The following is a 142,845-nucleotide window of genomic DNA, read 5'->3' as shown; positions in this document are numbered from 1 at the left end:
ATACTGAGGTTCATTCGGGGGTGAGAGGATGAATGACAGTACAGACAAACTGTAGGCTTGGTTTCTGGTTTCTGCTGCGCTGGGCGGGAGCCTTGTGTTGGGGGGAGGGAGACACCAGCATGTGGGAGGCCTGGGGTGCGGGGCAGGAGGGTGGGGCACCACGGCCTTACCTGGCTCGGTCGCTGCTAGTGGGAGGAGGGGTGGGGGACGGGGACGCATAGAAATCCCCAGGCTGCTCGGGGATGGGAGCTTCAGCGGGCGGGGTAGAGGGGTGCACGTTTGGCGGTGTTGAGGATGTTTTACGTGTCGATGACGGACCCCTGCGCGACACCCAAGAAGTGTCCATCACCCTGACCCCCATGCTGCAGTGGGACAGAGATGCACAGCCAATCATATGATAGGACGGTTTGGGCTGGAGGAGGGAGCGAGTTTAAGGTTTCCAGAATGTAAATTCAGCTTTTGTCTTGACACTGAACAGCTGATTCGAACACTGAGTTAACGTTAGTGAAATTATTATTTTATTTAATTCTGCAGATTCTCCTGAAAGCCAATGAGGTGCCTTGTTCTGGGTGTTTTACCACCATCAAAATGACAGAAATGTTATTAGATGGTAAAATGTGTTTTTAAAAACTCCATCCAGTGACGGTTTGCTTTCTGTAATAAAAAAAAGTGTAATTTGACAATACAAACACTGCTGAAAGGCAGAGAATTGGGTAGAGCCATCACAACAATTATGTGACTTTTAAAGATTTTTAGTTAGGATTTCAGCCATGTTTGTTGACGATGAAAATGAACGACTTTAAATGGGATAGTTTAAGTTGCTGATTAAACCTGTAGTCCTTTTGGTTTCTGCTCATATCCACTGCACATAAAATGTGTAAATCCCAAAGTCTATTTAAAGATTCTCCCATCGTGGATTTTTGAGTAATGATCAAAACATCTGAATTTCAGTATCTGCTGAAACCCATATTTCAAAATCCAGAAGGCTTGTCCCAAAAACATTTAGCGCCATTTTATGTTTGGTTTTGCATAAGTTTAATTTATATCTACCAGATTAAAACATACTCCATATGTAAACTGCTGTGTGCCATATGTAGTGGTGTTTATATGAGTAGATATTAAATTTCCCATTGTAAGCGAATGCAGCACATACTGATTTTGCTCTCCCTTGTTTTGTGAAGGTAAGCTTCCTGGGGGTTTCAACACCAAAACAGAATTTGTTGCAGCACAAGTTTCATGTGCATGAAGTTGTGCTGCACTGAGTGAAACGTAAAACTGCTGCACAGAGCTGAATGTGTTTGTTTGGGCTAATTTGTAGGATCAGGCTCATTATAAGTGAGTCTGCTTGTGTAATGCTGCAGTTCTGCAGGAACCCTTGTCAGGACTTAAAAATCCTTGTACTGCTGATTTTTGTACTTGGCACAAAATGATTGCTAAAGATCTTTGATAATGAAATCTTGTCATTCCAGTCTGCAAAACCTTCCAGAAGGAGGAGGAGTTTGATTCAAATAATGTGACTAAAGAACAAAAAAACACAAAGCTGCCCATGAAAAATACTCAAAAGAACTCTGACTTGTGGCTTTATCCATTATTTGACGACACCAGAGGCAAGTAAGTGTAAAAAAACTGTTACCGACAGGGAAGATTTGATCTTAATTAAATAATTTATAGCAAATCTGCAAAACAAAGAAAAAAAATTTGACAAGTTGTTCTACAGATAAAGTGAATGTGAAGTAAGTTTAATTGAATTTACAGAACATTTTATGTCCAGCCAGCTTTAAGATAAGGAGAACAAAAGTCAGTGTTTCCAGCTGAGATAGTCTTCAAACCTGAACATCTCTGTTCAGGGTGACTGAAGAGATGCATTTATGGAACCACAGAAAACAAAGTCTGCTCCATAGCAGTCAAACGTGTTGCTTTAGACACACCTGAATAGCAGAACAAATGATCAGCGACTGTCAGCTCCTTTAAATGTGCAGCTAAGACAAACATGATGGACATGACGGGACTGAGAGACGTAAACGAAGTCTTACTTTACCTTTGGATCTTCCTTATGCTGCAGTGTTAAAACAGAAACAAGAACTGTGAGGACATTAACAAAGACCATCACAAAAAAAAAAGTTTGACTGTTGTCTTTTGCAGATGTAAGACCTTGAGGGGCAGAAATGAAGCAGCAGTAGAGAGGATTAGAGAAACAAGCCAAAAAAAAAGAGACTTAAAGAACAAACGATAGTCACGCTGCGTGTAAAATATGCGCTACTTTAAGTGTTTCAATGACATCCAATCCAGGGAGAAAATTACTGCTCTATTTCACTCTAATTAGGTCAGTGTTTCCCTGATGGATACAACACAATTTCCCCCCAAAATGAAAGGCTTTCTGCAGCTCCCAATACATTTTCTCAAGTTTGGTTTTTCTATGTAGGTCTGGTTGGTTACTCAAAGGTTTGTCTTTGCTTGTGCTTTTTCGACATTTAAGAACCAAATCTCTTCACAGGATGTTGTTGTGGCACTAGGGTTTTTATAACAATGCACCTTAAGGAGAATAGTAATAAAGTTTTTATATTCTATGCTGTTCTATTAAATAACTGCAAAATAACAGGCAAAATAACTTCCCTTAATCAACAATTTTGTGATTTTTTTCTTTGGCTGCTTCTTAAGCCCACCTGAAGTGCTTTTACAGCATGTTGTGTGGTGAGAATGTTTATCGAAACCATTCGAAAGTCTCAGGTATTTGCAGTTTTATGCTATTTGTGGATGGTTATGGTTTCTAACCCTCACGAACAAAAAAAGTCCACTCTATACAGTACCTTGCTACTGCAACTTTTCCAGTTTGTCGCCTTACGTCCACAAGCTTCAATGTATTTTATATGGATTTTATGTGATCAACAATTGCAAAATTGTAAAATAGAGGGAAAATTCTACATTTTCAAAAGAAAAGGACTCGGTAAAAAAGTTAAAGCAGGGTTAGATAATAAAACAATACAACAAATGCCAAACTACAAACACATCATATTTTTCTGAATCACTGAAAACCAGACTCCAGTTTCCTTTCTCTTCGGATTTATGCACTGCTTTATGTCGGTCTGTCCCATTAAGATCCCAACAGGTGTTGCTGCGATGTAACCAAATGTGAAAATGTTCAAGGTATGCGAATACTTTTGTATCTAAAGGCACTTTTGCAACTAAAATCTCTTCAAGATAAAAACCCAGCAGTCTCCTTTCCATTAGTCAGACACTGACTGAATGCGTCTGCCTCATATCGCGTTTCTTTAGAAGCCTCATTCTGGTTTTTGATGAGTGTTTTTTTTTTTCCACTGGAAGCAGAGCTCCCTCCATTGATCAGTCCAGGTTTAATTAGCTCAGCTGCTCGCGGTCCCTGGGCTGCAGAGCTCAGCCTCCTCGCTGGGCCCCGATAAGACAGCGGGTGTAAGGAAGCATTAGAGGGAAAAAGGCGGTGAAAGAGAAAGAAAGCAACTGGCTGGTTTTCCACTAATCCTCCTCCACGGCTCCCGGATTGTGGGAATGGTTATTTCACAGACTAAACTTCAGCCCCCGAACTGACTCTTAACGGGACGAAGGCTTGAGGGCAGGTGATGCAGGGCGAGTCATTTCTGTCCACCTCAGGGCAAAGCAGCTTATTTACTGAGGTCATGTTGAAATCAGAGGGGAACTTTCTTACTGGAGACAGGCATGAGAAATAAACCGTGTCTCCTTTTTGTCAGAATGGTGAGTAAGAATGTGAAACCTTGGATGATTCAGAGGCAGATAGACCTAACAACATCCAAAGTAGGGTGTCATTCATTAAGGCCAGAAATGTCAGCTTTGCAACATGTTCTCCAGGTTCATTTATGTTTAAAGTCTCCTTCTCTGTGATCAAACGCTGCAAGATTCATATTGAAACCTATAAGCTTGGTTAAAACTTTAAATCCTGTACTAATGCCGCTCGGTCTCATTCTTTTCAACTGCAACGATGATCTCCAACCCCCTTTTTTCCCCCGCCTTCACTACAAAGTAATAAACTGTTTCATAGGTTAGAAAATGATTCCAGTACATTTTTCTTTTTAATAAAACCCAAACAAACAATCAACCTGATCTAGAAAACATCCACTGAGGAATAAAACATCAAAATGCCTCAACACATGACTGATAATGTCATGCAACAGATCAAAGTGCACAAATGTACGGAACCAGACATGTATCTAAAATGTTGTGTTGTAATGGACAACCATTAATTTAAAGAGGCAGATAATAACTTAGCAAGAAAGCTCAATGAAAAACACAGAGCTGCATAGATAGAACTGCCTCCGACAAATAAAAGATCTTCATATGATTAATTTAAATAACAGGGTGTTATCAAATCAGTTATTAACAGGGCATGTTTGGGAGATACGGGCTCAGAAAAGCTCTGCAGGCAGATTTTAAACATGCAAATCTTTTACGTTGAATAGATGCAGGGGAAAAATCTAACTTTTTGGAAACAAGGAGGTGGTAGCATCATGCTATGGAAATGCTTTACTTCAGCAGAGACGTGAAAGGTGATGATGGGAAGCTGAGTGAAGCTAAAACTAGCAAACCTGGAAGAGAAACTGTCAGAATCCCCAAAAGTATGGTGGATCAAAAGTATGGTGGAATGTTTTAAATCAAGGCTTATTCATGTGGTAGAAAGGCCTAGTCAAAGTCCAGACTAGGCCATTAGTCTGGGAGGCTAACCATGCAAGCATTTGCTGGTTTTATTAGTAAAAAACATAATTTTCTACTGCTATAGATTTATTTTTTTCTTGGTTTATCCCATGAAAGTGTTTGATTGCAGTGTGATAAAGTGTTAAAAAGTCCAACAGGCATAAATACTAACAAGCTATGTTTACACGTTCAGCTGAAAGTGCAGCTGATTTGACTCGTACCCGTCTTTCTTGTAGAACTCCAGCATCATGTTGTCCGTGGCGACGCTCAGCGGCCGTCGGCTCTGATCGTTCTGCCTCCGGTCCACCTGATCCAGGTCCGGAGACGGCATCAGGCTGTAGTTGGCGTTGTGGTTGGTGTGGACTGGGCTGCCGTAGTTCCCGGTGACATTGAACTCAATTTCTAAGACAAATAAAATAAACAAAGAAAGAAAAATTCAGAGATTAAACTCAGCAAGATTTAAGTTTCTGTAAAAAAATAAAAAAATAAAAATTCAGATTGCGCTTCATTGTCTGTCGGTTCTTTTCTTCTGACCTCCGGGGAAGAACCAGTCGGCGTGCTGGATGATGGGCTCGATGATGCCGACAATCTGAAGGGAGACGGTCGTCATCATCTCTGTGATGTTACTGCAGCAAACAGACAGGAAACATGTATAGAGGCATTCTAGGTCAAAAAATATTTTATACAATATCACACTTACAAAATCCCAGAAAAAAATATTTACATAACTAAAAGATAAGAATGTTTAAGAAAGATTATGCTACATATTAGATACAAACAGTTGCTTAAAGTGGATCGGTAATCAACCCCAAAATTATTGATCTCTACTTCTGGTGGGGTTATGGGTTAGCTGGTGTCTCACCCTTCATCGTGAGTCCACAGCAGGTTGGGGCCGAGGACGATGGCGATATTTCCAGGAGTCATTTTGTTCACATCCTGGTATTCAGTCAGCTTGGAGAGAAACTTGATCAAATACCTGTCAGTAGACGGGTGAAAGCATGAGTTTTTCTCCAGCAGTCAGCAGAAATCTGACTACTCATCTGACAATGAGTTGCCCTCACTAGACTAAATATTTAGAGAAAACCCTGCAAGAAGGAAAATCTTGAATCAGTCAGAATCTCATTGCTCATTCCTGTTTCAAAATCTGCCTTGACTAACACAATGAAGATAAAACAAACTTACGTGTCGTTTTTTTTTTAAATAAAAAGTGAGTGGCTATTGTTTGGAGAAATATGCAGAATATTTCCACACTTCTCTGAATAATGTTTTGATGTTATTTCAGGATTTATTGTGCTGCAAAAAAGACGCACATTTCGAGTCAAAGGAACTGATGAGTTTTAAACTCAGTTGCTAATGCCAGAGAACAACTGCATTTTTGTGTTGTAAGAAACCAGTCGGTTGGTTGTGATTCATCTGAGCTACGCTTTACTCAAACGAACCATCCAGCGGCTCATCATCGTGAGCAACAATCTTCTGACAGATCTGCCATCAGGAGCGCTGCCTGGAAAATCATCCTATTTGTGAGATTTCAAAACGACCCTGACAAGAGCTGCGGCTCCTCGCTTCTCTCATCCTCTTTCTCCTCTCGTCGTTCTCATCACGACTTACATCTTTTGTCTTTTGATCGCGAGACAAACCCCAGCGAGTTGTTCGTGAGACAGCCGCTGGAGATGTTTCCCTCAGGATTAAAATCTACGATTAACACCAAAATATGACAGAAATCGAAATAGTATTTATTTTAAAAAGTCATGTTCCATTTTTCCAGATTTACCTCTAAAATTAACTAAACCTGATGAACTCATGATCAGATGTTTTTCCATCATCGCATTTCAATATTTTGCCTAAACCTACAGTTTTCTTACAATTAATCTTTGTATCAGTAAAGCGATTAAATATATTGAAACAGATTTAATTTCTTTTTTTTTTTTAAAAAAAAAGGTGTGTTCCTCATAAAATAATGTAAAACAAAATAAAATATCTCCTGGCAAAAATAATGCTTAGCTTGGACTAATCTATCAAATAAAAAGCAACATATCCAACCAGCAAAGTAAAATAATTAGAAAACTGTACAAGCGGTCAACAAGCCAGAAGCAGATGTTTTAAAAAATGTACTAAATCTTTTATAAAATAGTGTTTTAAAACGTCTAATTCTTTGAACACCTTTCTGACCACATGTGTAGCATACTTACAGAGTTGATGTCTGATCTATTAATAGTTGAAGTCACATGTGTCAAACTCGAGGCCCGTGGGCCAAATCCGGCACACAGTAGCTTTTTATGTGGCCCTCTAGATTCGAGGCCAAACACTGAATGTGCTTAAATAATATGTTTTCAATCAAATCAATCCAGTTTTTACCCATTTACTACCAAATTATATCAGTCTCTCCAGTTTTATGAGAATTCCTGTGGACATTCATGCAAAATCAACAAATCCCCTCACTTCTTTGCACTAATAATTGGGAGTTTATTGTAGATTTTTCTCAAAAATTGTCAAAATCTTTCTTACTTGTACTAAACAGCTGCCTCAGCCTTAATTGATGTCAGATTATAGCCCATGATCTATACACCGAGTAATAAAAAGTCGAATTTACCGTCATAAATAAATATTGCAAATATTTCCAAATTAGTACCACAAGCACTTTGATTTTTATTGTAAAAAAATCACAAAAAGTATCACGAAATCCTGAAGGAACTGAAAAGCTGCTCAATGATATTATTTAATTTTGAGAATTCATTAATATTTTAACAGTTTGTGAACATGTTTTATCAATACATTCCGGCACAACTGGCCCTTTAAGAGCATTTATGATCTTGATTTGGCCCAAAACGAAAATATGTTTGACACCGCAGGTTTAAGCGAATAAATCTGAGATGTTACACCAGCTGCATGCATCCCTCTGTTCTCCTGCTACGTCTTACACTGAAAATCCTTTTCTTTAATTTGTACTTGTATTGCAGTAGTTACCTACAGGTACAATCACAAAATGAAGGAAGAGAACTTGACTCACTTGAAGTTGTTGTTGTTGGCACACGGCAGCTTCTCGCAGGCGCCCAGCAGAGCCTGCAGCCTCTTCTCCTGGTCCTGAATGCTGCAGAACAAAAGAAAAACTCTGTCAGTTATTTGAACACAGATATAAGAAAGCATGTCTTGAACTTGTTATTCTGTGAAGATACACACTTGGAGGCCTGGATCCAGTCAATGTAGAGCTCAAAGGTCATTAATGGCTCGGGGAGTTCACGCAGGTACGACTTTAAAGCACCTGAAGAGAGAATAAAACCACAATAAGAATGCATCGCATGCATTTAGTGTGATTGTATATGCATGCATGCAGAATATGCGCATGGGGAAAAAGGTATTTATCATATAACATTACAGGGTCTCGTAAAGTATTATTCCATGTTGCAGTTTTTTATGCTTTCACACACTATGTATCAAAATGTTCAAATTATTATATACTCATAAGTGTAACACAATCCATGCTGCACAAAGCAAACATGTGGCTCAAGGTGCTCTGGTCTAAAGACAGTAAAATTTAAATTTCTGTTTAAGCAACTTTTCAAGAAAGAATGGATATAAATTTCAGTCTCCAAATATGCAAAGCTGGACACGCGATTGAATCAGAAAGCACAATAATACATGCTAAATTATGACATTTCTTGCATTTCACTACATAAGGTCACATAAAGCCAATGAAATACATTGAAGTTTGTTGTTGTGCTGTGACTAAATATGAAAGGTTCAAGTGGCATGAATATTTTTATGAGTGTTTGTACATTTAATTTCTACCTCTGCTTAAACTAAGCTCCAGCTTTGCAATGAAAAGAGAGTTTGTTTACATTAACATAATCAACTCTGAAGCAGCTTTTCCCTTTTTCATGTTCATCACATCTAAACAAAGCAGAGCAGACTGAGAGAGAGAAAGCATTATTATACTTTTATAATTTAAGTGTCTTGTTGATATGCGATCTGCAACCTCCAAGGCTTCTCCTTTCAGCTCCTTTTCCATTTGTTTCTTTGCTTTTTTCCCCCTTTTTTTCTGCCATTTTTCATTTGAATGTCTCTCTGAACAGACAAAATGAGCACCATTATCTGTATTTTGTAAATGTTCTTTCACCCACATGATTTTTACCTCAAACATAATTATGCTGAGGAGAAAATGAGCCTACATTTCCACGAATCTCTGATGCATTAATGACATTTTTCTACTGATGTGAGATAATGGTGGAAAATGATGGCCGACAGTGATCATGGTGTGACAAGAAGTAAACATTAATGAGAATGAAAACATTTTTTTTTCCATTAGAAATGTGTCATAGATACAAACACATCTCCTACTCCATGACACCAAACAACTTTATTACTGAAGAAGGTTTAGACGGCATATCTTCGTTACTTTTCATTTGAATGTTTTTCTGGTATTTCAGGCCCACTATTGGTCATAGGTCAGCGTGAATGTTAGTTATTAATTAATTTGGGGGTTTTAAGGGCGCATTTGAGTTGTTCTATTTCCTGAGTAGAAAGATGATGCAACCACAGTTAATTTTGAAAACAAGAACTGGGTTTTTAGTTTCAAATTTATTGAAAATAAGTCAATATAACATGACTATAATTTATATAATCTATAATTATATTATACTATATTATATATAATATAATGCAATATATTATATAATAAAATAGTTTATATTGTGTTATTATATTATGTATACAGTACATATAGAGTATATCCATATAACTATATATATATATATATATATATATATATATATATATATATATATATATATATATTATTGTATTATAATATAATATAAGATAATATAATATAATTGGTCACAAATTCTGCAACAGACTGGCGACCTGTCCAGGGTGACCCCACCTTCCAACCCCAGTAGGGACAAGGGGGTAAAGAAAATGGATGGATGGATAATAGACATGTTCATAGTTATATTGGTGTACCAAGTGTTAAGTTTTGTAATCTTGTCCTAATACCTGCAGACTCTGTGTTCACCAGCAGTAAACCTATTAAAGCAACAGAAAACACACCGGCCCACAGTGGCTGACAGCAGGTGTCGGCTGACTGGGCTCCTTTCCAGTTTGTCTTTTCCTTCTCTCTGCTCTGCGGTTTTCATTTCCCAAAGGTATGAGTATGATTGACGACAAACATCAGGGCATCCCTCACTGGAAAACGGCTGCATGTACCTTTAAGTCTGCTCAGCTGTGTCTAAATTCAACCGATGCTGTATGTTGTTGCTGCTACAGAGAAAATGCGTTTCTGATGAATGCACAGAAAATCTGTTTTCCTTTCCAACGAAGACAAAAAGAGCCTAATTCTCCTTATGAACTGACTAGAAATGGCTTTTGCACAGACCTCAGTTTTATTTCCAAATGGGTTATGTTATAAAAAAAGTGACTTATGTAAAAACTTGATTGTTTCAGTCAATAAGAAGCTCTAAACATTTAGCGTTTAGTCTTGTTGGGGAAAGTATATAAGTCTAATCAGGCTGAATTAACAGGAAGATTTTTAAAAAGTTTTCATTTCTGCTCTGTTTTGCTACATCTTTCAAACGCCACACCATAGTTTTATATCACACTGAAGAGAAGCACTAATTCCCCAACAGCACTCACCTTGTGCTATAAAATCAGGGTTTTTTTTCAACATAAACATACTATAACAAAAGCCAAAATTTATTCTTAAAAAGTTATGTAAAAAGATACATATATCAGCAAAACAATGTCAAGAAATTGTAGGGTTTCTGAATCCAGCACAGAAAGTTTGACAAAGTTTGAATGAAGCAGGCAAGCCTGCAGTATGATCAGATTATATCAAAGAAATGGATCAATAATAACTATTCGTGACCAAAACTCAGATCAGTAAAACCTGCAAGTAATAATATTACATTTAGATACACTGGTTGTATTTCTAAGCTGTTAGAGCAATCTGTGGCAATGCAAAACAAGTCACAACCCTTCATGTCATGAGAAGAAAAGTATCATAACATCTGTCACGTGATGATCTAAGCTGTTTTACATTTTATAATAACAGAGCACAAGAGTAGCTGTGTTACGTTATAAAATGATTTTAAAACAAATTTTCCTTCTGGTTTAGATCCAATGTAAAATGTATCTCATTTCAGTACTTATTTATTCATTTATTTTATATTTTCTGATCATAAAATAATGTCAACTTTCACTAGTATGAACCTAACCTTTGACCTCAGCAGTTTAAATGCAGATCTATCACCTTGTCAATAGCAGCGTTAGCCACATAAAAATGGTTGGCAGATAAAATAAATTCACAATGTAACAAAATATGAACCGAATAACAAACACTGGAAACAATAACTGCATATCCCAATTACGCAAAATGAATCATATGTTTAATTAATGATCTCTGCATTTAATTATTTCAGGATGCATTTAAAGATTCATTCAAATATTTAACTAACTAATTACTTCTTTAAAGTATTTACAGTTTTTCCATCACTTTGTAATCAAAACAACCTGCAGTAAACCTACCAGAGTGAATGTTTACTCTGGTAAGGGAGCGTCTTAAACAATAACAGTTTAATTAAAAATATCGATTTAAGGCTAAAACACCTCTCTTAGTTTTTTTTATTCTTGATAAATGTGTTTTTCTCTGACAGCAGCATTGTGCAGCAGTCAGCTGCAGCAAAACAAGCAGTACTGTCATAAAAAAAAAAAAAAATCAATAACAGCACCTTAATAGCCTGAAAGCTTTTCTTTCTTTTGTAGTCCATCATGGTTCTGATTTAAAAGCAGTGAAGTGACAGCGGCACACAGAAAACTGATCTTTTCTTTTCTCCCAGCTGCAGCTTCGTCCGACGATGAAAACTCTCTGATGTTACTTACATGTGGATGTTATCAGACATTTTCTTTTCACTTCTGCATAAGAGCACAGACTCTGAAATGGATGGCTCGATTTGAAGATACGACATTTCGACATTCAAAGGTTGAGTTTAGATGCAAATGTAAATGAAAAAGAAAGGATCTGTTCTCCCGTTTTTCCCATTTTGAACAGTAGCTAAGATAAATTGGCCAAAGAAAGCAGAATCTCACAGATTAACAATTAGAAGTTCCCAAAAAACAAAAAGAGTATAGTGGAAATTTTATAAATACTTCAATTATGTTTATTTATTACGGACTGCTAGTGTCATTTTTCCCTCCTTCAGTAGTAAGATTATACTACTGCAATAAAAGATGAATTTATCTTCATGCTTTTTAAATATTTTTACCAATAAGCTGTATTGGCGTCGCTCACTCACCTGCAATGGCGTGTGGGTCTGTAGAAAACTCCTGGACGTCCATCACACCGCAGTCCAGAGACGCCTTCAGCTTCTTCAGCTTGGAGGCCGAAGGAGCAATTCGGAACAAACCCTGAAAACACAAAACATCAAGCTGTCACAGCTGAAGGCAGGTTGGGCAAACGTTGTGTGTAACATGTTTTATTATTGTTATTAGTGATGAGAGACGTCAGGAGGGGAATTTTGTTGTCCTAAGCTGCAGGGTTAATCAATTTCTCTTTAAACCACCATGGTCCAGCAGTGTAAGTGTACAGCTTTGCATCCCCAAAACGCAAAAACTGGATAATTTCTTGCTGTAGATTTTTAATTAAACCAACGGGGATTTTGTATTTTTTTTCCAAGCCATGAAACGTTTAAGTGTGAATCTCATTAGGAGTCCCTGCAGTAATTAAGACTGACTGAACGTACAATAATGCTTCACTTTCTGTAAATGCATTTTGTAAGCGTGCGGTGTGTTTACCTCCTCTTGCATGCCACACTCCAGCAGCATAGTGACACAGGCTTCAATAGGAAAGGCGATATCTCTCCCGCTCAGCGCTAAGTGCTCCTCTAATGGTTTCCCGTAGCATGGTTTTTCCACCCAGGTCTCTGTCAAACACACACACACACACACACACACACACACGCACACACACGCACACACACACACACACACACACTGTTAGATAAACAGCACTAACTGTCTGCCTTAATGATCCTGCCATGTTCCAATGATTGCTACAGATCAGTATTTTGGAAAATTTGCTGTATGAATTAATTCATTATCTGAAGCATTTTTCTGTATTTTCTATAACTATAGTAGCCATTTAACATTAGCACCTCAGTTGAATTCAGCATAATTAAAACTTCCTTTAAAAGTTTCCATTTAACACTCCAGTTACATAATGTTTATGAATCTTTGCTTAAAACTCAGATTTCTCTCCACCTCTAAACCGGCTTCTTTAATTTTATTATTATCCTCTCAAATGTGGCCTTTCTCGTAAAGACATAAAGACTTAATGAATGAAAATAACCAAGAGTGGGCGACATATACTTGTTGCTACTGACAGTTTAAAGATTTTTTTCTAGCAGCTCCCATTTGTTGGGGCTCTTGGTTTAAAGTTGGAACTTTCAAAGAAAAGCTCAGGGATGCTCTTCAAAATAAGTGTATTGGTCTTTCATAGGTTAAAACGATAAAATAATCAAAATTTCTAATCCGCTCGAACCGGCAATGAAAAAGGGTTTTATTTACGCTGTCAAAATGAAGTTACTACGTACTCTTCAAAAAACAGTGTCATGTGAACTGGATTACTGCTGCTTTCAGCCTCCCAGTTGGTCTACACCAGCAATCAACAAGGGAACCATGTGATGAAAACTTAAAACATAATGCAGTCAGATACCTTACGTAATAAAATACTCATATTAATATTACTAAAGTGCAGGTGTTACACGCAGACTTCATAAATGTACAGATTCTCGTCAAAGTTACAGTGTTGGGCTCTTAAATGTGACTTTACAAGAAAACAAGGATCCAAAATCTCAATGTTTTTTTTTTTTATTTATGCCTTGAAAATTAATCACCACATTATTTTCAAAATAAGACATTAAATCTAGTGTAAGTAGGATCATTACTGGACTTTAAATTCCTTGTAGAGATAACCAGGTGAACAAAAAGAGACCGATTTGATCCTTCAAAATCAAGTTTACCGATTCTCCAAATAAATGAGTCTGACTTATGGATAAGTGAGTTAGTAATTTCATAACACAAATCTTGTTTTTTACGGTTTGTCTTACTGCAAAGTTACTCTCCAATTTTCTCTGCAAACAGAGCTTCCCTGGTTCTTTTTCTAGTTGTGTTTTATTTTCCCATTTTTAAATTACAACAAATGCTGCATTTTGGATAACGGTACTTTATAATGCACACGTCACTGTCACACAAACTGACACAGACACTAAGAGAGAGGCAGAGTCACAATCTGTAAACTCAGACTCACCCTGATGAGCTTTGATCTGCGGCAAAACACACTGAAGCAGCTCCAATGATTTCCTGTGGTACTCTGCCTGGACTTCTATCAACTGGACAGAGACACAGAGAGACCAAAGGGTCAGCGGAGGACATGGGCTGGTTGGATGCCTGCGTCACAGCTTGTGCAGGTGTTGGACTTACTGTCTGGAAGTAGCTTGCATAGTCTATTTCTTTGGCCACAAAACTGTACATGTCGGCTGATAACTGATCCTGGTTAGACAGAAAACACATTTCAAGACAACAGATCACACCATCCAACTGGAGGCAAATAGGGACAATAATAACCTGCTTTTACGATGGAAGTTGTCCTTGGAGGATAGTGAAAATACTGATGTAATAAATGAAAGGTGCCAAAACAATCCCTTTTATAATGTTATATTCATAAAAGGGCTTAGAAATCAAGAAGGCTTTTTATAAGTTATGTACTTTAGCTTGCTTGTCACTAAAAAATATCTCTTCAAGGTAAACATGGTGCAATAAAAAAGTAGCTACCCCTTACAGATTTCTTCTTTCAGATCAAATATAATTTAATATTAAAGAAAATAAATGCAAGGTGCGGTTTTCATTTTTTTCCCCCCCCATTAGTAATTAGTAAAATCCTCATTTGAAATTAGCTGTTTATTTTTACTCAGGTTATCCTTGCTCAATATTAAAAATAGTTTGATGATCTGAATCGAGTCCTTCACAGCACTGCATTTCTCTCTCATTGACATTTAAGATAATATTCACTGACTCGACAGATCTCCATGCGGTTGGCTGCCTCCTCCATCTCTTCCCTGAGGTGGTCGGCCTTGGCTCCTGTTGGCTGCAGATTGCTGGATAGTCCCGAGGATTTGTTAGACTGGTAGTACCTGGGCAAAAAGTATGTCAGGGTGTTTGCAAAGTATATACGCTGAAATATTTTATGCATCTCTAAGGCCTTCGAAACTGTTACGAGGAAGGTAAAAGATGCTTTTGAATTTTGTTCCTGAAAACGAATCTAAAAAAACATTCAGCCATTAAAATAAGGAGCACAATGAGTTATTATTTTGTCTCCTAAACTCAAGTTATTTCCATTTCTAATTCTGTCCTCCATCTGTGGGTCTGCATAGTTGGCTGGTTTTCTGTCCGAGTGCAGATGATATGGAGCGCTGCCAGAGGAGTTCAGCACACAGCAGGATGGTGGGAGAAATTGCTTCATATTTGGGTCACTTTAAAAAACCACCAGACTTGACCGCAGTGAGGAAAATAACATCCTGAATGTCACTGCTGATGATAACTCTGATACAACAATGAGTCAGCAGGAGCTAAAGAAATGAAAATATGGTCTGGAAATGTCATGGAGATATTTACATTTTTTTTAAGTTACTGTCTATGCTGTCTAATACATTGGAATAAACTCATAATTCAAACATCTTTTAACTAAAATTTATCGTAAAAGCAAAGGATTATTGTCATTCTTTGAAGTAATGATATCCTTTGAACTTTTCCACATTTTGTCACATTACAGCTGCATACCTTACGTATTTTATTGTGATTTTCTTTCTTTGAAATACTCCCTCCATTTTCTCTCCTTTGTTTATTTTCATTTCTAACTTGCTGCACATCCGCTCAGCTCTATCTCTTCGTCCAGCCAATCAATAAAAGTCTTTTTCTTCTTCTTTAGTGTCCCGCCTCACATCCAACTCACTGTAAACCTTTTTCTTTGCCACTTTCTTATTTTTTAGAACAATTTGAGAATCTGTAGAGATTATGTGACAAGGGCAGAGGTGCTGTTTGGTGTTTGTTTATAAAAAAAATTAAACTAAATTAAATATTTTGCGTTAAGTATGTTTAATACTTAACGCAAGTTAAGTTTAACAGGAACAACTTTAACAGCGTGCTGAGTAACAAAATTATTAAATAATGTCGTTATAAAGAGTAAATGTCTCATTCAAATAGCAACAGCCGGAGGTGATTGAGTAATTTTAACACAGAATGCAGTGTTAGGAGTTCACAGGTGTGCAATCAAATCCTGGTGACATTCAGTGGGAAACTTCAGCAGGATTTTGTTCACAGGGATAAAGTTTCCCAGTTCATAGACTGGGAAGCGTAATGTTTATTCCCTCTCACCTATACAATAAAGTCATGCATGTTTCCACCTCACCTTGTGCGAGCAGAGTCCATGTCCAGGACCAGTTTTGCTAAATGCTTCCTTTGTTTCTGGATGTTTGGGATTTCCACCTGAGAAGACGGAGCAAAGAGTTGCTGTTTGATTTAAAAAAGAAGAAGAAGATGATAATGCAGAACAGTTTTATTATTGTTAGCAGCACCACCATGCATGTGTTTCACAATTATCTAAATGTGGAGCGAGCACTGGAAGCTCCTCGTTCTGAGAATATTGTTTTTCTGCGCCCACCTGGTTTATAAGTTTCGACACACTCAAAATAATATTTACTTGAAGCGCCATTGGATTTAATTTAAATTCTAAGATTAACTCATTTGCATCCTTTAGCTTAAGAAATATAAGAAAAACAAGACACACCTCATTAAATCCAGTCTTTATTATGAAATTCTCACATATTGATGTTTAATCTCTTTTTTTCCAGCATAAAAAGTGAATTAATAAAAAATAATTCCATTGTTTTACTCATTCAATAATAATAAAATATTAACAAAAGTCTGGATTCCAACTGTGAAAAAAGTTCAGAGGCCCTCTTTGGGCTGAAATAACTTCAGTGAGGAACTTCTTGCAGCTTTCTGCTAATCTCTGACATCAGTCTGTAACTTTTGTCTCACTTTCAGCTGTGAGAAGTTAGCAGTTTGGTTTTTTTATGCATGAACGGCCTGTTTTAAGTCATCCCTAAACGCATTTATAAAACAATATCATAAGTCTGTCTAGGTAGACTGTAATCCTGAATAACCCAGGTCTTTTTTTTTTTGGAAAGTTTGACTGTATTTAAAAATAGACTCGGTCCAACCCTACAATACGGTGTCAAAAAATTTTAAAGTCTTTAACTAATAATTTACTGTACATTTTCTGAATTCAAACTAAGACATGAGATGAAAGAAAAATGTCTACCTCTGCCAGGTCACACAGCGGTTCAATCACATCCTTCTCGATGGTGAGTTCGAATGAGATGAGCTCCTGAGCCAGTTTCTCCTGCGTCTCGCCGCTGAGCTTCAGCATCTTCCTGCATCCGAAGGTGAAACACGTTTAATCAGAGAAGTTATCACAGTCTCTACTCACTGGGGTTTCTTATAAAAATGTTGTGACAGGTTTTGGAGCACTCACCCCAGGAGAGACTCATCCCCCAGCACGGCCGCCCCCTCCACCATACATTGTGCAAGTGTTGTAAGAGGAAGCTTTTTCTGAAAAGAGACGAGCAGAAACAGTCAGTGAGTCAGCCTGAGCAGCGAAATGTGTCGGCTATCACCGAAAACTGTGATTAGCACATGAAACACATCAGTGTAGGCAGCACAGAAAAACCGATGCACTCAAAGAATCTCCATCAGCATTTTACAGTGGCCCTATTGTCATAAAGATTTAATGACTCTCCGTTTTTAAAGCATATTTGTGGAGAATACTCCAGTTCACATCAGACTGGCCAAAGCATTTTAGATTTTGAGCCAGAGATGATCCAATGCCTTCCTGATTCCTTAAAAACAAAACTGATTTGACACTTTAATAAAGCCGGGGATGAAATACCCAACTTTAGCCAACATGGCCATATTTTTTGTAGTACATTGGTTGGACAGGCAAAATAATCAACAGAGAAACTGTGGATGCCTGGAAGTCAAGTGTTAGTACTGCCCCTCTGGTTGTGTCACCCGGAGTAATGAGCCACATTGGGAACTATAATAGATCATTAAAAATAAGAACATGTCAATTTGCCAAATAAAACTGTGGTATTATCTATAAGGCACATTCTGTTTCTTACACTTTTATTATTAGACAAACTCATCAGTTTCATCTTTCTATTGTTTCTTTGATTGCACAACCAGTTCTAATATATGAAGGATGAAACAGCTACTACAATGGTAAAATTCAATATTTACAGTTAGTAATAAAATCAACACTTAAACCACATTTAGTTACAGCCCAGTTGAAAGGTGTTTTTGTTCCGTTCTTCATTGATTTTTATTTCCTTCAAGTGTCCTGAAACGTTTTTAAGATTTGCTTTTTACCAAACATTTTGTAAACATGTTCTCAAATAATGAATCATAGCATTAATCTGACCATAAGAATTTGTTTCTGATTCTATCTAAATGATGCTTAGCGAGCAACTTGTTGATTGCAGAATCCTAATCCATAATCCAGCCTTTAGAATAGAAACAAAAACCTGTATCCTCTTTGAAGCAAAGATAAAGTCTGAACAAGCACCATCTTTAATCAAATCTGTCGAGAAACACCAATTTTTACACAGTTTAATGTTTTTAGCAACTTTCGGGCATTCGAGTCTCACCGAGGGCGACCTGACAGACTTCTTGTCCACGTCCACACCCTGCTGACCCTGCAGACAGGCAGTCAGCTTCTTGTGTGTGCTGTGGGAAACTTGCTTGACCAACTCCAGTCGTTTCTCCACCTGAAACAAACACACAGCAAAACAGAAAACGCACATCAGAACGACTCGAGTCCGACCCAGATCATGATGGTATAAAGAAAATGGTATGATTTAAATAAATTTAGACACTGTAGCTGTTTTTATGCTGGCATATAAACACCATTACTGCACCTGTGCTTAAACACCTTTCATTTCATTATTAAACCAACCCAGTGGAGCAGACTCTGATGCCACCGAAGGCATCATTAATCTGGTCAATTACAATGCTGCACCCTGAATCAATCACTCGGGACGTTCGGCCTTTTGTGTTGAAGAAAATTTAAATTTCTGCGCTCATTACAGTTGCCTGAAGGCGACTCACGGAGCCATTTGGAAAAAGTCATTTTATGATAACCGAATACTTTGCACCTCTAATGATTTTTTTCCCCAAGAAAGACGCTCACTCAAGCGCTCACATGTATTTGATGAAGACTTATTAGTACCTGCAGTAGGTCCTCACTCAATACTTCTGTTTTTTCAGCTCTGGAAAAGAAAACAAGACAGAGAGGAGGCTGTTAGGGCGATGAGAGAAACCCCTTACTGTGGAAAAATAACAGCTGAGAACGTCTGGGCTTGAAATAAGTGAGGTGAAAATACAAAATGTATTACATTTGTCTCGATGTAGCACTTTGTGAGGATACATTTGCAGACAGAATCAAGCATATTACACATTTTACATATGGGTTAGGTTTTTGTGTCCTTGTCACAAGATTGTCATTGTCATGACCTCAGTAGCTATAGATAGAAAACAAGAACATCTCACATGGGTTTTGGGCTGCAGGAAAACTATGGACACTTTTGCAAGTATATGCGAATATTTCCAAAGCATTTCAAACATGAGTTGCTGCTCTTGCCTCTTCCTCATCAGTGCCATCGACGTTACAGCCTCTGCACTTTATCTTTAATAGTAACAGGTATATTTTACATTCATACTGCAGCCTGAATTTACACCTTCCTTTGGTCTCCCAACAACCAGCAAAGCCAATCCTGGCTACAATTTGTAGGTGTGCATATATCTCATGGCTGAGAGCCACAGTGCACACCAAGGTTCCTCAGTATTTCTTAGGGTGGAGATAAGGGATTGTTTAATTGGGTTATTCGCTCAGGGCACCAAAAAGGCTTCGACCGTCTCTGCCTTTTGGAGATGGTGCTCAGGAGGAGAACAAAACTAAACCTTTTTGGTTGATTTGCAACAGCACTGATGGAAAACCAACATGGAAAATCCTCTGACTCACTCCATAGCTACGGGAAAACATGGTGGTGGCAATATCATGGTGTGGGAACGCTATTCTTTAGCTAGGTACATGAACGCTAGTTAGAACAGATGAGAAAATGGATGGCTAGAGATAAAAACAGGATAATCCAGGAAGAAAACATATTAAGAGGTTTTGAGAAACAGTCAGAATCCAAATGAAAGTTTAGATCCAGGCCATTCCTGAATTAAATGAAGCTCTCATTATCAGGCCTTTATAGAACTTGATTACATGGTCAGGGGGGAAATTGGGACATGTTTAGAGGAGGATATACAAAATAATTACTGCCTAAAGATGACTAAAAACAGCCAAGAAACTGTTTGATGTTTTTCAGAACCAATGCCTGAAGTGCATAAATTGTACCACAAATATAATTAAGGAAATTGAGCCGGTATTTTCTTCAAAGCAGGCTTAATTACTATAAAGAACAGCAACAAAAGCCAACTTTAACTGCCATGTCCTGACAGACCAAGAATAAGCAACAAATCAATTGGGTCCACCTCACCAAGCTTCCTGAGCGGCCCTGAGAACCCGCCCACTGAGGCACAAACAGAATCTGCTGCAACATAGTCTAATAGAAAGCCTCCGGCCGACACGCCGCTGGGGCTGAGTGGACTTACAGCGCCACGCTGCTCCCGCGCCAGACTCTGGTCTGCAGCTTTCTCCTCCACATCCCCCCTGCTGACAGGTGATAACACACCTGTTCTCAGGCAGCAGCCCAGTGACAGGAAGCAGACAGAAAGAGGGGGGAAGCAGAGTGAGAGGAGGAGGCTGAGGAGGCGATGAGGAAGGGGAATGTCAGTCTGAAGAATTAGACCTGACCAGCTGCTCCTTTGTTTCTCAAACTCCTGTTGTATTTTCTGCTACTTCTGTCAAAAGCATGGATCTCAGAAACAAACAAACAAAAAAGTAAAGGTTGTATTTTATGACTGAATATACCTCCCTGACACAAAGAAAACAATCTCATAGCTGAGTCAGAGGTCTTAGTGCAGCAAGCTGAATGATTATTGATCTGTCTGAGGAAAAAGAGGCCGGGCTCAGGAGGACAACGGGATGCTGCTTTTATTCCTCCTCGCCTCCCGCAGTGTGACTCTCTTCTCTGTTCACACAACCTTTCATCAAAAGCAGATATTTAAGCCTGTAAGCATTGGATTTAATGGCGGCAAGAATCCATTTTCTGAAATCTTAACAGCTCTCAGTTACCCAGATGTTAAAAGACACAGATGTTATCAGAGTTGAACTGTTCACAGCAGATTTTAGTCTGACAGAATATGAGGCAGTGTTGGTGAGAAAGACCTGAGGCTTTCTCAGGTCTTTCTCTATAACTGGTCTGCTCAGTTATTATAAGTTTCAGAGTTTTTCACAAAATAAAGAAAACGCATATTGAAGTTTGCAGTGTGAGCTCTTATAGTGTCTAGTATATTTATACCCTTTAAACTTCTTCGTGTTGTGTGACATAATAACCACAGTCACAAACTTTTGCCTACTGCTCTTTGCCAAAAATTGTAAGTTCAGTCAGACTGGGCGGGTCGTGCCTTTGAGTCTTCTTACGGGTTAAAAACCAGCATTAAATCTGGACTTTGACTTTTGAAGGGCCATCTTTCACCTTCAGCTTTTGAAAAAGAGAAAAACTGACACATAAATAAGACTGGACACGGAAAACTTAATGTTTACCACGAAAGTAATAAAAAACTAGAGGACGTCTATTTGAATGCATCTCATGTAACTCTCAAAGTGGTGAAATCTCCCCATTCAGTGAAATGCAGCAGCCAACAGTTTCTTGTTGTTGGGTTTTTACAAATCTGTAAGGACAGGAGAAGGTCTGCTGTTCTTGATGTGCTAACGTTTCCACTCGGGCGGGTAGGGGGGCTCTAGTAAAGCAGCGTGACAACGTTTGCAGCTGCGGAAGGGAGAGGCTGAAAAACACATGCTTCATATTACGGAAAAAATGTTTTAGGCTGGTGAAGTACAAGCAAATAGAAACGGCAGCTCACTGACATTGAAAACAGGCGGAAAAAGAACACACGGTACAGAATATTGCCTGGCTTGCACTGCAGCATTTTGTTAATTTTCTGACTTTGGAAGTGCACCGCAGGATCCAGGACCAGAACCTCTGCTGCGCGGTCGGGATTTTATTGCAGCAGCTTCTGTCGTCACAGCCGGGATTCCCACCAGCAGAGAGAAAACGAGGCGGAGGCAGAGAGATGTGATCAGGATAGAAATGGAGAGAGAAAATTCATGTTTGGAAAGATTTTTACTCCCTCAGAGATAAATCATCTTGATAGATTATGAATAGTTGAGGTGGAAGAAAAGCAGAAAAAGAACGATTTGATTTTCTGAACAGCTCTTTTGACAAAAGGCCTATAAAGTTTGGTCTGAAACAAAAATGGCCAATGGATTGAATTTATACTTGAATAAGTTTATGTTTGGGGTAAAGTCCTACATTTTTCCTTTCAGTGAACACACTGTATGTCAATACTACCAGATGGACATGCCAACAACATGCTTTAGTGCAGCAGTTAGCTATATTTAGTGTACTGATGTAAGAAGATGTTTGAAAGGAAACAGTTTTCAATTGTCAAGAAATGTCTTTAGTTCATTCAGGCTTCACAACAACTAGAGAGAGCATGACTTTCAGCAGGTAACAGGACGGCTGAAAGGACTACAGCTAAGTTGCTCTATTTTATCCTTTGAGATTTCAAGCTTTTATCCATCATGGAATGTTTTCAATTGGGAAACATTGGCAGGCCTTTGGAAAAACCCAAACGCAGGCAGGAGACGGTTCATAATCACCTCTGAACAGGAGGAAACACAGAAGATCAAACCAGCATGAAGGAAGTTCTGAGATGACAAAGAAAAAAGTAGCAGTGATAAGAATGTGATGAACACTGGGGCAGCAATCAGATAAGTCGGATTACTTAAGAAAGGCTTGTCTGAACAATATTTGAACAAAAGAAAAGCATAAACAGAACATAAAGCAGGTGTGTCAGTCAAAAACATAAGAATTGGAACAGGTCAGACGTTTCTTTTTAACCCAGACTCATTCAAATTTTGTATAATGCAACCCGACTGAATGATGTAATAATATGTGTAGGCTTAATTATTATTATTATGTTAAGTTTCACACGGTGAATAATTAATTCAGTTCGGGCCAGACAGGGGGGGATTGTTTATGACAATATAAAAATGGTTCAAGGACGGAAAAAAAAAAAAAAGCCCCACAGGAGAAAATGTTCCAGGTGAAGTCAAATTACCCAGCATGCCTTTACTGCTATCCAGGGCAGGGGTGGATTTGATGGTTGCTATGGCAGCAACAGAGCAGGTGGGTTTAGCATGAAGGTGTGTGAGAATGAACAAGGCTGTGGAGTGTAATACAGTCATGAAGGGAGCATGAGGCGCGGCGCTGGTGGTCGAGCTGATGTCTGTCGCAACAAAAACACCTCGGATGAGATCTGTATCTTTATGTGTCACACACAGGCACGCCCCAGCACACACACACACACACACGCCCACACACACACACACACACACCCACACACACTCCAGCTTCTTAATGCTTCAAGGTCACCTATTTTCTTCTCTCACCGAGTCTCAATACTTACACACAGGCACTGTCTTTTGTTAGTGTGAGGCTTCTTAACTTTATTGCAAAAATATGCAAATGAGGCAGAATCTGTGCTCAAAAATTTAGCAACATAAATCTCCCTAACAAAAAAAATTATCTATATGTGGGCATTTTGTAAAAAAAGAAATAAAAAGTATGTGTTTCACAAATCAAAATGAAAATGTATGCTACAAAGCTAATGCATAGACAGTTTATATTTGTCCAAGTTATTATTTGGTCAAAAATAAATGTATCTGCTTAGCAACACATTATTTGGCCTCGAGCTGTTCATAACAAACACACCTTGGTTCTGATGTGAGTCCGGCACTGAATTACAATCAAACACAACACAAGAGAACACAAAACTGAGGGATAAAGCTGCTCCCAGCAGCAAATCAAAATGCTGTTCACAGCCAGAGCTCAGAGAGTCCAAGTCCGGTTCCCCAGAGGCTTTTTCTTTAAAGGAGCTCTAAATCCCTCAAGCTTTTCCCCGAGTTGAATACAATGAAATGGGCCGACTCATTCCAGATTCACCCCGAGTATCTCAGCCCCTACGGGCCTCACAACTGACAAAGCAAAAACAAAAGTGCACAAAGCTCAGAAAATAAAATCAATCATAGCAGGTTGTGCGCTTCTTTAAAGCCTTAAGAGATTCAGTTTTCACCTTCAGAGACTGAACAATATTTTGTCATGACACGAAAGCATTTTGATGACGAGAAAGTACTGATTAGGGCGTTTATAACAAAGTACGGTGAGCTTAAAAGTAAAATCTCAGATTTTTTTCCACACCAGATCCAATTTCCGATGTTAACTGATTTTTTTTCTCACTTTCTTTTCTAAAATAAAAATTACAAAAGAAATTTCAAAAAGTAGTTTTTATTTCAATCATCCTGTGAGTTGTACGACAGAGTATGTTGACATAACATTAGCAGAAGAATGTCTTAAAATTATGAGACCAAAAAAATGTTTTTATGAGGAAATGCTTGACTAATAATTTTTTTGTATTTACTTTGTGTTGGCGTTCTCATAATTTTGTGACAGATCAACATATAATAAAAAATAAATATGACGTAGAAGGAAACACATATGGCTTCCAAGACTAGATTTACTATCAGAAATCTGAAAAGTGTGGCAGATTTAAGATTTAGGTTCCTGACCAGTTCTAAAAGTAAAAGCTGCCTGGCACTCTTGCATGCTTTATATTAAAGTTCAACAGTTTTTATTATTAAAGTTTTTATGTTTTATATAAAGATTTAAAGGAATTTCTGTAACAGCCTGGGGAAAAACAGACACACTGTAGGTCATTTTTCATCACATGAAAGACGATTTTCATATAAGCAATATTTTTTGTATCTAATTTTCTGCTCTGCTTTAAACCTAAGCTTATAAAAACTTGAATTTGATCATTTTTGTACATGTTTTAGCACATAAAATATAAAAACCTCTAGAGTAAAACAAACAACAGCACAAAATAGTTTAACAATAATAATGAAACAAGTCCAGATAGATTAGAAATGGTCTAAATATTTATGTATGCACATATATGTGTGTATTACCTCTCTGTTAAATCTGTTAAAAATGACTTCATATTCACTGAGCCGCCTGCAGGCAGGACCTGAAGTGCCACTGAAGACATAAATCTGATGCTCATATGATTCCAGTGGCTGAAACCTCCCATCCTCCGCCTGCCAATACGCGTCTCCTGACCCGACATACACACAGAAAACACTCTCAGAGGAGACGTCCTCGTGTTTACATGTGATCTGACGCGATGCCTTCATTTTCACGTCTTTACAAAGACGACCCAAACAAAACTAAGAATACCAGAGCGACTGCAGCACGTAGAACATTACAGACAGAAGACACTGACCTCAGAGTCGCAGACTGGACAGCCGTGTTGCGATACGTCTCCTTCTTTCTCTCAAACACAAAAATCCCATTTATTTGCACGAGCTTCACTGCAAATTTGCTGTTCCTTTGTGCTCCCAGTAGCTGAATTATGGACATGTCACTTTCTATCTTTGCTAGCTGATTCATTCATAATAAATGCCTATGAGGCAGTTCTCATTCTCCCCATCACCTTTACAAGCCTTTCCAAAAGATTTATGTACCGTTTTAAAACATTTACATTAATATTTCTGGGCAGGTTTGAGTGAAGAGGCAGGTTTGACTACAAACAATGTCTGGTTGAAGCCAGGCTTGGACCAATATAAGGTTTTCAAACTATAATGTCCTGGAGTAAATCTGCAATGTTTCAATGTGTTAAGATTTTTAAAATAAAAATGCACATTATCTAATTTGAAAGATTTTACCATTAATTATTGAGAAGAGAATAAATAATTTTTTATTAGGACATTGCATAACACTTCATCTGAAGCAGTGTGCATAAGACTGACAAGACACTGTTGTAAACATGAAGGAGTCTTCATAACTGTTTTTGTGACTGTTGTCATACGGTACCTCCTGTGGTAACTAATGACACTTTTAATGCAAAGTTGCACTAAAAGTTGCATTAAAAGTCCATTAAAAGTGTACATTTTGCATTAAAGATGTTATTATTTACTCAATGACACTTTATGACAACATAAATATTCCTAAAGATTCCTTTATGTTCATAACAGGTGTAATTGTCATGTTTATGACCCCTTCAAATAAAGTGTCACCAAATATTTTTTAAATAAAGTGTAAATAAAAACAGGCAGCTTCCCTCACATTGTTTTATTATATTTTACAGTGGCCTGTCTCACTATTAGAAACAAGCTTCTTGGTTAAAATATATATATATTTTTAATCTAAATCATCCAGGAGCAGAATTATGTGTTTTCCAGACACATGGTGACATGTCATAGAATAATCAAGCAACTATGTTAACTTAAGGTGGGGTTTTTTAATGCTATATATAAATCAATTATGACTTAAACTATTTTTTATTTTGTAATTTAATGCCTTGAAATTGGTAATCTGTCTCTTTAAAAGCTCCTGTTCTTTCTGAAACTCTGCCTTCAGGAAGTCATCACAACATGTTTCCTCTATTAACCCCTTATCAACGTTTTTACCAGCATTTCACTGAGAAGTAGCTCCTATAATGAGCTCAGCTGATGTGAAATTCTACCGGGTGTTTGCTAATTGCTGCTGCTAGTCTGAAGGAGCTGAATAGGGGAGACTTGGGGGAGGGCTGCTCTGTGAGGAGCATGGAAACTGCCGCTCTGAGGAGGAGCTCTGCCTTGAAGGCGGAGCTAGGTTCACCCAAGTGTTTTGCACAGCTGAAAGGTTGCCATGGAGATTAAAGGTTTTCTCAAACATGCATTAAAGAATCAAGGCAAGACACCAGGCATGTTTTTGATGGGGGAATAATATTGTAACATGACATAAAGGTTAAAAAAAAAGTCTATTTCACATGATGCTGCCCCTTTAAAAAAAAAACCATCCAGAACAGATGACATTCTGCAGATGACATTCCCTTTTTGTTGAACTGTTGTTAATTTTGACAAACTGTCTGAGTTGTTCAGCAAAAATTGGTCCATCTGGTGAAGTGGCTACCCTCCATCGAACAACTGACAGGTTTTGTTTATCCTCCAGCCTCCAGATGGCACTCAGCCAGCAATGTCTTGTACAAATCTTGGCAGGCAGGTTTGAGCTCTGGGGCAGTTCACTCATCCCCTCCTTTTTATCTCTTTCCAGCCTAATTTATTTCCCCCTCCTCTTCCTCCTTACACCTATGTAAGAAAAAAAATAAATAAATCTTCATGCTAGCCTCTCGTCAGCCTTCCCAGTTCAGTGAGTGTGAGGGAACCGGGTTCTGGCAGTGGACAGGCCGTTGGACTCGTCTCTGCAGGGGAACCGATCAGCAGAGAGACTCCTCTCCTGCCAAGTTCTCGTCATACTCAACACTTGCAGAGAATGACTAATAACTGTGAGAAAGGGGAGAGCGACCAGAGAGACGCCTTTCTGCTGTCGGAGCCGTGAAATGAGCAAAGCAGGTGACGGGCGGGATGAGACGGTTTGTGGTTGCAGGCGTCGGGAGTTTACAATCAGGTCCTGTTGCTTCGTCCGCGGAGGATTCCTGAGTCATTTCTCCGCTCCTGTGATCTTCCCTCCCTTCCCTCTCATATCTTCTGTGCCACAGCTTTTGGGGAAAAGCGAGGTTATGCTGTCGCCGTGGATACCAATGACCTCATTCCTCTTCGGTCATGCAGACGAGGCCTCGCAGCCTCAGCCTTTGTGCTGCCACATTTCTCAGAGCAGCAGTTCATGAAGAAATTTCCCCCTCTGGCTCATCAGACAGGCAGCTCGCTAACGCGTCATGTGTTACAGTTTCATGCATTGCAAGCTGGGATTTACAGCATGAAATCACTTCCTCTGTCACATATCTGCCATTGATCACGGGAAAGACATCCAAACAAGCGGATTATACGCGTATTATAACCACAAATTACAAAATAATCTAAAAATGTTGAAGTTATAGTCATCTGGGCTGGGTCAAAAATTATAATCTCCCAGCATCCTTAAATGGAAGTGTAAGAGATACAATTGAGGATATGTCAAATTTGATATTACAGGATGCCAGATTATAATTTCATTTCTTATTTCTTTGCCAGCTGCTTTCATATTTTATAATGTAAAAAATAAATAAACTGCTCTTTGCATATTTCCCTTCAGTTTCCAGTAAAAAAGTTACAAGAACTGCTAAATGTTTGACTCTGATCACTGAAAACCACCTGCAGATATGAAACAAGTTTATATTTATTATGAAATGTCAGCTTAAATAGTGTCGCACAGATAGTTTAGTTTTTAAACTATAAATACCCTTGCATGTCAAAGAATTAGAACATCCTCAAGAACTTAATGTAGAGTTATTAATAGATGACTTCTGTTAGATTTGATGATTACAACTTAAGAAAACCCAAACAAACTAGAGTAACATACACAACCACATATTTTGGACAAAAACTTTGTTCTCCTGTGGAAACACAAATGCACTGAAATGTATCCTGCTGAGGAGGATTGAACAGGTAAGCAAGTTTAACCAATACCATAACACCATTATTACAGCCAAGTAAAGCTTGTTATGGTTAAATTTCCCGTAACTTGAGCAGCTTTAGTGCTAAGCTAAATGGTAAGTAACCCAGCAATACTGCCCGTAACAGGCTTCCTATGTAGTTTTGACTCCATTACATAACAACATTAGAGTGCATTTTACTTCTAGTCATCTAGTCTGCTTCTATATTTGCAATATTAAACAATCATTTCTTCTACATTTCTTTCTTCTGATGAGTCCCTGTGTGTGTTGGGGGGGATAGCAGCCTTGAGAAATCACAGCACTGAGTTCCTGTCAGCAGCTCACAGATACACACGACATCCACAAGCAGAGAGTCAGACCCGGAGAATAACGTGGCGCTGCAGCTGGGATCTGACTTCAGGCGACTCTACCGATTTATGGAGCGGCGTGGCCGGTTCTTATGAATACAGATGAAGGTTTAGTGGGAACTGAAGAGGCAGTCTGCAGGCCTTTATGTATTGATATTAATTATTCAAATATGGTATTTAAAACTCTGTAAGGATGCCGAAGGATCCTGTCATTTCCGTGACGCTTTTCCTCAGTTCAGTGAAAGTCCGGCTCTAAATGAGAGTCAGTGGCAATACTAAACTGATGTTCACATGCACTTCCTATCCATTTATTTGGCATTATTTATTAATATTAAACTACAACCAAAATGTTCTAGTTTTTCATCTGCAAATTTGTAACTCTAAGTTAAATATGAAAAACAACAACCCCAAACATCCAGCCAGAGCAACAATGAAATGTTTTAAATAAAATAATATCTCTGTGTTAGAATGGTCCAGTCAAAGTCTAGACTTGAATCAGTTTGAGAATCTGTGGAAAAACTTAAAAATGGGAGGTTCCAAGGGTTATCTTTCCAATCTGAATGAGCTTCAGATGTTTTTCAAAGAAGAATTTACAAATATTTCAGGAAAGATGTGCTAAGCTAATAGAGGCATGCTCCGTTCTACGAAGTACTGACTCTGAAGTGTTAAATATACAAGCACATGACACTTTTCAGAGATTTATTTATAAAACTAAAGTGAAAAGGTTGTGTGGATCAGCAGGGTGACGACGGAGCGGCACGTTAAAGTGACACTGTGAACGAAAACGATCAGGTAGCATTCCAGCAGAAGGAATGTGGTTCAGCATCCTGCTGAAGCTAAAATAAACACATCAGCTTCTGCTGCAGGTGTCTTAGATTTCACCTGCACTTATCGCTCAGAGTAAACTGACCTTATTCTGCCAAGGAAAAGAATCCACACAGCATGATGCTGCCAATGCCGTGTTCTTTGGTAGGGATGGTGCGTTCGTGATGCTAATTTTGTCTAGTCAAAAAAAAAAGAGGCTCAGTTTGTTCTCATCCGAACAGAATTTGTGATTTCACATGCAGCTTGTGGAAACTGAGATGATGGCTGAAGATATATGCTCACCTTGGGATTTATTTAGGGGTACCAGAGAAAACAAATGTCACCCTTTCAGATTTTATTGATTTAAAAGCCATTTTCCTTTCCTTTTACAATTATGCTCCTCATTTTGTTCGTCTATGAAATCACAAAACGCAGAAGTTTGTGGTTTTTATGTGGAAAAGTTCCATCAGTGTGAAGATGCTGTGCACAAAATAACAGATAAGTGTTTTGTTTTATTTTTACAACAAAATCATGCTTTTCTTTTCTTTTTAAATGTTTCTACTACATAAAAGCATGGAGTAATTTCTCTACAGATGAGGCAACACGCCTCAGGCTCTTCAGGGTTTCCTTGGACCCAATAGCCACACACACACACACACACACACACACACACACCCACTCAGTTACAGAACACGGGCATCAGAACCAGGGAGAGATATTTATGGCACTCCCAGCAAGGCCTCGCTTCCTCTTAGCGACCCACATTTGGCAACTGTGAAATATTCATCGCTCTTATCGCCACCGATCAGCATGAAAGCAACAAACATCAGCTCCTGCCGTGTTCGGCAGAGCTGCACATTTTAGCAGTTTGTAAACAAAGCGAAGGATTATATTCCTTCTTTGCGTCAACGAAGCTCTAATGGATGAACCAGAAGAAGGTTTCTCAGCTAAGAGGAACAGGAGGGGAAAAAAACAACCAGGGAGGGGGAAAAGGTGAGGAAAATTTGCTGCATCTGACCCTGAAACAAATATAATCCTTTGCCAGTTCACTCCATCAGCTCCACTGTCTTCAAAATGTCATCTGGGATTAAATCCGTCATCCTCAGGCCTCTTGGGCCGGGCATGGGCAGAGCATCTAATCTCTCGTCTGTCTGCAAACACAAGCAACGGTTTGTTTCAAACGCACCGTGATGCGGCAAAAGTGAGAAATGAGAACCGCCACTGTTCTGCAATTCAGCACAAAGCCAGAGCTGATGGGAGGAGGCACGGGAAAACATATCAGGCACAGCGAGAGAGAGAGAGACATAACGAGCCTGCATCACCGCTTGCTGTGGAAGAGCACCTGCTTGGTTATTAGGGAACATATGCTGCTGCTCTCAGCTACAGGTCTGTCTCACAACAAGTGTTTCAAACAGGAGAGAGTAATTTGTCCACTACTACTGTATATAATGGAGAGATATTCATTAATGGAGAGAAGGATTGTGAGAAAATACATAGCCTCATTTTCTATGAAAATCAGATTTTTGATCATAAACACAGAAACACAAGAGGATTCTGCATTATTGTTATTTATTTAAAGGAATATGAAAAATTACGCCTCATTTAATGATTCTGAGAACAACCAGGAGTTCACAATCAAAGTAATCAAGGATCCTGTTTATTGTTTAATCACACTCAACATATTTTTCTGAAGATTTAAGCAAGTATAATAGAAAGACAGCAGAGGGAAGGTATTTTTGATCAGAAAATTGAAATGCAACATAATCTATTATACTTACTGTATGACATAAGTGAACATTTAAAGGGAAGTATTATAAATTTGGAAAATCAAGTAACTATGTTACCTTCAGTTGTCATAAAAATGCTACATGTATAAAACATGACTTAAAGTTTACTTTGCAATTTAACGCCTTGAAATTGGCCTGTCACTTTAAGAAGCTCCTATAGCTTTCCAACATTTTAGCACGTTATCACAACGATGCTCCTCCATCATGCCGCTTACAATGACAAACTCTCTAATGAGTTTGTCATCATAATTGCTGCCAGGCTGGGAGTCTGTTCTCAACTTCTGTCTCAATTTTTACTGGTAAAATAGACGGGTTCAGCTCCAAGTCTGGTTCTGGCTGGAGCTCTAAAAAGGCAGGTGGCATCGGTTCCTCCTGGTACCGGCTTTTATGAAGGGCAGACGCTCCTCACGTTGCACTGGAGATAAACACACTGAAAGAGATTTGCTGAGGGTCGTTGAACGCAACACGGATGTGAAGGGAAATCTGAAGAAAGATCTATTCTGTTAACTTCCCACCAAAATAAATAAAAAGCAAAGCCTCCAGTGTAAAAACTACATTTGGGTGATCAGACCTGGTTCTGACTGCTTGTTAAAAGCTTCTGTGAACACAGAAAAACTTTTTACAGCACTAATCATTTAGTTAAGTATAATACAAAACTGCATGTCAGTTGTGTACGACCCAAAGGTCCAAGCAAGGTGTTGCCTTCAAAAATAATATTTACATAGCAGAAATATATTATATATATATTATAACAGAAAAGTTAATAAAAATACTATAATGTCAAATGCTGAAAAATGTTTATTTGTTATCGATTGCACTGAAACTGAAAACTCACATTTCTTAAGTCTGTAAGCAAATCAACAAATAGCCAGTCCTTTGATGTTTTGAGTCCTTAAGAAGAAAATTTAACTTAGCAGGTCAGACCTGAGAGGAAGCCGACTATTACAGGTTTTCGTTTTGTTTCTGGTCACTGCAGCGACAGGCAGCAGGATGGGTCGATGAAGAAACTCCTCCTGAGAGGTTAAACTGAGAGGAAGGGCAGATGAGGGAAGCCTGGCTGTGTGAGTCATCGCCTGCATCATTTATCTTCAGGAGGCTGAGACACAACAGACCGCTCGAAACGTTCTGGAGGAATAGATCCACTTGCACCGGCATACAGGAATCACAAAGCTTATCGCACCTTTTTCTTTACCAAAGTAGATCTGAAAATTGTGAAAGGAAAACCGAACAGTAGCACAGCCGAATGCTGGAACGCCGATGCAGATGAGGTATACACATCCACACCAGTGATCAATGACAACAAGAAAAAGGTTTACCCAGGAAAACACAACTGCTGCCCACACACAGTAACACATTTCACCTCATATGGTCTTGGCTTGTATGTGAAATACCGTTAGCACATTAGTAAAAACATTACAATATTCCTCTGTAAATCCTGGGAGTACAATGCAGACACATGAAGTTTCCTCCTGCAGTAAATTGCACCATGGTTAGCTTGTTTTAAAGCATTTAGTGTGGGTCTCGTCATAAACCTGGCTTATTTTTTTTGTCAGAGTTTTTAAGATGCTAAGCACCAACTTGGAAAAGCTATTGAAAGAAAAGCCACAAAAAGAAGAAACCTTTAAGGAATTGTGTCTAAGTTATCTTAAACAAGATGATTAATGATTGATATCTGGTGAAGCATTAGAGATGGCAGTCTGTCTCTTCCATCAGTGCTTCAAACACTGAGCAGCCTTCTGACAAACGCTAGCATCCCTCTCATTCGTCCCCGTCCACAAGCTTCAGGGCCGGCCTGCATCAATAATGACTAAACGCTTAGCCACCCCAGCGCAGAAAGTCCTTGAAGTCAACTTGTGATGACACAAAGGGACGGTGCATCGTCCCCACACCGGCTGTCACCGTTACAGAAGGCTGACAAAGTGCAGCGCAGTGTGATTTGATGCCTCCATGCATGACAAACAGGCGGCGTCCATAAACCCGCAGCAGCGACAGCGGTTAAAACGCAGCAGAGATTCGTCATTCCTGAGACAAAGACGAGTCTTTTTTACTGTGAATGATGAGTCTCATTACTCAGCAGAGTCAATTAGCTCCCCTTCAGTTGTGTTTAAATGTGACCCACAGTGGAGGAAACTACTGGTGTTAGTGTGGAACATCCATCACCTTCTGAGGAGTTCCTCATCAATGGTTTTTTGAGTTTGAAACAAGTTTCTCCCACTTAGCACATTTACAGTACCTTCTAGAAGTATTGCTATAATCCCATACTCTAATGTACAAGATTGGGATTCTAAGTATAAGACCAACACAAGTTAGAGCATAATTATGAACAGAGTTATAGATGGATATGTCAAATCTGTGTGCACATTTGTAGTCAGGTTTCTGAATTATTACTCTGTAGAATCACTTTTCACTACAATTACAGCTGCATGCGTTTCCCCACTACCCTCCCTTCTTTGTAGACATTTCTTGCACAGTTGAATAGAATAAAAGTTTTAAATATTTCAAAAAGTCTAATGTCTAATGGCAGCTTAATTTCAGATGAAGTCTTGCCCATTATATTTTTCTCAATCGACCTTATAGCAACCATAGAAATGATAGAAATGTATGATAATTTCTCTCGTGTCTGCATTAGATGTTGCAGACGTATTGGAGTTTATTGAAAATATGCTTTTAAAATTTCAGTGTAGAGAGTGTGCACCATGGCTGGTTCTGATGTGTAGCGGCTGCGTTTGATTCTCGGTCTTGGTCCGTTTGCTGCATGTTCTCCCCTTCTCTCTCTCCGACCTTTTTTCTGACTACCTACTGTTCAATAAAAGCATCTAGTGCTGAAAAAAAAACACCTTTTTTAAACAATAGTGGTGTTGGAACATAACTGAACTTCCCCGAGAAGATTATTCTGGTGAGAAAAAGCAGAGCTATTCCGGTTAGGTTACATGGTCCGCTTTGCCTCCACGGGATTGGAGCATTAAAGCTTGTGGTCACTCTAACCCACTATGAGAGAAATGTAATGAGTCCGTAACACCTTAAATCACAAAAATAAATTAAATCAAGCAACAGCTTTAGGTCTTAATAAATCCGCTGAAAGTTTCACATTTATTCCCGATGAATGAGTTTAGATTTCACATATCCATGTAAAATAAATAGCCCAGAGAGAAAGTGGGCTGTCTGGTACTTTATGACTCAGCAGCTGAGTCATAACAGGGAAATCCTATAATGCTATTTATAGCCTGCTCTGGGAAACACTTGGGCTGAGAGAGGAGAGAAAAAACGTCAATCTTGTTTCTGGTCTCAGAACAGGCTTTAGACGATGCACAAGAGTTTGTTTTGCTTTGAACTAAAGTAACATGAATTGACTTAAGCTTTATCACATTGAAAATGAAACCAGATTTACTGCAAAGCTTCTGGCTGTTAACACAGTGTCAGGTCTTTGACAAATTTAACTTATTTAATCTGGTTTTTTATTTTGTTTTTAACGCTGTAATGGGTCCCAGAAGAGGCTGTAGGGAACAGGCTTTACTTGGTGATAAATTGAGAGAACAGAAGGTAAACTCATTTCTAACCTGAAATTAGTTTTTGTATCTGATCTACTTAGAGTATTTCCTCAAAACAAGTATCTATCGTGATCTCTTCTTGAATGTTGCTGTTTTTTAACAGCTAAAATGTAACTGAATCTGTCAAATTTGTATCAAACAGGCCCTCTAGTCCAGAGGGTTTTAGATTTTGTGCTTTAGCCTCACCCACTTGATGAGATGGCTGGGTTTTTGTTTAATTTAAGTTTTAGGCAGATCTGCAGCATGTACACGATGCTGAGAAGGGAAAAAAATATTATTCAGTTACAGTTATTAATTTTATAGAGACGATTAACGTGTAACATGAGATATTTTTTTAAACACATGAATAAATGTACTCAAATTAAGTTTGGAGCATTATGCCTTATTCTCTTAGCCCAGAAAGTTCTATTTAAGTGATTTCTTGATTCGGTGGGTTAGGCAATAAAAAGGTCATTCATAATTTAATAAAGAGCAATTACTACTCACACACAGCCAGGCTTATTTAGATATATTCTCCCATCTTAATGTTTTATCATCTAAAACATTAAGGAAAAAAATGTAAGGGTCCAAATCTTTTTTTTACTGCGGTGTAGCTCTCAGCCGGGTTCAGAAGTTGGCACCTCTGCAGCTTCCAAAAGAGCCGCACAAGCCATTTAGTCTGAGGGCAATTACCTCTGTTCACCTACTTGTGGCCGATAATGAGCGAACCCAGCTGCTGCGGTTCGTTATGAGCCACTCAGCTGGCACCGCTGCAGGTTCCCTGCTGTTCAGTGGCTGAGCAGAGAGAGCCCCTGCACAAAATGACAGCTGGTAAGAAATAATATAAAAGAAGAAAAAATTAACTGGAAATAGAAAATAAACGCTTCAACAGTTTTGTTTTTTTTTCTCTTTTACACAAAGGAGCGTTTAAATTATTAAGTAAGCCTAAAAGTTAATCACCTCACACCCATCATCACTGTCGCTTCATGTTTAAGTCATCGACGCTGTCGGGGTGTTTGCATCATCGCGTCAGCGGCTCCCTGTGGAAATGACTCAACTGTTGCCATGGAGTTTCCTGCATGGAAACCAGCACAGCGATTAAAGCGCTCTATAGCCAAGGACGGCGATGTCAGTCAAAAGAGTCGGAAAAGAGAAACTTCTACCTCCCTTTGCTCTGGTTTTCCCCTCTAACACATTTATTCTGTATTGGGAGAAAAACTGAAGAACCTTCCTCCTGATTATCTGCTTTTTAGGTCTTTAAATGTAATTTAAATAGAATATGACGTGACAGAAAAAGAAAAAAACTATTAATTACTAATTCTGTAATGTGATGTTATTTATATCAGTGAATCATATCAGATGGTCTGAGACTGAACAGAAAGCATGCAGCCATAAAGACGCATCATGAGGTCAAAGACGGGATGCACCAGATGGTCTGAAGCCCACACAGCTCTTTTCTCCACATCATCCCTCAGACTGGGTTGCCATAACTGGAAAAGACGACTAATTCCAGTACAAAAGCAGTAAATCCTAAACACAGATATGAGACCAATCCTGAGTCTGGAGAGGCAAACGGTAATTTTCAGAGTTCTAGAAAAATCGTCTTGTGATCGGAATCTCTCAGTATTACGCTGATTGATGGTCAGCCACTTAGAAACTACAAATCTGATATTTTTATTGGTCATTAAACATGGCATGCCAGCTCACACCAACCCTAACACTCTTCTGAGTGGAAGCTGTTACTGAGGGAAAAAAACGACTGCTTGTTGTTTTGAGTGTTTGGAAATGAAGGTCAGAAGCTGTAAGAAGCTTCTAAAAACTTCAATATTTTCTAAAGATGTTTCTCAGGGGTCTAATCGTTCAGCTACAACTGTGAAGTAGATGTCAGCAGATGACAGAAGGCTGTTTTTTCCCCCTTTTTACCCATCAGTGGACATGCAGGATATGGAAATGTTTGTGATTGTTTGAAAAGTTTAGGTTAAGGGTCAACATGTTATAAGGAACGCAGAAAAAGACCGCTGTTTTTAGGAGTTCTACGCTAGCTCACTATGCTAATGCTAATATAAGTTGCTGAAAACAAATCCTGTAGACTCTTTTTTTCATAAAAGTCTGTTTGCCTGCAGGGCTGTGTAACAGCGACTGCTCTCTAGACAACACATCTGCTCCTGGTATCAATAATTAAAGATCAATTACAGCTGAAAGTCTTCCCAATGCACCAGTATAGTTCAAATAAATGTCAATCTAACACTTAAGAGAAACGCAAGGCTTTTTCCTTTATTAAATTTGTTATTTATAAAGCAAATATCTAGGAAAAGTGGTACCTTAGATTTGAGAAAAGAAAATGAGAATGAAATATATATTTTTTTAGAACTGTTCAATGTACAGTTCATTCAAAAAGAAGAAAAGCAGGTTTTATTGTCATTTATAGCTGTTGAAGAGAAACTGAAAACCAATCAGGTGGTATCAGCAGGTGGGAGTTTTAAAAAACAGACTGATTAGAAATCAAAGGCTTTTTGATTGGTACATTCCTGGGGATTACAGATCACATGACAGAAATACAAATGTTAAGAGTCACTTTCTCCCTCTGCACTGAACAGCTTGAGCTGTAAATGTTTTCCTATTAACAACTAAAAACAGATTTGAACAATATTTACCCTACAGCATCGAGGTCAGGGGTGTTCAGTGTCAGTCCTCAGGGCTTTCTGCAGGAGTGTGCATGTTTTTTACATCACTATGGCAACACAACAGGATTATCTACAACCACAAAAGCCTTTTTAAATCAGAAATATATAGAATATATGTACATATATATATTTTTAAATTAAAATATATTTTAAAATATATTCGCAATATTTTTTAAATTAAATAATAATTGTAGTATTTATTGCCAAATAAGACATAATGTCTCCATTTATTTTCATTTTAATTATTAACATTTTGTTTAGTCATTGTTGTAACTGTTTTTAACAGCAACCAGAAAAACAGAAACATTTCCCCGTAACCCAACAACAACAACAAAAAACAAAAACACACGCGCATCGTTAGACTTTTATTAACTGGAAACACAAACTGATGTGAACGTGATCGTTTGTCCTCTTGACCCCTGACCCCGGCCTCGTCTCGCACCACAGCTGGCGAGGTGGAGACATCTGAGCCGCGTGGGTTTGACTCCTCATTAAAGTTTAACAACGCGGCCGGCAGCAGGTACGGTGGAAGCAGGTGAGACGCTCACCTGTGTGGCGCCGTGTCAGACTGCCGTTTTTTTCCCACAATGCAACCTGTCGGACTAAAAGAGCACCCACAAGCTCACTGCACAGTCAGCAGGTGGTAAACGGGACTTGTTCTAATGAAGCAACCAGTTTTAATGGCAAAGGCACATCCCAGTAAATTATATGATCGTTAAAAAGATAACTGATTTGAGGAATTAAATTTAAAAGGTGTAACTCGTTTAGGTTTGTTACACATAGAGAGATAAATCGGAATTATTTACTTCTGTTAATTCAGATGACTATGGCTTACAGATAATTTTTAAAAAAACTAATTAGTTTCTGAGAAAATTACACACAGCCAAAAAACAAAGTATTTTTCTGAAAAGTATATCCATGTATACACAGCATATGCACTCATACTGCTGCGTTAAGGCAATCAGCCTGCAGCTCTGCTGTCACTCTCTCTCTGAAATCCCTGTTGCTCTTAAACCTCTTGTTTTATTACCTAACTTTTTCCTTCCACTTAACTTTCCAATAATGTGATCAGATACAGGACTGCGTGAGCAGCCATTTTCTTCAACAATTACCTATCGTAAGCCATCAGAGTCAGAATAAATGACTGAAATTTAATATGTTACAAATCTAGCGAACATATGAGCTTTAATTATTGGAATAATTTAACATTTTGATCGTGAAAAAATAGCACAGAGATGGACATGCATTCATTCTTGGACAAAATAAAGCAATTAGTTGCTCTTTCAACCCTACAAACATTGTCCTTTTAGCCACAATCTCATATTAACGAAATAGAAATTTGTTTGCTCGTCAGATGAACAGATGAGGCTGAAGCCCTTCGTCGCCGGGCGTGAAGACGTTCCCATCGGAGTGGGAGCTGAATGAGTCTAGAAGCAGAGCTGGCTACACCAGATAATGTGTAAATAATGAGCTTGGCGAGTCTCCTCAATCAGCTCAGCTCGTCGTCTCAGACGGTTTGTTGTTTAATGTGAGAGGGAACGGGTGGGAAGCATAAGGTTGCGACAGACGAGTTTCGATTTCATTCCAGCCGAAAAACAAACTAGTATTCAAGGTGGAAAATGTCAAACATGAAAAAGGTGAAATGACCTGGTAAGTCTGCATATGATTTTTTTAAACCAATAGTTAAATCCCAGTTTGATCTCATTACGTACACAAGACGTCTTACAATATTCTTAAGTGATGTAAATTTATTTGCATTTGTAAAAGAAACCAATCCAGCCAGATCCAGGACACAAAGCAGCAAAGCTTGGATTCATCCTGAAGCTCTGTGTTTGTTTCTTCTCAACAAACACACACGTAAAGTTTAACAGACATCTATAGGCGATTGCACACCGTCCGTAAACTTCCACATTTACACCAATTATCTGCTGACAATGCTACACTGAATTTTGAATCAAAAATGCTCAGTGGGAGGAAGCAAAAACAGACAGATGGACAGAACGGTCGACGTACAGATGGGTTCGGTTTTTGGACAACTGGACAGGAAATTAAATCAGGACACACATCCCCCCCCATGCTCTTATTTTCTTTCAGTGTATTAAGAGCATGAAAACTGGGACCCTAATTATTGTATTTCCCAGCATTCATGGAAGAGCAGAGCTGCTGCATCAGTTGTTAAGCAAAGATTAACCCTGGTTTTCGACTCCAAAGCAGACAGAGAGGAAAGAAGCGAAGCAGCAGCTGCAGTGAAGCTGCGGCTTACAGAAGCAGACAATCTAAATCTGCTTCGTGTGCAAATTAAAACAGCTCAGAAAACCTCCCGATGAAAATAAATACATTTTAATTCATTACAATGTTAACGAAAACAACCACTAAGCAATGTATTTTGGATTAAAATAGGTTTGAACTTTTCTTTGCCATGTCACAATAACATCTGATGACAGCATCGTGCTGTGGGAAAGTTTTCCTCAGCGGGGCGGTGAGGAGCGGTGAACTAAACACACGGCAACACTGTAAGCTGCAAAAGACGCAAGACTATCCAGCAGGTTGACCTGACAATGAGCACAAAGAAACTTACACCCAAAAGATAAACATTTCTACAAAGTACTGAGTCAGTGGAGCTGAAAATAAACAACATACCTGCCAGATTTATATTTGTAAAAATGTTTAAATGCATCCTTTCTCTTCTGTGCACTGCTTTGATTTGGCCTGACTCATGAAATCTAATGAATGCATTGCAGCAACTAACAGTTCACATTTTGTAAGGTGTTGGAAAAAAACTAACTTTGTCCTCTTTGTACTTTAAACTACATAAACTAAGATTCAGCTGTTTTATTCCTCGTGGAGGGATTAAAAATGTGTCCCTGAGCTGAACTCCTGCCGAAACATGAACCTGTGGCGCCTTCAGAGAGTCTTTCATCCAGACCGGTAATCGTTTCAGCATCGTGTTCTGACAGGATGCTGAAGTGCCGGTTTCTACGCCGTTGCTCGGCAACACTCCTCCTGACAACAGCGCGTCTGCGACTCGTTCCTGAGCGAGGTTCCTCTGCCTGATCGCATTCACAATCATATTCTGTTATTTTACGCAGTAAGCCTCAGCGGCTCTCAGGAGGTCCCTCTCATTCTTCCCAGTGATGTCATTTCCTGTGCTCTGTTTAACAACCCTCTGAGGAGCCATGCTGTTTTTAGGTGGAGCCCACTATGACCTCATGGTTTTTAGGGCTGCGTCAGAGGCGGTTTTAGTCTTTGTTTGATTTGATGTATCTTGATCTATTTCAGAGTTTTACAAGTACAATTTGTGAAGTTGTATTCATTAAAAGAGAGTAATAACCCCCCCCCCCCCAAAAAAAATTAAGTGAGTGCAGCTTCTTTAAGAAACAATATCAAACTATCATTTTTTTATTAACTATTTGGAAATATTTGGTATTAGAGAACTGGTGCTTAAAAAGGTTTTAAAAGAGCTGTTGAGGAAACAGTTTGAACATTACCTGTGAGGTCCCCCAGGGGTCACTGTTGAATAAATTACTTCCGTTTTATTCAAATGAGATGTGCAAACTATCAAATATAGTAGGATGTGATGTCACTGGAAATGGATAAAACTGTCCAAAACCAATCATGTTGGTTTAATTTGAGAGTCTAAACTGACTTTAATGTCTGCATGACAAGGACTGGCAACCAAAATCCAAAGAAAACCATTAAAATCCTGTTACTTGTTTCCTTCCACCTAACTTTCAATTATTACACCAGGATATAGGTTTTGACAGCCAGCCTGATGGGAGGTGTCTGCTGCACAGATGTCAGGTCAGCTGTCTTTCATGGTTGTATTTTTATTGATCTGTGTAAATTTCAACACTGAATTTGGGTTTTCATTAAGTTAACAGGTGCAGAATAATACATGACCTGAATTCCTGAAGTAAATGCACTCTTTGACAATAATCTAATTCATTGAGATACACCTGCAAAGTGACGTTTATAGTGATAATTAGACTTTTCTTTTTAGATAAAGGAAATAAAGATCATATTTCACTCTTGATGGAGCAGCCTGATATCTAATTTACTAATATTTGTTTGAAAAGCCGCCCTGTCATCCGTTTGTCGGCTCCTTCGCGGCTCAGAAACAAACCGAGAAGCGACTCCATCAACACACTCCAGTGAATTTCTTAACGCTCCACTGGCAGAAACATCTCCTTTAGAAAATCCCCAGGCGTCCACCCCCCAAAAAATAAACTCACGTCTCAGAGGTGGTTTGACTGACGGCACCGTAAACATATTTCACCGCTGACTTAACTACAAATCTCTATAAAATTCAAGAAACAAAGCAAGAGAATCTCTTCTGACAACATTTCATCAAAGATGTTTTTGTTTTTTTTATGTCAGCCTCTAACAAGTTACGTTTTAATTTCTGAGGTTTTGTTCCAGTATCTATTGATGTTTTTTCTACTGCTTGTGTCTTTTGCATGAATGGTTCCACTCTTAACTGGTGAACTTGTTTCCGGTCCTGTGAAAGAATTGGTTGCTCTTTCCTGCTGGTGAATTGACCAGTCAAATTGCACCTAGCCTATTGTCCACATTAAACCAGAGGACAGACACACAGTGAACACCAGGTCTTAGTTTTATACATAAAACTGATCTTCCAGATTTGCTGACGCAAACAACACTTCTCATGACCTTCATTCAACTCTTGCATAAAACCCAGATTTTGGTAATACGCGAATAATACTTATCCAGTCAACAAACACCAGAGCTGTGAATCTCTGCAGCTCCTCCAGAGTTACCATGAGCCTTTCGGCTGTTTTTCTGAATATATTACAGCCATGTCTTAGTCTGCAGTTGTGACATACTTTTTCTTTTTTTAAGATAATGGATTGAACAGAGCTCTGCGAAATCTTCAATGTTCAGAACATTAATTTATAACTTAACCCTGCTTTAAACTTCTCCACATTATTTCTGACCTTTCCGCTGTTTATTCACTTGTACTCTTTCACAAACCCTTAAGGTCGTCTTAGAACAGCTGGATTTATGCTGAGATTAATGTGTGCACAATTAGACTCTGACGGCTGAAGGATTTCTGAAGGAAACTGATTACACAGGATTTTATTTAGAGGTATGAGAGTATGGGAGTCTCATTTGAAATGCACTCCACACTTTTCAAATTTCAATTTGGAAAGGAAAAAATTAAAACCAAGGAAAAGATTTCCTTCAACAAAGCTGACGCTGCAGTCTTACTAATTCCTTAATATTTATGATAAAATACTACTTGCAGTAGCAGATTATTTCACTTATAAAATGGGGCAAGTGTCTTGTTATAAGTGAAATAATCTACCAGTGAAGCTAGTACATTTCTTTTATCAATATTAAGGAATTACTGACTTAAAACAAGATCCTATTTCTTGCTGAAAAGTTACTTGTAAGTTAGTTTTGTCTTATTTCAAGTGTACCAAGATGCACTACAAACTAGACCACAAACACTTGATAAGACTACTTGGTCCTATCCACTGACCATGGCCTTAAATGACATTCAACAAATCTGATGCACTTCTAATAAAATCTTTCCCACCTACAGTAAATTAACACCTCAGCTGAGCCTGCAGAGATACAACACCTCCTGCCGTAAACATAATGCCATCCACGTCAGGTTCATTCAGCTCGTTCTAAGCACATTTTCACATATCTTACTGTGTAGCAAGCAGCCCGAATACCTTATTATGTTACAAATGAAAGGCAATAAATTATAAAAAATCAAGACAGCGTTTCAGAAATTAGCAGGTGCACAAACAGCTCTGTCTTTGACAAATGGGTTCATTATGTTTCAGCTGAGTTGTCTGGCAGCCAAGGAGGAAAAACATGTTGGGGTAATTACTGTACACCTCTATGGAGCCATTTATATTAATACAACCTATAGAAGAAATCCATAATTGTCCAAAAACAACTATAAGCACCAAATCTGAGTGTGAAGAGAACCTCAAAGTGTCTGACTGCAGAAGAGATCACAAGACTTTGTTGATGTGAAAGATCTGCAGGATGTGCATAGGCTGAAGTTTTATACAGTTCATGTGTGATTTATATCAACAATAAAGAAAACAAGCAAGCCCTTAAATCCTCACGTTATGCATAAACTGGTGTTTTCATTTGATGTGTTGGTTTAACAGGCCATACTGGTGGTTACTGGTTATATCCTGTAAATCTGCAATAACAGAGAAGAAGCTTTTTATGTCTCGTGACCCTAAGGAGGGGGAATTATTTAGAGTTATTTCAAGAGGAAGGAAGATAAGTTAAGTAAATACATATTTTATGAAACAATAAGCACTCATAACTCAGGTTGGATTTCCAGTTGGGTCAGGGTTGAGTCAACATCTTGAAAAACCTGTTTTACAGTTTAGATGTAATTATATTTTAGCATAGCAGTTTGGAAAGACACAAACCTGCATGTTCAGATATTATACAAAGTCAAAAGTAATATTCAGTTCTAGTTTTATATAATTCCCCAATTTCATCCCCAAGGGGGAGTGGTAACATCCTACAGACAAGAAAAGCCAACTCTAATTATGATATATCTAACAATGTCTGGATTTGACCGTAGGGCTTTAGAAAAAAGCAAAACGATGAATGAAATCTTAAAATAAACAGAATAAAATACTTAAAAAGTAGAATACGAAACGAATCGAAGAACATTTCAGCTGCATGAATCTCATTCTTTTAGTCATGAGTCACTTGTCACGTGATATAAGGAACACATACATAGGAGAAAAAGTATGAGACATTACACAGCTTTTTCCAAAAAGCTTCAAACACAGCTTGTCATAAAAGAGCTAAACGGTGAGTCTAAACCATCTCAAGCTCACATTTTCCCCTAAAAAAACTTGTCTAAATGGCCCATCATTGCAAACCCAGATTCTGCTTCTCTGAACTGTTTTCATGCAGGTTACAGTACATATGATACGGTTTTATCAAACTGCCTCGCAAAACACCAGCTTGCACAGGTTTGGGTATGAACTGACAATATTCTTTATATTGAAGCGGGACCAAAACTGTCCCTTTGTGAGGAGGTAAAAATGGGCCCTGTCTTGATTAATCGTAACGCCGAACTGTTCAGCTTTTGGCTCCGGCTGTGTCACAGACAAGAGCGCAAGACTGTGATCCTGTGGAGAACTGCAGGGAAACCACATCCCTCCTCCTGCAATCGAATAAAACCTGACATGCAAGGCTGGTTTTACGAGGTCGCTCCTCAGGTTTCATCAAATGGAGGCAGAGAGAAATAACCCAGAAATAAACAGTGTACAGAAAGAAAAAAAATAATCTCTGGCCCCTCGCTCATCAATTAATCATTCAGTCACTATTTCTTCCTACAGCCTGGAATGTGACAAAGAAAACAGCGGTGCAGGAAATGAAGCCATTAATGATTTGCTGCTTTAACAAAACGAAAACAATTTCTTGTGTTCTCCTCAATCACCAAAGCTGACAGACGATGTTGCCACAGTCCCTTATGTCCTGTCACCTGCAGCTTGAATATTATACAGAAACAAAAAAAATAAAATAAAAACAATTTTCTTTTATCTGATGTAGTTAGATAAAAGATCAGAAATCTGTCTCATGATATCTCAGATTTCAATCCATTGCCATCTTTAAATAAATATTCTGCCTCCTTTGAAGTGCCGGCCTGGGCAAACAGTATCACTCAATACGAGCAAAGACACTAGTGAGAAACCCAGACATATTCTTTTATCGGCAGCACAAACATGGAAACGAGAAGATGAGTTGAAACACCCAGCAGGAAAAGTGACAGAGCCAAAAGAGGATTAGAGCCCGTTCCCTTCCTGCCATAACGCCGCTGTGCTCACACACAGAGTTACACGTTTTCATTCAGTCGCACAGTTTATGCAGCATTACACAGGATTAATGGTCCAGGCAGACTGTTTCAGATATGAATTTAACTTTGTCTGAACCTCTCTTGACCTATATCCTCAACTGGAGCGGTGTAGCAATGCCGCCCTAAAGGGGGCACACTTCATCGGAGCGAGGATGCCCTTGTTGTCTGTACAACAAAACAGATGCAAGGATGTGGAGACGAGTGCAAATGCAAAGCAGAGAAACTTGAGGAATAGGATATTCAGACTTCCACTCATAACCAAATCTAAGACTAATCAGTCCAATATTGTCAGAGGGTTAATGGGCCTCTCAGATTATTGCTTATCAATAAAAGGCTACAATCTCTGAAAATATTGTGGGAAGACACATTTTCCAAAGGGCGCTGTGGGAAATATACCAATAATTTTATCATAATAAATGCTGACATAGAGAAACGACACCACTGATAACGACTAAAATTCAATTCTATATTATTTACTTAAAAGGTTGCAAAGAAAAAGTACAGGTCATAAATCAGATATAATGACCAAATGTCTCATCTGTGTTTTAAGCTGCTACTTTTCTAACTCTTCTAAGCCTCTTATCTCTCAATCCTTGATTATATCATACAAGTATCACTTTAAAACCTGTAATCAATGATAAATCAGTTGTTACTTTGCGAGCTAAACAAAACAAACAGGTTGTACTAGCCTCAACTCATCAGAAAAAGAAAAAAAAAAAGCTTCAATCAGCCTCGCTGATCCAGCAAGTGTCATTTCCAAACACGACAATTAATGTGTTTCGAACTTGCCTAACATCATCAAAGAGTTGACTAACACGTGACCCAAATTGCCCGGGGAGCAGTGTTGACATATGACTCTGACTTTCTGCAAAAACCTTAGGGTGGGGTTGACAAACACAGACAGGCTAAGGCTTTACAACACCTACTAAAAGCATAACTAAGAAATCAGAGGCGAAAGAGGCCATGGTATTGATGACACGCTTAGGGAAAAGTGAATTTACATCCACTAAATAGGAATATAATGCCAAAAATAACACTTTACTAACACTTGGTGATAAAATAGACATGTTTTCTAACTAAAGGAGTTAAATAAGCATTTGGATTCAGATTTATCTCTAGTATCAACTTTTGCCTCAAACATGTCCACAAGTATTAAATAAATCAATCATTATTGTGCATTCTGATATTATGTGAGGCACTATGCTTAGCTGATTGATTTTTCTTTAGTTAAAAATCTGAACTACGAGGCCACTGTCTATGGAAATGAAGACATGGGATTTCTCAAGTAAATCTATTCTCAATCATAAAATAAAAATAAAAATTTATAGGTTCTGTGCATATTTTAAACAGGATATTTTTCTCCATAAAATTAAAAAACAAAAACACGCAAACACTGCAGAAAAAGTTACCAAACTAGCAAAAATATTCCTGCAAATGTGGACATGAGAAAAGAAAACTATTCTGGGCTGAGTCCCAAGACGTTTCAGGATCTTAACAACACCTCTGTTTTGGTTTACATAGTAAGCAATAGGTTTCCTAGCACAACAATTAGCTAATCGACAGGTTTGCCAACTTACAGCTGGAACACTGTTAAAAAGGGTGTGGTGGCATTCCCAGATTTCCAGTTTTTGAGACAAGTCTAACGCAGATCTATGCTACGTTTGATTTGTCTCAAAAGTCAAAGCTCAGATCTGGGAATGGCGTCAAGATCGGGTCGAGCTTGTTCTACTAGCGAGTTGGAAAACCTGTGGGTTAATTTTGGTGGTGCTAGCTACTAATGGAAATAAAATTCAATAACTATTTGCAATAATCAGGCATGACATTATGACCACAGACACGCAGAGAGGACAAGACGTTACATTTTCATTGTGGCAGCTGTTATTAAATGGGATAGCCTACACTAGGCGTGGGAGCTGTGGGATATGTTAGACAAATCCATGATCCATGGAGACCCCATCTCACAACTTACAGGATTTAGAGAATCTGCTGCTTGTGTGGACCAGAAGCACACCATCAACATCAAAACAAGGGCCAGCAGAACACTACTGCAAGTGGTCATAATGTTATGCCTGATCTGTGCATTTCTGTTTATGGGTTCAAACACTCCGCAACAACGGTGGTATGGTACTTCACTTCATGTCACATTGGTGTAACTCAATGCAAGCTACCATAAGTGCTAGTAAATAGTTTATATCTGAAACCCTGACGGAGGAGCAGCCATTTTGAATATTCAATTTTGGGTTGCTTGGAGACCGACTTCCCAAGTTGGATTTCTGAATTCAGGCGGTGTTCCCTTTTGTGTTTCCAATCTTCAGCATACAAATAGAGCTTCATGGGTCAGGCTCAGACTGTTATTTTGTTTATTAACATACCGTATTTTCCGCACTATAAGGCGCACCTAAAAACCTTCAATTTTCTCAAAAGCCGACAGTGCGCCTTATAATCCGGTGCGCCTTATATATGGACCAATATTGAGCCACAACAGGTCTCGCAACTACGGTAAGCAGCCGCCGACTTCATTTTCCCCCGTGGAAGAAGAAACGGGAAAGCAGACGCCGACTTTATTTTCCCCGTAGAGGAAGAAACGGAGGAAAGCAGACGCCAACTTCATTTCCCCCGTAGAAGAAGAAACGGAGGAAAGCAGACGCCAACTTCATTTCCCTGTAGAAGAAGAAACGGGAAAGCAGACGCCAACTTCATTTTCCCCGTAGAAGAAGAAATGGGGGAAAGCAGCCGCCGATGCAGCCAGCGGTGCAAGCTGGGTTTTGTGTAAAGACCCCAAAATGGCTCCTATTAAGAGACATGCTTACAACGCAGAGTTTAAGCTCAAGGCGATCAGTCACACAGTAGAACACGGGAATGGGCTCTTTGCACCTGCCGCGCTGACGTCACAACCGCATGCGCAAATGCGGCTCTCTTTTTTTGCTTTGAGTTACCATGACAGCTAGAAAAGACAAAGTCTTATTTCAGACGCAAATAAAACAATACTATGAACATTGCTGTCTTCCTAATATAATGGGCTTTTAAGTTTTCATGGATTTCCAAACGATCCTGAATTAAGAAGACGGTGGCTTGTAAATATTCGTGGCTACCAGTTAAAGCTAACGCCGCACAGCAAAGTTTACAGCCTTCACATCACTCCGGATCAACTTCTTCAGCCTAAAGAAGAAGGTAAAGGAGCTTTCTGTGTTATTTCCATGGAAACACTTCTGTATTCAGCCTGAAAGAGAGTTTACGGAACGAGAGAGCAGACCAGAGCCAGACAGCCGAGCTACTGATCCGCCTGAACACACTGCTGTAAACACCGTCCTGCTTCACAAGAAGCATGCAAAACTAATAAAGCGAAGTAACACGGAAACCTTAAGGAACACGGCCATATTTTTCTAAAAGCAACAACTTTGAACCTGAACAGTCAGCTGAACTAGAACTCCAACACCAGAGCTAATGCTAAGCTATGGGCTCGTTGTGCTTCAGAAGCAAAAAGCCTGAACCGTAAAATCCCCGTTACTTGGTCTCTGACACTAACGACAATAAACCACGTAATATACTTGAACATAAGGTAAAAACATTGTCCGTTAATGAATGATGAAAAATGTTTAGATACTTAGATAGCACATTTTTACAAGAAAAATGTCCGGCATAAGCTAAAGCTAATGTTAGCTACAAAGTTTAAAGAAAGTAAAACTCACCTTCGTATCTGTGTATAACGAGGCGAACATCTTAAAACCTTTCTCCAGCTTATTGTCGGGGCTTCGGCTCGATGTACATCATTAAGCTGAGGTGCAAAGAGCCCATAGAGCAGCAGGGAGAGAATTTAACATGAACGAATCAATGGTGCAGAAGTGGAGGAAGCAACAGCTGTTCATTTTGGGAATCAACGAGTTTTCAGAACGCTGGTTTGTAATCTATTAATAAAGTTTGACTGACCTATCTGAATATTTTGTCGACATTCCCTTTATCGCAGTTCCATCTAATGGATGCATAACGTAACCCCAGCCTCTACTGTAGCGTCTATTCTATGCGCCTTATAATGCGGTGCGCCTTATATATGAAAAAAGTTTTAAAATAGGCCATTCATTGAAGGTGCGCCTTATAATGCGGTGCGCCTTATAGTGTGGAAAATACGGTAATTGACATTTGATTTGTGTCAGCATTACTGCCACCTACTGGCCTGATATGGGTATTTCGACTTTCCTTGGAAGTGGAAAAGGGGAAGCGGAGTTGTACCTTCCCCCTGTTGCCACAAGCTTACTGAGGATGAGAGATTGCTCCAAAATCATAGAAACAATCCGCGCACATACGACTTTACCAAGTAGTGTCATAAACTGATTTTAGCACTATATAAAACTAATTAAAGTTGTACACAGAAATGCATAAACAAATGGATGCATTCATATAAATATATTCAAATTCAATACAGTCCAATCTGATAAAACAAAGCAATCATATTTAGTTTATTGTGGGAACTTTTCACAGTTTTCTATTTAAAGAAATCAATGGGCTGACTTGGATTTTCTCTTTTTGTATGGATTGATTGATAAAGTTTTGATAAGGCTCTCATATCAACATCAACTCATGAGAAAAAGGTTTTATTCCGACTTTATGAATCTATATAACAGGATGTATATTAACTACAGATGAAATGGGCCTTTTTGTCTTGTAAAGTACTTTGAGATTACATTAGCTGTGAAGTGATGCCACGTAAATAAAGTCAACAGAAAAGTCATAATCAGGTCTGACTTCAACCTTCTGGGTCAAATAGAGCACAGCACACAAATTTATGTGGCCGGGTCCAGTTTATTATTTTGGATATACTTGGATAATGTTATCCCCACGAGTACAACCTGAAGCTGGCATCATGTGATCCCTTTCCATCAAACAGATCTCTGTCACCTGAGAAAGTTCCAGTGGAGAGTTTGCTGCCCTTAAGCCTGCATGTTTGACCCTTCCACCTCTAACTATCCATCACTTCACAATTACTAATCACCGGTGAAATGTGCTCTTATTCCCTGTTTAAACCCCATTTGCTGTATTGTGCTTGGAGGCTCTGCCAGCAGCCGCCCTGCGCCTGCCTGTCATTGGTCGGTGGGCAGCAGCAGCAGCAGCAGCCCAGCTTCTTGGGTACCATGTCGGCTCCCTCCTCATCAGTGTGCGGGTTCGCTCCTCCCTTGCTGAGCTCAATCAATCACACAGCTGCACATTATGTGGCACTCACACTGACAGTTAACGCTTTGCGCGCACCGAGCCAAATGTTGCGGCATCGAGGAAACGACTCTGGCGACAGATCTCCAAAAGCCAACTGAACGTGGCAAGGACGCGTCCTGAGTCCACACCTCGTGTCATGAGTCCAGCTCTTACCTGCCCACTGTCTGGTTGGCGAGCTGTCTCATGCGGTTGAACTGCTTCTTCATCTTGTGTCTTTCTGCGTTTCCACCGAGCGGCAGAACCTCTCCGCAGATCTCATTGATGAATTAAAGTCCGCTCTCCGCGCTGATCCGAAGCAGACGAGGCGGTTCGGTCGTTAAATATCCGGTCCGGGCATCGCGGCGGACCGACGCGGCAGACAGTCGGTGAGTTAATTCCAGCTCATTGTGTTTGTGAACACTGTGTTTCTGTCCTATGCTTCGCTCCGCAGCTCCGGAGATGCTGAACCGATTCCTCTCCCCCGGCGTTGACAGCCCGACGCTCCCCGCTGGTGCATCATGGGAAACGTAGTTCCGTCCTAAAAAACAAAAATCAATTTAATACACACTCTGCTGTGGGTTAGTATCCCGTTACCCCCTCGAACAACATGCGTAGCATGTCTCCCACTGTGGGCGTGTTGCTCACCGTGACACAAACAGCAACATTCATACATTCATTCAAAAAAACATTAAATGCTGTATCAGTCTGCTGTCTTTTTGATGTTCAGTACACATGCACATTATGTATATTATGTTCATAAAAATCTTGTACAACAGTGTATTGTTATTATAACTTTATTGTTGTTGTTAGTCTTGTTTTTATATATATTTAACACTTGGAAGCTTTGTGTGAACCTACATATCTTTCATTTCCCCATTAAAAGCTACTTCTATTGCATTCTATTCTATTTTATTTTGATTTATTTTTTTTGTATAAAGTCCAGTGAATCCAATCAGTTAACTAAGGTTAACTTGAAGACACAAAAGCCTGACGTCTATCAGTCTGGAAAAAGTTACAAATCCATATGTAAGCCTGCAAACTACACTGAGAGCCTTTATCTAAATATGCTAACGAGTGGATAGCCTTCTGAATTTACTTTAAGGGAACATTAAAGAGTTATCCAGGAGGTCACAATAGACCCTAGTACAATACTTGAGGCACCGCAGGCCTCACCTGCCTCAGTTAGGTTCAGTGTTCATGTTCACAACATAGAAAGCAAATATTGTAAATAGTCCATGCAAATCCTTGATGGCAGCTGTTGCACCTAGCCAGTGGATTCCACAAGCAGTTACTAGGTTTAGGGGGCAGTCACCTTTTCACGTTTGGATAGTTTTGTTTTCCATTAATTAATCATATCACAAAAAACTTAAAACGAAATACCAGAAAATACTGGTGTGGCACAAATACATTTTTTTTATAGTGCTGCAAGTACTTCAAAATCACAAAAAACAAAAACGAGTTGTTCTCAGGTACCAGATCAGTTATCCTGTCATTACATTTAAGCATAAGTGGCAAAAGCGACAAAATAAACAGAAGCCACTTATTTTCACTTCATTATAAGCAGTAGACACCACAAAATATTGACAAATATATATTATATCTAAATAACACAAGTGTCAGCTAAAGAATATTATATCAAGATGACTGAGCTAAGTGGTGATACTTATATTGTGCTCTTCCATTTTTAAAACCTTTCAGTAGGGAACATGTAGGATAACACAACATGAACATTATTTATTTTATGCAGTTAATCTGGGACCACAAAAGCAATAATCTGTGATCAGGATCCACAAACTTTTCTTTCTCCGATTAACTTCTAAAGTTCCTCAGAAAACTCCCAGGTCCATGTCTCCCCCGTCACATGGCCAAAAAACTATGCAAAGAGGCTAATTGTCACTTTAACTGATTTGCACATCATTTTGTGCACTTTGACCTATCCACTCTCACTTCATATTCTCTAAACATTATTTCTTTTTCACTTCAAAACTTCGTTTTTGGTAAAAATATCAGTAATATTTTCCATTTTTGTATGGTACCTTAAGTCTAAAACAACCGTTACACATATATATATATATATATATATATATATATATATATATATATATATATATATATATTTGTATGAACAAATGAGCAATCATGGTTGGAAAAAAGTTCTTGTGAGAAATCAGGCAGAACCTAGGCAGGTAAACAGCGCCACCTCGAGGCTATTTTGTGATTTGAAAGAGCGAGGAAGCCACATTAAATCTATTCCTGTGTTTTGAATATCTTCATTGTTCGTGACGTTAATCACAAACTTTTATTTATTTTATTGGGATCTCATGAAGGAGGCCAAAAACCTTACAATGGTAGCGTCCATTTTAATCCTAAATAAAATCCAGTGGATTCAGTTCAGTCACTTCATTACTAACTAATGGAGTACACCTATGTGTATTTTATTCTGCAGGTAATCCATCATGAAGAATAAAGATGTGGAGATAATTTACCCATGGTTCGATCATAAACTATAGCCAAAAGCTTTAAATATCTTACAGAACATTCTCCAGTCTGTCATCTGAAGATGGATTTGCAAATCTTTCAAGAACAGGTAAGCTGGACCAGAAAAAAAACATACATCAGTAAAACAACTAAAAGGCCCGTGGATGAGCTGCAGAGATCAACCATTACGCATTCACTCCAAAAATCTAGATTTTAAGGAAGAGTGGAATGAAGGATCTCAAGAAAGTCATATGAAAGCCTGCTACTCACCCAATAAATAGGTGATTTATTTATTTATTTTTTGTATTTTATATCACTATATATTCTACATACATATCTGTCCTAGGAGAGTTGCTTTTAATCTCATTGTAAATGAGATTAAAAGCCATTCTTTTCTATTCTACTCTACTGTTATTCTGCTATCGTAATCATTTTACTGTAACCCAAGACCTCTTGTTGGCTAGTCTGACCACGCATGCAGTAAAGTGTCAAAATATCAAAAATGAAAGCGGTGTGAAAAGTTTTTAATATGGACCGCAACAATGTGTTTTAGCTGATAACAGCATCTGCCACACGGTGGCGTCCAAGAGTTGGTGGCCGCTGTGTTGACCGCAGAAGAAGAAGAAGTGTACTACACTGGAATTTACTTGTTGAATGACAGAAGAGGAAACATTTCGGGAGTTTCATCATCGGGAACAGCCATTGTTTCTTTTCGGCGTCGAGTTGCAGCGGGTTTCAACGTCGGATCGTAAACTTCTCTCGGAAAAATGCGGGACCGAACAAAAGAATTGGGAAGCGTGAGTTTCAAAGTTAGCGGCTAGCATTAGCGAGCTAACCTGCTAAAAAGAAAAGTTAATGGTGTAGTCGAGGAGCGACTTTAAGCTCCAGTCTGTGGTGACAGCTTTTACTAAAATAACAGCACGGGTTATGGTGTGAAAACAGCGGTGTTTAATGGCTGTTTCTGAGTATTTTTGGGAGCAGGGCGGCTCTGCATCGAGAGCTTCCGTTAGGATGTGTGAGGCCGGGAGGCAGACTGGGCAGAGCTGCAGGGAAAAGCAGCACAAAACCAGTGAAGTCCAGCAAAGGGCTCATGTTTCTGTGGATCTGTTTTTATACAGAATGCCAACGCTTCAGAGGACGACGACGAAAGCAAAGCTCTGATGACCAAACCTGGAACATCTTCAGCGAAAGATGACAAGGACAATGAGGCTTTCTTCAGAAAGGTGAGGCCAGCTGAGAGGAGGTGTGAAACCTCATCCAGACGACTTGAAACATCCCTAAATATGCTACCCAAAAGGTTATTATTGTTGTTGTTATTATTATTGAAAGAGTTTTAGAAATGACCACGATCGTATGTGTACGTTGAAAAGTTGGACCCCTTCATTTACAGCAGGGTTGTGAAACTCATTTTCATTTGGGGCCATATGAAAAACCTGAGCGCTCTTAAAGGGAATGTTTTAATAAAACCAATCCAACTGTTAAAATATCAGTAAATATCTGAGGAGCCGCAGTACGTGTTTCTTAAAATTAAGTAATATTGAAGGTCTTCACACTGATGAGTCCATCCAGGATTTTTTTAACAATCAAAATCACAGCTTTTGTGGCGCTAATTTATAAGTATTTGTAAACAATTTGTATGGTATTTGTGCTAAGGTGTGACGGCAGCAGTCACCGAAACCCAAAGTTTTCAGCTAATTTTTAGAAAAATTTGCAGTAAAAATCAGAAAAAAAATCTGTAGGTTTTGTGTGAGTGAGTTTTGCAGATTTGTTGAAAAATCTGTTTTGTTTTGTTTTTTTTGTCTAGGGTAAAATAGGATTTTATATTGGATTCATAACTAAAGCTCCTATCAAATGACCTGCAGAAGATTTTTCTCATTTATGTCCAACAACACTTCCTGTCTGGTTGTTGTACATCCAACCTAAAGTATTTGCAGCTCCAGGAGTACATTGTTCAGTTCCAGAATAAACTCAAGGAAGCTTCAGTAAGCAGGAGGTGTTGCTGCAGAGTTAGTGACTCACTGCAGATGACCACGTTCCCTTTGACGGCAACCCTTTTGTTTATTCCAGCTAGCATAATGAACTGAATGTGACTTCATTATAATTAGGATCAAATTGTATTTGAATGTCAAGCCATCTGTGTGGTTGGGTTGAATTTAGTGCATCTTTCTTTATTTAACTTGCCATGTCAAGTGGCTCGAGATTACATTTGTTATGAATACGCTCCGTTTAAGTTACGAAAAATAAAAAGGAAAAAAAAATCACATCTTGCAAAGTTTTTAGTCTTATTTCACATATCTCATTTAAACCCTCTGTATTGTGCATCATCAAGGTACATTACAACATTTTTCCAGGCTGTATGAAGATATCCAGTATCAGCCATTTGTGATGTCAAACACTTTCAGTTTCTGTTTTTATTGACCAATGGATGGCAACCTTTCCAGTTCGCTGTTACCATGGTAATAGCTGGAAAGAGTTTACGCACAAAGCCTCTTTGGTTTGTATTTCATATCTGCTTTATAACATGCTTTAGTTGCTTTCGTCTGGCTTGTCTGGGTTCCCATCATATCAGAAAATGGAGGTTTTCCAGTCTGGAAACATTTAGTTTTGTTTTTGTTGTGATTCTAAAACAAATGCAAGCAGACTACATGCTGTACAGCTGCTCCATTGGCTTTAGTTGTATTAATATGCATAAGATTTCTAATGACATAAAAAAACATCAGAATGATGAATGGCTACATTGCTAACAAGCAAATGTATTTACTTTTATCATCAGAAAACTCAAAACTGGAGCATATAATTGGCCAAAACTTATGTTTTTAGAGGTGATTGTGAGTCCAGGAGCATTATTACTAATCAAGCTACTGGAGCCCAAAAAGCATGAAAAGGGAGAAATGTGACTTTGTCGTAATAATATACAAACACAGCATCCAGTTTCTGAAAGTGTTAAAATCAGGGCAACACTGCCTGGGGTTTAAATATCACACAGACTGGTTGTTTTGACGACATGTTAGGCCTTAGTAATCCCTTTCCTCTGGCTGAGGCCGTGGATGAGGATTCTTGGTTTCAGTTCAAAAGATCTTGGTGTGAGAAAAGAAGTGGCCATAAAAGTAACTTAAAAGCAAAAAAACAAAAACAAAGGTGTTTTTTTTTTCTTTTTTTTCATGGCAGTTTGAGTGAAATTACCAATCAACGTGACCAAGCAGGGTCATTATCTGCTGATGTAAACTCCTGTCCTGTTACCATAATAAACAACCATCCACTGATGAGGAGCTAGCAAATGTCATCTATTAGCAAATAAATAAAAACTTTTTTTTTTAATGGAAAAATAAGGCCACCCATCCTGGACTATAATAATGCAGTTTTATTATTCTGATAAATATCTTGTCTTACTAATCATATTCCCCTTAGTGGAAGAGAAACTTAACTAAATGCACCATCAAAACTTTAAATCACTGAACAATAATTGAGCCTTTCCTGACAACTTGTTGGTTCTTTATACTTTGTCCACCTCGTGCAGTAATTATATATATTCATTGGGGAGAACTGCAGTAACTACTGGAGCAGTAGCTTGGAAATCTAACAAACCAGCACCCTACTGAGTGACTTATAAGAGCTGTTAGTGAACCCAGTCCGCCTGTCGTTCACCGCGGTAGGAATTGACGTCTTGTAACAACATCTGCAACTGGAAACTCTCAGTTGAACAGCCCTGTCGGACAGGCGTCAGCCTTCATTTTGTTACGTTAGTCTCATATTTCTCCACATAACTGGTCCGTGCTTTTCTCGTAAGGAACAGCAGTACAACGATGCAGCTGTCAAAATGTTACGTCAGCATGCGTTTCCTGCTAAGGTTACATACAAACTAAGAACTGCTGTAAAAAAAACAAGAAGTATTTTTATTTTGTAAAATTGATGCTCATAAACAGCATTTGAGGTTGCCTCGTTGCTCTGGCTGTTGCTCCTGGTTCTGGTTTTCTGTCCCAGCTGTTGCATACGCTGTGACGCGTTTTCTGCCCTCGGCTAATGTCCAGCTGTTTCATAATCCAGGGGCAAAAAGTTCCTCAAACAGAGACGACGTTTACTTTCACTAATGATTTAAAATGTCTTTTAAAAGCAATACTAACTGGGTCAGCGGTGGAGGGATGAGAAGACGATGGAAGCGATTTATAAAGCATCTTAAGTTGTTTACCAAAACAACGTTGTCATTGTCTGAAATATAAGAAAAACAAATTGCAACTTTTGTGTTGCAGGTGCAAGATATTCACGAGTGCCTGCACGCACTCAAGAGGATGGTCACGGAATTGGAGAACAAGCAGAAAACCGTGCTGGGTGTGGCGCTGCCAGAAGAGAGTACGTGTTTTTATCCAGAACGTCATTCACTTCAGCTGCTCTAAACAGACAGAAAGGGAATAATAAAACTCTGTTCTTAATAAAAATGTTTCATCTTTAATTGAGCTAAACACTTCCCCAGGAACATATCTGATGCATGTTTAGATAGAATATCCACACTGGTACTTGACCTTCTCTGAATCCTCGGCCAGGTATGAAGAAAGAGCTCCAAACTCTTCGAGACGAGATCAAGACGTTGGCGGGTCAGATCCAGAAGAAGCTGAAGAGTAAGTGCTTTTCAAGTGGACGTCTTTGGTCCCCAGCCCGTCAGATTTCAACCGTCGCCACTTTTTCTCCACAGGTATCGAGCCTAAAAAGGGAGACGACGATGGCAAATATATTCCAATCAACATTCGGATGCAGCGCACTCAGGTAGCGTCTCAACAGGGAAACATGTTTTGTTTGTTTTTTCCTGGAGGCTCTATGTACAATTTGGTAGTTGAGAAAAGGCCACAAGAACAAATACATGGATTAGAATACAGCGTTCTAAATGGCCTGCTTTACACTTTTTCCTTCCACTGAATCTTCCGTTATAATGTTTGGGAGCAACACTCTGAGAACCTGATTTTCCAAATAAAATAAAATAATTTTTAAAAATTCATCTGACAAGAAGACCACAGAACAACATGACCACACTTTTTTTCCCTTCCACTCAACTTTCCGTTGACATGCTGGGATGCAGAAGACGTCTGAAATAAATGAACTTTTTCATCACGTCAGTTTGAGAGCCGCAGCTGTTTAATTACGTTTTTGGACACTCTTCAGAAGAGCGACGTTGCTGCTCGTTTCCCAGACCTGAAATGGTTCGTGTCTCTTTTCTCAGCACGGCGTTCTGTCCAAGGAGTTTGTGGAGCTGATGGGCCACTGCAACACCATCCAGTCCCAGTACAGAGACCGGAACGTGGAGCGAATACAGCGCCAGCTGAAGATTAGTGAGTCCACCAAGCTCCGTTTTACTTTCTCTTTCTACAGTTTGTATCTGTGGTTTTATTCTGCTTGGAAAAAAAAAAAATCAGGCATCACTTCCTCTTTGGCTCAGCTGCTGCCGGTTGCCATGACAGTCATCGCCAGACTCCTTTGTCACATTGGTTTTAACGGCTACAACCGATTAACATTTATACACGTCGCATAAATGCAAATTTGGAAAAAGAAATACTAATATTGATGCTTAAAAAGGAGAAGGGGACATTTGGAGGTTGACGGCTCTGCTGGTGGCATTTCTTAACTCTCCCTGATGATGCAACAATCGTGTTCGTTTTTGTTTCTGTTTATCTGAACTTTGCCTCTGGGATTTCAAGATGATAAAAGTTTGCAAATCAGAACCTTTGCACTTTCATTGACTGCATTCAGGATAAAGAAGAATTGAGTTACAGATGAGAATCTGCTTATAATAATAAGTATGTATTCAATCCATTTATAAACACAACCCTGATTACCTTTTATGTGGAAATGTAGCTTTATATTTTTTAAAAAAGTAAAGAAATAAAACAACAAAACCAATACCTCTTGGTTGAGCTTTTCTTACTAATATTGACATATTGGTCAAAGTAATATTTTGACTTTTCTCAGTGTTGTTCACACAGACTAAATTACAAGTCATGTTGTTCTTTCTGCTCTCAAACATGTATAGTGTAAAAAAACAACCAACAATTATAAATCTGTGTGATACGACATAAAAAGCTGCAGATTCTTCCCAACTTTGGTAAACCAATCTAGACAGTTTTTGTAGCTGGTGTTGCTGTTTTTTATAAATAAACCACACACAATGAGCTGCAAAAATTCATCTGCAAAGGTTGGTGTTGAGTTGCAAATCTAACGATCTTGCATTGCCACGAATGAAGCAAAATATTGTTAAGTTTCAGGGATGATCAGAATTTCTCTGAACTGGAGGCAGATGAGCCACTCTTACATTAAACACAGATGGGAACGAAAAATTGTTGAACTTTTGACTGAGTTTTGTTGCTCAGTTTGTCTCGGAAAAGTCTGATGTGGCAACGATGATCGGTTCTAGTTAAAGGTCAGCAAACAAACTCATGTCCCATGACTTTATACCTTCACACAATCCGTTCACACACTTACTTGAAACAGTACTCCATGTGCCAGCTGTATTGACATAGAAACAGTCAAAGTGGCTGTGAAAGAGTCGCAGCTTCCTGGAGAGTCTCGAACCTGAGCCAGACGTCAGCGGCTCCTCGGGCAGGTTTTAGGCGTCCACGGTGTTAGCACAGCACAGCACACAGATCTGCATGTAGCTTTGTTATTGTTCCAAACTCTGATCTGCTTTACCCTCCGATTTCAGCTGGCGCCAACGTGACCGATGAGGAGCTGGACTCGATGCTCGAAAGCGGCCAGACAGATGTTTTCACTCAGAATGTGAGTTCTCTGGAAGAGAAATAGGCGGTAACCCTGGAAACACAGATTAGCTGCTGTCAGTCAGGTTGACAGGTTTGATTTTTTTTTTTTCTCTTCTTTTAAACTGGACCAGATTTGGTAAGAAAATCCTAGTTAGACTAGATTAAATACCCTAAAGTACTCATCCCCTGATCTTTTCACATTAGAACCACAAACCTCTCTGCTTCTTTTAGGGGTTTTTATGCCACAGACCAACACGAAGGTGTCCGACATGAGAATTGGATGAAAAATGAGGGACGTTTTGTTGCAAATAAAACTGAAAACTTTTTATTCAATTATTACAAACTCCCAATTGGATTTAAATCTAGACTTTGACTTGGCCGTTCTACCATATAGAAACGCTTGCATAAACCGTTCCGTCGTTGTTCTGGCTGTACGCTTATGGTTAGTGTCCTGCTGGAGGGTTAAACGCAGAGGGTTGGTTTACATTTTCATGTAGACCAGAAAGCTCTGCTGAGATCGCCTTCTTCCTGAGGCCTTGACAAGTTTCAGAGTTGGCCAGTCACAATAACAAGTATTACTGGACGATAAATGGTCTCAGAAATTATTTCTGTAAACGATAAAACTGTCGTTTTGAGACTGTTTTCAAGTAATGCATTAGTAATGCCATAATAATGCAAGTTCGCCCTCTCAAAACCCAATAAAGTTTAATTTTGTACGCTGGAATTGGAAGACATCTTAAATTTTCCAAGTAAAACACGACAACCAAAAACAATAAGGTGAAAATAAAAACACACACAACCGAAACCATAAATAAAATGGATGTAAACAAAATGGCTCTTTAGAAAATATCAATCATCAGAATGCAAATTGAGCTTATTTTAATTTATCGTGGTTCATTTACTGTGACAGCTTAATCAGTCAATATGGCTAAATACATATGCATGTATTCAAGTTATTATTTGCAAACATTGCTCAAATGTAACTTTTTTCTTTTTTAAGCTATGCATTCCTTTGAGTTGGTCTACTACATAATAACCCAATACGAATGTCTGTGGTTGAATCAACTGTAGCATTTTGGTGTCACCGTGGCGTAGAGTGAGGATTCCTGTCTGTTAAAACATGAGACACAAACACAAACCTCTCTGGTGTCCAGATCCTTATCGATGCTCAGGCCACGAAGCAGGCCCTGAATGAGATCGAGTCCAGACACGATGAGATCCTCAAGCTGGAGCGGAGCATCAGAGAGCTGCACGACATGTTCCAGTACCTCGCCATGGAGGTGGAGGCCCAGGTAAACCGCAGCGATGACGAGCCTTCAGCCTTCTCTGAAGAAGGTTTGAGTCTGACGCCTTTGTCGTCTCCAGGGGGAAATGGTGAACAGGATTGAAAACAACATCAACCAGTCTTCGAACTACGTGGAGAAAGCGAAGGCCAACCTAGAGCAAGCCGTCACGTATCAGAGCAGCGCCCGCAAGGTAAACATGGTCCGCTTTCCACCCACCTAGTTTCAAGTCCACCTATGAAAACACAAGCTTCCAAAAATTTAACACTCGTCTTCAGTTTTGGAAACTTCAAAAAACACAAATATTTCTGCTCCAATGATGGAAGTGCAAGACTGAAGCTTGGATTTAAACCGGCCTTTAAAATCTGCATGTTTTTTTTATGCGATAGTTATGTGTGTGTGACATATTAAGCTTCCCTTTTAGGCAAATTCTAGTTTACTTTCTACTTGTTTTTGTCCTGTGAAGCACTGCAGATTTCCCTTAGTGTTAATGTTGCAAAACATTATGAATGAACAGTTTCCTTGTATTTAGCTCCCTCAATTTTCCCATCAGCTCAGAAAATCTGTTCCTGCTAAAGAAATTCAAATTTCAACATCATTGTAATGTGTTCAAAGCGATGTTGGTTTTGACACATTTTGCACTTTGCATGGTCAGTTTTATATGAATGTGAAAGTGTTTAGGGTTTTCTTTGTATTTTTTTTTTTGCTTCTCTTGTTTCAATTTTAACATCTTTTCTTTTCTTTCCACTGCAGAAAAAGATCTGGATTGCCATCTGTTTGGCCATCCTCCTCCTCATCATAGTCATCGCAGTGGTCTCCTCTTTCGCGTAGCGACACCTGGCTCAAGCACATTGTGTAAATCCATCGATTCATCAAGCCCACAAGGAAGCACGGGCGAATTTAGTCTGCGTGTCCACACCTTCCTCCTGTATCCTCTTCACGTCCTCGTCTTCCTCTTAACACAGCTGTCCATCCTCATTTACGTTCCGAGGGGAGACGCGCTCGACCATCAATCTCGCCTGCGGTTTCGTGCTGCGGGTTTTTGTCGGGTTTCTTTTTCCACGACTCTGAGGCCGCCTTCACTGTTACTTCAGCTGCACCTCCTTCTTGCAGAAGGGAAAACAAAAAGAGGAACTATAAGTGACCTTGAGCAAGGCACGCTGCAGTATTTAAGCCCCGACACTGATTATGCTGTTCTCAGGAAAAACTGTTGATTCTTGTTACGCCTCTTGCATGAAATTAGAGACCTTAAAACATTTTTTTTATAGCCTTACAGAAGAGACTAATATAATTGTACATAATGTAATGTTGCAGATTTACATTTGTTTTTCTTTTTGTTTAGTTTTTTAACTATCAAACCGCTTTCGTGTAACGAGTGTAAATAGGTTTTTTCGGTCCCTGGTGTAAGAAGCTGCCTTATAAAGACGTAACACTTTAGTCTGAGAAGCTTGTATAAATGATTGGAACGTTGTGCAAGCTTCGGCGACAAATACAAATGAGGAAAATCTTTAAAACCGTGCCTTCTCCTTTATATAGGGCTGGGAACATTATGTTATGCACTAACGCTGTTAAGAAGGGATGGAGTTGAGTTTTTAAACCTTTTGTTTTAATTCAGTCTTTGCATCACAGCTGTACTCCTGCTTAAACTGGTTACTTTTTTCCCTTCAGTTTGTCGCATCGTGATGACTCTGTCCTTGGCATGAGCCGGAATCAAAACCCACTGCATCTATAAAAATATATCATGAACTAATTGCTCCCTATTGTTTTATGACTGGAAATATATATATATATATAAAAAAAAGCCAGGTTTGTCCTTGTGAAATGAGGAATGGTGATGTTGCCTTATTTCATCCAGCAGCAAGTGGGGGAGGGGCTGCTTCATAGAGTCAGATGAAATTCAGGTCATTCACGTTTTTGCTAGCACCTCATTAAAAGTTGAGCTGATTTCAGTGACTGGGGAAAATGTTGGGAAAGGTCCACTAAGTAGCAAAAAAAAAGTTCCTACTGTGTAATATTATATCTGATAAAGGTTGCATGAATGTTTTTAAATAAAGTTCTACTACTCTGATGCCCCCCCAACATTTTTTTTTAAAATCATCCTCCAAAAACTCACAAAAGCAGCAATTTTTGGTCTTTTTATTCAACTGCAAATGTCTTAATCTTCAAGTAAAACAAGGTGGAATAACAAGGGATCAAAGGAATGCAACAAATAGAGAGACGAACCAAAAGTAAGACCATCACCAGGAATCACCCTTTCCCAACAGATATCAAAATTAAATTTTACCGTCATCTGGAGCTGTACCGCTCATTTTATTCACATATATTTCCTCTTACATGAACGGAGGGCGACGAAGAGATGTCGGGGTGAGAAGAAACCTGTTAGCGCTGATGATGCTGATCATATATTTTGAGTTTGTTTTTTTATTTTGGAACGAGAATGTGAAGCGATCCACGTCAGGAGATTCAACAAGGTGGTCTGAGGTCGGGAAACCATCAGGCCCGACAGGCACTCTTCACAAAAACACTTACCCCCTTAATTCAGTATAAATACAAGACTTTAGCGTTAACTGTTCAATCAGTACATTTTTCAAACTGTAGATACACTGCAAGATACTAAGGACCGATTAACCCAGTTCATGTGAAACACCAAAACGTACTGAAAAAGCCACATTATCTCCTCTTAATGTGCAAATTAATTCGATGAACAGAACTGACTGGGTGGGGGTAACATGGGATGGGGGGTTATCCAGCGCTCTGACAGACCTGCTCTCTTCCTAACACCCTGGAAGAAATCATAAAAATATGCATAACTTCTCAAAAGAAACGAGAGTTGATGGAAGTTGCAGAAGCAGTTATTCTCAAACCTCCAAGTTACAATAAACGGGTCACTTCAGGGTGCAAATGTTGGACAAATTAATTTCTATGTGAAACCCCCCCCAATAGAGGGTGCTGTAAAGTCCCACCTCTGGCTTCCAGTCTTTAATAATTACAGTACTTTACGTGTTTAACCTTGCACCTTTCGTCCCTGGAGGTGAATTAAACCGCTGCACCTCCTCTGTCGTCAGTCCAGTATCCCTGCGCCTCCCCCCTCTCCAGCAGGCACCACCCGGCAGTGAGGGGGGACCGGCTCGGTTCAGAAAGGGAAGCAGGGAGGTGTCTGCTTCGTGCAGCACGCACTCCCTGCACAGCAGCCCTAGAGATTGTGACATGCTCTTGTTTCTGCTTTTAACTCTTTTTGTAAATCTTTGGCACTCTGGTCATGTCTTGTTGCGTTGCTGATTGGAGGAGGAGGAGCGGGTGCTTGCGGCTGGAGAGCGCGCCTGCACCGCTGCGAGCGCAGCGACGCTCCGCAGCACCCTGTCCGGCATCCCCTCTGCTCCCGGGCTGCTCGTTACCTCCTGGGACTTCCTGCCGTCCTTCCGCCTGTCTCTCCTGTCGCTGTCCCGCTCGCTGCCTGAGGACGCGGCCCGGGAGCCTCTACGCTCCGTGTTCTGCGAGCTGATGCTGCGGGTGCGCTGGCTGCTGTTGCTGCTGCTGCGGCTCCGGCTGCTCCGCCCGCCGCAGTCGCCCTCGCAGTCGCTGCTCATGCTACTGCAGGCGCTGTGGCCTTCGCCTTCCTTCCCTCTGGACAACTTCTTACTGTCCTTCTCCTCTGGTTTGGGCCTCTTGTACTCCACCTCCAGCGGCGGAACCAGCTGACCGGGACACTGCCTGGTGGAGCGGGAAGCAGTGCGGCTCGCCTGATCTGGCGTTGAAGGTTTGCCGCTTTTGCTCTTGTTGTTATTCGGATTTACAGAGTTATTTTGAGGAGAGGCCGGGACTTTAGGCTTTTGGTTTTTGTCGGAAGTGGATGCAGCAGCAGCTTTAGCTGCTGAATCTTTCCGTGGCGTGTGACCAGGAGTGTCCACTCTGCCTTTCATGGCTAGAAGCTTGGCAGCCGCATTCAGGGCCGAACAACGCTTCCCTAAAACCTCCGGCTCGGGCAGCAACAAGGGGGCGCTGTTTGTCTGTGCTTTGCTATCCTGTGACGGCTGAGGTCCCGTGGACTTCCTGGTCATCCTGACAGAAGAAGTGTCACTTCCCGACTCCCCCCCAGTGGATGCGGTGGCATTGTTTGATGTGTTTTTGTCAGAGCTGTGTGTATTTTTCACGTCCTTGCTCTCCTTGTTGCCCTCTTCCTTCTCCTCGTCCTGCAGGCGGCGCTTGGCAGATCGGGTAAGTCGGGTCCTGCTCTCACTGCTGTCAGAGTCAGAGGAGGAAGAGGAAGACCCGGACCGTCTCCTGTGAGAGGCAGCCGTCACAGCTTCATTCTTCGTCTCTTCCTCATCTTCCTCCTTCTCCTCAGGCTCTCCCTCAGATGCGTCTGTTCGCCTCTTCTTGGCAGGATGTCTGTTCTCGTAGGTCTTCTTGTGGTGAGCGTGTCTAGTGAGGGTCGATGAAGAGCTCCCAGACGATGGAGAAGAGGAGCGCACTGATTCCTGGCTGCTCTCACGGCTGATGGATCTCTTCTGCTTGGAAAGTTTCTGATCTTCAGCAGCTTCCTGGTCTGCTTCTTTTTCATCTCTATCTTTCAAAGGAGCAGCTTCTGGTTCTTCTTTTTCCTTTCCTGGGTCAGAGGAAGTTTCCTCCTTTCTCCTCTTAGGAGGTGACGTACAGCTCTTCTCCTTACTGGACTCTGCTTCATCCTTCATAGCATCTGCAACTATTTCTACTTCACAGTCTCCTTTAGTTTCCCTTATTGGAGCTGATTTCTCAGCGCTTTCATCCGTCTGGAGAGGCGTCTTGGTGGGAGTCTCTTCAGAAGCATCGGTAGACGCGGACGGTTCTTCCACTGGGGAAATGGTTGCAGCGGTTTGGGTAGTGGAAACCGAAGGAGACGAATCAGAGGCGGCAGCTGATATTTGCACTGCTTCCATGGCTGTAGAGGTTGATGTAGATCTAATCTCTGAAGGACTTTCTGATGATGAGATTCCCATCATACTCTCAGCTTCTGCTGCAGTGGTAGAAGACGTTGCGCTGACTTCCTCTGTTGAAGGTAAACACATTTCTGCAAATGTGTTCGTCTCAGCAGACGTTGCGTCAGAGGTTTCTTCAGGGTTGGGCTGGGCAGATGCTTCTGTAGAACTTTCATGTTCTGGCACTACCGGAGCCTCTGAAGCCGTTTCAGTCGGTGGTGGTGTGGAAACTGACTGGATCTGGGCTACAGTCTCTTCTGTCTTTGGTGACGGAGTATCGTCTTCAGCAGACAGAGTAACTGTTGCAGGAGTCTCATCAGACATGTTTGAGTTTGGTGAGGTTCTTTGCTCGGTTTCTTCTGGAGTTGTGCTGTTTGACTGGTTGGCCTGAGGCATTTGCGTTGCACCTGAAAGTGTTTCTGAAGTCGCCTTCGTAACCTCCTGACCTCCATGTGGAGTCGAGGTAATAGCTGGTTCTTGAGGTGCAGCAGAGTCCTCCTGTGGAGCAGCAGTTGTAGTTGTGTGCAAGTCATCTGTTGTGATGACACTTTCTGTTTTACCAGGCTCCAATGAAGGCTGAAGTGTTTGGACTGTTGCAGCAGGTGGAGGGCTAGCGTTTGAAGCTGCATCGTCTGAAGGGGATCTAGAAGAGTCCGGTTTTGTTGGTTCCAAAGGTACAGGGACAGGGGAAGAGGTTGGTTCTGAAGCAGCTCTAGAAACAACAGTGGTTGGAGATCCTGCTGAGACTGATGGAGGTGAGGTGGGACTTGTGGCCTCCGGGGCGGAAACTAGAGTTGATGGGAGGAGATTCTCAACTGGAATTGATGTGGCAGCAGAAGCGGGAACTGGTGCTGGTTCGGTTGGCACCTGAATCGGAGTGGAATCAAACATGGATGTTTCAACTTTATTTTCATCAGAGGGCTGTGCTGAATTTGAAGTCTCCGTTGGTGTTTTGTTGGCTCTGGTGGACTCAGACACTGTTATAACTGTGTTGGGAACAGCTGTGGTTGGGGAATCTGAGGGGACTCTGCTGTCGGTTTGTGGTACACTGGAGCTTTGTGCTTCACAAACAGAATCTGACATGACTGTGGAGTCTTTACGGGGACGACCCCTCTTCCGCTTCGGGGACAGAGGGGGGCTCTTGTCCTCGATTGGGGAGGAAGTCACTCTGGTTTCAGGTTCAGGTAAAGCAGTGGGGATCTTGGGGGGCCGGCCTCTCTTTCTTTTACTAGGCGTCCCAAGGCAGTTGACGCTGGACTCTGTGTCTGATTTCTTGGTCTGGGGTGCTCCTCTTCCTCTACCCTGAAGCTGCTGCTGCTCACCCAGCTGAGCCGCCATGCGGGATTCGGTCTCCAGTCTGCGTCGCACAGGAAGGTTTCGCAGCACTGGCATGTCAGGAGAAAGGTGAAGTGGGGAGTAGGGAGGGTAACCTCTGACAGGCTGAGGGTGGACAGTCAGACTTTGGCTGGAGTCGGTCTCCTGGGGGGATCTGTCCACAGTGAGTTTAGTCTTTTCATTGGGGCTCTGGGATGTGTTGTCCTTGCTTTGCTCGTCAGTACATCCAGTGGCATGCTCCTCCACTGCCACCTCCTCCGAAGAGGCTCCAGCTTCGCTTCCTCTCCTTCTTCTCCTTCGCGGCTCCTTCTCCTCCACCACCGTGACGAGCCTTCCTGGAAGTTTCCGCAGGACTTTGGCTAATGGGGAATCGTCCACCAGGCCCCGGAGCACCTCGCCATCTGCCGACTGGCGCTTGCGAGGCGATCTGGAGCTCGTGGAGGGAGGAGACATGTGCCCATCATCATCTTTGGTCAGATGTTCTGCTCCAAAGCTGGAGTCTAATGAAGACTCAGACATTCTCCTTTCTTTCTCGTCTGTCTTATCCTCTCTGGCTGCTTTGGAGCTTTTGGAGTCGGACTCTCCGGCGCCCTGCTGCTTCCCTCCAGGAGGAGAGCTCGTAGAAGGGGAAGGCACTGGACTGGGATGGGAACGGCTGGGTTGAATCCTCGTTTTCACAGTCTGGTGATCTCTGGCAGGAGACGAGCCTTTGAAAGACTTGGAGTCTTGAACCCTGGTGGATGTGGACGTTTTGACGGGGGTGGAGTCTTTGGCAGCTCCTCGTCCTCTCAGACCGATACGGAGTCTTTCAGGCACTTCTCTCGGCGGTTCAGGTTCGGTTTCAGGCGAAGCTCCGCGAAGTCGACCACTGGTCCGCGTGGAGGTCAGGGTCTTGTCCTTAGGTTTGCGTCCTCGGCGAGCCGGAGCTTGCTGAGTGGGTTCAGTGGAAACAGGCGTTGACATGAAGTCATCGTCATCTTCATCTGATGTAGGGTGGAGCATTAGTCCCTCCTCCTTAGCTTGGTCCAGACCCTTCCTGGCAGCTTCCACCTGCTCCTAAAACACAAGAGCAGAATTCACCGTTTAGGTTTTGATTTCAGTAAATGTTCAGAATAAATTAATTTCTTAAGTTATTTTGGTCCCATTCCTTTATATGAATGCAAACACTTAAAATACAGATAAACTATATCATCAATAGGAAGTAGATTTATTTTAGTTATTCAATTCAAAAAGTCAAGCTTGAACATCTTATATTGAAAGTGATATATTTACAATGTTTGTTTCTGGTGTTTTCATAGTTATGGCTTATAGCCATAACTATAGACTTTAATAAAAGTATTCGTTTAGCAGATGGGCAATTTCGGCATGATCAGCCCTGACACATAACTTGGTAAATCTTTTTCTGCTCAGTGAACTTTCCACACCTAAGCCTCATCAGAGTGCAGTTCTCTCCGAGCGAAGACTTAAGCTGAAGTATTTTGAGTATCAGTGATGTGTTTAAAAGTGAAGAGGAAGCAGAGAGATGGAAGAAGCTCTCGTCCACAACATGTTAACCTGTGTTTACTCTTTATTCAGGGTAAGAATTTGACATTTGCTGGTCAGAAAACAGGATTTTTATAGCTGGTTGTTCATAATTTGGCTGGAGTTGCACCAGCCAAATTCTCCATGCAGCTCCAGTTCATGCAGCTCCTGAAGTAAATAGGTAACGAAAAATCTCTCAGCAATGATCGGTTAAAGTTATGAGCAGATGGCTGATAAAATATTAAGAAAATATTTATTAATCAGCCATCAAAAACAAATACAATTCACATATTTGTCTTGAGCGAGTGTAGAAGTCACAGGGAAAACAAATCTGCTTCTCATCTTATCCAGATATTTCCCCTCTAATGATTCTTCAGTAAAACACGATGAAAGAGGCAGAGGTGAGAAGTTACCTCTGCTTGTTTCAGCTCCTCCTTGCAGACGTCTTCCAAAGAAGCTTCCAGGAAGTTCATGGCGTAACGTTCAATGGGAGTGAGCTGCAGACAGGCACGAGAGATGTGAGCGGAGAGCCGAACAGAACCGGATCAACATCTGGAAACCCTGAACCGCTTCATCAGTCACCTGTTCTACCAGAGCAGCGATTTCCTGTTCGGCTTTGGACAGCTCCTCCACTTCCTCCTGTTCCCCTCCGTCGTCCAGCGGGATGTTCTCGTTGAACTCTGCCAGCTCGGCCACCTGCTCTGCTTTGGCCTGCGAAGCCGCCACGATGTCCTCCTCATCCTCGGCTCGGCACAGCGCCTGGACCGATCGTAAAGCAACGGGATGAGTCGAGCAGCGACGAGATGAGGACCTAAGGTATTGCTGGGAGATGATAGGATAAAAGCTCACCTGTTCCAGGATGGTGGTGCTCTGTTTGTTGACACCCTCCTCTTCCTCAGCCTGAGGGACAGACAGCTCCACAGCCACCTCCCTTTTCTCCCCATCGTTGACATCAAACAGCTCCCTGATGGTTTGCTGAATGAAAGGAATCATTTAGCTGATTAAATGCTTTCATTTTTCCATCGACACATTCTCAAACATGGATGGATGTTGGTACCTCTTTGAAGAAGGCAGTAGTGAAGTTTCCTCCCTCGATTGCCATATCTCCCAGCATCCTCTTCTGGTTGGCTTTCTTTAAAATGTTTTCCTCGACTGTTCTCTCACTGATTAGTCTGAAAAAGCAGAAAAATGAAAACTGTTAGAAAAAACAATTTGGCTCGTCATCAAGCCTAGCATTAACATTAATTTGTTTAGCAGTTGAATTGTACAGGACAAATATGACTTAAAACTGAAATTATCAGTGTAATTTTTTTGTTAAGTCAGGCTTTTTGTGGACAAACAGATGTAATTAAATGCACCACCTGTAGATGTGGACGTCTCGGGTCTGGCCGATTCTGTGGCAGCGGTCTTGGGCCTGAGCGTCCATGGTGGGATTCCAGTCGCTGTCGTAGAAAACCACAGTATCAGCCCCGGTCAGATTGACCCCAACGCCCCCGCTTCGGGTTGACAAAATGAAGCAGAAAATGCGTCGGTCTGCGTTGAAGCGCTCCATGAGGGCCTGCAGAAGAAGGCGTGAGAAGCAGTGAGAATCAGACATGTCAAAATGCCACGTTTACTTATGTAGCAGATTTAAAAACAGCTAATGAAAGTGCTTCTAAGAACTGTTTAGCGTTTTATTGTCAAAGGCCAGATTAGGTCAGTTAGATTTTCCAAACAAGATTACCCCAGTCTTCTTTTCAGAACAATATTTCAGTTATTAGTAGGAGTTTAAATGGAAATATTTGCCAAACCTGTCTCTGCTCCACGCGCGTGCTGCCGTCCAGACGGAGGTAGATGTGTCCGTGGTAGTTGAGGAACTGCTCAAGGACGTCCAACATGCGAGTCATCTGAGTGAAGATCAGCACTCGGTGGCCTCCGGTCTTCAGCTTTCGCAGCAGAGTGTGCAGAGTCTGAAGCTTACCTGCATGCAGAGGACACCCGTTTGAGAATACCGAACCTAGGAGATTACTGAAGTGCTATTTGGACCCAGGTGTGATTCTGAACATAATATGAAAGATGAATAGGTGACTGTCCATGTCAGCTTCTGAGGTAAAATATCCTATTGGTGGTTTTAAGAAGGAACTTAAGACCTCTTTTTTTTGTAAACAAATATTTCTGGCCTGCTATGTTACGATGTTTATGATGCTTTTACTGATTTTTACTACAGAGAACGGTGCTATATAAATACAACTTACATACTGTGTGAAGTCACTATGCTACAAAGAAAAGCCATCTGCATTTATGCGGAGCTCCTGTGCTTTGAACAAAATTTTTCGAACTACAAGTTTAAGATCTGTTATTAAGATTTTGGTGAATTGTTTTGTCTGCAGAAATGATACTGAACAGTACTGTATCATTTAATTCTAGGGATCAGACAAATATTATTTAATAAAATACTAAAAATTAATCTAAAAAGAAAAGACCTCTATGGTGTAGATTTAGAGATGATCATTTTGGGAAACACTGGAACGTTGATCTCTACTAAAGACATTCTTTTACACCTAAAGATTTTTGTTTTCACAGCTGTTTTTGTCTTTTAGCAACATCATTGTTATAGATTTTATTTATTTTATTTAATTTTAGCTTGTAAAGCAAAAGTGGTTGAAATGTGCTACATGAACTTACAGTACAGACCAAAAGTTTGGACACACCTTTCTAATTCAATGGGCTTTCTTTATTTTCATGACTATTTATAAGGCAAGAAATCCCACTTATTAACCTGACAGGGCACCTATGAAGTGAAAACCATTTCAGGTGACGACCTCTTGAAGCTCATCAAGAAAATGCAGAGTGTGTGCAAAGTAGTAATCACAGCAAAAGGTTGCTACTTTGAAGAAACTAGAATATAAGGGGTATTTTCAGTTGTTTTACACTTTTTTGTTTAGTGCATATTTCCACATGTGTTATTCATAGTTTTGATGCCTTCAGTGTGAATCTACAATGTCAATAGTCATGAAAATAAAGGAAACTCATTGAATTGAAAGGTGTGCCCAAACTTTTGGTCTGTATTGTATATAAACAAGTCAGAGCAGCAATATACATTTGAAAAGAAAGCCGGTTGATTTGTTTCTTCGACTCTGACTAACATATTTCAATATATTGTTTATCTGTCTCCACAAATAAAAATCCTGCAATGATTTAGATATACAATATGTGGAAAACTGTGGATAAGCTGCAGAGACCAACGGTTCAGATGGAAGAATCTGTTTGGGTCTTTTAGACATCCCTTTCCGCCACTCTTTACAGAAAGTACTCCTTCTGGAACTCACCGCAGTCGTACTGTATGAGCCTCAGGTCAGGAAACTGAGTCCTCATGTTGCAATGGATACGATGGAGACTGCGCGTTAATGGAGCGACCTGACCCGCCAGCGTGGAGGAGAACACCGCCTGCTTGTGGCTCAGAGACGGAGGAGGATGGCAGCAGTGCATGGAGATGAGAGGAGCCTCCACAGGAGGGATCACAAACACAAACCTAAACGTAGAAAAAAGCATTAACAAATAAACTTCCCTGCTTTATTAGCTTTATACGCGTCTGTTAATGTCTACCTGTCGATTATATGGCTGAGGAGCTCCACTCTTTGATCAGGGGTGTGGATGGCTTCTCTTAACGCAGGGCTCTGGAACCAGCAGTCCTGCTGCTGCGCGAGCAGACAGCTGCTGTGGCCCGAGCGGCTCCACTCCCCCTCTGCCTTCAGAGCCGCCGGAGACGGATGAGGACCGGGGAGGAATGTCAGAAAGTTTAAAACCTCCTGGCCGAACACTGGGGTCGCCCCACAGTGGCGCTCATTGACTCGGAAGATGAAGTCCAGCCGACTGTCTCGCTGCCGTTTCATCTCGTCAGCCAACCATGACTGTTAAACCACAGAAAATCAGATGATTGTGAGCAAAAGAACAAAAAAAGCAAAATCCTAGAGCAGAATCAGACTGCAGTCTGATAAATTACCAAAACGAGATGTACCCACAGGAATCTCACATGCCATCGGTAGGTATTTCTTTCACATGCATGCTTTATTTTTGCAGAAATTTAGACTAGAAACAAAGACAATCTACAGGGCATCAGATTGTAGTTCTGGAGTAAAACTGAGTAAAATTGAATTTAAAGATATAGAAGCCGCTCACCACATGGAAAGGAGAGCGTAGAGGTGGGCGGGGTGCCCTCCTGCGTGGGAGGTTGGTCTTTGCACTCCCGCTGGGCTTCGACTTTACCGGTGGTTGGCCGCTGCTGTCTCGAGGTGCTGCTGAGGGCTTGGCCACAGAAGACGATGCAGCAACGACGGTTGGAGCTAAGGATAGGATGGAGAAGAAGGCAGAGAAACACTTAACATATGGCTAATAACCTACAAAATACAAACTCAGCTTGGGTGCATCTGTGGAACCACACATAGGATTCATACAATTTTCCTGCAGTAAAATTCAATAACGTTTCAAGCATTTTATGGGAAGTTCTCAAACTTTTCCAGCAACAAACATTGTATTTAAAAACACAAATGAACTAAAAAAAATCTGTCTTAATTCACTAATATATTTATATATATATATATATAATATGATATCAATTTATTACTGCTACCAATACTTGTCATGGTATTCTAGGCAAACTAAAATATAACAAAATGTTATGTTTTGAAAGATATCCCTCACACACCTTATGCACCTGAAAAATTCTCTAGTTTCAATGACGATATTTAATGTATAAAATATAAGCCAACATTTTATTTCAAGTCATTGGGCCATTAGGAATAATTACTATTCATTACACTAAAACAACCCAAACAAATTGTGTTAAGGTTAATTGCCTTCCTGCACAAAAAAGTTACAAAACAAAAACTATCAGTTTAAGTTTTCTGGGATTTAGCAGATAGAAATAATTCTGGTGAACTTAAAACAAAAGTTTAGTCTGATTTAACTTCAGACAGTTAGAATAAATTGTGTCTGTATTTTTATTATCTTTAAATATGTAACGTAAATAACGTTTTCCAAATTAAGACTTTAGATCAATTGTTACATTGAACGACTGCAACATCAAACAAGGCAGGCTGATAGATTAAGAACGAAACTGCAACAGGTTTGCTGGGAAGGGAACATCTGCAGGAAATGTGGATCCAGGGAAGCTTGCAGCTCAGGAAAACAGATCCTCTTAGCATGTTGTCTCACCTGGCTGCTCTATGCTGGAGGGGGGCGGCTGCACTACCTTGAGGACTGGCCGGGTGGGTTGGGGCTGGTTTGGGGTGGAGCTCGGAGGTCTGAGGGGGGCTATAGTGTAGTGAGCCGTAGCGGGGCCGGGACCGGGCCCGGGGGCGCGTGGCGCAATCTGCAGGAGAGCCGTGCTCCGGACAGGGGTGGTGTTGGTGTGAGGGTGCAGGGAAGGGGGCGGAGCCTGGGGAGCAAGACGTGGGGAAGGGGCAACTGCCAGTGTGGGCACGGGCCCACCCTCCTTGCCTGCTGCCTGGCGCACAACAATCTTCACGACTCCAGGGCTGCTCACCGTGGTGGAGGGCACTGAAATGAAACAGGGAGAATTCCCAACTTGAGGACCAACTTCTATGTCTTGGGTTAAATTAACAGGAGGTCAAAGGTGAAATACCTTGGGGTGAGGCGTTGTGCGGCAGCTTGTTTGCAGCGGGATTGGCGACAGGTGTGTTTGCAGCGTGTGTGGCGGTTGTGGTCTGGACAGTGAGCTGTGCAGGCTGACTGATGAGGTGATGCTGCACCCCGCTGGACACCAGGTGCATCACGTTACCTGGAGAGGAAACGGGGGGAAAATCCAAATGAGACAGAATCAAAACCCGGGTTGCTACACAGTTTACACTTCAGAAGTTCAGACTTCTCAAGACTAACATTAAAATAAGCAATTTCTGACATTGATTGAAAGATTGAAGATTGAAGAAGTTTTTGGTTTTATTTTTTTTTCTATGTGCAGCATAAACCAACTTTTCAACTTGACATTTTCAAGACTCTATTCTCTTTTGCTCAATTAACTGTCCAGCTAATTTTTATTATTTAGAAAAATTTAAATCTTACTTTAGCCAAAATACAGCATCTTTCTCAAAACATCATGCTAATCTCTCATAATAGTAATGTTTTCTGATCATTCTGCTCATATGAAGCCTCTTCCAGCTAGATTCTGTCATTAGACCCAATTAATCTCCTTAAGAATTAACATTGTAAGGTCAACATTTCTGAACATGCATCCGGTGCAGCAGAAACCTACCAATGTCCAGAAAAAGCCATGACTGAGTGAGCTCCATCACCATCATGGTGGATTTGGGGAAGATGGTTTAACTTTTTTTGTTTTCTCATCTTTAATTTCTCCTATGTCAGATTAGTCGATCCATTATGAACAGGTCGACATAATGAAGCAATATTAAGCATATTTCTCCCTATAATTTTTAGCAAATTATTCGATTTTCAGTTTGTTTTTCTAATACATACCCTAAAAATATATCATTCGTACTTTTTTAAGTGCAGCGTACAGCTTAGTATGTAAACAGATTCTTCACTACGAGTGAAATTAGTTATTTAAATAAGTCAGTTGTTACACATGATTTAGAGTCAGTTTGATCCAAGGATCTCAATAAATCTAATTTTAAACGCCCGAGACATGTTTCCATCATTTGTAGCAAACACTAAATCTGGTCTCACGCCGGGTTTAACTACTGCAGATTGAGATCCTCCACGACGTCATTTAAACTGTATAGTTGTGTAAATGTTTCAGACAACCTTGAACTGGGCGTGGGCCGGCCGCTGGGACCTGGTGGATCTGCGCTCCAGACAGAGTCAGTTTGTTGCCTTGAAGCTGGAAGGTGACGGGTTTGCTGCCCTGGCTCGATGACACTGGTCGTCCTGCCAACGAGGCCAGCTGTGCGATGCTCACCACCTCACCGGCTGGGATAGAAAAACAAGACTAATGTTAGTTTATTCTTTTACTTGAGAGCAGATATTTTAGCGTAACACCAGGCTGCTGCACTGAAATCAATATTTTATTTTTACTAGCTGATAATGAATGTGAGTTTTAGAGAGTGATAACCCCTCAAGTACTTTCCCTAAAGTTAACGCACTTACATGGCAACCTTGCTTGCATATCGGGGCTGAGTAAAACCCTCTGTGGCATGATGCTGCTGGGAGCCGGACTGGGATGGGCCGGTATACTGGCTGCACTGGGCGCACCGGGAGGCCGTACGGTCAGTATTGACTTCGGCGCGCTGGACCTCACTGCGGTTTGAGGACCGGGATGAATCGGAGGGCGAGTTGGAGCTGTGGGCACCACTGAACACACCACTGGAAGACATAAGAAACGGTGAGCATGCGAATTTAAAAATAAACTAACAAGATTTACGAAGAGTTATTTTTTAAATGTTTTTCTTCTTTTTTTTTGCACCGACCTTGCTGAACAACAGGAGTAGGAGGTGGAGCAGGAGCCGGAGCGGCTTCAGAGACAGGAGAAGGTTTGGGGGTCTGGGCTGCAGGTGGAACGGAGCAGGTGGGTTTGTTCATCAGCAGAACGGGTCGATTATCTCCTTTAGGAGGTGGTTGGAACATCCTAAAATAACACCACATCAACCATTCAGAAAAACACTCGTTAACAGAAATTCAGCAGAAGAAGGTTTTGTGAGATTTAGTCGATTAGAAAACGACGACAAAAGATCAGATTGACTAAGACTATATTTTATTTTAAACTAAAATGTGTGGCAAAATTAACACTGCTCCATACATGAAAGCTCAGAACCAACTTCATGAAGGTCTGCCTCTGGAAGCTCTCACTAAAAAGTTTAATAAGTTTATTTGTGTAGCACATTTCAAAAACAAGGCAGTTCAACGTGCTTTAAATTCTAAAAACATAACACAGTCACTAATTATGAAACAAGCAATAAACATTACATTTTGTGAAATGCCATCATTAAAATCATCAAGCAATAAATATTTTGATCTATGTTCCATTTTACTACTTTGTTTTTTAGACTTGACTTAAAGCCTTCACTGTTTCGGCTGTTTTGCAGTTTTCCAGAAGTTTGGTCCAGATTTATGGTGCATAGAAGCTGAATGCTGCTTCTCCATATTTGGTTCTGGTTCGGCAGAACAGACCAGAACCAGAAGACCTGAGTGATCTGAAGGGTTGATACAACAACAAACAATCCTTTATGTATTCTGGTGCTAAGCTGTTCAGTAATTTATAGACTAACAGAAATATTTTAAAGTCTGTTTTCTGAGCTGCAAGGAGCCAGTGGAAGGACTTTAAAATGTTTCTGACTCACTATGTCAGAAAAATGTCAAAACAGAGAAAATATCAAGTATGAATTATTCATGTTATCACAGTCATTATTTTTAGGATGCCTGGCGGCAAAATATAATAAAGTATGTTTATTAATAAATCCATCTGACAAACTGGCCAAGTTTAGTCTATTTCTTTGAAGAACTACTGGATACTTTTCTTCAATAAACCCCTGGTTTGTATACAGTTCTCTTTCTCTTCCATGTTCATACATAACTTGCCTATCGCTCCTATTTTGCATTTGTCTTATAATAATAATAATCTTGGCTGCAGCACGTACCTGTTGACCTTCATGCGGACCGGTTTGGGTCTCGGCGGTGGTTCAGGGGACTCTGTAATCTCCTGTATAAGCTGGCGGCTGACTCTGTGGAGCGGCAGGAAGACGTCCGCCTGGTAACGGGTGACATGGTGCTCCAAACCGACAAGATCAAATGAAGAAAGGTCACAGCGCTGGAAAGTTAAAACAGAAAATAATAAGAAAAATGTTGCCATCCTTTCACAGCTCATTTGAGCAGCAAATAAAAGTTTTGTTAAGCATCCATCCATGCTAACCTTCAGAGGAGAAATCTCCAAAGCTTCCTGCACCAGGGAGGCAGTACGGAAGACAATGGGCTGCGTGATGAAGGGCGACTGGATGGGTCGAGGGTCAAACAAGTTGGGGTGGTTGCACACTTTGCGGAGCTGCATGAGGATGTTGATGACGGACATGAAGTGACCGCTGGCCAGCGTTTCCCGTGTCCTATGGATCAGAGAGAAGGCTGGAGGTTCATTTTCCAGGAGGACAACTAGTCAGAGCTGAGATCATTTCACTTTAAAATTAAACACTATTTTGTAGTAGTGTATCACATAAAATCTGTGAAAAAAAGTTCAAGTGGTGTGAATATTTTAAGACACTAAATATTTTTCTGATCTTTCAGGAACTCACGAGGCTTGTGCCATGAAGTCGTCGTAGAGAAACCTCTGCCGTTTGGAGAGGCGGCAGCGAACCACGTGCTCGTATTTTTTCGGCATCTGCTTCTCGACGTCGGCCTTGATCCTCCTGAGCAGGAACGGCCTCAGCACCTTGTGAAGCCTCTTGACCAGGCCCTCGTTGTACTCCTGACTGCCCTCGATCATTCCTGTCAGCGGGTTGGAGAACCACTCCTTGAACTCCCGGTGGGACTGGAAGACGTGAGGCATGAGGAAGTGCATGAGCGACCAGAGCTCCATCAGGCTGTTCTGCAAGGGAGTTCCTGTCAGCAGCAGTCGGCGGTGGCTGTGATGGAGAGATGGTAGAAGCAAGGTCAGGATAAAGACTCAGCCAGCAAACATGAAGACAATTAAATCTAGCAAGAGTGGACAGTCGGTAACTCAAAATCCCCTAATTCAGAGAGCAAGACTTTCAGCAGATAATAGGAAGGCTGAACAATGTACAGCAAAATAGATCTGTTCTAACCTTTTGACCTTTCAACCTCTATCATATAACAGAAAATGATGACGGCCCTTTGGAAATCTCCTTAGATTTCTTTAGAAATTAGACATTTTCTTTAGACATAACATTAAAATAATTCCAGTAAATAACAGTGCTTAAAAGAAACTACTCTTAATCCTAATGCTGGATGCTTGGAAAAGAAAATATACATTTTCAAAGTTCTTACATTATAGTTTTTAGAAAGTGGTCAAAAATGGTTAAAATGTTTTAGCAACAGCACAAATTCTGATTGATGCATTTTTACTTTTGTGTATTATGGACCTTTTTTTAAAAAAAAAAAAAATAGCTGAATCAGCAGGTCAGACCTCAAAGAAAAAGAAAAATTCAGGAAAATCCATATTAGTACATCTCTAGTTTACTGAACAACAACAACAAAAAAACTCCTCTCTTTTGGTACTTTTAGCTGGAATATAGTCCAGCAGCCTGAATCCAACTTATCCTTCTGCTTCATATATCTTTGCAGACGATTCTCCAGTGACATGCGCATTGGCATACCTCCAGCCAAAAGTCTCATAATGAAAATTAGCTAAAAAGAATAATTTTTACACATCTTTGCAGCCCAGATAGAGTTGGTTCAGCACGGAAAAAAGGTCAACAGTTGCATTATTCATTTCGTCCATTAAAATTATGACAAAAATATTCCGTCTTTTATGACACAAAAGTTTAATTTGAATGACAATGGCAACATTGATTGTCAGTTTAACAATGAATAAAAATAAATAAAATCCAAAATATTGATATTTTCTTCTACATGTAATAACATTTTTTTATTTTAAGTGGGAAGAAAATTGAAACAGACATTCCTTCAATATTTTGTATTTGTAAGTGATTTAAATTTATATAAACTAGATGAATCAAAGCACTTGAGTATTTCCTCAAGTTTAAAAGAAAACTATATTGTAGAAGTACAAAGTTAAAATGCGCTTCTATAAGTTTACATTTTGTTTCTATTCATTTTAAGTCACCAGAGGGCAGCGACAGACACAGATAGAACCCTGTGACAAATGAACTTCAAACTGAGCAGTCCAGCTCAACTTTCAGCTGAATGATTAAGAGTCAGGAAGGATCACAGTGTGACGGGACATGCAAGAGTCTGATGTCTTTCTGCAGATCACGACAGGCCTGGATTTTGGAAGTACTCATGAAATGAGCCGTAAAAATATCATATTACCAAGAAGAACAGAAAAATAAAGCACCAGAACATCAGCAGTTTTGACTCAATAGTATTACTCTTGCAATTAAAAAACTGCGGTAAAAGAATCAATTCACAACTGTCACCTTACAGATAAAAGAATGGACCTACCAGAGAGCACCACTGGCTCATTAAAATAATTCCAGCCATTTAATGTTTAGAACAATAGCAGATCTGATATACGAGTAGCGCTCTTTCATAATAGCAATAATAGAGGTAAAATATTCCAAACACACCAAGCGAGGTTTGACAGAATCTACAGACCTGTTGAAGTTCAGCAGACTCTGCCAACGCTGGGACTTAAAGTTCTTGATGTTCTGAGCCTCATCGAGGATCAGATAGCGCCAGGACTTTCGCCTGAAGGCCTGGTGATCTTGCAGCACCAGCTTGTACGACGTGATGCAGACGTGGAAAGCATTGGGTTTCGTCCAGCCCTGTGAAAAGAATTGGAGAATAAAAAGTGAGCTGTCCTCATTTTTCACTGGCAAGGTTCTAAAAAAATCTCGGAACCGTTGTCCCTTTTTGTTATGACAGATTTAAGTATAAATATACGTAAAAGTGGCTAAAGATGTAATGTAAAATAATTTATTTCAAAATTAGACATTTGATATCAGCCTGTTAACTATTGAGAAGATAATTAACTCAAGCAGTTTAGGTTTTAAAACAAGAGGCTTTAAAAGGACCAACACGAAGTAGTGCATATTAAAAAGAAGGATGCATGGTTTTCAAAGATCTATGGTGGGAATATGTATTCAGTCTCCCTAAACTACAAAATTATTCCCAACTCTCACAAGCCACCATTTTGATATTTTTATCATACAATCCAACAATCATAATTTGCCGCCTACTTCAAAATTATGCACTATTTTGTGTTTTCCACATTGAAATTCTAGGAAGATATATTGAAGTCTGTGGCTGTAATGCAACAAAATGTGGAAATGTTCAATTGACATGAATACTTTTCAAAGGTTATGGATTGGTCGCTGCTGCCTCATGGTATTATAAGGGTGTAATCTAGGCTACAATTCTGCTTCATGCTCTCAATATTTTAGCCCTACGTCATACATGATGCCACCATGCACCCAATAAAAGAAAAGCTGCAGACAAACCCAATAAAGCAGAGAAACATCACCTGTCTCTTCAGCTTCCTCTCCTTCTGGCTTCCAAAGTAGGTGAGGATCTTAAACCCTGGACACCAGCGCTTTAGCTCCATCTCCCAGTTCAGCATCACACTGGTGGGGACAATGATGAGGTGGGGACCCCAGTTCCCTAAAGAAGAAGAAAAAAAACTGGTTGAAGGAAAGTAAAAGCACATGTACATGGAGAGGGATTTTAAAAACAGGCTTGAGGAATAAATAAATATGGCCCGTTACCTTTTTCACAGGCCAGGTGGGCTAACAGAGCGATGGTTTGAATGGTTTTCCCCAGGCCCATTTCATCAGCCAGAATCCCATTGAGCTTCTTCTCGTACATGGTGACCAACCAGTCCAGTCCGATGTGTTGGTATTCCCGCAGTGTTCCATGAAGGAGGAATGGGATGGGGGTCTTTACCTTCAGAAAGGAAAAATATGAGAAAGTAATGATCCAGATGTGAATAGGGTTAGAACGAAGATGCACAGAAAAGCAGACTGGTGACCAGAATCGGACCATTTTCAGATTATCCAAGCCTGACTGGTGACCAGCCAGGCAGGAACTCAAAAAAAGAAAGGAAAGAGAAAAAAAACAAAAACAGAAACGATCCCCTTTAGGTCATCCTTAAGAATTACTAGGTCGTAACACTTAACACATCTCACTTTGAAAACTGTTATTGAGTGTGGAAGTCAAAATTAGCCATTATAGGTAATACTGACAGGTTTAAAAATGTAGTCTAAGGAAGAACTATTATTTAAAAATAATCTACTTTTTACAACATGTCTGAGGTTGTAGAAAGTAGGTTTCAAGAGAGAATATGACTTTCAGTAGATAATAGGAAGGATTTATGTAATAAAGCTACATATTGTTTACACTTTAAGGCTTTCAACTTGAAGAATATTGTGGATTTGGAAATGTTATACAAGCGTAATTAAACAACACCTGCAGCCAAAAGGCATGAAAAACGAATTATAGTAAATACTGTTTACATTTTTTCTTCTATTTTAGGTCTTAAAGGAGACTTTGGAATACAGTCAAATTGGTAGCCGACCTACAGAAATGATGATTGGTGCATCTCTAGATCAGAAGATTGAGTAGTCAATGTTGCAGCAACCGACCTTGGTTGTTGCCAGAGTGTAGCCTTTAGGCTGCAGGCTCTCCGCCGTTGCAGCAATGTGGCTGATCTCTTTCTTTGGCCGCGAGCTGGAGGAAGGCGGGCTGTGGTCTCCCTCCTTCAGCAAAAGCTCCATCCCCTCATCTCCAAACTCATCCTTCTCCTCCTCTTCGGCACTCTCCTCTACATCTTTCTCTGAGTCGTCATCTGCACTGTCGTTAGGGGAGTCTGAAAGAAGTGCATCAGAAAGATGCAACAAATGAATGACAAAAAGTTTTTAAAACTTTCAAATTAGCAAAAAAAAAAGAAAAAAAAAAAAAAAAGAAAAAAGAGCTAATAAATAATTCCTGATTCGCAGGGAGTGCTGATACCCGAGGATGACGTGTTGCTTTCCACATCACTCTCATCTTCCTCATTCTCCACCTCCTCATCCCCAGACACCTCAGAATCGGAGCTGGCTTTGGAGGCAGAAGCAGAAGGAGCCTCAAAGTCAGAAGCGTACGCTCCTTTGTACTTCTCCAGAAGCTCTTCCAGACTCATGTCGCCTGGAAGAGAACCAGAAACAAGTCGGGTTGGAGTTATTTGTTCTTCTTCATAACGAGACTTGAAATAAAGTTCCTTGCAAAAGAAATTGTATTTTTCCCTAAGCCATTCTCCTTAACCCTTCTCTCAATTTGTTAAGATTACAAATGCAAAGTTTTATGCATTGATTGGGATTTTGTGTGATAAACAAAAACATACAGCTCTCAATATTTATGCAGATAAATATCTGAAAAGTATGGCTTGTACTTTTTATTTGCTTCTAATCAATACTTTGAAGAGTTTCTTTTTGAAGCAAGTATTGCCGGGAGTCGTCCCGCCCACAGTCTGAAATTTTTACCCACTCTTGTTTTTAAAATAACTCTTCTTTCTGACCGAACTCATGTGAGGACAAGTTTGTCAAAGTTTCACTTTTTCTGTTTTCATGTTTTCATTTTTGCTCTAAGAAAAATCTAAAATCAGGTATCATTTTCTCTACAGATCAATAATACGAGTTACTTTGTGTTGGTCTGCTACATAGTATCACAATATCACAAAATGTAAAAGAAAAAAGGCTTGGATCCATTTGCAAAACACTAAAATTCTAAGTAATTTTGATGTAAACAACACATGAAGCAGGTAGGAGGAGTTATCTAGGTCATGGTGGAGCTGTAAAACAGGCTAAATTAGTGCAAAAAATACAAACATAAGCAATTAAAAGTTTGTTGTTTTTTTTAATAAAAGTATGAAGGAGGGAAAAAAACTACCTTCTTTCGCTAGGTCATCAAGTTCTTCAGCATGGTTGATGTTTCCTTCCACCTTCTCCTGAGCTGCTATGGTGTCTTCTTCATCCTCAGCTGAACACGAGGTGAGGTAAAACATCATTATTTTATTCCAACAGAAAAGCTTTGGTATTATTTCTCCTTATCTAAAGTGTTAAAGTGTAGAAAATACACAAAAAGTGGTTGTAGTCTTACACTATCTTAAATTAATCTTACCGTCCTCCTCATTGGCAGTGAATTCTCCATCTTCATCCTCCTCCGCCGATAAAGAAGATTCGTTTGAGCATTCTTCCTCTGAGCCAGATTCCTAAGTTTTCCAAAGATTTGGTGATTACTTAGCCAAAAACAACAACAACAACAAAACCCACAAAACTGGCACAAACTTCCTCTATATTCAGTTACAGCTGCAATGTGGTTAAACTGAGCAATTTAAAAACTCATACCTCACACTCAAAGTTGTAGGAAAGTTCAATGTTGTAAAACTTAAGAGCTGTAATCCTTTATGAGCATGTCTATTACACTTCAATATGTTCAGGTCTAATGTTTGTATCGTAAAACCTAGACAGAACAAAGGTGTTGTTAACCCAACATATTCATCTCAGAAATTCATGCTCAGTTAGATGGAGCTCCAAATGAAGAGCAAAAAGCAGAGGAAGGGGCTCACATGTTTTAGAAAAAGATAATCAAAAGGTATCAAACATGATTTGAAAAGGTTTTTCTAACAGTAAGGCTCATTGCCCTTTCATCCAACCAAGAAGCTTGTTCTTGGTTGGTTCTTATTTGAAAATCTTGCATTAGACTAAAACTGCCTGTTTTCATACTGAAACAACTTTGACATTCTTGAATTTTGTACGCATTTGAAGCATCATAATGCCCTTGAAGAAGCTTTCTAAAGCATGCTGTTGGCATAGAGAGTATGACTGGTTGTTACTAGCTAAAATTTAGCTCATAGGTATGACAGTTTGTGAAACTGCTATGAAAGATGGTGATGTTACAGAAAACTGGTGATAAAAATCAGGTCTTTCAGATTGGAAGGCCTCTATGCCATCACTCTAATCTTTAGCTCAGGTTCAAGTCGGGACTTTGACAGAACCACAAAACGCTGCAATTGCCTCAAATCAGAAGAAACATGTTGGTAAAATTACTTTAACTTTTAGTCAATCAGGAGTATGAATAATATTGAATCTAACTGTACATTCAATTAATTTAACATCATTTAAACATAAACTTTTAAAGTTCCATTTTTCAGCATATATATATTATTGTGAACGGTTGATGAGTGACTCCCACTTGAAGTCTGATGCTCCTAACTCATGATCTGAACAAGCCTTTCTGAAGGAGGAATATCTGGTTGCCTCTTATTTCAACAGTTACATCTATTAGTCTTAAAAAAATCTCTTAAAAAATTAGTCTTTTGATTATTTCAGCTAAAAAGCTCTTTATGAGCTCAACAGTTATGATGTGAAAGGAGGAGAATAAACATGCAAATTTACAGAGCTCAGACACTAAAACTCTAACTTGCAAGAGCTCCACTGCATACTTTATAAGTCTCAGAGCACAATCTAATTGAGTGATCATTAGGCACCCTGCTGTGTTAGTGTTGTGCAACTGAAATAAGACATTTTACAACAGGAGCAAACAGCTCCCAAAGCAAACAAAACTTCACACTACAAAGAAATACACCTCAGCCAGCATATGCCGTTTTCCTTCATCAGTAAAATCCAGACTTGTAACAGAACCTTTTCATTACTTAGGATTTCAATGAGGCTTGGACTGAAAAAAACAATACCTATAGCATATCCCAGCAAGACACGCAGCTTAGTGTTGGCAAATATTCATTAATCTTTCAATTTTGAATCAAGACCTGCAACAAACTTGAACTACTAGTAGAAAAGTAACCCACTTTCAAGTGCATGATTTCTTTAAACTCAAACAAATTCCAGACTAAACCCTCGTAACCGGTTCTCTGACCCAGGTGACTTCTTGGCAGATGTCATTCTGTGTGAAAGAGGCTCTCATAAACCAGTTTAATAAGCTAACCTGAAGCAGAAATGTACTTTTTCCTAAAAAAAAAAAAAAAAAAAGATAAACATTTAAAATAGACTTAATGTCTGCTCATTGTTCTGCTCTGTGAAAGCGTTTCCATAGCCGTTTGCCCGGGCTACCTGTGGGGGAGGCAGTTTGAGCGTGCTGAGAAGCTGGTCCAGGGGCAGCATGCTCTCCTCCTTTAGGAGCTCGATCTCCCTCTGATGGCTCGCCGCATCGTTGCCTTCTTGCTGCTCCTCCACCTCTATGGTCTCTTCATCATCCTCCTCTTCACAGGGAGGCTCAAAGTCTCTGTCTGCAGAAGGAGAAGTTAAAAAAGAGCTTGTTTTATTGCAAAAACAAAAGTATACGAAGAAATTGCATGAAAATACGAATATTAATAACGTGTTCTAATTTAGATAAGTTAAATATAACTAAATATTTTGCAGGTGTTTTATTACACCTTTGTTTAATGACTTTTTAAAATATGCAGTAAGCTTCATTACACTGAATGAAGACGTGTTTTGACCAATTATTAAACAATTTTTTTTTCCTCCCCAAAGCCTCATTAAACATACAAACGTTAATGATGAAGAAACCAACTATGGATCGGGTAACAAATCTTATGATTTAAATTTCCTGACCAAATAAAAAAATAAATAAATAACAGGACCTAAATGGTTCTGCATATTTGTGGGAAAGTTGGAAAATGACCATTTTTATGATCCTACAGAAACCCTGACGTTAATGGGGTTGCATGCAAATGAGGGCCATAATTTTAATATTTTTATTTCTTAAAAAAACAAAAAATGTATTGTGTTCCTTTTACTTCCTGGGGTGTTCTTGTCTGTCACATACAATCCCACTAATAAGAGGTTTGTAGCTGTAATACGACATTTTCAAAATGTCCACGATTTTTTTATATAGACACAAAATTTTAGCCACTAAAAACCAACTTTATAAATACCAGGAAAATACAAGTTTTAACAGAAAGAATAGTAATAAAAATACACACCTAAAATGGACAAGCAAAGTGATAATCTACACAGTGATTATAATCTGCACTCGCATTCCATAAACTATGATGTGTTCCAATGAGTCTTGTCAGATTAAAAGTCCCTCTAGAGAATCGACACACCTTTAAGCAGGTATGCCCACATTTCTGTATTAAAAATGTTTTTCATTGGTCTGATGTGATATTTTAATTTATATTTTATGTTATGTTTTCATTAACAGTAAATTATCATAACAAACAGAAATAAAGGCTCTCAAACACCTGTCTGTGTGCAATTAAGTGCTTCACTTGGTGATAAAGTTCCTGAAATAAATGGACTTTTCTGTAATATTACAATGTATTGAATGGGTCTGTAAGGTTCAAATGGAAACACAAATACATGTGTAACATTCAGAGAAGTTGTAACGCAAATGAAATGTACTTCCTTACTTGTATGAGCAGAACTGCAGCAGATCCAGAACTGATGCACTCTAAATCACCTGTTCTGGGTATGCTTTATGGAAAAGCATCCATAAAGAGCTTCGTTTTTGCCTTGTGTTTTAAAGACAGAGAATGCTCTTAGGAAGCCATTAACTCGCTGCAGTGGAAACATATGCTCTCCGACCTTCTGTAATCAGATGCCATTGATAACCAGAAAAAGAAGAAGAAGTCTGGCAGGTCTGACAAGCCCGAATCAGGCCTGACGGGGGGCCACTCGGCATTAGTCACATTTCTACATAACTCAAAGTTGCAGCGAGCTTGGCAGTGTGAACAGCTTTTTGTTTCTATGAAACACTTTTTGTATCCCTGAATGACCTGCCAATGGCGTGTTGCTATGACAACATCCCTGTCTGATCCAATGAGTCGGCTCTAAAAGCACTCTTTACCCGTGTTGACAAAAGGACAGCCTACCGTCTTCGTCAACAGGAGGTGGCAGAGATTTCTGCGGCAATACATCGGTGTCCACCGGCCTCGCCAGCGACTTGCTGAGGAGGTCAGAGTATTTCTCAGTCTGGCCAACAATGAAGTCGAGCTGAAGGTCCAAAGCCTTCTTGCGCTTTTCCTCCAGTCTCGACTGCTGTTTGAACTGTACCACCTTTAAACACAAAAATTAAAACATCACCCCCTTTACAACATGTCTGTTTATTTGATATCACTGACTAAAAACTAATTGCATATGCAAACAGTTAAGCCCAAAAGTAATCCATACTTCTGTCCGATTTAAAATGATTTTCTTTCAAATAAAAAGATGGGAATTATATGTTTCATATTTTACAGAACAGCTTAACTAAGAACTGGATCTGAAAACTAGTAAGTGGCAAGACAACAGACATAGAGGCCAACAATTACTGTAAAACTGCAATAATATAACAACTATAACTGGATTAAAAGTAGCTGGTCTAATCTGCATTTGGTTTATCTGGAATAATTTATATCGGATCAACCTGGACCGTAGCCAGTTTTTTTCTAGAGTTTGATCACTGCTGAACTGAACTGAGCAAAAATGCTGGCAGTAAAATATCTTGAGGCAACTTTTGTTTTAAAATTAAAAATATAGCAGATATGAGAAGGACAGAGCCAAGAAATGTATAAAGATATATACATTCTCATAGCATATTGTCCCTCCCCAAGTCAATTTTGCCTAAATCATCTTTTGACAGTAAAGGAGTGATGATTTTTTTCCCCCACAAAATAACTTTGGGCAAAAAATTATTTGGGTGATTATTTCAGGAAGGTGACAATATGCTAAATTAAATGTCACTGAATCAGTCATGACAGCTATGCTTCTGACTAACTGAGCCGATTTTTAAATTTAAAATGCAGCAGGGATGTTTTTGACCTTCTCAACGTTGCTCCAGAACGCCCGGACTTCCTTGGCGATAGAAGCGGCCACTCTTCTGATTTTGGCGTGCTCGTCTCTCTTGGCTTTCTCTTCCTTTTGCCTGAGCTCCTCATGATGTCGCATCACCATTCGCACCACCTAGCAATACATCAGTAGAACATGTCTAACATATTTAACGTGTACATCAGAGATGCGTCCCTATTCATTTATCATACTAAAATGTACCAATTGTAGTTCTGTTTTGGACCGATACTTACCTTTCTGGCCACACCTCTCTTCCACCGTCTCTCTTGAGCGAAGTCAGCAGAGAGCCACTGCATCTCCTCACACAGGTAATCCCAGTGAACTTTGGTCCGCTGCGGCTCCGGCAGACGGGAGAGACGCTTCGTTGACCAGAAACCTTCTTTCTTTAGAGCCTGGGTTCGATGTTCAATGTCTGCTTCCTACAGCGTACAAACACTTTTTAGTCAGTCGTTGAAATTACGCTTTCGTGAAAATTATTCCCAGGCAAAAGGATTTAAAATTTTGTTGTCTAGACAGTTTAAATGTATGGAAAGGCCACAATTATGGCCATTCATGTGCATGTTTGGGGCTTTTCAGCTGCAAATTCGACTTACATTGGTTTGATTTCATAATACTAGCTTTTAATAGCGTGGGGTTTCATTACCCCCTACCCCTAAACTCCCAGGTGAATGACAGAGTAACGATGATTTTTCCCCCTTCAACACAGAGAACATTTGGCTTTGACAACAATGATGATGAGGTCAGCATTTTAGTCCCTTTCACCCCCATTTACACAATTTAGAGTACAGTATTGTTTGTAACAAAACTTGTAACAACTGCAATAACTGTAAAGATATATTCTGCACGTTTCTTCTTTCATAATGGTTTTTCCAGGCTCTAACCACAGCCAGCTCCATTGTTCTGGGTATTTATTTCCTTTTAGTTTCCCCTTTTTCAGTGATCAACTTCCTGGTTGTTTTGCCACAAAGTCTTTGGGCCAAGAACAAAACTCAACCACGTTCCTGTTAGAAATACCACAGCTAATGTATCAACAAAAAAAAAGAAGAAGGAAAATATTCCTTTAATCTGCAATTACTTTGATTTGCTTAAAGATGCAAATGGAATGTTTTGTGCCAAATCGTGTTTATTTTTGGTGCGATAAAGCCAAATTGTGTTCCTGTACATCTTACTCACATGTTTTGCCAGCTCTGCCATGTCAGCGTGCCGATCCCCACGGGAACGATGGGGTGTGGTCTGGTCTGGCGGCGAAGAAGAGGAACTGTAGCCCACAGAGGAAGGAGAAACAAACTTGCCATGGGGACCCCTGAGAGGCGAGCTCTTCTCCCGTTGAGGTGTCGTCCAATCAGGAGTGGATGAGGGGCAGTGGAAGGAAGTGGAGGCGGACGGTGAGGAGGGAGACGAACTGACCGTGACTCTATCTGAGATCCACTGGCGCACCTGAGGGCCGAGACAGACGGTTGAGGACAATTTTATTTTAATGTGAAAAAGAGATGAATGCAAAAGCAGAGGTGAACACGCTCCATCAAAGAATAAAGTGCATTTATTTCTGTGATTTATTAATTATCTGTGTAGATAATATTTCTTTTCAGTAATTTGTAAAAAAAAAAAAAAAAAAGAGAAATTTATATACTATAGGTTTAACTACATAAATTGATTTACTAAAATTATCTAAGCTCATCAAAATAATCAAATTTACTAGAAAACGCCATTATACTGTCAATCATAGATCTTTTGTGGTCATCCTCATGCAAGAAAAAGAAAACTAAAACCAAAGATGCCCATTTGTGTTAAAAGTGACCCAAACTGAATGTCCTGTGAGCATGAGCCTATGTGGTTCTCTGACAACCACCGCTTACCTTAAGGAACAGTGACTGTGTGTCAGCCCTGCTCTCTTCATGCTGGAAAACACACATGGCTTGAGCATGCAGCCAACTTAAAAGGAGCTACATAAAACCGACACTATACCATGAGTTGCATTGATGGACTACATGCAGGAGGAAGACAGTGGAAAACATGATCACAATGTTTTGTTATCTACAAAGCTAATAACAAAGCTTTGTTATTAGATAAAAAGAGAACATTTTTATTCCTCCAGGTTCTATGATGGGATAATTATTAAACCTACAAGTAAAACCGGAGAACGTTGAACATCAGCCGAAAACAAAAGGAAGCCAGCTTCGACTGAAAAGATGCTTTAATGAACATAACTCATGTGAAATTTTGCATTAAAGGATAATTTACTGATACTCATCTTAAATCTAATCAAGGATACAAAATGAATGACAGACAATACTATAATTTCCTTATAACGAAGCCAAATTGAAAAAGCTTTGTGTAGAAAAACTAAGTGCACCCTATGATTTAATAGCTAGCTTTAGCCCACTGAGATTTGCAGATATTCTCCCAGCTCTTGGGGTCGCACCATAGCATTTCAACCAATGTGGGGTCTCCACTTTTCTTTTTCACTTATTATGTTGTAGAGCTGTGGTTGGAATCATTGTCCTGCAAACAGTTTGACAGCTTCATGTTATGGCTGCCCAAAGTATCATCCATCCACCCCACTGCCAAACAGCGATCCAGCTTCTGTTGCAGTCTTCTTCCTGTTAAAGTGGATATTTTCCTCTCCACTGCATGCCGAGTATGAGGGATTGCTGTAAAGTTGACTCAGTGCAAGCAATTGTCTGCCGTCACTACATGCTCATCCAGGAGTAAATGCTGCAAATCAATGAGCTGAAGCAAACTGTTGAGATTCCCAAGACAGAAAACATTTTTTAACCTTTTTGAATAATAAGCTGAACTTGATGCTTAATTTAAATGTTATGGATATCGAAAGGGTGAACTTTGATTCGCCAAACAGCTTTTCTATTATTGTTCCATTTTTATTTATTAAATAACTACAACAGGAAATGGAAATTGTGTGGTTTTGTACACCTGATATTAGTTTTTAAGAAGTTTTAAAATCTGATACAGGACAGATATTTTTTTAATATGTCCAGATATGTACAACTTTAAAATTAAAAGAGTGTATTTTACTTTTGTAAACGACTGCACTACCCAGGCATAGTTTGATCAAGCCCACATCATGGTGTGATTTTCAGTTGAAGTACCTTGTGTGTAGAGCTGGGAGTCGTCATCTCACTCCTGTCAGGGTCTGCTTCATCATCGCTGTCTTCTTCAGCGCTGCTGACCTGGCCCAACTCGCCCTCTTGGATGTCACTTGCTTGTTCGTCCTGATCTTGGTCCATATCCTCGCTCTCGTCTTCTGCATCGTCGGGGTAGCTGTTGGAGTCGTTGGGATTGGTAGATGCCGTCTCAGTTTCGTCCCTCTCTTCAGCAGCTGAAAGCATGACAAAGGTTTGAGGTGTGACGGGTTGGGGTGCCGAGACATCCTGCGGAAGGGTATCTGTCTCTTTTGTTGACGTTTCGGTAAAAGTTAAGGCCTCTGATTTGCTGGTTGAAGCTGTAGGGCGGACTGATGAAGTCTGCTGAGCTTTGACAGGAATTGTTGCCGTTGATGTTTTATGCACAGAGCACGGCATCTGATCTTTGTGAAAGCTAAGAGCTGTAGACACAAACGGAGAATCGGCAGCTAAAACAGGTTGGGGAAGGCACTCCTTAGACACTGTGCCAGACAGAGCGATGTGGGCACCATCCACATTCTGCTGCTGGGACACCTTTGCCTGAAGGGAGGGTGGATGCTTCAGGAGAGGAGTCTCTTCTGGCTTTAAAAGGAGCAGCTTTGGATTTATAACAGCAGAGGAGTAAGTGGTGCAGAATGCCTCTGGTTTGGATTCTGTGGACATTACAACGTTCTGAACAGATGGAGTCAGAGACAGACTCATTCTAGTTCCTTCTCGAGAAGAAACGCAGAACTCAGGCTTGACCGCATTTACGACAGCAAATCCTGGGGTCTGACTTGTAGTGCTGGAAACATGCACCGAAACAGCAGAGGACATTTCTGGTTCCCCGCTTGGACCTACTGACGATAGAAGCGCTTCCTGTTGCGGTGAAACTGTTTGAACTGCTGCGGAATCGCTCATCTGCGTTAAACCCACGTCTGCCGAACTGGTCTGTGAACAATGCGTCCCAGTTTGCGTAGTGACGTCGGCCTCCTCAATGGCGAACGAGTCAGATGTAACAGCAGCTACTTGAACTAAGCAGACCTTGCTTGTGTGTGCCACTTCTACAGTTTGGTTAGATTTTAGCACTAAATGCTGTCCCATTGGGTTATGAGCATCATCACTAGGCGATGCCAGCGCCTCCTGGGAGATGATGATGGTGTCGGCTTGCGCAACTGTGTGAATAGAAGGCTCGAGGTCCTCTTCTGCATTTTCCAGTAGCGCGTTGAACAGGTTCACCTCGTATCCTGGCGAGTGAGGTATCTGCCCGCCACCTCCAACGCAGATGGTTTCCTCGGCGACCTCCTCCACCAGACTGCAGAACTCGTACACCTCCACCGGCTGGGAGTGGAGCTCCACCCCAGCCTGGATGTCATCTTCATACAACTTCGGTTCCCCCGCTGAAAGCTGGTTGACGATGGCGGCCTGACAGACGGTGCCGTCTTCCCGCTGCAGGAGGTAATTCTGATTCAGGTGCACATTGGACCAGTCACCACTGTCCCTGACAACCACAATTTCTTGAGCCTCGCTGGAGCGCAGAATCTCAGCGATCAGGGACGTCTCGGTTGAGGGGACTTGATCTGAGGTATGAGGCGTTCCTGCCTGCAGCGAGACCACTAGACTTGTGTCAGGCAGCGATGACCCTGCAGGGGGAGTCGAGGAACTCTCCTTCAAAGAGGAGAACTCTGGCAGCATGTTGGCGGTGGCGTCAGTCGGTTCATCCCCCATGTTCTGTGGAGCCGCTTCCGGGGCGACACAGAAGGACACTGAGGTTTCTCTTCCAGGTGCGGATTGTCCGGCCTTTGACAAAAGATGAGGTTGTGTTTCAGAGTGGAGAAATGTCTTGACTGAATCCAGAGAGTTTGTTTTCCTCGTCTCCACTGCATCGTGTGAAATCTCTCCGACTGCTCTAGGTTTTGTTTCCGATAGGTCAGTTTGTTTAGTTTGGAGTTGAGATTTTGAGTCCTGTCCACTTCCCACTGACTCTGCAACCCCTGACAGAGTTTTGTGGCTGTGAGGAACTGTGTGAACCGGCAGCTCCTGGACTTTAAATCCAACACTTGACTGGGAACCAGCAGAGGAAGCGACTGTGAAACAGATTTGAGATTGGGGTTGCAGGAGAATATTTTCTCCGGTAATTTCCACATTTGTTCCAGTCTCTGATTTGAACTCTGTAACAACCACAGCCCCAGGACCTTGTTGAGGTGGCTGGATCTGGTATTCCTGACTATTTGTGAGGCTTTTTTCTTTAATAGTTTGTGACCCGTATTGATGCTCTTCCACTGTGCTGTTAATCTGTGATGTGAGAGGAGGATGAGTGGGAGTGGGAAGTCTTTGTGTCCCAGACGCGGCCTCCTCAGAAAGGACCTCCTGTGAAATGATGGCCTTAACGTTGCTGCTTGGGAGAGTCCCAGGCAAAGTGTTCGTGGGTGCGTTCTCCATGCTGGGGTACGTGGAGTTGCTGCAGTCCGACAATGGCACTGCGGACGGATTTGTGAACGGAGGGACCAGGCGGTGGGCAGCTGCGACCGGCTGCGGGGCATGCCGCGGCGACTCCCCAGCCACATTCTGTGCAGCCTGGGGGTTGGCACCCAGCACATCCACAGCCGGGGAGGCGAGCTGCCGCTCCGCCTCCTCTCCAGATCTTCTTTCCTCTGAGCTGCTCCGACCACACACTGCCCCTATGGAGAGTAGAGACATTGAGACGTCAGAAAAATTTGTCTGAATGATGAGATCAGTGATTCCCCCCCAACCCTGGTGCCTAACGGCCCACTATCATGCATGGTCTTGGGTGTGTTCTTGTTCAAAGAGACCAGATTCTGATGATTGCATCACAAATCCTCAAATGCCATAGAGTTTTGCAGAAGGCTGGTAATGAACCACTCATATACAATGACATGTAAAAGTATTCATATGCCCTTCTCACATCTACAACCACAAGAATAAATTTAGCTTATTGGGATTGAATGAGAATGACAACATAGAGAGTAGAATTGTGAAGTGAAAGGAAAAGGATGGCTACAAAATTTTACTGAATATTATTATACAATAAAATAATTATATAACTCTCTTCATAGTTATGTTTTATTAATAACTATGAAGAGAGCAATGTGGAACTGAAGTCAAATTCCTTGTTTGTGTGCACAAACGTGGCGAATGATGTTGCTTCTGATTGTTTATACGGAAAAAAAAAATCTTGAAGTGTGGTGTGAAATTGTATTCAGCTCCTGTAGTCCACATTTTGAAGAACCATGTTTTGCTGTAATTACAGTGGCAAATCTTTAAAGATTATTCTCTTATAGTAATGTCATTTACGAGCACATATCTCTATAGAAAATAGTGCAAGCTCAGCCAGACTGCATGGAGTGCATCTTTGCACACTAGAGTTAGGGATGCACAACATATCAGAATTGACATCAGTTTTAACTGCAAGTCATTTTTTTAAGATATCGCATCAATCCGATATGCAAAAATATGCCGATATTCATTTCCATCTTATAGTTATTTGTGTTTGGTCATGTGGCATTTGTTTAGTCTTGCAACAGTTATAATGATGCAGCACAGGATTTGGAGGCGTTAACTAAAGCAGAGAGGCGATGTGTGTGGTGTGGAGATTTTTATAATGTTGAAAGGCAAGGGAAATAATAAAGATATATTGGTAAATATCAGTTATCAGATGACACAGGAATATTAACATCAGATATTGGTCCACATTTTCACATCAGCGCATTCTTGATCAGATTCTGATTTCACAGCGTCATCGTATTTTATTTCTGGCTTTATGTTTAGGGTTGTCATCTCCTGGATAGTTTTTTGCAGCCTCTGAGGTTTTCTTCTAGGGTACTCCTGCATTTAGCTCTGTCTGACTTCCCATCAACTCTGACCAGCTTCATTGATTCTGCCTCTACGACATTTCCCTGTGACATTAGTGCTTTAAGACTGGTGCCGTGTTAATTTTGGTTTCATCTCACCAGACCACACCAGACAACATGTCTGCAGCCATATAAGGCTTGTGGCAGACAGCAAACCAAACTTCTAAGGACTTTTTTTCCTAATATGACTTGATTTTATTTCTCCACTCACTTGCAGAAGCTCGGGTTTGTAGAGTGCACAACTAATAGTTGCTCTGTCAACAGATTCTCCCACTTGAGTTGGGAATCTCTGCAACTCCTCCAGAGTTAGAATAGGCCTCCGGTTTGCTTCTCTGATTAATACACTCATTGAATGGCTGCTTAGTTCGGGTGGGCGGCTATGTTTTGGTCGGCTTGCAGTTGTGTCATGCTCTTTACATTTTCAAATGTTGACTAACCTATTGTTGCACAATATTAGAATAAAATTAAACTGTGATATTTTTAATTAATATTTTATGTTCATTTTGAAATAAACCCAAGTTTTTTCCTTATTCTTTAGAAAGATAACACAGTCAATCTGAAAGAGTTTCAGCGTCTTGGCCAATGAAATCAACATCAGATGGGGAATCGAGTGTTCATCCAACATACTGTTACTGGGATGCAGTGTGGGAATACTTGAAATATAAAGATCTACCAAATACTGAATTCAAGTTACCACAGCATCACAGTTTCACACATGCTGATGTTGTGATTATGTTGCCAATTTTATACATTAAAAAGCTCAAGACTGAACAGTATCCTGTGGCTACTGGCTATGCTAATTAATCACCTAGCCCCGGTTGAAACTTCTCCACAACTTTCTCTCTGACTCGTCTGCTGTGTTCCTTGATCTCCACGATGATGTTTGCTCCCTAATGTTCTCCAATACACTAAATTACTCACAAGAATACCATATTTAGTACTTAAAGTACTTCAAAAGGCATTACAATTCATACTTTACATTGTCTTTTGAATATTTATTATCTGTTCGAGTCATTTTAGCCATTTGCCTGAATGCGTTTAAGTAACTAGAAGTCCAACTGTGTGATAACCCTGCAATATCTACCGGCAGTCCTCACCCCGTTTCTTTCCAAGGCAGGCGGCTCAAGTCTGTGTGCTCACAAGCTCACACCCTGTTATTCAGCAGGTATCATCATTATGCAGTTTGAACACAAACAAAACATTCCATCATAAACCTGTAGCCACCCTCAGACAACATTTGATTCTGTGGACGTTTTGAGACGTTTCTGTGAGAAGAGATTAAAAACGGTTTGATCAGATTGGGTGTGTTTACAAAGCAACGTCTTACCTGTCTGTGGTGTGAGACACAGGTCTTCTGTGCTTTCTACTTCCAGGATGCTGAAATTAGGCTCCCTTCCACATGTTCTGAGGAAGTGGGGAAAAGGAAAAAAAAATTAAATGATCAACTGCATTTCACAATTAACAACTCTTGTGAAACAATATTTTGCTTTCACCACTTTTACTCTGTGACATGTTTCTAATTAAACGGGAATGGAGGAGGTGGGGGGCTATGATACATTTTTCGTACTGGAAAAATTTGACTTCACAGTACAGGGCCTGCACACTATTGTTTTCCTTTCTGAGAGCGTCAATGGCTGCCTGCTGAAAAAATGTTAAGTCAGCAATCTTTCCCATGATTTGCGGAAATCTTTCTTTTTATTGGTCTTTTCTGAGAATCTGACTTCTAGATTTCTTTAGCTAGTAGTTTTAATTAGTATAAATTAACATTTAAAATAAATCACTGTCATGGATCTATAAATGAGCATCAATGATGTGCCACATTGATGCAGTAATTCATACAAAAGGAGCCCAACCAAGTATTCAGTGCACAGAAATGATCACACATTTCAGAAGTTCATTTGTTTGAAATATCCAGTTTTTGTTGGACATATGTAACACTCTAATTATTTGAGACACTGAATTATGGGTGTTTTAATCATCTGTAAACCATTACCATCAAAAATAGAAGAAATAAAACCCTTGAAATATTCCTCTCTATCTGTAATGAATCTATACAAAATACAAGTTTCACTTTCTGATATGAACGTAAAAAATATAATTCAGGTAAGGGTTGAAAGAGTACGCAAGATGTACACAAGCACTGTATTAACAAACACGGGTCATAGTGACGATGTTAAACAGTAATGGCATAAAGAAATTTATACTGAGAATGCTGAAAAGGAATGCCTCTAAGCTTTGAAAACAGTCTTTCTCTGTTAGTTGCTACACCTGGAAAGACTTTTCATGGGAAAACTCTCTCTGCAACATTCTTTATCAAAACTGACAGGACTCAGCTGAGCAGCTGGAGGTAATATGGCTGACTGTCCTCATTCTTTTAGGTCCATCCACCCAAGCACTTAGGGAATGTTGCTGCAGTCAGTTCACAAACCCTGGGTTTCTCTGTTAGAATAACTTTTGCATCTCTATATCTCAGAAAAAACACATACCAAAAAGTGTTGGTATGTTGAAGCATTAAGCGTTCCTTTCATGAGAAGTAAAGAGCAACTCAAAAAAAAGAAGACAGTCCCCTCTGCACCAAACTTTGCACTTGACACAATGCAAGCATCAGTATCCTAGCAACTGCCAAACCCAGACTCGTCCACTGAATTGCCAGACAGAGAGGTACGATTTATTACTCCACAGTCCGTTGGTGGCGTCTTTTACACAACTGCATCTGACAGTGTGCCTTGCGTTTGGTGATGTAGGGCTTCAGTGTACCTGTTCAGACATTGAAACCTATGTCAATGAAGCTCTATGTCTACTGTTCTTGAACTAATATGAAGACCACACAAAGTTTGAATGTCTGTAGCTACAGACCTGGAGAACACTGGAAACCTCTTTACACCATGTCACATTTTGTGATTTTACGTGGTTTATTGCTTAGTGGCAGAGTTGTTGTCATTCCTAATCACTTCCATGTCTGTTTCCATATACTACTAAAAGCTGACTAAAGAATATCTTACCAGAATTTAAATTTCCTGACTGGACTTATTGCACAGCTAGCACTCTACCATTGTACTGTGACCGATTTCCTAAGTGTGACTCCTTATTTTACAAAGGTTTACTGAAACTTTTAGGGTGCTCAGGAGCTGGATTTTATACACCTCTGGCCATTAAAGTGTGTGAAACACAGGGTCATTATAATGGATTTTTGACCTCAACACCTTTCATCACATAGTGTAATTTTAAAAAAAGGACTGTAGCTTTACTCACAGAATAAACATGCATCAAACTTGTTCTTTAACAAAACAATATATATATAACTGACAGCTTAAAGAGCTGTACAACCTCATTTAATATTAAAAATGTAACCCGATTAATTTGATCTTTGTTTACGTTAACTCAGATGGGAAAAATGGGACTTGGAGAAAAAAGAAAAACATATTTCATAACTATTACTATGATTATTAGTGTCTCACATTTGGTCATCCTTTACAAAACTTTCTGGAGGCACCTGAAGGCCTATGCAGCTTTATTAGAGAGTGAAATGTTAAAACAAAACAAGTATCAGTGTGTGTGTGTAGGGAGGGTCAGTCAAGTCAGTAGAGGAGCAACAGTACTGCTAAGCTGGACAACTCCTTGCTCCTGCTCAGTGTATGAGGCTGTGTTTCACTGGGTAATGTTGCAGCAGTAATAAAAACCGGAGCAGCAGCTCCAAGTTGAACGTGCTGCAGTCGCCCACAGGAAGCTACTGGGAATCCTGCAGCACACGCTCTCTCCAACGGGCAAAAAAAAAAAAAGCCGGTGGTCCAGCGCGCGCAGCTGGGCCTCTAGTCATTCAATCTTTAATTTGGGTAATGTTTCCTCGCTGTGGCTAGTTCTAGTCGCCACATGTACTCGGATCCACCCTGATAAAAATCTAACGCGTTTAACCAGCGGGTATGTCTGCAAGCACCGGTTCCGCCGATCATGTGATTCATGAATCGGACTTTTGCTTCCCGTCCGAGAGTGATCGGAGCAGCTTTCACCATAAAAAAAAACAAAAAAAAAAACAAACAGTGAACGCCTAACGTTACCGGTTAGCTAGCTAACGCTAGCCTCTACAATAAACACAGTGGGTTGTGTTGCGCGAAAAAGAGAAAGCAAGCTGCTAACTAGCAAAGCTTGAAGAGTTAGTAGGGTGCGATCATTTCATGCGCAGGCGCCCCTTTCCTCTCGCTGTTTGTTATGTAATGCTCCGGTTCTGACACAGCCCGTTGAAACCAACACATCTGATAAATTACAACACAAAAAGCACCAAAAAAAGTCACATTAAAACCCGCTTGTGCACGTAAAACAGAAGGGGGAGGGAGTGGGGAATCGCAAGTGACGTCACTGCGTGGGGTCAAACCTCTATAGAAAATTATTATTTACTTACTTAATTTTAAATATTGAGAAATATCTCTTTAAACCGAAAAAGAGAAAGGTATAAAACGCCATTATAAAGTTTCATATAAATTTTGCAATGAACATGTGGGGGGACTCGAGGGGGTTAACAACGCCTCCCCTCCAAATCATGACTTAAATAGAAATTCCTTGTGTTACACAGCGTTACACTTGCTTTCATTCGTGGTACCACTTTGTATATAAGCATTCTGTCGTGCAAAGCAAACAAATTGTGAGTTCATTTCCTTAAAAACACACCACTAGGTCAAACGTACTCTGGTAACGTCCTGCCGTTAGTTTCAGCACTCCCTTATGTCCCCCCATTACTTCCTCCTTGCCCCCCTCCCTCTCAAGGCCGCCATCTTAAGTTCCCACCTACCTGAAATTTCCGACTGATTTTCTTTTACTAAATTCTCGCTGAAGGAGTCGTCATCCGCGCAAAATCGTACTCAATCCGTGATGCCGGCAGTCCAAACTGGCTCTCGGTACCCAACGAGGTACACCTAGGACTGTGGGAAGAAGTTAAAATCCGGAGCGGGAGAGACTGGGTTTCGGCGCAGAATGTAGCGGTCGCGGGGAGGAGACTTTACGCAGCGAAATGGTGGCGAAGCGCTGCTCCTGACAAAGTACACAAGACTCCGTAATCTCGCGAGATAGAGTCAAGCGCGCCACTTGAAATTTGGGAACGCCAATCTTTACAACTGTCCGAATTATTTTGTTCGGGTAGCAGGATAGGTTCGTCACACCTGAAACAATTTTACCCATATGCCCGATGAAGTAATGCGATTTTATTAATTTTAACACATTTTTAGATACGTTTCAACAAGAATTCAGATTCAAATTTAGAAATTTACAGTGAGTCATATTTCCCTCAGACGTCTAAAGTTTTGCAAAAAGAAGCCAGTTTAGGCAGAAGTTTAAAATGCGGTACTTTTGTTGCTCGTTTTAGTTTCCGAACATTTTTATCAATTATGCAGAGAAGTGCCTGGCTGTACTCAACACAAAGGCGGTCCGAGTGAAATGCGTGATTTTGGGGTGTTTCAACACTAGTGGCCCCACCCCCAAGGTCGAGAGGTTTTTTTTTTTGTTTGTTTGGTTTTTTTGTGAGACTGTAAGAAAATAAACTTTAATAAGTTGTTGATTTAACATAAAATTCTAGAAATGACTTTTTTTCATGAAAGTATTAGTGGAAACATGTGGGTAACATGCCCTACATGTAAATATCAATAAATTCAAATAATATATATATAAAAAAGTTTCTTTATTTTAGCACTTAGAAATTTAAAAAGTAAAAAGCACACAGATTAATTACACATAGAGTGATATATTTCACACAGTTAGTTCTGCTATTCTAAATGATTATGGCTTACAGATAATAAAAACCTACATTTATCCTTTTTAGACAATTATTATATTACATAACACACACACAAAAAAGCATTCTAATACAAAGAGCCTTCGGGGAAAGCTGATAGTCCAGCAGAAAGCCAGACACCTTGGCAAAAAGCTCATTGATGAAGAAGGTGGCTTTAGCTCTGTACCGAACTTTAGAAATAGGATGTTGAATGGAAAGAAATACAAAATAATAATAATATAGTACCTATAAGATGATATAAGAAAATGAAACACCAGACCAACAATGTAAATGAGTTAAGTCAGAGTTCCTTAACACTTACATAGAGCCACAGGCTTTTCAGAAGGCTGACGTTTTTGTGATAAACAATGTTTTATTGGGTTATATAACATATTTTTTCTCAAGAAACTAAATCTGGGATTTTCTTCAAGAAATACACCTGACCCTGCCCTGGATATGTCAGTGGGAAGCGGTTTTGAGGCACTGGCTGTATCCACGTCTTGTAAATCTCCAGGAAACCCTTGAAAGGATTTCGCTTCACAATTCTTAAAGGGCTATAGTTACATCTGGTCTTTCTACACTATAGAACTTTCTTTAATGCAGCATCTTATTTGGTAAGATGCTTTCACCCACTGCTGGACAGTTCTTCCTTTAATTGTGTGGGTCATAATGCTTTCATACGTTACTTTTTTCACCTTATGTAAGTTATGGAATTGTCACTTGATGTAAGCCATACTAAATAAACGGTCAGTCTTAGAAATGAATGAATGACTTCCACTTTCTGAACTGCACAAGTCCAGTAAAAAGTGCTTTTAATACAGAAATGTTATCGTTTATACAATTCTAGAAATGGCCGCTGACTTGACAGTGGTCCATTAGGAAAAAAAAGGTGATTGAATCTGTGAGCTATCATAAAGAGAAAGATGACACAAATGGCATCCTGGTCACCTCCATGCCATGCTGCATTGATGCAACAATTTATGTAAAAGGAGACCCACCCAACTGCTAACTGAATAAACTGTTCAATATAGAGGCATGCTTTTAGGAAAATTTCTGTATCAAAAATACATTTTTCTTATGCAATATTCCCAATCTTCTGGCAAACTGAATTTTGATTTTTCATCAGCTGTAAGCCATAATCATTCAAAGTTTTATACATATTAAACTTAAGAATAAAAGACTCGCACAACAAAGTAGACAACAATTCATTTAATAATTATTCTTTGTGGTCTCTAGGGGAGGGTTTGAAAGGTATAAAATGGTCATATTAAAATAATCGACCCAGTCTTTTCCCCTCTCAGGATATCAACCATCTCTAATTGCCTTTTGACAAAAGTCCCTATTTTCTTTTATTTATTTATTTTTTTCAGCTTTTCAGCAGATGTCCCACTTATCCATGTATATAATTTACTTTTGTGGATGAACCAACTCGACAGTTTAATGTACAAGGCTCCCGCAGTCCCAACAGATAGCACAGAACCAGTGACTCACAGGCAAACTTCGCTCTCAGTTTAATAGTCGCAGCTCAGTTCCTTGAAGAGGCCAGAGGTTGCAATGGATAAGGCTTAATGTTCACAAGCATTTAAAAAGCGTTCCACGAAGCAAGCCTTTTTCCTGCCTGGGGTGGAGGGAAAGAGTGCTGGTTGGTAACCAAACAAAGACAAATAACATAACAATGAATATATTTATTATTATAGAAGATAATTAATGTTAAGTATAATAATTACAAAGGCAATTTCTCTAGACTACTATAATCTGGACCTGCTCTTGCAGATGAGAGGAAACTGGGAGAACAGTTACAGGAAGCTCTAAAGTGCTGCATTTACTCACACAGCGCAGCACAGTTCATTTTGACAAGAAAAACCCGCCGAACAGGGATGAATCTCATTATGAGTAGAGATGAGGGTTAGGGTAAAGCAGAAAACTGAGGTAAGATGTTTAATGATCAGAATTAGACGGTCTCACCAGGAATCTGACTTTTCACCACGATGGATCCAGAAGGAAGGAAAAAGCACCACTTTACCTCTTAATTTTTTTATTCTCTCTCTTTTTTTTTTTTTTTAAAGCCCCATCTAAAATACCTGGTTTACGTTGAAGAGAGCATGAAAACATTTTATAAGTTAACCAAGTTAAGGATGAATGTCTTTAAGGTGTGCAACCCTCTGGAAATCATTCCCAATCCACCTTGTGAAGGCTTGCCTAAGAGCATGAATTATAATTCACCTGATAAATGGGGGGGGGGGGGGGGGGGGAGCAGCTGTCCTCTGCCTCTTCTTACAGCTTTCAAAATCTGAGCACTGTAATAACCAACAGTCCATATAAAAAAAAATACATCAAGGATGCACAGAAACCATGTACCTTTAAATTGCACTGATAAAGCCACTGAGCATATTCCAAGTCTTTCGTATTCATCCAGACCATCAGCTCCAGCCAGATAAGTTTACACTTTTTTTTTCCTTTGTTGTCTTTTCTTTAAATTTGTGTGACGACTGGAGCTGGTCTGGTTGTGTAACTAGGAAGGCAGGGCTTTAGTAGTCTGCAAGAGGAAAAAGGGGGGCAGTTTGAGAGCAGCACAGTGATTCTGACATTTCCCTTCACCTCCTCCAGTGTTGTCCCAGTACTATCTGGACTCTCCATCTTTGTGGGTGCTGTACAGTGCCAGCTCACTCGGCCCTCTGAGTCTCGAAGTACGCGGCGGCGTGGCCGACCGGCTGGCGATGGACGGAATGAGCGGCGGCGGCGCCCCCACCGACAGAGCACCCACCAAGTCCTTCGCCAGGATGCCGTTGGACATGTGGTGCGGGTTGATGGGACCGAGACGGGAGTAGAGGCTCGGGTGGTGCTGGGAAGCGCTGGCTCCTGAAGGGAGCGAGTGAGGCAGAAGGCCGGGATGGAGCTGCTCTAGATGAGCGGCGGCAGCTGCAGCAGCAGCAGCGTGCGATGGGCTCGAGAGATGGGAGCCATGAGGGAGGTGTGGGTGCATTGCAAAGTAGCGAGCGCGCTCAAAGTCTTCCCTCAGGATCTGGGCTCTTTGCTCCTCGTCTAGAAGCCCGCCGCCTGGGGGTCCCAGCTGAGGCGGGCGATCGAAGGGTATCAGGCCGAACTCCGGGCGAACGCCGGAGGAGGCAGCCGCGGAGGTAGATGTCGGAGGGTGTGGAGGTCCGGCTGCGGCCGCGGCAGCTACAACCGCAGCCCTCTCCGCCTCCACCATGTGCCTTTGATGTTGGAGAAGCCGAACCAGGTGTGGATCGTGTCGTAGGGTCAGGTGTGGATCTGACCGAAGTGCCAAAGCCTCCCTTCGATGCGGATGCGGCTGATGAGCCATGATTTCCCTCCAAGGGTCCCAGGTGAAGCTATGCGGACCCTGCGGTTGTCCCGGAGGCGGTCCGTGGGGAAACCGCTCCCCTGCCGAACCAACTAGGAGTCCTGCTGTGCTTCCCAGGATTGCTTCAAACGGCCGTGAGCGTTCCATCACTGGTTGGTGAGGAGGGGGATTATGAGTGGGTGGTGGGAGTGGAACCCCGGGAGTAGGAGTCAGCGACAAAGAGCAGGACGAAGGGGTGCCAGAACTGGGGTGGTGTGGGTGGCTGTTGGGGCGGTCAAAGGTGTGACTGGGCGCTGGAGGTGGATGGGTGATGGGGATGTGCTCTGGCTCCTCCTTCCTCTCCTCTTTGACTTTAACCGTAGGCAGAGAGAGGGAAGGTTTGGAAACGGGCGTCGAGGTGCGGTCGGACTTCTTGACGTGAGACAAAGACGAAATGGATGAAGAAGCTGCGGAAGAAGCAGGGAGGCTACCGTCTCTTTGGGAATGATCGTTGTGGAGGTTATGTGCCGCTTGGGCTTGGGAGCGGGGATAAAGGTCCAAGGGGGATGGGATCGAGCGGTGGGAGGGAGGTGGCGTGGTGAGCACAGAGGATGAGGAAGACCGTGGCCTATCTCTGTCTGCTACTAAAGATGAAGAGCCAAGCGGAGGAGCCCTCGAGGACATTGTTGGCAACGGCCTCTTGTCTCCATCTCTGTCTCGCTCGCGGTCTCTGTTTAAGCTCCGCGTCAGGTCCTCGATGGGTCCACCGCTCCCTCCCATGGCGCTGCTGTGGCCGTTGATGTGGTTGACCGGGGTGCTACTGCGGGGCCTGAAAAGCGGACCAACTGGAGACATTCTCACAGGTTGTCGGCCATATAGCATACTGTCCCTGCAACACAAAGGAGGTCGAAGTTCAAACTGTGGAAACCTAATAGGAAACCTGCGCATAAACACATTCCTTATTACTGTGTATTCGATCTCTGAAATTACATGAATCAGAGGCTTGCAGGAGTATTTAGCAGCCCCCCATCTCTTTTATCACTTTAAGACTTCAATGTATTTTGACACACACTGCAAAAAACAACCAAACATTTTTGGTCTACTTTCAATTGCAAGTATCTTAACACACTTGAAATAATATAAAACTAACTTACATGTAACTTTTCAGCACAATATAGGAATCAACAATTCCTTATTATTGATAAGAAAGTACTAGTTCTAAGTGAAATAGTCTGCCAGGATGTTTTAACTTAAAATATATGAAAAATGTCTTGCTCCACTGTCAGATTATTTCACTTAAAAGTACCAGTAGTACTTTTTCATTAATACTAAATTATTGACTTGAAACAAGCTCCTAATTATTGCTGAAAAGTTACCTGTAAGTTTAGTTTTGTCTTATACCAAGTGTACTAGGATATTTGCAGTACAAACTAAACCAAAAATACTTTGTAAGATTTTGTGTTTTTGCAGTGCAGTTCTAGTTTTATATTTGCACCTATTACTAAAATCCACAGGATACAATCATCTTCAAGTCCATTTCTAGGTATTTTCACTATAATTTTACGGGGATGTAACATACATCCTAAGACAACAAATTGAAATTTGTAGTTGGAACTTGTAAAATGTGCACATTTATGAATCTACTGCTTTAAACATAAAAGTCGGTAATACCTGTCCTTCTCATCCTTAATGTGTGGGATGTCTCTCCTCTCCATATCCTTCCCTCGATCTCTCTCATCCCTTCTGTCCATTTCTTTAATCCAGGGACCTCCAGAGAACATCGGCGGACCACCGTGTAGACGGTTCCATGTCTCAATGTGATGGTTGGAGGTGGGTAAGCCCCCAACCGCGCTGGGTGGGGGTTCTTTAGGGCTAAACACAGAGCCGGCTACAGGTGGCAAAGATATTTTATAGTTAGAAAACAGGCCGCTGAACCAGTTCAATCATTAAACATTGCCAAAAATTTGCTGACACAAAGGAAAAAATAAACACACTCATTTACCGGTGCCATCGTATGTAACCAAAAATACAATTCCCATCAATTTATTGTTAGCATCTAATATGATACAGATAAAATAATTAGTAACAGGGGGAAATCACACAGAGATCACAATGTTACGTCTAACCTTGTGTGCAATGATTTAGCAAAATTTACCCAAAAAAACCCAAAAACTTCTACTGCAAGAAAACAAAATCTTGCATATGAAAATAAGTTTGTTCTTGCTAAATAATCACATTTTTTGCAACTGTGCAATTTTGCAGTTTAGTACTGGGTACTTCTATTACCTCACCCAGTTCAGTCTAGTTGATTAAACACAACTAAACGTTGGGAACGCTTCCCAACACACCACATTTGTCTTCCCATTTTGCCCTAAAACGTGTATATCCATGTCGGTGCACTGGCGTTTGGACTGCACCCAGAACTGGCAGCTACTGAAATTAATGCATACAACCTTTTGCTTGTATATCAATGACAAACCCCAGCACAGCCATTCACAGCATGTCGCTGTGACAGCTGAGCTGTAGCTGTGCTATGAGACAGGAGAGAAGAACAATAAGAGGGGAGAGAAGCACGGATCACAAACTTCAGGCAGAGTTAAGACAAGGAGTGGGAGTACGCAAAAAGCAAAACACAACATGCGCCGCATATTAGCCACAATTTTACTGAAAGGGATCACATTTTTTGTGATGCGTTAATGTGATTTTAAGCAATGGCAGCCAGGAGTCAACCGATATTTCAAACTGCTGACATTTCTCTACAGAAAGAGGAAATTTTTTTTATTCTGCCTCCACTGTTCTGCACCAGCTACGGACGGTTAAATGAGGGTTTTGTAGACTTTAGTTACCTCAGATGACTAAACTCAAGGGATCAAATTAGTCTGATTTCCATCAAATATCTCTTAATTAATTAATTTCTATTGCTCACTGAAGCAGAACGTTCGCTGCATGTTCACACATATTTAAATATTTAACATTTTTATGAACACTAGTGTCTAACATTCTGTTAACTCCACCAATAACACAATCACATAAAAAAAACCTTCAACAGTAGAAGTCAAATAAAGTGACTTCTACTTATATTTTATATTGTTCTTCATTGTGAATAGATTGTGAGCTCAAACTATTCATCTTTGAAACTGCACTTAAAACTTATTAACACCCCCTCAACCAATAGATTTTCTTCTATTAATGCACAACATTGTTGAAGAGAACATTTTGGGTGACATTTGGTATCAAGTCCCAGGCATTCACACTTTTTGAACCAGCAAACAGACTCAGCTCCACCCACCCATGCTGATATATTGTCCCCATCACTGAACCTAAGCACCATCAAATCATATCGCCAACAATCTTAGGTGTGGATGCGGTTACTTGGGGAAGAAAGTGCCATCTTCAATATCTCTGAGATATTTCATATAGAGAGGAAATATCTTTATATTCCCTACGCCTCCGCTGACATGGTTACCGTCAGCAGTGGCATGTTGAAGTCCTTATAGGCTGCTTCTTTTCAACTGGCACGGATACATTGTTTTATCCTTTTTAGGCAGAGTTCAAATACCTCAATCTCTTAACTTTTATCTTACTACAAACATTTGTAGCAAGATATTTAGTAGCAAAATAATTTGCAGATCATTTGTAATTTATCCCGGATGTGTAAAATGTCTCAACTACAACTCTTGAAGTAGACGTGAACTGCACTAAAGGTCAGAGCGTCACAAAAAAGCAGTGATCTGAAAATCCGCATCAACATCTCTGATCGTTACAAAATAAATTTATTGGAGTGTTGAGATGACAGCGGGGAAACAGAGGAGGGAAAGAAATGTTTGTTGTTTGCAACAGATATCTTCACTTCTATGATCACGAAGTTTCCCAACAAAGTTGCACAGTTTTGTATCGTAACTAATTATAAATGGTCTGTCTTTTAATGCTGAAAGAGATATGCACATTTTGTACTTTTGTTTTTATTAACCAACTCAGTTGCACATTCCTCTAGACTGGAGTATTTTTTATAACTGCATGGTATTTATGCTGAAATTTTGTAGATTAGATCATGCTGGACTACTTTCAGTTGAATTTTAGTTGCGTATTTGTGCGCTCCTGTTTGTGCATGTGAGAGGAAAGGATTATTTCTAAGCAACACACAGCCTCAAAGTGGATGGTGAAGCTGGGCGGTCCAACGTTATTGACATCTACAGGTAAAGAGTTACACTGTTTAGACAAATTTGCTCAGGTCCTTTGTTGTGCTTGATTCTTGCTTAAAGGGATAGTTTGGGATTTCTGAAGTGAGGATCAAATGCTCACAAACAGTTTATGTTTTACATTCAATAAATATCTCTTTCCTCCCCCCCATCTTCAGTCAGTAAAAATCTAGAGAATAAGAGTGACTACTTTGAAGCATTTGAAAGAGTCTCGATTCAGAAATCCTGACATTTCAAACGGCTGGTCAGCTCATCATCATGTCACAGTACATTCTAAATGTACCTACCTTCAACATTGTTTATTGTTAACATCCACAATAGACAAGTCATAAAACTGAAAGGACTTCTATGAATTCCTAAGTGCATCCAATTCACTTTGGATGGTTAAATAAACAAATTGAGGTAGAAACTTGAAGATTGTTCAGACATGAAATCGAAACATTTTCAAGTTTCAGATAAACACCAATGAGTAAATGTCTACATGATTTTTTATTATTATGAAAAGCCTTGGTTCACTCAAACAGTGCCTTCTCACTATCATCCTAGTTAATAAACTCCTTCCTGGGCAACTACTGTGTGTAGTTCCCACAGAACGTCGTTAGTTTTGATCGCCCACTTTTGACATGTAGATTGTTAAAAAAAAAAAGAAGAAGAAAAAAAGCGAGATTTAGAAAATCTTAAACCATCCTTTCAGGTTCGTGTTTAAAAGTGTGCTGAAACTGCAAAACTGACCCAGTGCTGGGCTGCCAAGTCCTCCAAAGGCACCAGAACCAAGGGCTCCCAGTGGAGCAAACGGAGGGGATCGACCATAAGGATCTAAAGCACAGGACAACCCTCAGAACGGGTGGGCACAAACTTTCTACTAGTCAATGTTAGTATTTCAAGTTGAATTAAAATACCCAAGTGTGCAGCCGGTGGAAGGAAAGAGGAAGGCGGCGCTGATGGGGAAATGAAAGGTGCCGATGAGGGATTGACTGCGCCTGAGGGAAAGAAGAAGGAAAACAAAATCTGTCAAAGAGAATGAATCGATCCGCATCAAATGACTTCACAAAAAAGTGCATTTACAAGAGGTGTAAAGGTGAAACATGTACGCAGAAATTAGACACTATACAGTTAAAGTAAGGAAATAACAATGTTGTCATGTTAAGAATAGAAAGTCAAAAATGGCCTTGTAGTTATAGAGCTATAAGAAAGGATTTGCCCCTTTAAATTTTTTTGATATTTTGTCAAATCATCAAATAAGTTCTAGTTTCAGCCAAACATGATCACATTAAATACAGCATGAAGATAATTATTTAGCTTGTTGTTATTAAAACTCCATTACTAGGTCAACATTTATTCCTGCGTAACTACTCTATATTTTTATCGGATGCCAAAATTTGTTTAATACTCAGCAAAAACACGTAGGGAGAGGGTTGCAATCGTCCCTTTTAGGATTACTTTGGCCTGCAGTACCTGCAGCTGGGAAGAGACTCGGAGGTCTAGTCAAATCATGAGTCGGAGGCAAGGCTCCTCCCAGGCCCACAGCTCCAGAAAACCGTGACAGCAGGTCACTTCGGAAGTCCAACTTGTGAGGATCGGCCTGCATCAGCTTTAAAAGAAAGGAACAAGATCAGATTTGAACAGTTCATTTGTCACAAGCCCACAGAAGAACATTTTACCATCTCAGTGCGTAATCAAAATATGTTAATATCGTTCATAGCCTTTTTTACCTTCACTTTTCTCTGATGGCTTAGAATCATCCAGGCCACATGAACATGCATAGCGCACCATTTTCCTGGTTTCTACAAAGCACAAAAATCAAACGGCTTTGCTCCGTTATCCCATGAATATTGCATGCACAGTTGTAGAGCTTTTACACCAAGTCAGGCTTTCTTCATGCAGTTCAGAAATAACTTGCCGAACCTCAACACAGCGCCTGACTTTACAGCTGGAGATAAGGTTACTCACTACGGACCAGTTTAGGTTTTGGTATATTCACACACACAAATAAAACTACACACAAACACAGCAGAATGGAAAAAACACACAGTTGGAATGAAAGAAAAGGTTACATATAGTTTACAATTTCTGAGTCTGAAATACTTGGAGTTGGTGCACAAGGACAGAAAAGACCCACAGAAGTCAATAGTGGATGTGACAGTAGTGTAAAGTGAAAGAAGTATCAAGACTTAAAGGGACAGTCCATGATTTTTAGAACTGGGATTCTGTTTAAAGATCACAGGAAATCGATATCTTCCATGCAGCAGATACTTCCTGGCATTTCCATTTAGGAGAAATCCGGATAAGTTGGTCCCAGACTTCTACAGTCTCTAATCTCAAAAAAACTTATGCAAACGCCATTTTATGAACCTCTAAACCACTACCACGTTCACTTAGGGCAATAATTATTTAAAAACGGGAGCTTGGGGTAGGAGGCAGAGCATCACTAATGTCCTTTTCATCTGATGTTACAGAAACATCTGGAGTGACCCGAGTTCTCTCCAGATGTTTGGAACAGATTCGCTTCACGCTACTTGTTTCGTAAAACAGCTGAGTGATTTCTAACAAAGAGACTAAACACCTTCACCTTTGTTTTCTCAGTTTGTGTATCATAATGCATTCAAATGTTATACATACATTTTAAAATAAATTGCGGTAATGGATATGTACTGCAGTAATTTTACTCAAGGTTACCATAACATAATATTACGCTCTCTGAACAAATATAAAGCAGTGGTTAACATTAATTTATTGATTTTTACACGACTTATTATTCAAATTCGGTAGCCTGTCTGACCAAAACGCTTCACATGATCAACTCGCTCACACAGGAACATTATTTGTGGTGCACCACCTCCTATCTCAATTTCCTGCGTAAATAATCATCATCTTTGTAGATACCAGCCCAGTGCAAACAAAGCAACGGTGTGAAGCAGACCTGAGCATTTTCTGCACCACAGGCCAAGTAAAGACCCATTACACATCCTGAGCACGTCAACAGAAAACCCAAAGCTCAACATGATTTTACATTCAAATATACTGCTTTTATTTTTGGATGAAATGACATTTCTCTGCATAGCTACATTAAAAATGTTGGCTCATGCTAAAAACTAATGTGAACTGTAGGGTTCTTAATAATAAATTAACTTCATGGACAATATATCCTCATCATAAATCCAATCTGTGTACATTAATAAAGCTACAAAGGACTTCCTTATTATGTATTATTTAAAGCCGTTATGCGTGCCAGCTTACACAGATGATAGATCCCAAAATGCTTCAGGTCAGAAAGTGTTTGAGGCAATATCCTCCCAAAGCAAAGTCCTAATATAGTTTGGCCCTAATGACTCATTTACTGAGGTCAAAGGTTAAGTAGCTCTGGTCGTCTGGAACAGGCTGCTTGAATTAGCAATATCGAACAAAATTTTTTTAGATTTGGCAGATTACTTGAAGTTTAAATGTGGGCAGACGTACGCAGACAGGAGGAAAACTAATTGCAAATCAAAATACCGCTTTATTTTAAATTAATTTACTTCGGTTTAAACCTTACTCCGCTGTGGAGCTTAATGGGTTTGGCTATTGCTGAAGAATGACACAATATAGGAATATTAATCCAGAAATATTACACAGACGCTGCTGTTATTAATAAAACTTGTTAAAAAAATAGTTGTACAAAATGCAAAAATCAAACAATCTTTTTAGCTCGACAAAAATAGGAAAGTACGAATTGATTGAGCTTGAGGAAAATCCTTAATCGTGCAAATATAAAACAGCAAAAATATATAAATCCAAAATTACAGCAGTGTAGTGGGCTGATGATTGGCATTAAATGTCAAAGTAAAAGTATTCTGGATCAAAAAAAACAGCTGTCATTATAGATATTTAAATTAAGGTAAAGAAAAAAGTTCATAAAACAGTGTTTGCATAAACTACCATTTCTTACCAGACTTGCTTTAGGATGATAAAAATCCGCTTATAGTTCAACTCCTTGCACCTTTCAACAGAACCTCACTTTAAAAAATCTCGACTGCACCTTCAAAGGAACCAATAGATTCAAAAACTTTTTGTTTTGCTTACATTACTGATTTTCAGTGACGTCCCAAATGGATCAGTTAGCTACGAGAGAACAGAAGACCAAAATCACCTTTAATCAACTAACGTCACTTAGAAAATAACATTTTGCACCATTTACTGCTCTGACTCACATTACGGCACATCCTAGTCCAATTAGCTATGCATTTCAGTATTTTACATTTCAGTCATGAGGTGCTGTTGGCTCTTTGTCCTTACCCTGTGATCTTTGGTCTGCAGGTGGTGAGACACAACCCCAAGTCGTGCTGTTAAATCAGGAGCCGTTCCCTGAGGGACAAGAGGCTGTCAAACACAGCACAACACATGAGCCACACCCTAATGGTCCACCAGCCCTGCTAAATAAATCCAAATCTAACAATTATGATGCATTTGACCAGCAGAACTTGAGCCGCATAATCAGAACTCTCCAAATGACCTTTTTTTCCTTTTTTTTTACTCTAAAATTTTACCAAACAGGCTTCCACATGTCATTATCAGCCCCCTTGGTGTGGGAGATCAAATAAACAAGACACTCCAGGAAACCCTCATTAAAGCAGAGTAATATAAGATATATGAGACAGACCGGCGGAGACACAGGCAGCGTTCTGCCTTACCTTTGGCTGAAATGCTCCCTGCAAAGAGCCGAAGGGCCCGGCAGGAGGAATAACAGGCGGAATACTCGAAACCGAGGGTGGAGGGTACTGTGGGAAGAACTGACACACAAAGATATCCAAGTAAGCGATCAACAAAAGCCTGAAGAAACCGACCAAAACACTACGCAGTTTATAAACCTAGAACAACTCGTTCCAAAATATTGAAGTCATCACTAGTTACACAATCGGCAGGATTGTTAAAAGACACTTACGGGGTGTCGGTACAGTCCGTCCATTTTGCTTGGAAACTTCTCAAACTAAAAAACAGAAAACAACCGCGTGGCTTAAAAACCTCTCAAACCGAGAACAGTCAACATTCCAGGCGTGCTGGAAATCACAACACAGATGTTCGGAGGAGCAGCAGAGGCCGGCTCACCAGCGGCGGCGCCGTGGCCGAGGGGTGCAGGAAGGGCGTGAAGTGTTGGTGGGTGTGCGTGTGTTGATGCTGGTGGTTGTGCTGATGGAACTGGAAAGCCAACGGCGGCACGTTCTGGGACGTCCTGCCCGACGAGCTCGATGATGAATTCGGCGCCGACGGACCGCCGGGGGTGTTGCGGCCCGCCGCCGCGGAGTTGTTCTCAGCCCCGGGAACGCTGCGTCTGCCCTCGCGCTCTGGTGGGAATCAAGATTTATGTCTTGAGTCGATACGTGGAAATAAAACCTTGAACAATTTTGCTATCTAATAAATAATATGATGGAAACAGAAACAAAAAAAACACCAGGAATTTCTTTTTTTTATTTGAGGTGTTACCAGGGTTGGAAATGTGCATCTGCCACTGGCCTAAGACACGTAAATTTTAAAAGTAGTGGAAAATGTTAATAAAACAGAATGGCAAGTTTTAATTTAAAGGAAGAGAGTTCAGTTTCTACAACTGACCTCTTGGGGGCAGTAATGCCAACGAGCTGCTGCTACAGACCCCATTAGGAGCTGAAGGGGAACAGAACGGTAGTGTGGCGTTACTTTGCTTAAGACTTTTACATGACTTACAAAAAATGAATTTCTTCTAAACACAAAAAAATTATTTTGATTCTAATAGCGTTATGCCACATTACACTAACAACAGTGACAATTATTGATGCTTTTCAGACTGATATCAAATCTCGGACTTAAAGTTTTGAAAAATTATTTTTCCTATACTAGGCAATGTTTTATTAACAACATCAACTTCTGGGTGCTAGTCTTGATATCCCCTTTCAAAATATGAATACAAAGGCTGAGAAACAATCATTTTTACTAATTTTCTGTAAAAACAAATTTTTAATTAGCTCAAACCTGCACTTGCAGAACGAAGCTTCACAAACGGTTTAGATGAAGGAAATTGACCAAATCTGACTGAATCTGATCTGAGATTCTATTTTGGTTTTAAAATTTTGGATTAGTTTCTGTTTAAAGAAATTTTTAATTTGAACTCCTCAGTGTGCAGACAACAGAAAGAGTTATGTTTTGCAAAATGCAATACAAAATGCAATACTTTCTGCGCTTATATGATCAGTTCTCACTTCACAAATGTGCTACTTCCCCAACACCGTGGACGAACCCAGACAACACTCAGGGGAAGTCTACATTTTGGTTTATTTTTGTAACATCGCAGTCATTTTGTTACCTTGAAAAAAAATAAAATAAAATAGAATCTAAGCTAACCACCCAGCAGCCACTGTGGCAGATCGGTTGAGTTTACCTGAAGCCGCTGAGTGAGCGGGAGGAAGCAAAGGCGGCGGTGGAGGCAGGCCGGGCGAAGACGTGAACAAGGCCCCGGAGCTGGCTCGGGACGGGGGTCGGAGAGGACCTGAAGAGCCCGAGCCCCGACTGTAGGGCAGAGACATGCTAGTGGAAGGAGTCGGAGGGCGCATGGAGGCTGAGGAAGTGGCAACAGACGACGCAGACGATGGAGTTTTGACTGGAGCGCCGCTGCTGAGAGAAACAAGAAAATCAGGCACTGAAGAGAACCAGGCAGCAGGAACGACGTTCAACTACGATGGCGCCTGCAAGAAGCCGACCTGCTGTAGATGGACTGAGACCGAGGAGGCAAACCGTACGGTTTGGGCTTGGAAAGGGGCGGGCTCCCGTTGTGGCGAGTGCCGTTCCCGTTGACCGGGTTGGGCCGAGGGACGGCGACCGAGGCGGTGACGGGGGAAGACATGCAAATGAGACCAGGAGAGGTAGAAGAAGAAAATGGCTCCGGGAAGTGCGGCTCCAGGCTTGTCTCCTGACTTCGCTCCAGGCCAGACACTCGCGGGGTCACCATGAGCCGCGAGATGCCACCGCAACGTGCCGACAGAGGCGGGCAGCTTTTGCCCGCCGTGGCCAAGTTTGAAGGGGACGGATCCACGGCTGAGAGAAACAGACGATGAACAGTCATGAATGCAAGCGGACGTTTTTCAGATCTACAAGAAATGTCGCAATGAATTTCTACTTGTTCAAAAATATTCCTGAAATATGAGACTTGACATTTCCTCCTCTGCTGTACTACCTGCCAACAAGGAAATAATTAAAAGTTTCACACAACCAACTTGTTATACATCATTCTGGTTCTCTGAAACATCTAATGATAACAAGTATGAGAAACTATCCAAGACTGCATAAGCCTATAAAGGCCATCCTTAAGACTAGAAGGTGAGCTCTCACCAAAGAACTGCAACAAAGTTTCCACACATTTTCATGTCTGAAATCCATTAATGTTCCAAACTCAGATTCAACAGACTTCTCAGCCCATGTCTGGACCATTTTTAAAGAAAAAGGCAACAATTAAATGTAAATTCATAGAGAAAGAGAAAAGATATAGAAAGCAACATAAGTACAGAAGGGAAGACAAAAAAGGAAAGAAGACAGAAAGAACAAAAATAAAAATAGGATGGGGTGATTGAATAAGAAATTGCAAAAGAGGGCAAAACCAAATGACAGAAAAAAAGAAAAAAATATTGATGAAAGAAAAGTGCTAGCTGGTGGGCTAGTAAAAGAATGGAAGAAATAGGGAACAAGGATGGAACAGAAAAGCATGGGTGATGGGGAGAAAAAAGGAAAAAGTAAGAAGCGGGGAAAAGGAATGAGTTATAAATACATAATTAAGGAAAGGAAGTAGAACAGAAAAAAGAAACTAGGAGAAGGAAAGAATGAAGGAAACGAGGCAAAAGTTGAAATTTGAATAAAGTCAAAAATAAAAAAGGCAGAAGGAATGGAAAATAAGGAGGAAAGAAGAAAGGAAAGAAAATGAGAAAGACAAAGGGAGGATAAAAACTAGAGAAGGGAAGGTCAGGAGGGAAGGAATGAAAAAAGGGGAACAAGGATGGGAGAAAAGAAAGAAAGAATGGAAGAATAGAAGGAAAGATACATGGGTGGATCAATAAAAAGTCTGAAAATATAACTGAATTTTCCACAAACGCTTCCAGCCTGGAGAATATTTAAATTCTAGACCTTTCCAGACCCTGAGGAACTCCGCTACATGCTGATAAATCCTGCGTTCACACCCAGAGCGCCATGATGATACAGAGAGGAAAAGATCCAGGACAGCAGAACACACTCTGCTCCATCTGGAAAATCTGAAGCAAGCTTTGTTTTCTGCCTGTCAGAAAACAGACAGAACGGCACGTTTTTCATAGACAAGTGAGCAGAAAGCAAAGCGGACTTCACCTTTATCATAAAGAGGAAGCTGTATCTGACAAACTCATGGTGAATAAAAATAAAAAATTTAAAAAAAACTTCAAGGAAGACACCACAGCAACTTTTCTCAGTTCAACGCTATTTATATTTACCAGTTATTCTGGTGTAAGACAAAGCTGAACAATGATTCTTCTGAGATGCTACCATGAAAAGGAAGGAACTGTTTCAGCGTTTACATAACTGTAGCTAAAATGAAGCATGTGCTGAGCTGGGCACATGCCGACAAAGTCCAATTCAGAAAACAACGCAAAGTTGCCTCTATTCAAAGACTAAAACTAGTTGAGATGCAACAAACTTCTGATCTTCCCCTGTGCTCTCTTCATTAAAGTGAAATTGAACAGTTTTCAAACCTTTTCTGGTGCTGACTGTGAACACTGGATCCATTTCATTGTCGGAGGCCTGCACAAGCAAAAAGTAAGAGAGATAAATAAATAAGGAAGGGACACAATCACCACTCTATTTTCAGGCAAATTATTCCACCAATCAGAAAAAAACAGCAATAACCTCCTATGACTAACATTACTAATCACCTAATCTGAAGAAAAACAAAGATATTTCATCAGACATTAGGTCACACACACCTTATCTCCAGTGTCACTCTCTGTGTCGCACTGAAAGGGTGAGGGGGAAAGAAAAGCACCTATATCAACATTTATGTGAAAAAGATATTAATAACTGTGACTGCAATATCAGGAAAAACTTACAATGTAGCCCGTCTCCAAATGAGAACCCTAAAAACAAATAATAAGAGGGGTTGTGGCAAATTACAATTTAATTTAGAAACTTTCACAGTGGATTTTACTTTGACAACACGCTGAATAGTTTTAGAGAATCCATGAAACACAAGTATCAAAAGGTGTTGCTCAACAGCGTGACAGTGAACCAGTTTTACTGGCTCACTTTGAATAGCAGGATGTACAGGTCATTAGCACTGCAAAACTATAAACACGGTTGTTTGATTAGGAATTATCTGCACATCGAGCAGACTAAGTGTCTGTGCAGCCAACTGGAGCATTAAAGTCCCCCAGCGTCATGAGCTATTGCTTTACCTCTATCTTTCGTCTCTTGCTTCTCCTCTTCAAGTAGCTGCTGGAGTAGCTGTGCGGGGCCCCATCCTCAGGCTCCGAGAGTGGCCCTCCACCGTTCTTCTCCGAGCCCCTCTTCCTCTTGTTCTGCCTTCCCAGCATATCGGTGCGCTGATTGGGCTTCAAGGAACAGTCCATCTGATAAGGGAGAAGAACCAAGAGTCTTAATGTCTACAAACAACAAAGATAACAGGAGCTGCAGAATACATTGAACTGCAGAGTTTTAATAGCAGATGACTGCTTGGATGTAATATCGGATTGGCCAATCATTTTCCGAGACTCAAAGTCTTCTTATTTGGCCACTTGTTTGGGTGCTACGTTCACTGACCACACCTGATAAAGAGCTTGGTGAGTGATGCTGCAGCTCAGGGGGAGCAGTGGACACATTGTGGTAATGTGCAAGAAAAAGTGGAGAGAAGAAGTTATGGTTTATTTCCAATAACACAATCACTGCAATCTCATATTTTCCCCAAGATTGTGTAGACTCAGAAATAACCAATAATATATAGCAATGTTTTTAAACAAGCAACGGTTTCAAAAACCCGCAAAATTTGATGTTGCATTGTAGGGCTGAAACAATAAATTGGATTAATCTTGACGAATCCGTTATTGAAATCATCATCAATTAATTTAATCGATTAATTGCCAAGTGGAGCGTACAGACTCAAAAAAAAAAAAAGTTCCTGAAAGAACATACTCAGAGCAGATACTAAGCCAAAACATAATATATAAATATTTAAGATAACACCTTTGTCTGTGAAGATCTTTAACTCAAAGCTTCTTAAATGGAGTAGTTTTAGACAAATTCACCAAAGAAATGCTATGTTATTGCATTTTAGGCAATGAAACGTTTCTTTTCTTATTTAAAAAAATGGAATTTAATTTGTTTATATGCATCTTATAACGCATTTATAATAAGACTTAAGCGGTTAATTAAATAATTCGCTGATTGTGGCGATTTTTTATCTGATCAATCGATTAATCGTCAGAATAATCAATTACTAAAATAATTGTTAACTGCAGCCCTACTATACTGCTCAGAGTCCTATTAATGAGATGCCAGAGTGGCTCCAGTTTTCTGACTATATCAAGCTCTGAGCACTGCAGCTATTGAGCTGCGTCTTTGTTAAGCTGCCAACCTGAAAAGGTGAAATGATTTAATTAACAAAAAAAAATAAAAAATCAGCCTGTTATCATCCCAAGTATTGGGCCAGCGTCTCCATCACAGCATTTTCTTTAAAATAATCATTATCAGGAGTTACATTTCAACAGGAACTCAATGCCAGACGCAGGTACATTGCTTGTGGTTTATCAGCCGCACCCCGATTACAGGTGTAGCTGTCATGCAAACTAAATTACTTCCGCTTCTTAAACTACACCAGAGAGGTATCCAAGAGTCTGACTTCCTGCTGAAGTATTAAGAGGTTAGTATACAAGACCGAAAAACTATTTTTTGTTAAGCAAAACCCTCTTTTTTACTCCTCTCTTAAACAACACTGGAAATGAAGGGCTGATTACTCAGAACTTCAACCATTCTAAGAAAATGTAAGCCGCTACTGAAGAATGGGTACGAGTAAGGTGTTTTATTTTAGTGTCAGAAGCTTAAAATATTAAAAACAAGCGAGTTACACAAGGCAGTTTCCCAAACCACAAGGGGAACTTAATCTGTGGCATCTGTTTCTTTTCAGCGAGATGTGTAAGCGCCCTACATGCTAATCAAGAGTAAAATAATTTAAGTAGATTGTGTCTAAAATTTGGACATAACTGGACAAAATGTCAGTAATTGGATCATATCATTTCAAGGCAGATTTTAACAAATCCTGCGGAGGCAGGCAAGCCTCGGAGTGCATCAGACTGGAAAGGTAACCAATCAGCAGTCGTGAAATTCGCTGGTTGATTTGACTGGAAAATAAAGCTGTCCAGGAGAACATAGAGTCACTTTGACTGCGTGTCTCTACATCAGGACTTGTACATCATTTGCCTTTTTGTGTGTGTGTGTGTGTGTGTGTGTGTGTGTGTGTGTGTGTGTGTATGCGCGTGTCTGTCCTTCTAAGTACAACTGACCTAAATTATTAACCAAAAATGTTGGTTCAAGAAACCTAATTCAGCTATTTGGACAATAAAAAGCAAACTAAGAGGAAGCACACATTTTAACTCCACTTCTTCCTCCTTAACAAACGAGCCATTAGACAACTCATCAATGCCTGTAGGAATTAGGCCATAAATAAATGAGGCATCTCCAAAACCCGTCAGAGGGGTACCATGGTCTCTTGGGATATGTTTGGTTACTCTCAGGAATGGATTGTCTAAAAACTAATCAATTTAATCTGACGTCTTTCACGGGCTACGTTAGTTATCAGTGAATTATCGGCTGCAACTCGTACGCCAATCTACTGATTTATCGATTCTTTCAAGTAGTAGTAATAGTTTAGGTTTAACACCGTGTCAGAAACAATGGATTTCTCTCAGCAACGAGGAGTAATTACCAATAAATTCAAAACAGATTACAATTTTTAAGTAACATCAGGTGTTAAAAAAAACTAAACTTTGTCACTTTATAGTTCTCTCAAAGCTATTAATATTGCCCTTTTTAAATGCCAGACTCCATCAAACATGGTTAATGCCAGATTAATTTCAGACAATATTTCACTGAAAAATGTAGGAACTGAATTTATTTTTGTTTCAACAGGATGAAAACAACACTGAAATAATTGGTGTTAAATATTGCTATGGCAATACGAGTTTTAATTAACCCATATTCTCTTCACCACTTTCTTGCTATTCCATCGTTGCAAGGTTCCAACTGCTTTCCCAAAGCTGTCTCAGTTTGGTCACCAAGATCTATGTCAACTGTGGGCATAAATAATAGTAAAAGTGCCTCTAGTTTCAATTAATTTATTATTGATATGTAGTTTCAATGCAGGTACTGCATCCAAGCAGTTCTTTGCTATTTCAGTTTTGCAGAAAGATACTGCAATAGCAATTGCATTTCAGTATATTGTGGAGCTCTAGGGGAATATACTACAGAGTAATCAATATGAGCTTTTGGCTAATTTAAATAACAACAACAAAAATAATAATAATACATTATCATACAAACTAAACATTTTTGTGACTTTGGGTCACAATGTTTTAAAGGGGTTTATGTAAACTCGGGCATAAATTAGACCCAGATTTCAGCTTCATGTGAATTTGTTGTCCCTTAAATGTCGTGCTTACTATTCTTTCGGGTGAAATGGGTCTTTTTTTTTTTTTTTGACAGATAACCGTTCTAAAGAAAAGTGAATCAAAAGATAATAAAAGAAAGAGTTGGCCACACGAATTCACCGATGAGGTTCGCTCCTGATTGATGAATGACAGCTGACGCCAGATTAAGATATTTACCTCCAGTGCCTCCAAGCTGATGAAGCTCGCGATGGCGAAGCCGTCAATGATGTCTTCCTCGCAGGACACAGACTCCCTCTTCCTCCGACGCGGAGGCCTGTGTCGCCCAAATACGGGCCGACATTCTCTCCCACCGGGACCCAGGACATTATTCGTCCCGCGTCCCTCTCGGTCGGAGCCCGAGGACAGGGATGTGGCCCGCTCCTCGGCCAGGTTCACTCTCCTCCGCCGCCTCAGCTCCCTGTCGCGCTGCGAACGGGACCGTCGGCTCTTTCTCATTCCAGCGCTTCGGCTCGGACCCTCCATAGTCGGAGGCCGCCTTCCTTTGTAGCTCCAATGGGACCAAAGGCACTTTATTTCAGTCCCGGTCCGGCAGAAGGCACCGAACCGTAATTTTAAAAGAAGGAAAAGGGAAAAACAACCACACCACACACAGGCCCTAAGAGGGAGCCCCTGTTAAAATGGCGTTAATGGAACCAGTGGCTATTATTTACCGTCCCCTGACAGCAGTCTGCTGGCATCAGCGCCTTTCTTTTTGCGAAATTTTAGTGTCATTTCACTAAATATGAACACAAACTTAAATCCACATAGGAATATCAAACACCCAGAACGCCACGCAGATGTCAGGACATAGCTGACAGTGTCTCCTCTGAGGCTAATATGAGCTAACAAGACGCATGTAAACAAAAAAAGACAAGTCTAGATAAGGGGCAGACAGGCCAAAGCAGATTGCTTATATATTACAAATTTAAAAGTGCAACATCATCAGAAATCCTTTTCACAACCAATCCGAATTTCTCAGGATTTTTTTTTTTCTGTACACGCTGACAAATTTATTAGCAATAATGACATACGATTAGCTGGCTAGCAAGGCCAATAGCCTACTATTCCCAATAATATTTAACATTAATGTCAAAGTTTAACGTTGACAGACAAAGTTAATGAATACGAATGTAACTAATTAAACAAGCTAACTAACTTTAAATAGCAAAGCCTAATAGAGCTCGTTAATCGGTTTTTAGCTGTTTCGGATAGCATAGCTAAGGCGATACAATATTATATATACTCGGAACCTAATAATATGCCTATATTATTATAATGTCTCCAAAGACTGACAGGTCGAGCTGTAGAGCTGGACTTAGATCCATCCGCCAAACAGAGCAAATATTCCTCCTGTTGAAGATTTAATGGCCGATGGTGATGGTTGAATTCATCAAAAGAAAGACGTAACGTCGCTACCACAGCAGCTAGCTGTTAGCCTTCCGCAAGAACCTCCCAGATTTTAAGGAAGGCTAGTATTACATATGTACATTTTAAACTGCGAAACAAGCGTAGAGCTTTAATCTTTCGCCTTATCAAACACAACTCCCCCGTCGTTCTCCGTTCGCAACAACAAAAACCTCTGAGGCCCAAATTTTAAAGCCTCGATTTCGATTTACAGGGTGTCGGAACTTGAGCCCCCGTCGGGCTGGTCTTCTTCTGCATGAAGCCCTCCTTATAATCCAATGTTTTGGAAGAAGTTGAACCGCCGCTTCCGCTCAGCGATCTCTCAATCGCGCTGAGCTCGGACTCCACATATATTGCGAGAGGAATACAGAATGGCTCCGCTGCTCTTTCGCAAGTTTCCACGGAACTGGGAATTAATGGTGAAAATGAGGCAGACACAACCCTTGTCAGCCGTGCTGTGCATTGTGTGCGCAGCTCTTCTTCCTCAGTCATCTGGCTGGTTGATTAGAGCTGAACTGAGCTATGTCGCCCCCAAGCGGACACTGTGCTTAAATTCAGGACATTCAGGAGGTTTTCCAGTAAAAACAGTAATTTCACCAAACTTTTTTTTTTTTTTTTCTGTATTTCATGATTCAGATTTTGTTACATCTAATGAAAACATAAAATTAATTTGCACAGAAAATAAAATGGGACCAATAAAAGAGATTGTAATACAGGAACCCGAGCCAGCTGAAAATTATGTTCATGTATTCTACAAAATAAGATCTCAATGCTTGTTGGGCTCTTTTGTATGAACTATTGCATAAAAGTGCATGTTACCGAGTACATTAGGCTGTGGCTCTGCTGAGGTGTTAAGAAAGCCCAAGTTGCTGTAATACCAGCAATCTTTGTTTGCCTTGTTAGTTTTGGCATTTCCCATCTCCATCTTAGAAACGTGCTTGATATCATAGATGAACTGTTTAATTATTAATGTCTGAAAATTTTCAAGGTTTTGCTGGCTTCTGCTCTTCCTCTTCCTTTTTGAGAACTGGACACAGGTGTTCAATGTAATCTGGGAAATTATGTTCTGATGTCTCATGGAAGCTTTCATCTTTTCTTCCAAAGGCAAATACTTCTTCTGGTGTCTCAAATAATCAGAAGGCTTCACCTGAGAAAATAACTTTACACCAGTCTTCTGGAGTCTGTCCTTGTATTTACTGCAACTGTCAGTCTGTGCTTTATTTCCTATTTCTTAAGCAGACATTGTTTTTTCTGCCCTTTGTCACTGCCCTATTATTTAACTTACTGTACTTGGTGATGCATTCATACTCATCATTGTTCAGCCAGCTCTACATTGGCAGCAACTTGTTTTCATAGCTCACTCTTCAGCAGGTGAAGGTCCTGAAATTTGCTGAATCCAATTTAAATTATGAAAGTCATATTGAGCTCTCTACAACTCTTGTCATCATGGAAAAGTGGCCAGGAGAAAACTATTGTTGAAGAAAGCAACATAAGAAGTTAAATTTTCTTGACACTCTTGTCAGATCAGGCCAAAGCTGAACATAACCACAGTGTTTGGAGGACAACTAACACTGTGCATCACCCTGAACACAACATACACTACAAAGAAGGAAGCTGGCTGAAGTTGAAAGTGGATCTACCTAAATGGAGAGCAATCCTAGAAGAAAATCAATTAAAGGATGCAGACTTGAGGCTGGGTCAGAGGTTCAGCTTCCACGAGAACAACAACCCTGAACATACAGCCAGAGCTACCTTGGAATAGCTTAGAAAAAATATATATTTGTGTTGGGAATGGCCCAGTCAATGTCCAGACCTAAATTCAGCTGACAATCTGTGGCAAGATTTGAAAAAGGATGGAGACTCTCCATGGACCAGATGATGTTTGTTTGCGGGCTGCTTCTAGCCCTTGCTCTACATTTTGTTCATGCTTTATCTAAAAATCCAATCAGCAAAGTAAAGATATTAAGTGCTAATAAAAGCAGTGTAAATGCAGGCCAATGAAGATTTAAAAAAAAGTGAAAACACTTTGGGTTACATAAAAATGAAGATGTCATTTAAATATAAATGTGTAAAGATAAGTGCAGCCTGTAAAGTTAAACTTTTCCTTATTTATTCATAAATAAGCTCATATCTCAGCTCTTCACGTGGTCCCATCAGTTTTAAATTAAATTCAACTGAAGGGGTGTTATGTTGCTGAGCTTGCAGCTACATCATCATAGCTTTCTGACGTACTGGATGAATCAGAGATGCGACTCATGTTTTTCCTGCAATAAAAACATCCAATCGCTCCGGTGAAGTTCTCTAAGAACGATTATCATCCACTGGAACAAAGACGTCACTGATTTAATCAGTTACCAAATTGCTGCAGGAAAACTATTGATTTGGATGTCGAGGTTTTAAGCACCATTTAAAAGAACGTTTCGGTAAGTAATTTTCTTAAACTCACTATATGTAATAGGTAACATGCTGAGACACTAGCTAATCACATAGGTTTTCACCAAATAAGAAGCTTGGCATGGGCCTTAGAGAGAAGTAAAACAAAAACCAACCTTCTAAAGTCACAAAATTAGCAATTAGTTAATAGAGTTCATCTGTGTGTAATCTAACTTCAGTTTAAGTCCAGCTGTTCTGTGAAGGCCTCAGAGGTAAAGAGTATAAAATTTTTAGGTTTGTGGTTTGATGAGAAATTAAAGTGGAATATTCACATCCAAAAGATTGTTGATAAATGTAAGAGAAAATTGAATATATTAAGATGTTTGGTGGGTAGTGATTGGGGAGCAGGGAGAAAAACCTTAAAGCAGATTTATACGGGGATAATTAGAGCTGATCTTGATTATGGGTGCTTAGTGTACGGTTCAGCAGCTAAAACTCACTTAGATAGATTAGACAGGATTCAACATCAAGCACTAAGAGTATGTACCGGAGCATTCAAAACAACACCAACAGCAACATTAGAAGTAGAAATGGGAGAAATGCCACTAGATCTAAGGAGAACTTCATTAGGAATAAATTATTGGCTAAATTTGATGGGCAATAAATGTGGACATCCAACTCGGGAAATTTTAAAATCATGTTGGGAAAAGGAAAAGAAAGAGATGAAGAGTTATGGATGGAAAATTGAAAAGGAAGTAAAGGAAATTAAAGTGGACACTCTGAAAATTAGTCAAACAGATCCAATATCAGTTATACCACCGTGGATTTTACCAGAAGCTATAGTTGATTTAACAATATTGGTAAAAAAACATGATAAGTCAAATGTTGTAGAAAGGTATGCAGTGCAATCACATTTAAATAATTACTATAGACATGTCCAAATTTATACAGATGCATCAAAAATCGACGGAAAAATAGGAATAGCATGTACAATTCCAGATTTCAAAGTGTATATAGGGAAGAGAATCACAGACGGGTTATCAATTTATACAGGAGAAATGTTAGCAATACTTTTGGCTTTACAATGGATTGAGGAAGTAAAGCCTTTGCAAGCAATAATTTGTTCAGATTCAAGCTCAGCTTTGCTAAGCATAAAATATAATAATACAGACAGTAGGATGGACATTTTATTAGAAATATATCATAATCTATTTAGAATACAACATTTGGGATTAGTAGTTGTATTTGTGTGGGTTCCAGCACATATAGGGATAGTAGGAAACGAGAAGGCTGATATAACGGCAAAGAAGGCAATACATAATCCTATTAGTTTTACAGTTAGGATGAGTAAATCGGAAGGGAAAAGTAAGGTCAAAGAAGAGATGATGAAAATATGGCAGAGAAGGTGGGATAAAGGGTTAACAGGAAGGTGGTTTTATAAAATTCAGGTGGCTGTAGGAAAGAAAAGAATAGGAAGAAGGAATAGGAAGGAGGAAAGAATAATAACAAGGTTAAGGTTCGGTCATACAGGGCTTAATTATTCACTTTTTAAAATACAAAAGCATAAAACTGGAAAGTGTGATTATTGTGAGAAGTCTGAAACAATAGAGCATGTTATTTTAGAGTGTTGTAAGTATGAAGAAGAGAGAAGATGCATGCTGAGAGAGTGTGTAGGTATTAAAGAAAGGTTTAATTTAATAGAATTTTTGAGGAGAGATCTCGGGAGTAGACATGTTCAAATAATTATTCGGTATCTTAAAAAAACAAAGCTATTTCATAGGATATGAGTAGAGCAAGTTGGGTGTGAATGTGTAAAGAATGTCAAAGAGGGGTATATAAAGCTATAAGCAAGTTGGATACTATAAGCAGGTGTGTATGTGTAGGGGTATGTTTAATCAGGAGTTAATGGAGGGAAAAGGTAGAAAGTGAAAGTTTATAGACCATCTCGAACCACACTCCATACCGGTAAGTGGCGGTAATGCTACTGTAAGTTTGTTGCCAACCGCCAATAAAAACCAAGAAGAAGAAGAAGAAGAAGAAGAAGGCCTCAGAGGGTTGTTAGAGAGCCTCAGGGAAGAGACAGCATGGAGAAGGAACACAGCAGACAGGCTCTGAACGTCAAACAGAGCGCTGTTCAAACATCGGCTGAAAACGGAAAGAGTACGGCACCACTGCATACCTACTGAGGTGTGAATGTTCCCCTGAACCGACATACTGGACCGTAAGAGTGATAATTAGAGGAGCAAAGAGTTCCACGGTCATTCTGGATGAGCTGCAGAGGTCTACAGAAGACCTGCAGTTTCTACAGTTTAGGTGGGAGAATCTAAACTGTAAATTGTGGAGTCATATTCTCCACAATTTTCACTGTTGTACCATCGTTGAACGGAAACAGTGAAAAGAAAATCCCACTTAGCTCGGGGGATCTGTAATTTCATGCATGTACCCTGCAATAAAATGACTCCAGGTGGTGGACGCTGCAAATATGGAGAAAAATATTACTATTTCAAAACAAAGAATTCATTTTTTATGCTATGTGTGGTGAAAAACTAAAACTGCATATTAGTGTCAGTATTAAGCTGTGGGAATAGGGAGTCTCCCACAAGCTGATGGAAAGATGGATGGAGCTAAATACAGTCAAACTCTTAAAGAAAGCCTGCTAAAAGCAGAAAAAGACTATGACAGAGGTTGGACTTAAAGCATAACGACCCTAAAGATAGAGTGAGGGCTGCAATGGAATAGTTTACATCATGAATGTTAGAAAGGCCCAAAATCCAGAACTAAATCCAAAACTTAATAATGAATGTTCAGAGAGCCTCTCCATCTAATCTGACTGAGCTTCAGTTGTTTTACAAAATTTATTTTAAAAATTTATAATTTATTTTGTACATGTGCAGAGCTGGTACAGACTAGCAGCTGGATTAACAATGAAATGAAAGTACAGATGAATGTAACATTTTAGATTTTTATTTGTAAGAAGGTTTGCAAACCATGTGTAATTTAACTTCCATGTTATATATGCTCTCTCTGTGAAACTGTCGAAAAAAGTTGTGAATCTCTTCGCTAAGTCCTCCCCACATTTATTCTTGATAAATATTAATACAAATCATTCAAATGTAAGAAGAGAATTATGAAGGAACTAATTAAGCTGCCAGTTTTGCAGATTCAATTTAAGTAGGTGAGAAAGATACAGCTGGCAGTAATAAACTGATTTGCCTTTGAATCTTTTTTAATTTCTATGTACAGTATGTACAAGAACAAGCACAGTATGCCCGAAAGAACAAAAAGGGAAAGTGTTTTTTTTTTGTTTTGTTATTTTTTGTGAAATTAATCTGAATTTTTCTCCATCTTGTTTTGTACTAATAAACTGGATACAGTTTGCATGAATTATATTAAGATATACTGATGCTTTTAGTTTTTGGAAAAGGTTTATTGATAATAATACCAGTAAATCACCAGCTTTATAATTTCAGGTTTCACCCAGACATTGTTTACCAGCGCATTAAGGTCTACTTTTCTTCTGCGACAAACATCTGGACTTTGTGAGCAGAGAGTGCAGCATGATGCCTGCGGCCACAGAGACGTTCAGAGACTCAATTCCGGGTGCCAAGTCTCTACCAGCTGGGATTGTGAGTAGGGTTTGGCACACGGAGAGGAGCTTCCCGGAGAGCCCTTCCCCCTCGCTTCCCATCAGCAGCATCGTCGGCCTCGTCACCTGAAAGTCCGAACAAGAGGCAACAGGAATCCGGGACTCCTCCGGATCTGCTCCCACTGTCCCAACCACCTGCCAACCCTGTTTCACCTTCGTCCTCAACATGTCTTCCAGGCTGTCACACCCATACACCCTCATGGCCTCCATGACGCCCGAGCTGGCCTTGCTGACCACGGGAGACAGCGGGCAGCTATAGCGAAGACTGCTGATCACCCTGTCCACGCCGAGGAAATAAGCAGAGCGCAGGATGGCGCCCAGGTTCATCGGGTCCTGGATTCTTTCCAGGACCAGCCACAGAGGGATGCCATGCCCACTTGTGTTGGATTCAGAGTCAAAGGTGAGAAAGTTCAGGGGACTGGCTCGCAGACATACTCCCTGATGTACTCCTCCAGAGGACATCTTGTCCAGATCCTTCTTGCTGACCCGACTGACTTGTACCCCTCGTCGATGTGCTTCCTCACATACCGATAAGACAGAGGCCCTCAGAGAGGTCTCACCATCTTTAACCAACAGTTGGTAGACCTTCCTTCTCCCCTGAGTGAGAGCCAGAATACAAGGAGCAATGCCAAAGACAACATCAGCTGTATCTTCTTGCTTTGGTCTCAGCTGCCTCTCTTTGTCTGCAGGGAAGTCTTCCAGACTCAGTTTCCTAAGCTCAGACGATACCTTGAAGACCCCCCCCCTCCCATGATTCTGTGGTGGTGGGATATCATTCTTTGAGGATTTATCCTTGAATGACCTCTTACGATCTGCTATCCTTTCAGCTACAGCAGGGTGATGTGGAGCAGTGGAGGGATTTGACCCTCTGTGGCGCCTTTTGAACGCAGGGTCCCGGTTTCTGTCCTCTGGGCTCAGGTGGGAAGTCTCTGCTGGAGGCCCCATAGAGGACACTGGTCTGGACAGTTTTCGGCACCAGTCAAGAACAAACTTGTGCTGGTGGGTAGAGCTGCTGAACCACATGTTAAAATAGCTGCAAAAAAGGTCGAGATGCAATTAAAGTCCGTCCAAATGAAACTTGCCAAAAACGTCTGTAGTCCTCAGGTCACTCCATGTGGTCATACATTTTACAAAGCGTTGTTGAGTCTCAGATGGGAGTATTTTCGCCTACTGAAGAAATATCTGCAGCTTGTACGTGAACTACGCACATGTGCGGATCACGCTATGTGAAGTAAACAATTTTAACACCGGATATCAAAACATTTTACCTAATAAAATAAAAGCGCCATGAACAGCGTTCTTGGCATAATATTTAAAAAGACAAAACAAATCCTTTCTTCACATCTGAAATCATTAGAAGTTCTTCATTCGAACAAAATCCCATAAAATAAATGAAATGTAATAAATAATAACATAGAACGAGGACTATATAGCCTACTCTTTTACCCAAAATGTATTGTACGTGTTTTATATATAAAATAAAATTGCACACTAATAACAAACTCGTTCCAACTACCCAAGGTGAAACGTAAATCAATGATAAAACACAACACTAGTTAGTGAATGTATCATAAAAAAATGAATGAGGGTCAGTAGTTTTTAAGATAAAAAAAAAAAAGCTATACATTGGATGAAAACACATAAAACAGCTCTTCTTAACTCAGATTAAAGGACAAATAATTAATAAATCATGAATGAATGAATGAATTATTTTCTTTATACTTTTGGGATGTCCATTTTATTCTTTTTTTGCTCCGTTTTTTTGTTCTTCATTTGTTTTAATGTTTAAATCAACTTTGTGAATAAGGGGTGTTTACCAGTATCAACTTTCTATAATAATATATTATATCCTGGTTATTATATCGTATGTGTGATCCGAGGGTAGCAGCTCAAACAACCACCCAGGACATAGGGTGTTTGAGCCATAGATGTAGTGACAACTTTTACAACAGTGTTATAACTCTAATTAATACCTCACCTCTTTGAACTGGGCCATGTAAGAAACACAAGTGCAATTTTATTTATTAGTTTACTTCTGATTTATGGCTACACTATGTATGGACTCCATTTTATTCTGTACTTTTTTGTTGTTTTGTTTGTTTTTTCTTTTGTAGTTGCTTTGTTAGAACTTTTTGCACCTCTGCTGTGCCAGAAAAATATTACATTATGACACACTTTTTTAGTGTGTAAAGATTTTTATCTTTCTTTCAACTTTCTGTATCCTTATTGCTTGACGTCAAATCGTTTATGCTTATTGTGATGTCATCAGCTCGTAAGTGTACCTGCAGAATTAGCTTTGCTTTTTTTTTTTACTGTTATATTTGTGTATTGAATTCCACTAAGTGTGCAATTCTATTGTGGAAATTCAAACTTTATTACCCAGCTGTGTTTTATTACTGTCATTGTACATTTGTTATTTAAAACAACGTCACCTGTATCTGTTTACTGTATTTTTTAGCCATGGATTTTTCTTTTGGGTGCGTGTTTAAATTCACATTTGTATTTTAAAAGTTATTTCTATCAACTTCCGGCAATTTGATTAACTTGACTCACATGACGAAACGGCAAAACTGACGTCTTCCTTGTTGTTCCGTGGCTACGTCACTTCCCGGAAGGGCAACTGTAGCAACACGGAAGCGTTGGAAGAAAAACAAATAAGCGTTTAATTTTGAGTCTATTTGAAGTCAGAGGAGAGCAACTGGGCGCCGTTTGTCTTCTGTGTTTCCCTGCCTTTGACGAAAACTGTGGTCTATGGTAAGTGTGACTTTGTCTCGGCTCCGGTGGGTTCGGCGTGTCAGGCTAGACAGGAACAGAACCGAGTCAAACGGGGCTCGAACCTGACTTTAGGCCTTTTGGGCACGTAACTAACAGCTGAGAGATTTACAACCCAGGATTTAATCTTACTAATATAGTAAACGTAAAAGGACAACATGTTGGAAATCCTTTAAAGACGCTTAAAACGAGTTCCTTTTGTGGTGAACAGTTCATGTTCAGATGGAAATCCCCTCTTTTTTTATAACTACTTGTACAGATACTGAACTAACCAATTAGTTAGCTGATACAGCAGAAATAACGTCATGTTTCGTTATATATGTCAGTATTTTTTTCTGGCAAAAGGATGGAAAGTGTCACATTCTCGCGTTTCAGTCAGATATCTCTAAAAATATACGTTTTATCTCACCTACATCTGAAAGTTTAATCATACTTTAAAAACTACTTTCCATTATTAACGTATTACCTTGTCATTTTGGAGACCAGAACAATGTTATGTTGTTGAAAGGGGCTTTTCTTTACAGCAAGTACATAAATTCATAAATTTGCTCACATCAGATGAGAAAATGCTTTCATTTATTACTCATAGTAGTTTTTACTTCTTTTCTTCATAGTTACTAAAAACGTCTATCTTACTGTTGATTTGGTTTAAAGTCCATTTAGTGAGATGTCAAAGAAGCTGTCTGAGTGAGTTTTCACTGGCTGTCTCTAGAGAGCATAGAGTGAAGATGCACTGCCCCTCCCTCACCTGTTGCTGCACATTTGGCCTGTGGGCTGAAAACGGTCCTACAATAAAGACAAATTTATCTGTTAGGAAATACGTTTTTTATATATATACATATATAAAAGGTGCCAGCTATAATTGGCCAGCTACCAGCAGCTTGTCTGTGTGCGTTAGGTTAAATATCTTTTGACACGTTGCTGGATAACATGACAGTTATTTTGATGGGACTCAGTTATAGCTAATCTGTAGGTTCACAGCACATCAACATACAATGAATCCTTCTTTTGTTACGACATCTTGTTCTCTGCTCTATAGTGCAGACTTGTGGCTGAACAACAAATACGATCTGGCCCACAAAGACTTTTATCTGGTTGTAATGATGTCATCGGTCACGTGATGAGTGACTCAGCACATTCCAGACTACTTTAAGGTTCACTTAATTTTCCACCTGATTGTGTAAAAAGAAATGTGATCTTATTCTGACTGTAGTCCCATAATTTATTAAATAAGCTGGTAAGTATTTATACATGTGGTGATTTAGATTCAGTTTGAAATGCATACCATAAATAGATGCATTTATCTGTAATTATTTTAAGCCTTCAGTAATTTTCTAAAAATGCTTGAATTCCTTTTTGTTCAAATATACATACACAATTATTTGAACAATTTAATTACATTATTTCATGATCCTGTTTTGGATTTTATTTAAACTAACAGCATGACACACTTTTAAAGTTTAACAACAACCAGGTACAGGTTAGGACATGCTGTGATGTCATTGGGTGGGATTGCTGACACATTTTATAATTTGTATGTATGTTATAATAATTTGCACACTTAAATGAATATTAATGATCTAATTAATTATTATTTTATTTATTATAGTTTTTGAAATGATCACCTACACGAACAATTATTTGACAAGTTATTGATCTGTCGGAAAAGCTTTTTGCTTCACAGACTCAAACATTTGTTTACATTAGTCACAGGTTTTTTTTCCCCCGTTTTGCATTTTTTGAAGGATGTCTATTCTATATTTTGCTTCATTTTTATCTTGGACCTTGATATTGTAACAAAAATGTTAAAGTGAGCATAAAGTTGCATACATTGTCACAAACATTGTAGGAATTGTTTATCATTTTATGACATTATCCTCTCCAAATGCCTCATTAACCTCTTAAGGTATCATTACAATAGCAACTGCGTTTATGAAAACCTCATGGCTCGGCTCAGCATTTATGAACGTTTCACTCATCTTTCTTTTCTTTTTTTTTTAAACTTAATTTTGTTTTTACATTTTTAGAATATTTTTGCCTTTGCTTTCCTTACACAGATGGAGTTCCTGTTTGGGAAGAGGAAGACCCCGGAGGAGATGCTAAGGCAGAACCAGAGGGCGCTCAACCGGGCCATGAGAGATCTGGACCGAGAGCGAATGAAGCTAGAGCAGCAGGAGAAGAAGATCATCGCTGATATAAAGAAGATGGCCAAACAGGGACAAATGGTGAGCTAAAAGGAAGATGCACCAGTTCATCATATCGGTGACTGGCAGCGCAGATACTGGGAAATAATAATTTTTTTGCTTAACCATTATTTGCAGCAAAACTAAAAACTCTAACTATTTGTTTGCCCATAAACTAACAGCATGACACACTTTTAAAGTTTTAACAACAACCAGGTACAGGTTAGGACATGCTGTGATAAATAAGAATAAATTTGTAACAAAAAAGGAAAAAAATGGATATGTCTGTTTTATAAGGAATGTTGTGTTGTCTCAATCTCCGCAGGACGCAGTAAAGATCATGGCGAAGGATTTGGTTCGCACGCGGCGCTACATCAAGAAGTTCATCATGATGAAAGCCAACATTCAGGCCGTCAGCCTAAAGATCCAGACGCTCAAGTCTAACAACAGCATGGCACAGGCGATGAAAGGCGTCACCAAGGCCATGGCCACCATGAACAGACAGGTCTGTGCTCCACGCTCTCTGTGATGGAAGTTAACAGCACTCCTTCCTGTTCTGATGATGTAATTTCCCCCCATTCCCGCAGCTGAAGCTCCCTCAGATTCAAAAGATCATGATGGAGTTTGAGAAACAGAGCGAGATGATGGACATGAAGGAGGAGATGATGAACGACGCCATCGATGACGCCATGGGGGATGAGGACGATGAAGAGGAGAGGTAAACTAAGCAGTGTCAAAAGTGAATACTTTAAACATTACATTTTTAAGGATTATCCTTATTTGTGAGGGATATGAAACTTTCCAGCAGCTAGTTAGCTTAGCATGAGGCCAGAAATAAAGGCCAACGGAACAAAAAGTCTTTCTGTCTAAAAACACAGTGAATATCTTGTTTGTTGACATGGGCTTCTCATGCAGCGACGCCATCGTCTCACAAGTGCTGGATGAGCTCGGTCTCAACCTGTCCGACGAGCTGTCAAGTAAGAAAAACCCTCCGATCTTCAGCAGCTCATCTCTCTCAATATTCTTCTCAGCATTTCGCTGAATGCCCCCTGCGTTTTTGTTGCAGATCTTCCCAGCACCGGGGGGAGCCTCTCCGTGGCCGGCGGAAAGAAGGCCGAGCCTCAGGCCGCCTTGGCCGACGCGGATGCAGACCTGGAGGAGCGTCTGAATAACCTGCGGAGAGACTAAATGCGCAAGAACTGTCAGAGAAGCGCACTTTGGCAAGGGTCACCAATACAAACGCACTCGAATCTCTGCGTCTAGATTCTTTTGGAGGCATAAGTGGCCGACTGTTAACAGCGAGCAGGCTGTTCCATAAGGTGTATGGCTTTCTGTTTGAGGTATTTTCATTTACTGTGTGTGCTCTGTATCTTATCATTACGAGGGTCATTATCCTTCATAGGTCTAGAAAATCCTCTTCGATTCAGTTAAGACGCTGCCAAATGACACACGTTGTCTGTACAGACTAACTTCTCAAAGCATGATGTATTTACGGTTTAAATCAACACTAATTACAGAATATTCAAGGAAAACCCAAAAAAATCTAGAGATGTTAAAGAAGGCTAAATTTTATGACTGACATTTAGAAATGTCAGCGCATTTTGTACATGAGGTGGGTTTGGTGTTTTTTTTCTATCATCGATATTAAAACGTTATCAGCATTTTTACTCTCCTTAAATGTGGAAGGTTCTAGTGGAAAATCTAGTTTATTATGATGATGGTTATTGAAATTTGACAAAGAAGGCTATATTCTGGAAAACACTCCTGGCGATTCTTTTACTGACGTTTATGAGATCAGCAGTGTCCTTATTTGCAAAATGTTAAGGAGTTTGTGGTGTGGTGAGTTTTTTTTTTTTTTTTTTGAGAAATCTTAATTTTGGCTTTATTCAATAAACATTTTTTTCCAGAAGACTGGCGAATGGGTCAGTTTTCATGTGTAAAACATGTCATTATTTGATATATTTTGGACACTCTCAGCGTCTAAGAGCAGATTGGGGAATTACATGATTTGTACTTTAACATGAAGGGTTCTTGTAAATAGGTGAGAGAGGCTTTTTCATGGCATAATTGTGTACTAATCCTTTGTTTAGTTCAGTAAAGTAGCTGTCAAAATGTAATTCCAAGATTATCTCTGTCATGCCACTCAAACTATAGAACACTGTCTGCAGTTTGTCTTTTTCATGTTGCATTTTGACCTAATGGGTAACTTCAAGTTACAATTTGCAGTCAAACCCTCTCTACTTCATTTAGCTCGGACACTCAGAATCAAACAAGTCAATGATTAAGCTGTTAAAATTCTTATTGATTTACTTAATAAGGTTATTTGTGGGCAACAGGAGTTTAACATAGACAGGACCTAAAACGGTCTGGCTGTTGACTCCGTCCTTAACCGTTTTTGAGGCATAAACTGCGGGTTCCTAGTTGTTTAGTAGATTCCAATTGTTTCATAACCCTGGGATAAATAACGTTTCCTACAACGACCAGTTTACAAAGATGGAGAGGGGACAAAAAAAATGGAAGAACATGTGGGAAGGAAGGCCAGATATGATGGAAGAAGTGAGGAAGACAGAACTCCTCACAAAGTAAAATATAAAGAAAATACAATGAAGGTAAGACCAAAAGGAATAAACATTTGACAACAGGATAAGGAATAGTCTGGAAATACAAATATATCCTCCCCCCCCAGGACCTGGCAAATGCCAAAGTTAAATTTCTACATTTTTTATGGTGCACAGGAACCAGTTTTGTGTAAGAACAAAACTGTAAATCTGAGTCTAAAAAAGTCAGAAATGAACACAAAGATTATGGAGGAACCATGGAGATATCCAACTTAAAATGAGTTACATTTTTTCTTGTTGATACACTCATCACACCCTTTTGTTTAATTTACTGCCTGAATAATTCACAACTCAGTTAAATAAATGCCTTAGAAAACTAAAGCACTGATGAATATTAATTTAGGAAATGGACCAAAAAAAGGAAGGAAAACAAAGCAAAGTCAAAAGCTAAATAAAAAAAAATCTTCAGAAGGAACCAAAAACTGTTGATCAGGACCAATTTAAACAGGACACAATAGGTGTCTTATTTTAACCCTTAACCCCAAGGGTTAAAGGTTAGGCAGGAAGAGATTGAAAGATGTGTGATTTGTATTCACTTATGGGCAGGAATGGATCTGAAATGCTATACATATTGAAAAAGACAAATGTGTGTCATAGACATTCATTTTATTCCAAAAAAATTATTTTCAAAACGGTCAATTTGTCAACATACAATCATAGAACAATATTGAATGTACTGAACATTTCCAACATTAAATAATAAAAAAATAACAGCCATGTTTTATGTACATTTGTTTCTGAAAGCTATGTACAGTGACAAGGAAAAAAACAAAAAACATGTTGCATTTCCAAACTGCTTAGACCGCAGAACAGGTGGAGCGAACGCCTGCAGAGATCCATCGCTGATTGTGAGGAGCTCAGAGAGGAAAACGGGCAGAGAGTGTTGAGAAGCGTACAGGTTGCTAGAACTACAGCAGAAAGCTTTTTAGTAATCTAAAACATCTCCGAACTCAGGAGAGCAACGCATACACATAACCTGCCTAATATTTGCTGAACGCGAGCATGTCTGAAGGTTGGAAATAGAAAAAAAATAAAAAATCACCTGTAAAGCGGAAGCTGTTCGGGCTGCAGTGCTTGTTAAAGCAGAAAAATAACTCTCCTTTTCAATTGTCATGCTTCCAAAAATAACTATATTTTTAGTAGTTTTAGTAACCCAGTGAGAAGTAAAGATTCTCCCGTCTTGGGCTGAAGCCATGCTACCATCTTCTTTTTGCAACAGGTAAACAGTCCATGCAGCTCACATGAAAAATGAACAAAACAGAGAACAGATTCCTAAGTTTAAAGCCAAGTTCGTCTATTTCCACTCCTCTGTTTTCGTGAACGAACCTCTCAGCTAGACGATCTGTTTCCGTACACTGAATTGGCTCAAGTACTGAGATTATTTTATATATGTAGTCATGCTTGTTCAAAACTCCCATATCACAGTTAACATTGACAAAATCTTATTAAATTTGTGTGCAAACAATAAGAGCAACACGATACAATCGAATTTTGATTTTTTTTTTGTCCCACTTAGGCAAGGAGAAAAGCTACTCACAGCGAGAATTATGTGGCTGTATTGCTTGTTATACAGAGTTTAAGCTCCTCTTTGCGTGACTAATATTTCGCCCCAACATGCTGAAGATGAGGCATCTCATCCTGCCAGAACAAAATGCATCAAAACTGATTGAAACGCCATCTTTGAGTGATAAAAACTGATTTCTAATGGCACAGCTTGAACAAAAACATGCTCTGAACTCTTGGATGAACAGTTGCAATCGAGTTGACTAATCTTGCCTCTTTTTTTCTTTTTTTTTTTCTAGTTTTCTGCAGGAGAGAAAACCAGTCTGTGGTTTCATACCCCACAGACGGAAAGCAACTGCAAGTTGCACACAATGATTAACTGACTGCCCTGCCCTGAACTGTAGGCCATTTTAAAACTCAGTCATGGAGCTGCCCTGCTGTCGTCGCGTTCCGGCGTTCACTTCCGACAGGTTCGGTGAGGCGTGTGTTTCTTGGGCACCTCGATGCGACATCGGCTACGCTCGTCCAGCCAGGGCAGCTCGAAGTTCCTGGAGGGAAAAATTTATTCGAATACCTTTCAATCCAACAGTTCAACACACGAGAATAACTTTTGTTGTCAAACCATTTGGCATTTCTTGTTCAGATAAAAGGGAATCAGCTAAAGTAATTAACCTCTCTAATTTGTCCAGGGGTTTCGCTTTAAAGCCAGGCTTCAAATGCACAGTTTAATGTGGATTGGGTGAAGATAAATAAAAAATTTTAATAAAAAATAACAGCAAATATTTTACTATTGTTAGATTGTCTCAAAGCTGCTATTTAGAATTAAAATTAAGCACAGAAAAACCTGCTTAGTACATAAAACCCCCAAAAACATATGCATAAATAAAAATGTGAGAAAAATGCATGTGTTTTAGTGCCCCACAGGGAGTTATGACAAAGCATTCAAAGGTGAATAAACCAAGTATTTCATACAGCAATAAATACAACTTGGTGACTTCTTAATTTAGGATTTCAAGATTCATCCACTGAGTGAACATCTTCCCAAGTTCTGAATGTCTCAAAACTTTTAAACCAGGAAGAAATCATTTTCTCCTACTATAAAATCTGTTTGTTTAGTATTGGTAATATAAAAAACAAACTCCCATCTGATGCAAGCTTTTTAACATATCTCTTAAAACAGGTGTACAGTCAAAAGTGACAGAAAGACAAACCAAAACCTGCAGACTTACTGCTGGGAGAGTTTGGGCAGCGGCCGACCAAATGCAACCACAGGCAAAAACGGAGTGATCACTATAGCTTCAACTAGAAGAGAGAGAAGAATTACAATTAGAATTAAAAGAAAAAGAAAAAAATTCAAAAACTTTTCCCCGCAGTACCCAAGTTTTTTTTTTCTTCCAAAACTAGATAATAAGTCCTTCAATAGTACCGTCTTCAGTTTCGGGGTAGAAGGACGACAGCTCAGGCTCGGTCTCCTGGACGGTCTTCTTCCTGTTCATGCGCTGCTGCAGACGCTGGAACACGCGCTGCTCTCTGATTCGCTGGATGTCCCATCTGAAAACAGTAAAGAGGAAAATTCAACATGCAAAATGCAGGAGGGCAAGTTAAAAAAAAAAAACATGAGATACCAGGAACACTAAGCAATTGGTCATTCAGTGTATATAACAAGTGTTAATTGCATTTTTGTTACTATTTTCCTAAGCTAAATTCTCGAAAAAAATAAGTGAATACATAAAAAAATTAAAATAACTAAATTTAGTGTTAAATATTTTCGGAATTCCATGAGGAAGGTTAAACACAACTTGTTATTTCCTGGTCTCTAGAGCTGGAGTGACGAAGACTTGAACACACAAAAGTCATCATGCATCACAGTCGGATTTTAAAAAGTAAACATATTCACACAGAAAATTTGAACCAAACATCCATCTGCTGATTCGCCACATTGACCACTGAAACATCGTCCTCTTAGTTAAAAGTTTATAACACAAAACACATCCATGCATGATTTGCATGATGCAAGTCAAACAGATTGAGTTTTGCTCGTTGAATTTTTTTATATAAAAATCAGGGTTGCAGGATATTTAATGTGTGTGCTGGCAATATTACTGGATATTGTAATTGGAGTATTGACTGTAAAATTCTACCTACAAGTCTTATTGGGTAAACCCCCCCGCCCCCCCCAAAAAAAATACCAGTTTGTAGTGAAGGCAAATCCAAGGTGTCAGGATAGTTTTTTTTTTGCATATTGCAATAATTAATCATTTGCAATATGTTGGGTTGCAGTTTTAGTTCAATTTCATTTTTTAACATCCACTTTATTCAAATATATATAAATATATATATATAAAAAACATTCTCTTTCTGCATAACTTAGTGTTAACTCCACTACTCTGCCTTGGTTAAACTCTAAACACCAAACTGCATTAATACGTTTATTGCTGTACCTTTTCCTCCTCTTCTCGTCCAGCTCCAGCTTCGCGTGGCGTTTCAGAAACGTGCCGTCATCCAGCGGCTTGAAGTGAACAGAAGTCATATATTTTCATTAAAACCTGAAATGCTTCCGGACGGTTTAAAAATTGTTTCCTTTTTGATTTTCCTCACCTCTGGGATATTACAGGCATCCTCCTCCAAAGGCTCTATGTGGTTTTCCCTCCAAGAGGGAACTGGCCGGTGGAAGGGTAGAAAAAAAAAATGGGGGGAGAAAGGAAGTTATTCATAGACGGTTAATTCAGCAGAGTGGATTGCTAAAGTGATTGAAGTTGGGATTTAGGTTAGGCTTACAAACAATCAGCATATCATGTACTACATGAGGAGTCCACTCACTGGCCACCTCTTCCTCCTTTTTAGGGGAAGTCTCACGCAGAGGGGACAGAGGAGGTTGGTTCCAGCAACACAGATACATCTCTGTGGTTGACATGAAGGGCAAATCCTCCATCTGGCAGCTCAGCTCGGGCTCCTCTTTGCAGGGGAGCAAAGCGTCCCTTTCTGCGCCGGACCTGGCTGGGACAGACTTCTCTGGGGTTTCCTTACTGCGCAGCTCTCTTTGGTTGGGAGAGCCGGGCTCCGTCTCAGACTTTTGGGGGCTGAGCTTTGCACTTTTACCCCGGGATTTCTGAACCTTTGCCTCTCCGAAGCAAGTTTTCCTGTGTGCGCAACAGACCAGCAATTTTTTTAACATTCAACCCAGGTGTTAGTAACATGAGAAGCGTCTGCTGCTTATTTTACCTTTTTTGACCTTTGCCTCCCCGGCTGAACGGGAGGGGAGTGGCCGCGTTGGGCTGTGGACTCTCTTCTATGTCCAGATCCCACATGTCCTCTTTGTCAGGGGTCCACGGCTCCAGGGGCTGGAAAAGGCGCTTATCACGCGGCATGTCCTTCCTTGTGAGCTGGAGACGACGCTCCATGCGCTCAATGCGTGCAAGCAACTGCATAGAAAAATTTAAAAGAAAACATACAACTTAAGAGAACATAAGGGATCATCAAAGCAGTTAAAAAGAAAAAAAAAACATTATACGCACCGTCTCTTTATCTGCCTTGAGATCATCGATCTCCTTGTCCTTGGATTGTAGCTGTTGCTGCTGCTGTTCGATGAGGTCCAGCTGCAGGAGGAGAATCTGTCGGAGGCAGTTAGCCTGTGCATGCGGACTTGCAGGGGTCTTCCTGATGTTCCTCCACTTTCCTTCGGAGGACAGTTCAATAGAAGCGGTGCCTAGAACTCCAGGAACAACCCCTTTTGTGCTATCCTCAGCACCGGCATCCTTTGGATTATTGTTCACTGCCATCTGAGGATTATCCATGTTGTCAACAGAGAGGGGTTTACCTTTCACCGGGGTTCCCTCACCCCCCATTGGTCTGACAGGGGACGTTATCCCCAGAGGTTTGTCTCCCTGAACCGTTTCTGGAGCTGTGGCAGCTAGGGCAACTTTACTTGTCATGAAACTCTGATCTAAGTCCTTGGATCTGCTTGGGATCTCCCGTCGTTGCACGTTCTGAACATCTATAGCAAAGTCACAGGGCTCGTTCTTGATGCTCACAGGACCCACGCTGTTGACTCCGAAGTCTTCCGTGTCAGCCTTACGTTTGAAACCCGGTTGTGGAAATTGTTTGGATCTCAGAGTCATGGCGATCACGGCCACTTCTCATCCTGCAGCCCCACACCGACTTCCCATCTGGACGCAACAGCTGCAAAAAAAAAAGAAACACACGCAAATACAGAAGTCAACATACAGGTGTTTGTTAACCAGACAGCCTGCTTTATGAAAGTCGGGAGGGAAACACATACATCTGCAAGAAAATCTCCAGCTAAAGAATAGTGGCAGATTAAAAATGCATCCTTTAAAAAAAAAATCTCTTCCAGGATTTCAAATTCACGCTTAGTTGTGTTACGTCTGCGATACAGCAAGTCCGAACCAAAATATTTAGTTTTGAAGGAACGTAACCCTCCATTTCTGTAGTCGGGCAGACATTTTAAAACAAGGGCTTCCAACAAGGACTCGGGAGTGGCTCTGTAGGACACAGGCAGCAGCAGCCAGGCTCCTCCATTTTGGTTCTCATGAAAAACAATAACAGCCAGCTAGCTGGCTAATGTTAGCCGGCTGCTTTTACAGAACAAAATGTGTCTGCGGAGGAAACAGCGTGTTATGACTAAGTTGTAGCAGACAACATTAACCCAGAACCGCTTTTATTAACATGTTCTGGTGGGTTTCAAGCTTACCTCGACCACAACTCGAGTGAGACTTCAGAGTGTCTTCATGTTCCCTCCTCAAGACTCGTTTTAAAACGCTGCCTACAGCGCATGCGTAAAGTGTTGGATGGCCATTTCTTGTTTCGGAGGTTTAAAAAAGGCACCACTAGAGGGCGGCAGCACACTCCCCACTAAATGCTGCATTATTAAATCTATGACGCAATGTTGTTACATATGGAGGAACAAAACTCCATAGTTACATAGTGTTTCTTTCCTTTTATGTTTTCAGCCGGAGATTGTTGCTTTGAATTTCAAAATTATGACATTGAATCTCACAAATATGACATGTTATTGACAATTACTGCCTTTTTGTCTCATAAGTTTGACTTTGAA

At 40.2% G+C, this 142,845-nt stretch overlaps 7 protein-coding genes and 1 long non-coding RNA gene across 18 annotated transcripts in view; 2 read left to right on the top strand and 6 right to left on the bottom strand.

Moving 5' to 3' along the window:
- The window catches only part of LOC114151881 (rho GTPase-activating protein 44-like), a 63,206-nt gene extending 11,687 nt beyond the window's left edge, over nt 1-51,519 (bottom strand). The window contains exons 1-18 of one of the 6 annotated variants that reach the window (XM_028029398.1): nt 50,824-51,519; nt 19,016-19,055; nt 18,435-18,554; nt 17,264-17,340; nt 17,051-17,162; nt 16,136-16,212; nt 14,744-14,861; nt 14,152-14,220; nt 13,979-14,060; nt 12,466-12,593; nt 11,967-12,078; nt 7,858-7,939; nt 7,688-7,768; nt 5,543-5,656; nt 5,215-5,306; nt 4,902-5,082; nt 2,039-2,056; nt 171-362 (exon numbers count right to left, since the gene is read on the bottom strand). In XM_028029398.1, coding sequence (XP_027885199.1) covers nt 171-362; nt 2,039-2,056; nt 4,902-5,082; nt 5,215-5,306; nt 5,543-5,656; nt 7,688-7,768; nt 7,858-7,939; nt 11,967-12,078; nt 12,466-12,593; nt 13,979-14,060; nt 14,152-14,220; nt 14,744-14,861; nt 16,136-16,212; nt 17,051-17,162; nt 17,264-17,340; nt 18,435-18,554; nt 19,016-19,055; nt 50,824-50,876 — 1,748 coding nt within the window. In that variant the 5' untranslated portion in view covers nt 50,877-51,519. Of the gene's footprint in view, nt 1-170; nt 363-2,038; nt 2,057-4,901; nt 5,083-5,214; nt 5,307-5,542; nt 5,657-7,687; nt 7,769-7,857; nt 7,940-11,966; nt 12,079-12,465; nt 12,594-13,978; nt 14,061-14,151; nt 14,221-14,743; nt 14,862-16,135; nt 16,213-17,050; nt 17,163-17,263; nt 17,341-18,434; nt 18,555-19,015; nt 19,056-22,618; nt 22,674-50,823 lie in introns of those variants that run through there. The other 5 variants (XM_028029397.1, XM_028029400.1, XM_028029399.1 and 2 more) reach the window with 5 other exon arrangements.
- LOC114151884 (uncharacterized) lies at nt 35,437-37,644 on the bottom strand. The gene is made up of 3 exons (XR_003597038.1): nt 37,569-37,644; nt 35,875-35,989; nt 35,437-35,742 (listed from the first exon to the last, which is right to left on the bottom strand). It is a non-coding gene; the product is annotated as an uncharacterized LOC114151884 (long non-coding RNA).
- Nucleotides 51,520-53,719: 2,200 nt separating the features above from the next.
- On the top strand, nt 53,720-62,966 carry stx4 (syntaxin 4). The gene is made up of 10 exons (XM_028029977.1): nt 53,720-53,924; nt 54,246-54,350; nt 57,375-57,474; nt 57,666-57,740; nt 57,815-57,885; nt 58,337-58,445; nt 59,813-59,886; nt 61,022-61,159; nt 61,233-61,343; nt 61,904-62,966. The coding sequence occupies exons 1-10, from the start codon at nt 53,895-53,897 to the stop codon at nt 61,979-61,981; spliced, it is 891 nt and encodes a 296-aa protein (XP_027885778.1). The 5' UTR covers nt 53,720-53,894; the 3' UTR covers nt 61,982-62,966.
- A 305-nt stretch (nt 62,967-63,271) lies between these two features.
- Nucleotides 63,272-100,372, bottom strand: srcap (Snf2-related CREBBP activator protein). Its single transcript, XM_028029976.1, has 33 exons — nt 100,139-100,372; nt 96,683-96,759; nt 91,472-94,164; nt 89,538-89,801; nt 88,598-88,783; nt 88,338-88,478; nt 87,410-87,593; nt 85,644-85,819; nt 83,695-83,785; nt 83,464-83,553; nt 82,549-82,722; nt 82,182-82,405; nt 81,306-81,483; nt 81,065-81,201; nt 80,197-80,366; nt 78,195-78,524; nt 77,822-78,008; nt 77,550-77,719; nt 76,383-76,540; nt 76,063-76,278; nt 75,721-75,885; nt 74,585-74,740; nt 74,155-74,499; nt 73,120-73,283; nt 72,547-72,851; nt 72,270-72,472; nt 70,752-70,921; nt 70,323-70,519; nt 70,019-70,133; nt 69,811-69,936; nt 69,544-69,720; nt 69,375-69,458; nt 63,272-68,496 (listed from the first exon to the last, which is right to left on the bottom strand). The coding sequence occupies exons 3-33, from the start codon at nt 93,923-93,925 to the stop codon at nt 64,408-64,410; spliced, it is 11,826 nt and encodes a 3,941-aa protein (XP_027885777.1). The 5' UTR covers nt 93,926-94,164; nt 96,683-96,759; nt 100,139-100,372; the 3' UTR covers nt 63,272-64,407.
- Nucleotides 100,373-102,307: 1,935 nt separating this feature from the next.
- Nucleotides 102,308-123,162, bottom strand: fbrs (fibrosin). 5 transcript variants are annotated; one of them, XM_028030185.1, is made up of 18 exons: nt 121,450-123,162; nt 118,030-118,203; nt 117,685-117,711; nt 117,562-117,591; nt 117,331-117,379; nt 115,321-115,654; nt 115,002-115,234; nt 113,699-113,934; nt 113,535-113,579; nt 113,284-113,382; nt 112,889-112,972; nt 112,676-112,714; nt 110,329-110,400; nt 110,072-110,207; nt 109,516-109,596; nt 109,349-109,432; nt 106,089-106,305; nt 102,308-105,306 (listed from the first exon to the last, which is right to left on the bottom strand). In XM_028030185.1, exons 1-18 carry the CDS (start codon nt 121,753-121,755, stop codon nt 103,734-103,736), a joined length of 3,819 nt encoding a protein of 1,272 aa, XP_027885986.1. In that variant the 5' UTR covers nt 121,756-123,162; the 3' UTR covers nt 102,308-103,733. The 5 variants fall into 5 exon arrangements, with proteins under 5 accessions (XP_027885986.1, XP_027885989.1, XP_027885990.1 ...); XM_028030188.1 differs by having other exon boundaries at nt 112,889-112,957; XM_028030187.1 differs by having other exon boundaries at nt 103,734-105,306; nt 115,002-115,231.
- Nucleotides 123,163-127,997: 4,835 nt separating this feature from the next.
- mrm1 (mitochondrial rRNA methyltransferase 1 homolog (S. cerevisiae)) lies at nt 127,998-129,936 on the bottom strand. The gene has a single exon (XM_028030191.1). The coding sequence runs from the start codon at nt 129,716-129,718 to the stop codon at nt 128,549-128,551; it is 1,170 nt and encodes a 389-aa protein (XP_027885992.1). The 5' UTR covers nt 129,719-129,936; the 3' UTR covers nt 127,998-128,548.
- Nucleotides 129,937-131,285: 1,349 nt separating this feature from the next.
- On the top strand, nt 131,286-135,184 carry chmp2a (charged multivesicular body protein 2A). The gene is made up of 6 exons (XM_028029608.1): nt 131,286-131,449; nt 133,525-133,692; nt 133,976-134,155; nt 134,238-134,368; nt 134,566-134,627; nt 134,717-135,184. The coding sequence occupies exons 1-6, from the start codon at nt 131,447-131,449 to the stop codon at nt 134,836-134,838; spliced, it is 666 nt and encodes a 221-aa protein (XP_027885409.1). The 5' UTR covers nt 131,286-131,446; the 3' UTR covers nt 134,839-135,184.
- A 1,673-nt stretch (nt 135,185-136,857) lies between these two features.
- msl1b (MSL complex subunit 1b) lies at nt 136,858-142,601 on the bottom strand. Of its 2 annotated transcripts, none has more exons than XM_028029606.1 (9): nt 142,483-142,601; nt 141,287-141,950; nt 140,994-141,193; nt 140,550-140,911; nt 140,370-140,431; nt 140,213-140,280; nt 139,198-139,322; nt 139,001-139,073; nt 136,858-138,319 (listed from the first exon to the last, which is right to left on the bottom strand). In XM_028029606.1, the coding sequence occupies exons 2-9, from the start codon at nt 141,887-141,889 to the stop codon at nt 138,229-138,231; spliced, it is 1,584 nt and encodes a 527-aa protein (XP_027885407.1). In that variant the 5' UTR covers nt 141,890-141,950; nt 142,483-142,601; the 3' UTR covers nt 136,858-138,228. The 2 variants fall into 2 exon arrangements, with proteins under 2 accessions (XP_027885407.1, XP_027885408.1); XM_028029607.1 differs by having other exon boundaries at nt 140,592-140,911.
- Nucleotides 142,602-142,845: the final 244 nt, after the last annotated feature.

Source organism: Xiphophorus couchianus, chromosome 10 (assembly GCF_001444195.1).
Source record: "Xiphophorus couchianus chromosome 10, X_couchianus-1.0, whole genome shotgun sequence".
Classification (NCBI taxonomy): Eukaryota; Metazoa; Chordata; class Actinopteri; order Cyprinodontiformes; family Poeciliidae; genus Xiphophorus; species Xiphophorus couchianus.
Note: the sequence above shows the minus strand (reverse complement) of the source record. Positions and strands in the feature narration are given on the sequence as shown.

Excerpts from the sequence above, each read along its gene's own strand:
- mrm1 (XM_028030191.1), bottom strand. The coding sequence starts at position 129,718 with ATGTGGTTCAGCAGCTCTACCCACCAGCACAAGTTTGTTCTTGACTGG.
- chmp2a (XM_028029608.1), top strand. Across the intron at positions 133,693-133,975 it reads TGGCCAAACAGGGACAAATG|GACGCAGTAAAGATCATGGC; the intron begins GTGAGCTAAAAG and ends CAATCTCCGCAG. Across the intron at positions 134,628-134,716 it reads CCTGTCCGACGAGCTGTCAA|ATCTTCCCAGCACCGGGGGG; the intron begins GTAAGAAAAACC and ends TTTTTGTTGCAG.
- stx4 (XM_028029977.1), top strand. The coding sequence starts at position 53,895 with ATGCGGGACCGAACAAAAGAATTGGGAAGC. Across the intron at positions 59,887-61,021 it reads CAGATGTTTTCACTCAGAAT|ATCCTTATCGATGCTCAGGC; the intron begins GTGAGTTCTCTG and ends TCTGGTGTCCAG. Across the intron at positions 61,160-61,232 it reads CCATGGAGGTGGAGGCCCAG|GGGGAAATGGTGAACAGGAT; the intron begins GTAAACCGCAGC and ends TGTCGTCTCCAG.
- msl1b (XM_028029606.1), bottom strand. The coding sequence starts at position 141,889 with ATGACTCTGAGATCCAAACAATTTCCACAACCGGGTTTCAAACGTAAG. Across the intron at positions 141,194-141,286 it reads TCAAGGCAGATAAAGAGACG|TTGCTTGCACGCATTGAGCG; the intron begins GTGCGTATAATG and ends TTTTCTATGCAG. Across the intron at positions 138,320-139,000 it reads CTGCCCAAACTCTCCCAGCA|GAACTTCGAGCTGCCCTGGC; the intron begins GTAAGTCTGCAG and ends TTTTCCCTCCAG.
- srcap (XM_028029976.1), bottom strand. The coding sequence starts at position 93,925 with ATGGAGAACGCACCCACGAACACTTTGCCTGGGACTCTCCCAAGCAGC. Across the intron at positions 76,541-77,549 it reads GTCCGCATGAAGGTCAACAG|GATGTTCCAACCACCTCCTA; the intron begins GTACGTGCTGCA and ends GTGTTATTTTAG. Across the intron at positions 74,741-75,720 it reads CGGCCCACGCCCAGTTCAAG|GTAACGTGATGCACCTGGTG; the intron begins GTTGTCTGAAAC and ends TTTCCTCTCCAG.
- fbrs (XM_028030185.1), bottom strand. The coding sequence starts at position 121,755 with ATGGAGGGTCCGAGCCGAAGCGCTGGAATGAGAAAGAGCCGACGGTCC. Across the intron at positions 115,235-115,320 it reads TCTCAGTCCATCTACAGCAG|CAGCGGCGCTCCAGTCAAAA; the intron begins GTCGGCTTCTTG and ends TGTTTCTCTCAG. Across the intron at positions 113,935-115,001 it reads CGCTCACTCAGCGGCTTCAG|AGCGCGAGGGCAGACGCAGC; the intron begins GTAAACTCAACC and ends GATTCCCACCAG.